Source organism: Scyliorhinus canicula, chromosome 1, assembly GCF_902713615.1.
Source record: "Scyliorhinus canicula chromosome 1, sScyCan1.1, whole genome shotgun sequence".
Classification (NCBI taxonomy): Eukaryota; Metazoa; Chordata; class Chondrichthyes; order Carcharhiniformes; family Scyliorhinidae; genus Scyliorhinus; species Scyliorhinus canicula.
The window spans coordinates 233,215,761-233,337,656 of NC_052146.1; the positions used below are offsets into that span (position 1 = coordinate 233,215,761).

The following is a 121,896-nucleotide window of genomic DNA, read 5'->3' on the forward strand; positions in this document are numbered from 1 at the left end:
TCCACATGTTCAGCCAATGAAGTTTGTTTTCTTTGCTAATCTGCACAGCTTTGCAAAATGTTCCCACGTTAAGCATGAGTTACATTTTTCCCCTTCAGCTGAACATGAGCATTTCCACAATTTGTGCACAGTTTTCAAGATAAAGTATGATGATGGGCATGTGTTGATGAAACAACCTAGGTTTGTTTGTTGGTAACCCTCGCACTTGAACTGGTTGGCAAGCCCTGAGGCTAAGGATGCATCCTGTACAACCTCGATGTATCTAACATGACAAATTCAATCTGGACTGCCAAGTTTGGGATTTTTTCCAAGTTTAAATCATTATCCTCCATGAGGCGGTGTTCCCTAATTTGTTGAATTGAAGTCCTTTCAGTTAATTGGTCACGTATTAGTTTGTTGCTATTGTGCCAAATTCACTTGTAGAAGTCAAATGTAGCAACTCTGGTGCATGTTGTTTAATAGGCTCACCATTTACTTAGCATGTCTGGCAGAATAAATATAATTCAATAATCACACTTTTCTATGGCCTAAAGTATTTTTCGAACGCACTTATCACCATATGAAATGTAGACTGTGGGCTGGTCTGTGAGCTGCTCGAATGTTCACTGGACTTTTGTGTGGTAAAAGGCTGAAACTACTCAAGCCTGTAAGTTGCAGTAGCAGGTACTTTATTCATAAACATGCTTGGGAGACACAGCCTTATAGGCAAGTTGGTGATCTTGGCAATGTGGAGGTGAATTGAAATGGTATGGTCAGCTTTGATATGAAACACCAACTGCTCATTCTATCAAACCAAATATCTATTTTTGGATGGTGGCTTGTGGTTCATGAGAAGGGAAATGGCTTGTACAAAGGTGGAAATGGTGAACACTCTTAAACAGGAAATGCTGAAGGATGCTTAGCCACCAGTGTGATTGGATTCACTTAAGAATGTAATGAATATATCTGTGGGTAGTGACACATTGACTATACTGCAGTTGAGAAGATAAGGGCCGCGATTTACCAGCCACGTCCTGTCGGAATCGGGATGGGACACGGCTGGTAGATCCTGGTAGAGACCTCTTCTGGGATTCCCGACGGCTGGTACTCCTCATGAGATCTAATGAGATTTTGAGAGATGTCATGGTCTGGATCCTGCCCACAATGGACGGGACCCCAACTTTCAGAGTTAAGTAAGTTTAAAAGCTCATTTAACTCTACTGACACCAGATTGAACCGGCTCCTGGGTTATACTGGCCTCGCCGAGGAGACCTCAGCCGGGCTCCGTTTAGCATTGGTCCCACAAACGGGGCCCAGGTGGAATGGCATTGGGGGGGGGGGGGGGGGTCTCCCAGTCGATCGGAAGTCCACCAGAGGTTGGTATCTGGGCAGGGTGGCACCCTGGCACTGTTGATGCCACCTGAGCACCATAGCACTGCCAGTCTCACACCGTTTAGCATTGGTCCCACAAACGGGGCCCAGGTGGAATGGCATTGGGGGGGGGGGTCTCCCAGTCAATCGGAAGTCCACCAGAGGTTGGTATCTGGGCAGGGTGGCACCCTGGCACTGTTGATGCCACCTGAGCACCATAGCACTGCCAGTCTCACACCTTGGCAGTGCCAACTGGGTATCCTGGCAGTGTCACCTAGGTGCAAGCCTGGAACTTCCAGGGTGCTAAGGTGGCATGGCCGTCTGGCCATGAGTGCTAAGGTGGCAAGGCAACTGCCAGGGTGCCAGTGCCCAGGTGACATTTTGCCCACACCAAGGATGGGACCCAGGGATGCCCTGCCCGTATGAGGTGGAGTGCAGGGGGCTTGAGGTCATTTGAGTTGGGGCATTGGGGGAGATCTGGCGGTCATGTGGGGGGTTCAAGAGATCAGGGCTCCACTCAAGAATTCTAAAATCATCCCAATCATCAGGCTTACCGTCCTGTCTGGCAACACTTAAGCTTCTTCCTCTAACTTACTACCATCTTCCAATTCTTTCTTAACCACAGCTGGACCACTTTTTCCATATTTAAAAAAAAAATCTTTAGGTGGTGATAGAACCATGGTGAATTTTGCATTATTACTTTAAAAATTTGCCATTGCCATCACACCTTTTAATGTTGTTTGCCCAATCTGTCTTATCCAACTCACCCCCCATACCATACAGTTTGCTTTATTTAGATTTAAGGACTTAATTTAAAATTTAGGTAAAAGGCTGTCAGGCTCAATATAAAATTCTATCATACACACACACATATATATATATATTATTCTTCCCCAGAGACTCCTTTACTAGAAGGTTATTAATTAATTATTGCACAATACCAAATCTAAAATATCCTGTTCCCTAGTTGGTCCCTTGACATACTGATCGAGAAAATTATCTTGTATACATTCCCTGAACTCATCCTGATTATCATTACTGTATGAAGATTGAAGTACCCCACAATTATCCTACTTACACGCACCTCTAATATCCTGATTGTGTACTCTGCGCAAGACTAGTACTTGTACGAAGTTGAATAGAAACTATTCTCACCAGTTGTTTCTTACCTCCTCCTAACTGATCCTACTTTTCCAAACCAAGATTCTTTCTCCCTATTATCTTTATTCCACCCGTCATTAAATGGCCACCCACCTTCCTTTTCCATTTTGGCCATCTCTTCAAAATGTTATGCATTCTGGACTATTTCATCTTCAACCTTGGTTACTTTGCTTCTAAATCAAAACTATTAATTTCTACCGATGCTATTAATTCATTTGATAGAATGCCTTTAGCTTAGATCAATTTCTCATTTGCCCTGATATTGTTAATTGTATAAATTAAGGTTAAATATTGATTGGATGATTACTTGAGGATATATAAAAAGACTCTTATTGTCACCCATGTAGGAGTAGAGTTAGGAGCTTTACACTTGTAATACTTAACACTATCAATAAATCTAAAACTGAGTAAATATTGGTTCCCGGTCACCTACTTCACAAACTGGCTGTCAGGAGTTAAGCTTTAGTCATTAATGCTTTACACCCTTTGTTACCCTCACTGTCTCTTCCTGATCTACTCTGCTTGTTTTTACCCAAAACACTGCTCTCTCTTGCTGTTTTTGAATTAACTTTTTTCCTGATACCCTTCACCTGCTGCGTTTCTATTCATTTGGAGTCCTGACTTAGTTTTTTGATTTGACAAGACACTGGCCCATGCTGGGTTTAAGTGCAGCCTGTCCCAATGAAGCAGGTTCCTCTGTCCGAAATGCTGGTGGTCCATGAAGCAAAGCCCCTGCCTCTCACATCACCTCTTCAGCCGGCCTTTAACCGTCTAATCTGTTTATCCCGATACCAACTGATTTGTGGCATAGTTCAGAGATTATTGCTTTTGAGGGTCTGCTTTTTAACTCAGTTACCAATTCCTCAAACGCTCCCAGCACATCATTCCTCGCCTTACCAAGTCGTTGGCTCCCACTGAATTATGACAAGTGGATCCTTCCCCCTCTCAGTCAAAGTTCGTCTCCAGCCATCTGGAGATGTGTGTAACTCCAGCACCAAACAGGGAACAGTAATCTTTGGAAAGGACAGTTGCAGCTGCAAAGAACAGTACCTATCCCCCAGCTATGCTGTCCCCTCCCGTGACCATGTCTTTGCACTCATCTTTGCACTCATTTATCTGGTCTCCTGCACAGTGGCAGCACAAACATTATGTTCATCCAACCTAGAGATTTCACCTCCATCCACGCAGGCAACAAGAAAGCTGTACTGATGGATAAGGGAAAAGGCCAAGTATCTTTCAGTACAGCATCCGGATCCCCTTAACCTGCCTGACTCGCTGTGACATCCTCCTGCCCCTAGACTGACAACTAGCCAGACCTGTGGCACTTCCCAACCCATGGGGTGTGACTGGATCCTGGCTCAAAGGTTCCTGGTATCTCTCACTGTAGTAATCCACGGGAGGCAGGAGTTCCGTCACCACACCAATATTTATTTACAATAACAATATTACAGGAGCAGCTACAAACAGTGCTGCTAGCAGTCCAGTCAATTTAAGACTGGCTCACAAAGCCTACACAGGTGATTATATGGGCCCCCTCAATGAGCTATCATTGAGGGAGCTCATACTCCAATTGGCCAAACAATAAAGCCAATTGGAGTTCATTATACTCACCCTCCCAGATGTCCCACAGCATGTGGAACTTTATAATTGTTCCCAGACAGTCCTGTGAGAGAAGGACTGGTAATTTCATGGGCACCAATCGTGGTTTGAATTTGATTTGATTTGTATGATTGGCTATTGTTAAAAAACAATTAAATACTTTGCTCACCAATTCTAATCATACCATGACCATACTTAATAAAATGTATGACCTTATGTATTCAGTTAAAATATATATCTAGGTTAGGAGATGCAGTTTTTAATATTCTACACCTGCTTTTTAGCCATGCGATAAATATATTAAACCGTCTCAGGTTTGAAGAACCTTTACTTTATTTTCTAATTTGCATCTTCACATTCAGCCATTCTTTGCTTCAAAATTCAATGTCACACTAGTAACACATTTTTATACTGTAGTTTGCATGCCCATTGCATTTAGTTGTTAAAAAAAAGACAGAAAATGACTTGAACAAATTACCTATAATTGAACTGCATAGAAAATGTCAGTTGAAGAAAATGTTCTTTTCTTAAAAAAGTGTCAAAAGGACCTTGCAATTAACACTTATCCCAACTATTACATTATTCTAAGTGTAGAACTACAAATTACAAAACACAATGTGAAGATAAAGGTTTTTTCAGTCTAAGAAGCTGTAATATATTTATAATATGCCTAAAATCAGGTAGAATAAATTCAGTGCATTTTTTACAATGGACCTATTCTTGCTTCCTTTAAGGATAATTGCACAATGTTCAGCACCATTCGTGACTAATCAAACATTAAAGCAGGCCGTGTGCAAATGCAGCAAGACCTGGACAATATCCAGGCTTGGGCTGACAAGTGGCAAGTCACATTCACACCACGCAGGTGCCAGGCTGCTACAAGAGAGGATCTAACTACTGCCCCTCGACATTCAATGGTATTACCATCGCTGAATCCCCCACAATCAACATCCTAGGGGTTATAATTGACCAGAAACAGAAATGGACTAGCCATATTAATACTGTGACTACCAGGACAGGTCAAAAGACTAGGAATCCTATGGTGAGTAACTCACCTTCTGACCCCCCCCCCCCCCCCAAAGCCTGCTCACCAAAGCACGAGTCAGGAATGTGATGGAATACTCTTCACTTGCCTGGATAAGTACAGCTCTAACAACTCTCAAGAAGCTTGGCACCATCCAGGACAATGCAGCCCGTTTGATAGGCACCCTTTCCACAAACATTTACTCTCTCCATCACTGATGCGCAGTGGTAGTTGTGTATACCATCTACAAGATGCACTGCAGGAACTCATCAAAGGGCCTGAGACACACTTTCCATACCACGGCCACTTAAGAAGGATAAGGGCAGCAGACACACTGAGAAACAACCACCTAGACGTTGCCGTCCAACTACTCACCATCCTGACTTGGAAATATATTGTTGTTCCTTCACTGTCACTGGGTCAAAATCCTGTAACTCCCTCCCTAACAGCATTGGGTGTACCTATGCCTTGTGCTGTCATGGCTCAAGAAGGCAGCTCACCACCATCTGCTCAAGGGCAATTAGGGATGGGCAATAAATATTCCACGAATAAGAAAACATATCAGATAATTCAGTTTTACTGCACAAGGTATCCAATTTAGTTCTTAAAAAGTACTTAGCAGAATTAATCATAGACAGATTACCTTAAACTTTCAATTCTGCTGGTATGTTAAAATGGACACTTGTAAAGGAAAATGCAAAAATTAAATCTAACTTTGTGAGTGATTCATTGTTTTAGTTGAGGTTTTTCTTGGGTTTATGTAGGATAGAATGTCTTCAAAAAAATAAACAGAAGTATAATTAAGCTTCTAATTATATTGGGGATTTTCAATGTCATCGAAGAATGCAAGTCCTTGAGGATTAAGAAAATATGTTAGGAAATCTGGGTCCCTTCAACAGAATAGATTATTTCACAAGCCCCATTTCATTTTACTTGCCTCTTTTTCACGAAAACGAATCATTCGCCACATACAGAAGTCCGAAACGTGTTTGATAACACAGAATAGCCTCGCTTCTCTACAATTCTAAATAAACTACAAATCTAAATTGAAAACTTTAAAGCTGTCAGTTTAAATAATTTGTTAGTTTTTCAGATAGGAATAATACTGAAGAAGTTAATCACAGGTTTCTCAAGTGCCTGTACGAAACATTTGTCTATACATCAATAAAACCACAGCCAGTGATTAATCAATACCATAATATATCTGTTCGTGTCATTTGCAACACTGCTATCCTTTGAAAACATTGGGCACAATTTAATGGAAAAGTTTCAAAGTGAGGTAGCGAGTGGGAACCGATGCTCAGGCCGGTGAGGTCGTCATCTCCACTGTAAAACGTTAATGGGTCCATGTAACAAGCTTTCATGGGTTTCACACCACAAATCATGGACCCGCCGGCGGATTCGCCAGGACTGCGCTCTCCAGCCCCCAAGCCAAAAAGGGAAAGTAGTATTTAAACCGATCCTGCACAGCCAGCATTCAGCTTGGGGAGCGTGACCAGGAGGATCAGCACCAAGTGCCGGAAGAAGGTCAACAACCTCCACCGGGCTGCCCGGGTGAGTTTGAGTTGGACCCCAGACCACCCCCTCCCCAACAGACTCTCCCTCCCATATTTCTCATCCCCACCCCATATGGCTGCATTCCCTAAGCCTCCTCGCAAACCCCCAAACCCCTCCCTTCCATGGGTAACCACGTATGCAACAAAGAATGCGTCCTCTGTGTCCCCGCAGGAGAAGTTGGCCCATAATCGATGGGAGAGGGCCTAGAAGGGCAGTCTGAAGGACATCAGAGTCCTCACCCCTATGAGGAACAGGCCCTGGAAGTCGCGGAGGTGGCCAGGACAGAGTGGTGACCACCCTAGAGGTTATCACACAGCGCAGAGGTGAGGGGTCACCGGCCCCATCCCGCCCACTGACCACATGTGCATTCTCCCGCAGGACATTGTAGCCACCTAAGATGGACACTGGCCTACAAAATGGAGAACTGCTAAGGCTGCAGGGAGAAAACAGTCTTAGCAAGGACAAGCAGTTTGCAGAAGACTAATTAGCATTCTGCACGTACAGAAACCAGTTTGTGGCCATGTGCAGAGTGTCAGCCAAAGGTGTAAATGGCAACAAGATCTACATAGTAATGAGGTGATCCAGATCCAGACCCCACACAATAGAAACACTTAAGTATGAATGGATACTTTTGAGTAGACGCCCAGACAGAACGGCACTATAGTATCCAACACAAAGAACCATAGGTACCGCCCCACCCATCGAGAAGCGACCCTCAGATTGGGGGGTTTGGAAGATATCGATTGGGAAAAGGCCCAATCGATACATGGCAGGTAAAAGACCGCCCCGAAGGGGCACGGACTTTGGGGGACCTATATAAGTAGACCCCGCACATGGTTCGGTCTGTTTTGGCTCCGGCTCTCTGCTGTTTTCATCGCTCCGGCTTCGCTTTGCTGATACATCGCATCCTGACTCCAGAACCATCACCAGCCATTGAGCCATCAGCCATCGAACTGTAAGTGCCACTACAACGATCGCTACGTGATCCAGACTTTGCTAGACCCTGACAACTTTAAGTACCTGAGAGTTGCAGACCAAGAACGGGACGAAAGCCTTGCTCCCTAACCTTGCCTGTTCCTGTCTAGATAAGTATTTTAGTTGTTTAGTATTAGAAGTAAGTTAGTCTCTTTAGCGTATGCATGTGTATTTATTATATTTGTCATAATAAATATCAATCGTTTGGACTTACTAATCGGTGTACAGATTTATTACTTTGAACCTGACCTTGATATACTTGTGAGGTGTCTAAATACGGCACCTGGCGACTCCTGAGCATAATTACATACACAGAGCCATAGCAGTGTTAAGCACACGGCCTTTAAACGGAGGCGTGTTAATACACTCTTCTCCCGCAGGACATGGAGCCAACAGCGCCGGCCAATCCAGGATGCCTGGTCTGGCGCCACCCCGTCTTCATTCTCCTCTTTGGAGGTGACTGTATGTTCTTCCCCCTCGACCACCAGCACATCACCCCGCTGCTATGCCAGGTTGTGGAGGAAACAGCACACCACCACAAAGCGGGCGACCGTCCAGAGGGTGCACTGGAGTACACCACCAGAGCGGTTGAGGCATCGGAACCGCATATTGAGGAGACCGCTGCACTGCTCCATGACAGCCTGGGTGTCTGCATGGGCCTCATTGTATCAGGTCTCTGCATTGGTCATCAGCCTCTGTACTGCAGTCATTAGCCAGGTTCCCCTTATCCCCCAAGAGCTAACTTGCAATCCTGAAGTGGTCCCCGAAGAGGCCAGGGATGTCCAACTGAGACAGGGTGTAGCTGTTATGCACACTCCCTGGGAAGCGGCACACACAAGGTGCATGATCTTCATGTGGTGGGTGCACATGAGCTGGCTGTTCAGGCAGTGGGACCCCCTTCCTCTTGACGTTGTGCACTCCGGTGTTATGGGCCAGGGTTTAGAGAACCCCAAAATGTATCATGGAGTTCACCTGACCTACAACCTTTAATAGATTGTGGTATGGGGAGCAAATGGCCCACTCTACAGGTGTGGTACAGCAGAAATGGAAAAGTATTATTTAAAGCAAAACCATGTTTATTCTATGAACTCAAGTTCACCTTTTTAAAACATAAAGTGAACATCTTAGCAACCATTAATTCAAATACAACCCCCAAAGAATACAACACTAAGTAATTCTTACTTTTCTTTTAACATCCATAAGACTTAAAACACCTTTTAACAGAAGCACATCAGGTTAAAGTCACTACTGAGAGCAGTTATTAGTTTTAAATCACCAAAGGATCAATTTACATTATTTAGGTTACAGAGAGAGACACTAATACACTGTCTGTCTGTGACTGCAGCTATCCAGCTCTGAAAACAAAACTAAAACACACCCTGCAGCAAATAGCCTAAAACAAAAATAAAAAGCTGACAGAAATCCCAGCTTACACCCATTTATAAACACCCATTTCGTAAAGGTACTTTCACATGACACCGGTGAGCAGAAGCCAATATGTGTGCCATCTATTACCCCCTGGACCTGGGGCATCCGGGCAATGGCGGAGAATCCTGCTGCCCGGTTATCTTGTTGGGCCTGGTCCATGTCAAAGTTTATATAGTTTTCTGCCCAGGCAAACAGGGGATTCCTGACCTCACAGATGCATTTGCGGGTCATAACTTGTGAGATGCCACACAAGTCCTTGCGCGAGCCCTGGAATAATCCTGAGACCTAGAAGTTCAGGGCTGCGGTGACCGTGACAGCAATCAGGAACAGGTATACTCCTTCTACACGTGGTGCCACGTTCGTGGGGACATGGCACAGGTGCTGCACTGTTCCTGTGTTGAGGCGGAGCCTCCTGCGCAAGCAATGTCCGTCATCTCTTCAAAAGACCAGTGACACCTGTACACCTTGGCCATCACCGGCTTTCCCCTCTGGGTCCATCGCTGGCCTGATGGGCGGCCGCTTCCTCAGGGCCCTGCACATGGGCCGCTGCCTCGAGCCTCTGTCGATGCTGCTGCTGCCGTCTCCCCCGGCGTCTGGCCGCCTGGCCTGTCAGCAGCTCCGCAAGGGCAAGTTCCCGGAGATTGGGCTTAAGTGGTGATGATTGGTTTCTCACCGCTCTCAGGTGAGATCTGAATTTCTCCAACAGGAGCTGGCCAGTTTGATCGCAAACAGATTGGCGCGGGCGGGGTTCTCGATTTTGGCCATGATTTAATGGCCTTGCTGCACTCTCGCTTAAGTGTAACACGGCCACTAAATCCCGGTCATTGCTTTTTGAGCCTTTGTTACAGACATGGGGGACTTTTATGCCTCCAACCCCTCCCCCAAAGCCAGCGTATTTACAGGGGGGAGAGGGGCACATAAAACAAGGATGCGTGGCTAGTCTGTTTTTATGAACTTGCCTTGGGAATTCATGGTTTCTTACTCCACAGAGATATTGCTGGAAACAATGGTCTTTCATTCAAATTACCTTTATTTACATTACTAAGTCTTTATAAGGTGAAAGGATCCTTCCTGTTGATTCCCTTATTTCCTCTTTATTTTTGCCATTATCATTTTTGATCCATGGATGCTTAATGGACATGTATCTTTAAGTCAAGCAGCAGATAGAAGGAGGAATTCAAGAAGTTGCAACGTAGCATATGGTGCTGCTAGCTTTGGACAGCAGAATCCAGACTGTGTGGCTTCCAAGAGATAGGGTGGGACTCAGTTCAGTTAGTTGGCTGGTGGCCACAGAATTGGCCAAAAGGTCAATTCTGCCCGGTGAACAGGTGGTGATTTGGTCCTACTCGAGTGGAGTGATTTTCAGAAACCCACAAAAAACAGATTTGCGACCTGGACATGCAGTAACAAGGGCCTGCTACTTCTTTTCTCTCTCCCTCTCCTGAAAGACTGTGAGTTGATGTTTTCCGAATCTACAGAGAACCTGAATGAATGAATCAGCCGTGAAACAATTAGAGGCTGCAAAAATTGACCTGGCTCTGAAAGCTTACTTTGAAGGAAGGTCTGCTTAAAGACAATCATCTGAAACAAAGACTCTTTTTGCTTTTACTTATTACTTCCCTGCCCTCCATTCCCTCCTCTCTGTGTTAGTCTGTCTTGTGTGTGTGTGTGTGTGTGTGTAGAGGATGGTGGGGAGTGGGGGGGGGGGGCACAAGATAAAGTGGGGGACTAGAAATTAGCAAATAGTCAACCACTTGTATTTGCTGCATATTTCATTATAGTTCTTGTGACAAATAAAAAGTAATTGTGTTTAAACTTACAAACCTGGTGACTGTAATTATTGGATAGCCAAGGGCCAAAGACTTTGGGTATTTTTCTAAAAATTATTGGTTAATTCAATTGTGTTGTGACTCCGGGTCAAGGGGGGCTGGAATTGACCGTGCCCTGGCCCAGGGTGTCACAACAAAGGTCATATACATGGCTACAGCTCCTCTTTGACGCTCTTCTCACTCATTTTCTCTCAGTGACTGACATCACGATGACTTAGGTGTGGGTTTCCTCCGGGTGCTCCGATTTCCTCCCACAGTCACAAAGATGTGCAGGTTAGGTGGATTGGCCATGATAAATTGCCCTTAGTGTCCAAAATTGCCCTTAGTGTTGGGTGGGGTTACTGGGTTATGGGGATAGGGTGGAGGTGTTGACCTTGGGTAGGGTGCTCTTTACAAGAGCCGATGCAGACTCGATGGGCCGAATGGCCTCCTTCTGCACTGTAAATTCTATGATCTATGATCTTAGCACCACATGTACATGCTCCGTATAAACTGTTTGAGTTAACCCTTTACACCACACCTCCCCAGAGTCTCTATCCCATATTATTTCCACTTCTCTCTCTTTATTGAAGTCTCACTTCCCATGGCAGGTTGATGGAAAAAGTGAAGTCGTATGTGGTTCAGGGTGTACTAGCTAGATGGATAAAGAACTGGCTGGGCAACAGGAGACAGAGAGTAATGGTGGAAGGGAGTGTCTCAAATTGGAGAAAGGTGACTAGTGATGTTCCACAGGGATCCGTGCTTGGACCACTGTTGTTTGTGATATACATAAATGATCTGGACGAAGGTATAAGTGGTCTGATGAGCATGTTTGCAGATGATGCTAAGATTGGTGGAGTTGCAGATAGCGAGGCGGACTGTGAGAGAATACAGCAAAATATAGATAGATTGAAGAGTTGGGCAGAGAAATGGCAGATGGAGTTCAATCCAGGCAAATGCAAGGTGATGCATTTTGGAAGATCTAACTCAAGAGCAGACTATATGGTCAATGAAAGAGTCCTGGGGAAAATTAATGTACAGAGAGATCTGGGAGTTCAGGTCCATTGTACCCTGAAGGTGGCAACGCAGGTCGATAGAGTGGTCAAGAAGGCATACAGCATGCTTGCTTTCATCGGACGGGGTATTGAGTACAAGAGTCGGCAGGTCATGTTACAGTTGTATCGGACTTTGGTTAGGCCACATTTTGAATACTGCGTGTAGTTCTGGTTGCCATATTACCAGAAGGACGTGGATGCTTTAGCGAGGGTGCAGAGGAGGTTCACCAGGCTGTTGCCTGGTATGGAGGGTGCTAGCTATGAAGAAAGGTTGAGTAGATTAGGATTGTTTTCATTGGAAAGACGGAGGTTGAGGGGAGACCTGATTGAAGTCTACAAAATTATGAGAGGTATGGACAGGGTGGATAGCAACAAGCTTTTTCCAAGAGTGGGGGTGTCAATTACAAGGGGTCACCTTTCTTTTCAAGGTGAGAGGGGAAAAGTTTAAGGGAGATGTGCGTGGAAAGTTTTTTACACAGAGGGTGGTGGGTGCCTGGAATGCTTTGCCAGCGGAGGTGGTAGAGGCGGGTACGATAGCATCATTTAAGATGCATCTGGACAGATATATGAACGGGTGGGGAACAGAGAGAAGTAGACCTTTGAAAATAGGCAACAGGTTTAGATAAAGGATCTGGATCGGCGCAGGCTGGGAGGGCCGAAGGGCCTGTTCCTGTGCTGTAATTTTCTTTGTTCTTTGTTCTCCCTCTTCAGGCTCTTTATTGAAACATCAATTCTCTCTCAACTCTTGTTTGAAGTCTCACCCCTTCTCCCAGCTCTTTATTGAAGACTCACTTTTCTCTCTGCTCTTTATAATAATAATCTTTAGTGTCACAAGTAGGCTTACATTAACACTGCAATGAAGTTACAGCGAAAAGTCTCTAGTCATCACATTCTGGCGCCTGTTCGGGTACACAGAGGGAGAATTCAGAATGTCCAATTATGAATCACCTAACAGCATATCTTTCTGGACTTGTGGGAGGAATCCGGAGCACCCGGAGGAAACCCATGCAGACACAGGGAGAAAGTGCAGACTCCGCAGAGTGACCCAAGCCAGGAATTGAACCTGGGACCCTGGCGCTGGGCTGCTAACTGTGCTAACATGCTCTCTCTGCTCTCTGTTGTAGGCTCAACTCAATCTCTCCACTCGTTATTGAAGCCTTGTTCGCTTCAGGAGTGAACTTTCTTGAAACCTCAGCCCTTTCTGCTCTTTATCGAAGTCTATCTCTCTCTCTCTCTCTCCATGCTCTTCACTGAAGTATCACCTCTCTCGGCCTTTTATTGAAGTCACACCTTCCAGGTCCCACCATCTGGGACCTGAGTAACCCACGCTGGCGGGACTTGGCCCAACTCGGCGGCCACTCGGCCCGTCGGGGCACGGAGAATCACCGGTGGGGTGCCTTCAACGGCCCCTGACCGGCGCGGCAGCGATCCCGCGGGCGCCCGAGAATCGGCACCGGAGAATAGGTAAGTCGGCGTCGGGGCACAATTATCACGTCCCCCCAGGGATTCTCCGTGCCGCCGGCGTGAGCAATATGTCCCATCCTTCCCCATAAAATTCAGCCCATAATTGGTAAACCAGGAATAGTATGCATTTTTACTCTTTATATCTTTATCTTAATTATGTTGTTAAATCTAACTGTTCAATATTGCATCGGGCCTTTGCTGGTTGCTGCAACAAAACTGCTGAACTGCTTTGTAGCTAACAACAAAGTATTTGCTTCTGTTCTATAGTCTTTGTATGTAATTGAATGGATAAGTCACAATGGATTTGTACAGTTCTGAATGTAGGCTAAAAGACTCAGAGGAGAGACTGCAAAACAATTTTTTCATTAACAATGCAATAAATACTGTACGCAATAAATGCATTTTGCATTACTAAAGGAAATTCTAATTAATTATCATTAATTAAGCGTGCAGACTTCGTCTTTCTGCAAAACTAACGACCTTGGGCATCTGATGTAGATTTGGTACAAAAGCTTTTATAACGGCAATTCGTTGAACTTCATAAGTACTATCAAGTACACAAAAGATGAACAACTTCCATTTATATAGTGCCTTTAATGGAGAGAAACATTCAAAGGGACTTCACAGTAATGTAAAGAGACAAGAAATGAACGCTGAGTCAAAGAAGGAGATTTGGGGAGAGAACTGCCCTGAATATTGTCTGAGAAATAATACATTCTTCCATTCTGTAAATGTCAGGTTTCTGCTGATTTGTATGTCTTCATTCCAGTGTATACCATTTCAAAGACTAACAAGGCAGTAGATGAAAATTCTTCCTGCAGAATAGGCTGCCGGATGAAAAGTATGGGTGCAACAGGCACACATCAAAAACTTCATGATAATGGGCAGGCACTCACCCATTGGACCAACATCTTTCAATTTATTAGCATGACAAAGGACACAATTATTTTGGACATGCCTGAATGCAATTTTCATTAACTTTGCAATGATTTATTAACGAAAGAGTCATGGATGTAATAAAAGCAGCAGGACTCCACGAAATGCCAAAACAAAAGAAAAATAAAAAGAGCAAAGAACACGGCACAATTTCTGAACATACTTTGTGACATCGGGGTCAGGAAGGTTGTTTGATTCGATCACACGCATCGCACTGGTGAATGAACTTCGCAATTAACAAACAGTAAGCACAAAATGCTAATACCTCATTTAAATGTAATTGCATATGGATTACAAGACACTGACATTGTAAAAGAATCTCTTAAGTTATGTGAACTAGAACTATCGATCAAAAATGGATTAAAATCAGTCCTTTCACAAAAAAGGTTCAGCAACTCATCTTTACGCCTATATATTGAGCAGTTATTTGGGGTCCTTTAAAACACCAATACAGTCATGTGATTTGAATGATGTCATATATCAGGCAGCTTTCACATTACTAAAAACATAATTGTATCTTTGCGTTTCATATCCCAAACACACAAATAGTTTTGCTTCTTCAAATTATACATTTCTGGTGCCCCATGGCTTCAAATCCTTATGGAATGACATCAACGGGAGCATGTTACAAACACCATGAAGACAGAAAATCTGTAATATCAATTTTTGACAGTGACATAAAACCTCCTTTATGTCCAAGTGAAATCCGCCATTTGTCTGAAGAATACGAAGCAGTAAATGCCTTCTCTGTTGATTAAATGCAGAGGTCTTTAATCAAAGTGCAGGGAAATTTGTTCAGTAGAAACCTGGACAAAAGGAAAAGAACACTATTATGTTTTATAGGCTTGGTGGTGTATACCGAGGAAAAACGAATCCATTACCGTTTCATTATGGCACAGTAGCCATTAGTGATGCAGTATTCTAAAGACAATTTAATGCTTCTTACCTGCTGAAATGCCACTCTGTTTAGTACCAATAACAGGATGAAATTGATGCTTGTGGTATGTTGGATGGAGGTATTTAATGAAGCCTTCATCCTTCTATTTTCAAATAAATGTGACAAAATCTGCCTCAATTTTCTTTTCCTGGTACCAGTGGGAAGCAGCCTTGCAGCTGTAATTCTCCATATGATGGGCTCCCAATTTTATCTGTGGAAGTAAGTTGATACCAAAGAGCAATAAAGCAGGGAAAGGAAATTCTCAGAGAGTCATGACTATCTTTCCTTGTGAATCTCCAAATGATATGGTACGGAACCAATTTTGTCTTATTCCATATAAGTCAGAAAAATAAAACATAACTTGGCAACTGTTCAATCTTATCTGTTCATTACTTTCCAAATAGGTTTTACAGCGGGGCACACCTGGTACAAGTAGAGGTGTTTTCTGTTAAGCAGTATTATTTAAAATACTATGGGGGTTCCTTTTAGGGCATGGTAGCCTTATTCCCACCAACATACCTTGGTGGCATGTTGAAAAGGCACCCAACATCACCAGCCAACCTTTCAAGAAAGAAGATGGACCTCTTGAAAAAAAAAAGATGGATCTCCAGGAACACTTCGAGGCCGGAAGATGTACCTCCCTCGTAACACTGAATCTAGAAGATCCAACCATAGATCCTCTCGACAAACAATTCTCTGGCGTCCCATGGTACAGGTTTGCTGGCGGCCTCCATTCTGAACTCTGGAGGCAGCCCCAGGCGTTGTTCCCACTGGCGGCACAGAGAATTGGGTGTAGGTGGAAGATATATGTCAGGTCTTCACCTGCATCCCATTAGTGTGATGCAAATCGGTTTCACACTGGCCCCCAGCGGGTTTCCTGATCCACCATAGCAGGTGCCAGCAGGAGATCCCATGGGAAATTCACGCCAGCATGAAACTGATTTTTGGACTCCTGCTGAATTATCCCTCTCCATCCACCATTGAATCTGCCAGCAGGGTGATGGGAGAATTCCGCACATAATGTCTGCTATTACAATAGGGCAGAGAGTAGTGTCATCATTTTAGTGACTATGCATCTGTAAATTTTTGCATTCGCTCTTACTATTTATCCCATGCCTTTCATTGGCAAAGTCCAGTAAACCTTTAATTGACAGTCAGAAAGCACTCAGCATTGAAGATTTCCTCTTGTCAAATAGACTGCTCTTAAAGTTGAACAAATGCACAGAAGCATAGGCACATTCTGATGGGTTTTACTACACAATGACAATGACAGTCAAATCCATTCCAAATACTTGAACCGTTTTGAGGATCAAATCTTTGAATCAGTTAAAAAATAAAATCATTTGGTTCTAGGTAGAAGACTGTCAGAATACTGTCCTTTTGCTTCTAGGTCTGAAGATTGAACTCAGTGCAGACTCGTGGGTTGAAAATATCAACCTGCTGCCCAAGTGAAATGAGTTGGGATAGTCACAGCCCAGTTCCTGATATGTTTGAGTCTAGCATCAAAACACTGGCCACAACGCTGCACTAATTTAATTAAACTGGTAAGCTCTCTCAGTGAATTTGGTGTGCCAAGCCCTGGGGTTGAGTTGCATTGTTGGAACAAAGCAGAGGCAGTCTTAATCTTGTTGACTTCTGTCATAGGAGTACCCTGATACAGTCAAAAAAAGTAGAAAAAATTGGGGGGGAAATGAGCACAAAATGAAAAATGGCTTTTTTTTGTTTAGAAACATCCATATTTTGAAAATTAAATGATACAACTGAATCCAATTTGACTTTCTGAATTGCCAAGAACCTGAATGATATTTACAGTTTTACCTTTTGTAACAGAATTTTTTATCAACGCAGACATTTAAATTGATTTAAAAAATATGGTTATGGGCGGATTTCCGGTACGGCGGCTTGAAGAGTGGCCGCACCTCGGGTGGCTCCCTCGCAGGCCCCGGCAATTCATGCTTTTCTGCACGCTTTCTGCGTTCAGACTTGACGGCAAAGCAAACAGCTGGAAATCGGGGGATGGGATGTCGAAGTCGACATCGAAAAGGGGCGGAGGGGAAAAATTGCAAGCATCAAGCCCCAGTAAGGACTCATTGAAGGTGGCGGGGGAAGCGGCCATGTCCATCCCCTCAACGTGGGTGGTAGCAAGAGAATTAAAAAAGCTTGCTAGAGAGATGGATGGACATTTCCAGAAGCATGGCCAAGAATTGAAGGCTTCATTTAAAACTGTGGTGGAGGAAGCTTTAGGCCCAGTCAGGGGGCAACTGAAGAAGACGATTCAGGTGGTAGGCGAGCAGGCGGAGACGTTCAAAGGCATGGAGGAGGCTTTACCTCAACACAAGGACAAACCTGCGTCTTTGGAGACTGAAATGACGATTGTTGGGGACAAGAATAAGGGCCTCAATGCGAAATTGGATGATATGGAAAATAGGTCCAGGCACATGAGTGCAGTGTTAATGTAAGCCTACTTGTGAGACTAATAAAGATTATTGTTATCATTATGAACCTGAGGCTCGTGGGTCCACCGGAGGGAGTTGAGGGCTCAAAAGTGACCAAATTCTTCACTGTGAAGTTCTCCAAGTTGATGAACAGCCATGTCTGGAACTGGACAGAGCCATCAGTGCCTTAAAACAGAAACCGCAACCAAATCAGCCACGTCAAGCGGTGATCATTCAGTCTCATAGTTTTCAGTGAAAGGAGCGGATCCTGGAATAGGCCAAGAAACCAAGGAACATTAACTGGGACAGTAGCATGGTAAGGATTTACCAGTACATTGGCACGGAACTGGCGACGCGATGGGCGGCCTTCAGTAAGGTGAAGACAGTCCTGTTCAATCATAGAGAGCGATTTGGGTTGGGGGTTGGGGGGGGGGGGGGGGTGGTACCTAGCAAAGCTAAGGGTCAGATTTGATGCAAAAGATTTCTATTTTGAAACTCCGGAACAGGCTCCCTCCTTCCCCTCCCTCCCTCCCAAAGTCGGTTCACCATCTGCAAGGCACAAATCAGGAGTATAATGGAAGACCCTCCACTTGCCTGGATGAGTGCACCTCCAAAAGCACTCAAGAAGCTCGACACTATCCCGACAAAGCAGCCTGCTTGATTGCTCCCCCTTCCACAAACATTGAAACTCTCCATCACCGATGAACAGTGGCAGCCATGTGTACCATCTACAAGATGCACTGCAGTAACTCACCAAAGTCCAGTATCTTCCAAACCCACGACCGTAACCATCCAGAATGATAAGAACAGCAGATACCTGGGAACCCAACCACCTGGAGGTTCCCCTCCAAGTCACTCACCACCCTTACTTGAAAATATATCGCCGTTCCTTCACTGTCGCTGGGGCAACATCACGGAACTCCTTCCCTCACAGCACAGTGGGTGTACCTATACTTCAAGGACTGCAGCAGTTCAAGAAGGCAACTCACCACCACTTCCTGAAGGGCAACTAGGGATGGGCAATAAATGCTGGCCTAACCAGCGACACCCACTTCCCGTCAATTAATTTTAAAAATATTTGGGGAAAAAGTGAGTTGGCTCTTGGCATATCAACTGATGAAACAGGAGGCTGAGATGGAGGTTGCCCAGATTAGGACTTGGGAATGGGAGGGCTGGTCTCGGATCAGGAGAAGGCAAATGAGGTATGTAAGACATTTTACAAAAACGTATACAGGTCCGAGCTTCCAGGGAATGGGAAAGATATGGTGGAATTTCTGGGTCAGCTTGATTTTCTCCAGGTGGAGGGAGAGTTACGGGAAGACCTTGAAGCTCTGCTGGAGTTGGTGAGATCAAGTAGCTGATGAAATTGATGCGCTGAGGGAAGGCACTGGAACCCGGCCAGGTTCTTTGTGGAGTTCTACAAAAAATCCATTGACCTATGAGCCCCTCTATAGTTCAAGATGTTCAGGGACTCTTTATATCAGATTATATCAGAGAGTGGTGCTTTGCCACTGGCCCTGAGACAGGCTTCGATTTCCCTGCTCTTGAAAAAAGACAAATGCCGCTTCGATGAGGGGGGTCATATAACCAATTTCCCTGTTAAATGTGGACACGAAGTGTTAGCTAAGGTGTTGGCGTTAAGACTGGAACCTTGTCTGCCAGAGGTTGAGCAGAAAGACCAATCAGGATGTTGTCAGCGAACATGAGACAGCTGTTGAATGTGGTGCTTACTCTGGGGGAGGGTCAGGTTCCAGAGATAATCTTGCTTGATGCAGAGGAATCATTCAACCGGGTAGAGTGGGACTATCTGTTTGCGGTATGGGAAAAATTTGAATTTGGGTCGGCCTTTATTGCATGGGTGTGGCTGCTGTATACGGCCCATTCACCAGTGTTTGTACAAAGAAAGGGACCAATGACCCTTTTCGTAACTAATTTTTACTGTAAGGGAAGGTGGGGGTGGGGGAGGGGGCCCTTACTGTTTAATAGTTGCTCTGTGTTTTTGTATGTTTTGTATTAAAAGTGTTAAAAATTATAATAAAAATATTTCCAATAAAAAAGGTATGCTTATGGGCAAGTAAAATGTAAATTCTGGGTTCTGGTTTAATTACTGGTCCATTGCACCAAACACCATAAGCATTCTTCTTCCATGATGTATCACAGTAGTGAATGAATAAATCAGCTGTGTTACCAAAGGTAGATACTGATGGATTAGCAAGGCTCCTGGATAAATTTGTCATATTTTGATGGAAAACAACACAAATATGTAAAACTTTTGATGAATTGTTGGTAATATCTAACCTAAAGTCAGATTCACCCGTCACTAATGGAATGTATATATTCCTAGTTACAGTACAATGTATAACCTCATACATCACTTACTTTGCACTCATTTACATGATATACACAGTGCACACTAAAATAGCTAATCGATATTCACTCTGAAAACTATGTATTACAACAGGCTTAATTATTTTACAGTTAATTTCCAAACTAGCCATTACTATTATCCAAAAAACATTTTTTAAAAGTATATTTCATAGAATTTACAGTGCAGAAGGAGGCCATTTGGCCCATCGGGTCTGCACTGGCTCTGTGAAAGAGCACCTTACCCAAGCCCACACCTCCACCCTATCCCCATAACCCTGTAACCCCACCCAACACTAAGGGCAATTTTGGACACTTAGGACAATTTAGCATGGCCAATCCACCTAACCTGCACATCTTTGGACTGTGGGAGGAAACCGAAGCACCCGGAGGAAACCCACGCACACACGGGGAGAACAAGCAGACTCCGCACAGACAGTGACCCAAGCCAGGAATCGAACCTGGGACCCTGGAGCTGTGAAGCAATTATGCTAACCATTATGTCAGCTATGCCAACAAAACAACTGTTTGCCTCTTTGGTATTGAGATATTGGGGGAAGCATAGCTCCGAAAAAATGGCTGGGCGTAGATCGAGTGGGAGATTATAGTGACAGAAATCTGAATCACACCTATTATGAATTTCAACAGCAGCAAGGTGAAGACAGGTAGCCAATCCATTTGCAGGTGAGCAATGTGAATACAAAAATGAGGTTACAAGCCTCACATATAACTGCCAACATTACATTTACCTCTGGACAGCCAAAGGGGCCTTGAGGGGCCTGGAAGCTAAAGAGAAGTGAGAACTCTAGAATCCCGGAGGTGAGTGCCTTCCCACTTACCTACTGGGTCCAGAGTACCTGCGTTGCCATTCTCCCGTGATTCGCAGACCCAGCACATTGAACATCCTCCGGGGATAGAGGTGAGCCACTTTTTTGAACTGCTGCTGTCTGTCAGGCGTCACATCACTACACCTACAGGGGGCAATTCTGCGACCCTCACGCCGGGCCGGAGAATTGGAGCAACCGTGCCACGACGCCCCAACACCGGCGCGCGATTCTCCGAGTTGCGGAGAATCGGCACCATTTGCACCAGTGCGCTTGGTGCGGCACCGCCGATTCTCCGGCCCAGATGGGCCTGGCAGCCGCTCTGACACGACAGAGTCCCTCCGACGCCGTTCACCCCAGTTGCTGCCGGCGGGTACTCTGCGGGAACGCTCGGGTGGCGGCCTGTGGTTGGGGGGGGGGGGGGGCTCCTCATTTGGCGCCACGTACGGAGGCTGGAGCGGCATGAACCGCTCCAGCGCCGTTCTGGCCCCTGTGGGGGCCAGAATAGGTCGTGCCCGGACCCTGTTCGTCACATTCACGACGACAAAAATACTTGGCCGCCATATCTGAGAATCGCCCCACAGTGCTGTTAGGAAGGAGCTCCAGGATTTTGACCCAGCGACATTGATGGAACAGAGATATAGTTCCAAACCAGTAGGATATATGAATTAGGAGGGAGTTTGCAACTGGTAGTATTTCCATGCATCTTCTGCCTTTGTCCTCGGTGGTAGAGGTCATGGGTTTAGAGGATGCTATCAAAAGAGCTTGGACAAGTTACTGCAGTGCATCTTATATATGGTACACATTACTGCCACTGTGAATTGGTGGTGGAAGGAGTGAATGTTTAAGGTGGTGGATGGGGTGTTGATCATGTGGGCTGCTTTGTCCTGGATCATGTAGTGCCTATTGAATGTTGTTTGAGCCACATTTATCCAGGCAAGTGGCGATGTGTTCCATCACAATCCTGACTTCTGTCTTGTGCATGGTGGACAGGTTTTGGGGATTCAGAAGATGAGTAACCCACTGCGGAACTCCCAATCTTTGACCTGTTCTTGCAGTCATAGGACAGGATTTTCCAATGCACCTTTCATCCCACTGCCAGGATCTTCCGGTACTGCCGAAGTTGACCCCTCGCCTGGGTTCCCTTTTTTGTCATTCATTTCAGTGCGACAAGAAGATCCCACCAGCAGCCAATAGCACATTGCCTCTGCCGTGGGAAAGTCCACCCCAGAGGCACCAGCCATAGTGTTGTAAGGGCCCTCCCTGTTGATTCCCTTATTTCCCACTTATTTTACTTTGCGGTTATCATTATGATCCATGGATATTTAATGGACATATACCTTTAAGTCGAGCAGGCGAAGTTTGGAACCCAAAAATTGCAAAATAGTACATCATGCTATTGGAGATTTAGCTTTTAAACACCAGAAGTCAAACACTCTGCCACCTGAGAGATAGGAGTGATTTGGTTCGATTGGTTAGATGATGGCCAATGAATTGGCCAAAGGCCATATTCTACCCAGTGACACATGGGATGGTTTTCAGAGAATCCAGGAAGTGACAGTTGGGTCCTGGACGCTGAGAGAAGAAGCTGTGAGCTGCTGTCTGCCTGTCTGTCTCTCTCCCACTTTCTCCAGAAATGCTGCCCGGCTGTTGTTTTCTGAACCTGCAGAGAGGTTCTTGAGACTTGGATGAATCTACAGTGAACACCATTACTGAAAACAAATACCTCCAACTGAAGATCTGGACTGAAGAAAGGTGCATTGGAAGATATCCATCTCAAACAGAGACTTTTATCCTTGTTAGTTTTCATTGCACCCCTCTTTCCCCCTCTGTGTTTGTCTGTCTTGTGTGTGTGTGTGTGTGTAGAGGATGGGAGAAAATTAAAGGAGGAGATATAGGAATTAGATCATAGTTAACTAGTTGTATTTGCTGCATATTTACTCATAATCATTGTTATTCGAAACATTCATTGCGTTTATATTTACAAACCTGGTGATTGTAGTTATTGGACAGTCAAAGACCTGAGACTTTGGATATATTCTAAGAACTCATTGTTAATTCCAATTGTGTTGCAACACCAGGTCACAGGGTGCCGTAACAGTATTTGCATGGCTGGCCCAGTTCAGTTTCTCATCAATGGTAATGTCTAGGGTGTTAATAGTGTGGAATTGAGTGATGGTCATGCCATTGAATGTCGAGGGCAAATGGTTAGATTCTCTCTTGTTGGAAATAGTCATTGCTTGGCACCTGTGAGCCATGAATGTTACTTGCCACATATCAGCCCAAAGCTGAACATTATCCATGTTTTGCCGCATATGGGAATGGACTGCTTCAGTGTCTGAGGAGTCGTGAGTGGTGCTGAATATTGTACCATCTTAACCAACATCCCTACTTCTGACCTTGTGCTGGAGGGAATGTTATAATGAAGCAGCTGAAGATGGTTGGCCGAGGACACTAACTCCTGCAATGATGTCCTGAGGTTGAGATGATTGGCCCCAATAATCACAGCCACCTTCCTTTGTGTTAAGTCTGACTCTAACCAGTGAAGAGTTTTGCCCCTGATTCCTATTGAGTTCAGTTTTTCTAGGGCTCCTTGATGTTGCACTTGGTCCAATGCTGCCTTAATGTCAAGGGCAAACACTCTCACCTCACCCCTTGAGTTCAGTTCTTTTGTCCAATTTTGTACCAAGTCTGTTTGACGTTTAGAGTTGATTGGTCCTGGCGGAAACCAAACTGAGCATCAGTGAGCTGTTCGCAAACACTGGGTAGTTTTCCACATGGTCGTGTAGATGACAGTGTTGTTGCTCTACCCAAACAGCTTGACTGCAGACACAGTTAAATTTTGAGCACAATTCTTCAATATTATTGCCAGGATATTGTCAGGATCCACCACCTTTCCTGTGTCCAGTGCCTTCAGCCACTCCTTGATATCATATAGAGTCAATCATATTGGCTGAAGACTTGCATCTATGATGCTGGGGACCTTAGGAGGTCAAGAACAAAAATAAAATATCAGTTGTAACTATAAATTGAATTGGATTGGAAAGCTACAAAGAAAGCAGGGAGGCTGAAAACAGTCAAATATCTGTCATTGGGAAATTTTAGAATCCATTATTAAGGCGGTAATAACAGGACATTTAAAATACCACAATGAAATCATGCAGAGTCGATACGGCTTTGTGAAAGGGAAATCCTGTTTGACAAACTTATTAGAGTTCTTTGAGGAGGTATCAAGCAGTATGGATGAAGTGGAACCAGTTGACGAAGTGTACTTGGATTTTCAAAAAGCATTTGATAAGGTGTCACTTCAAAGTACACAAAGTATGACATCATAGTTTTCGGGATGATCTATTAGCAGGGATAGAGAATTGGAAAACTGACCGTAAACAGAGAATTGGGATTAATGAGTCATTTTCAGGTTGGCGAAACATAACTAGTGTGTTACAAGGATCAGTGTTGGGGACTCAGTTATTTACAACCTATCATAATGAGTTGGACAAAGAGACCAATTGTACTTTAACCAAATTTGCTGGTGATACAAAGGTAGGTAGGAAATCAAGTTGTGAAGATGATATCAAAGAGTCTGCAAAGGAACGTAGCTGAATTAAGTGAGTAGGCAACAATTTGGCAGATGGAATATAATATGGGAAAATGTGTGGATATCCACTTTGACAAAGTAGAAAGGCAGAATAGTATTTAAATGGAGAGGGAACAGAGGGAGCTGGGCGTCCTTGTACATCAGTCACAAAAACCTAGCATGCGGGTACAGCAAGTAATTAGAAAGGCAAGTGGACTGTTGGTCTTTAATGTGGCAACACGATAGCACCGTGGTTAGCACTGTTCCTTCACAGCATCAGGGTCAAAGGTTCCCAGGGGAATGGTAAACCATTTAAGATGGAAATGAGGTGGAATTTCTTCTCTAAAATGGCTTTTAGTCTTTGGACTTCTCTTCCATAGAAAACAAGGGGGTCTGATCAATTGAATATATTCACGGCTCAGTTAGACAGTTTTTATTGATAAGGGCCATGCAGGGAAATGGGAGCTTGCAAAAAACTGGAATAAAGCCACAATCAGGTCAGCCATCATCTTTCTGAATGGCAGAACAGGATTATTAAGCTAAATGGCCTACTCCTGTTTTTATTTGTTATGGTCTTATGATATTGCAGGTTGGAAAAAAGGGATATACTGTCACCAGACTCCTAAATGACCCTCTTATTGACTGACCTCATTAACACTACACCCTGTATGCTTCAACCGATGCCAATGCTTATGTAGTTACATTGTATATCTTGTGTGCCCTATTATGTATTCTCATGTATTTTCTTGAATTTTGTTTTAATTCCCTTTTCTTCCATGTATTGAATGATCTGTTGAGCTGTTTGCAGAAAAATACTTTTCACTGTACCTCGGTACACGTGACAATAAACAAATCCAATACAGGAACAAAAATAGGCCATTAAGCCCATTGAGCCTCTTCCAATTAATTAGATTCAATTAGATCATTCAATTTAATCATATCTGTATCTTGGGCAGCATGGTGGCGCAGTGGGTTAGACCTGCAGCTTCATGGCACTGAGGTCCCAGGTTCGATCCTGGCTCTGGGTCACTGTCCGTGTGGAGTTTGCACGTTCTCCCCATTTTTGCATGGGTTTCACCCCCACAACTCAAAGATGTGCAGGCTGGGTGGATTGGCCACGCTAAATTGCTCCTTAATTGGAAAAAATGAGTTGGGTACACTAAATTTGAAGGGGAGAACGGTAACACAGTGGTTAGCATCTGAGATCAAAAGGCTCAAACTATAAGTGAGCAAAGGAATTTGGGTGTCCAGGTACACAAGATACAAATAGTGATTAAAAAGGTTATTGAGATGGTGGCCTTTGTCCATAAATGGTTGGAATTCAAAAGTATAAAAGCTATACTTCAGTGGTCCAGGTCAAATGATTGCAAGATAAAGGAAAACAGCACAGTTTCTATCACAGGCACACAATCCACAATGCCAGCTTTATACTCCAGCGGTCAGGTGAAAATTACTGATGACATTCCAGAGATACACAGTTCCTTATCTTCCCTGAATAGCAATTGGTACTTTTCAAACAAAAGGACCAGGATTTCCAGTCAACAGCAAAGCCATTGTGCTAGTTGGCCTCAGTTATAACTGCAGCCTTCCCTTCACTTAGATGTTCGCCATGGCATATTTGCAAGCACACTTACCTCTAAATCACAAGGTTAAAGTCCCACTCTAGGACTTGAGTGCAACAATCAAGGGTATTTATTTTTGTTAAATTATGGAATGTGGACATCGCTGGCTGGGCCAGAATTTATTGCCTTTCCCTAACTGCCCTTCATTTCAAAGGGCATTTGAGAGTCAACCACATTGGTGTGGATCTGGAGTCACACGTACTCCAGACCATGTAAGGATGGCAGATTTCCTTCCCCAAAGGGCATTAATGAACCAAAAAGGTTTTTATGACAATTGATTCATGATCATCATTGGACTTTTAATTCCAGGTCTTTTTTTAAATTCATTTAAGGGATGTGGGCCAGTATTTATTGCCCATTCCTAGTTGCCCCTCAGAAGGTGGAGGTGAGTTGCCTTCTTGAACCGCTGAAGTCCTTGAGGTGTAGGTACACCCACTGTGCTGTTAGGGAGGGAGTTCCAGGATGTTGCCCCAGCGATAGTGAAGGAACGGCGATATATTTACAAGTCAGGGTGGTGAATGACTTGGGTTACTAGTCCAGTGACAATGCTACTATGCCACTGCCTCCCCATACATTAACATTCCAGTGCAGTCCCGAACAGCACCTCAATAAGAGTAAAGTCGCTCTGTCCCAGCTGACCATTGGCTGCATTCCCCTTTCAGGCGGAGAGCTGACTGGTGGTGATTTAACCTGAGGGCCACCACACCTGAGACGACGGGCAAAGATGAGAAGGCAGTGCCTTCATGAATAACCTCAGCCAGCACGGGAATTGAAGCCACGCTGTTGGACTCGCTCTGGATCACAAACCATCCATCCAGCCAACTAAACGAAACCTCAGCACTGAGAGCACTATGTCAAGTGAACTGACTTTCAAATGAGACTTTTAACCGAAGACCTATCTGTATTCTTGGGTGGATGTAAAAGATTCTATGGCATTAGTTTGAAGAAGAGCAGGGGAGTTATCGCTGGTGTCCAGGTCAATATTTATCCTGCAATCAACAGCAGTAAAAGACAGATTGTCTGGTCATTATCATGGTGCTGTTTGTGTGTGTGTGTGTTGGGGGGGGGGGGGGGGGGGGGGGTGCAAAGTAGCTGCCAAATTTGCCAAATAAATGACAACAGTGACTACATTTCAAAAAGTGGTTTCTTGGTTATAAAGTGCTTTGTGATGTCCAGTGGTTGTGTAAAGCACTTTACAAATGCATGTCTTACTTTGCGGTGGAGCTTTACGGACTTCCTGCCCCGGCTGAAGGACGCAGCCATCCACAAAGGATGTAAGTTTACTTATAACTACATTTTGAGGCCTTCCTATTACTTAAGTTTCTGCCTTTAATCACTTGGAACTCAGCACGCTAGAACAAGTGGATAGCACTGTGGCTTCACAGAGCCAGGGTCCCAGGTTCGATTCCCCGCTGGGTCACTGTGCAGAGTCTGCACGTTCTCCCCGTGTTTGTGTGGGTTTCCTCCGGGTGCTCCGGTTTCCTTCCACAGCCCAAAGACGTGCAGGGAGGTGGATTGGCCATGATAAATTGCCCTTAGTGACCAAAATGGTTAGGAGGGGTTATTGAGTTACTGGGATAGGGTGGAAGTGAGGGCTTAAGTGGGTCGGTGCAGACTCGATGGGTCGAATGGCCTCCTTCTGCACTGTATGTTCTATGTTCAAACCCAGGTCCCACACCTGTGATTAACATTGTGTAAGTTTGGGATAGCTGGGCCAAATGTACAACAGTGGGGCCAGTATCAGAGATAGCCAAGCAGGGGTCTGGACAGCATACGCCTGTCCATCAAAAATTTAATTACATGTATCAGAACGTCCTCCACATCCCAAAATGCAACAGTGGCCAACATCCCAAAGTTTGTCACCAAATCATTGGGAGGATTTGGGCCCAAAATTTCCATTAGGATTTTGTCATAGAAATTCCACGTGTATTGTAAAGGATCAGAGATCATCATTAATGCAAAATATAGTTTTGTTTTCTGCTACTCTTACCCCAATAGACTCTGACCATTGTGGTTGCTTTATAATCTTGCTTTAATCCACTGCGGGAAGACAATGGCCTCGTGGTATTGTCACTGGAGTAGTAATCCAGAGATTCAAAGTATTGCTCCTGGGACCTGGGTTCAATTCCCACCATTGTAGATGTTGAAATTTGAATTCAATAAAAATCTGGAATTAAAAGTCTAACGATGACCTTGAAATGATCATTGGAAAACTCCAGCTGTTATTCTCTCGGGAAGGAAATCTGTCATCATATGTGGTCTGGCCTAGACATGTGACTCCAGACCCACAGCGGTTGACTCATAGCTGCCCTATGAAATGGCTGAGCAAACCAAGGGAAAATAGGAATGGGCAATAAATGCTGGCACAGACAGTGACATCCCATGCACGAATAAATAAAAAAAGGAATTGTTAGAGTGGAATTTCTGTTAGATGTGACACAACAGAATTGCTATTAGACCAATACTTTGGTTATCTTCTGTCACATAATTTTCATGACTTTAACGTCTGACTGTAAATATGATGTGGCGATGCCGGCGTTGGACTGGGGTGGACACAGTAAGAAGTCTTACAACACCAGGTTAAAGTCCAACAGGTTTGTTTCAAATCACTAGCTTTCGGAGCACAGCTCCTTCCCCAGGTGAATGAGGAAGGCATTCACCTGAGGAAGGAGCTGCGCTCCAAAAGCTAGTGAGTCAAAACAAACCTGTTGGACTTCTTACTGTGACTGTAAATAGTGCAATGCTGTTAATAAAAATCTATGGCTACTTAGGCAAACGCAGCAGTAACCTTTTTGCAGCAAGACTCCCTCTTGCTGAAGTATTTTCTCAAATTCCCATTCTTTCCAGGAGTTAAGCACACTCCTGTGGAATACTGTGTGCTGCATTGGCAGCCATATCTTCGACTGAAGCAATTCATTGATGTTTCAGCTTCTACTTCCATGAAATGTTAAGGATCCCGTGGCAATAGTCAATAAAGACCAGTGAGTTCTCCCAGTGCGCTGGTCAATATTGTCTCCTTGACAAACAGCACAAAAAAGATTAAAAGGTTATTAATCTCATCCCTGTTTGTGGAACTTTGCTTTGCGTAGCATAGTTACCAATTTTCCCATCTAAAAATGACCACACCTCAAAGTAATTTAGCTCACGTATCAATTGGAATTTAAAAAATAATAATAATATGTGAAAACTTTGAGATGGCCTGAAAGATGTACTAAAATGCTATTTAAATGCGAGGAGTGGGATCCTCCATCCCGCCGCAGCCGTTTTCCGGTGCAGCGCGCCCCCGTTGGCAGCGGGATTCTCCGTCCCAGCAGCCGACCAATGGGGTTTCCCAATGTGGGCGCGCCCATGCCATCGGGAAATCTGTGGCCGTGGGTGGATGTGCTGCCGGCGAAACAGAGGATCATTCCAGCAGAGAGTCCAGCCCCGGTGTAGCTTCTTCTTTCTCTGTACTATTTCCCCTAGTCAAACAAGCAGCCAGGTTTCAGTTCCATGGTGTCCGTCCAGACCTGTCTGAAATTAGGTGCCAAGGGGGGAAATGCTCAAATTGTTCATGCAGCAACAATTAAGTATAGGAAGTGAATGGTGCTTGTCATATGAGTCTGTTGGTGCCATATTATGCAACATAATGGACCACTGTAGCCTATGGTTACATCACAAAGGTTTGGCCTCACAAGCTGCTGAGTTCCCTTTCACAGCTATATGGCTGTGTGTAGTCTAAGATCAAGAATCTGCCTAAACCCCCCACACTGTCCTCCCCAAACACCCCCCTACCACGATAGGTTTCAAATGGCGAAGGTGGTTCACCATTGGTTGCCGGCGGGTCTTGCAGCTCCTTTGAAGTCAATGGTCATTTGTGTTGCTCACCAGCTGTGCCACCAGGGAACCAATGGCAGGAGGTTGCATTCAGCGGGACCAGAAGATCCCGCCGGCGGGAAAGGCTGGATAATCCCGGCCTCGGTGTTTCTCCACAGAGGAAGTGAAAAAACTTGGGAATTTTCCATTCTTGAATCACCAAATAATCATGTCTCCTGGATCAGGGTAGCAGTGGTGAAACTTCCTCCACCAATCACCTGGAGAGTGGTCAATGTTTAGCACGGGTGACCAAGGAGGATAGGAGAGGTGAAGATAGGTCTAGCCTGAAGATAGATCATTTGGTTTTCAGGTTTCAGCAGATAGACTGATAGAAGTGATTCAAATTTAGGAACTGAGGAACAAATATGTAAATTTGTTGATGACAACCAATTTGGGGATAAGACAAATTGTGAAAAGATTTTGGAAAACGCAGGTGGTCATAGATATATGGAATTTGATAGTGGCTCCAAAGTAGGATTTAGCGAAGTAGTATATATAGAGAAAAATATTGGTATACATGTAGACAACCTAAATATCTTTGAACCATTTGTAATGACCATTTTGAAATGTTCATAATATTTATTTGACTGTATTGAAGCACCCCAGAGTGCAACAGGTGTTTGTAGAAAACTTGAATATTATGGCACTTTGTGTAATGGCCACTTTGAAATGTTTGTAATGTCCTTTCAGATATTTTACAAATAAAGTATATTTCTGTAATGAAATGTACGAGCACATTTATGACAGGCCAAAACATCTGTTCCTGTCCTGTAGCATTCCATAATTTAAAAAAAAAATTTAGAGTAGCTAATACTTTTTTTTGCAATTAAGGGGCAATTTAACATGGCCCAATGTGGGCGCGCCCATGCCATCGGGAAATTTGTGGCCGTGGGTGGATGTGCTGCTTGCACTTTTTTTTTGGGTTGGTGGATGAGACCCACGCACACACGGGAAGAATGTGCAAACTCCAGAAGGACAGTGACCCTGGGCTGGGATCAAACCCGGGTGCTCAGTGGCGTGAGGCAGCAATGCTAACCACTGCACCACCTTACCGCCTAGCATTCCGTAATTTTAACGGCACTGTGAAGTACAGTACTAATAAGCATTACTTCAGTCACAAAATCCATCCAACAGTACTTTGAAAATTATTTGTTAGCTTAGTTTTGTCCTGCTTTCAACAATTGTTAGCCTTTTTCCTTCTGAACAAATAGATCTTTCTCACCAGCTAATCAAATTTTGAATAGAATGACACAAAATGCACAGCTTATTTCACTATAATTGATGCAGAAACCATTTTCTAAATATTCTTTATTCATTACCATAAAAAAATTTAAAGACATGAAATGTTCTCAGAAAATTGCAACTCTATTACAAGTTCAAATGAGTAGGCACTTATCAAAAAGATTGATGGAAAAGTTACAGAGAAAAGATTAAGGTATTAGCGCCACCATTATTAGAGTAGAGAGCTAAGGAACAGTCACTGTGCTAATTCCAAATTCACGTAAAATAGAGTTTTAAAAATGTGATTCTGCATCAGAAGGAGGAGACAGTTGGTGCAAATTAATAATCTAAACCTGCAAATTACATGGTAAAATGTCAGTGGGAATATCTTCCTTAAAGCAATAAGCATCAGAGCCAGGTCAATGCGGAATAATATCAGAGATAATTTGTACAAGTATATAAAAATATTTTGTTTCTTTTTATAAATATGGTTATAAACATCTTGGAGACTATCCCCTCATCTTTTATTTAAACCAGGCTCAGTGTCGGGTCAAGTTATGGTAACTGATAATTAGGACATATTAGTACTCAGAAATCAGAATTAAATTATTCCAGTATAAAATACAACTCTATTAAAAACTAACAAGTTGACAATGCCAGCAGGCATGTGTTGCTCTGGCAGTGTCTGCCTTGGCACTAGTCCTACCTGCTAGAGAGCAGCTGGCACAAATCAGCTTGCGAACTTCAAATGCTTGTCAAGGTTTTCTTTATTTCCTTACAGCTCTATCAGTAGTGTTTGCCTTCAGACACAGCATTGACAGACAGCCTGCATTGAACCATTAGAATGCTGGTTGCTGGCAAGGACCTTCAACCACCAATTGTGTAAAAAGTAGCATTTTTCCTGATTTTTATTCCAAAACCTCAGCTTATTTTACCAACAGTGCATTCTGCTGGTTATTTACCTAACAGATACAGTAGGCCTGATTGAGCCTTGTGAACTTCCACCAGCAGGCATTTTGATTCTGACATAGCTGGGCTTGTTCTCCAACCATTCTTCTTTACAAATAATCAGCTCAATTCTGTTTCACCCCTCAAAGAAAGTAGGATGTGTTTCATGGGGGAAAATTTCCTCGCTGCACTTTGGGAAGCAAAAATGTAAATCCATTTATAGAGAATGGATTTATGATTTTGTTATTGGTAGCATTATAGAGAATGGATTTATGATTTTGTTATTGGTAGCATACCAATGTGAGAAAGTGAATTGTGATAGTGGGATGTTTAAACCCAGGGATCTGCAATTGTATGGAATGGCAAGCCAATCTGCCAACTTATAGATCATAGAATTGCAACAGTGCAGAAGTAGGCCATTTGGCCTTTCAAGTCTGCACCAACCCTCTGAAAGAGCACTCCACTCAGTCCCACCCTCCCCCGTAACCTAACCTTTGGACACTAAGGGGCAATTTAACATGGCCAATACAGCTAACCTGCACTTCTATGGACTGTGGGAGGAAACCGGAGCACCCAGAGGAAACCCGAACAGACACAGGGAGAACATGCAAACTCCAAACAGACAGTGGCCCAAGGCTGGAATCGAACCCAGGTCCCTGGCACTGTGAGGCAGCAGTGCTAACCACTGCACTATCATGCCACCCCATCAACAACAATTATCACTCCTAATTGTTTGGGAAAGCATAACAGTAGACAGAAATGTTTTTCACCTGCCACATCTATGGGGCAAACTAAAGGGGGATAGAGGCAAGTACCTATCTTCAGCCTTCCATCTAAACCATTCAATGACAATTGTATTTAGTTAGCATCTTAAAAGCAATAAAACACCCAAGGCACTTTGTCATGTTCTGTAGACTGGCCGAAGTAAATAATGAACTACAGAACATCTAATTTGAATAGATTATTGTGGAACAACTACGCGATAAAGATAACGAAGAAAAATAAAATAATAAACTACTAACTAATTAACCATTGCTGCAAAATATGTCTGTTCCTCAGCACAAATTACTCCCAACTCCCCAGACACAGGGTCATGAGGTGGGTTATCACTGCCACCTAGTGGCCGGAGATTGTGCATAACATTATGTACAAACTTGCTTTATGCATATCACAACATCCCCTTTCCTTTGGAAAATAAAATTATTTACATATATTAAATTACGTTTTACGTTTCACCATAATATGCATAACTATTTACAAGTTCAGAATTTATTTTTTACAGTCTCTTATAAGTTCAGTCTTTCTGGCTCTATTCTTGTGCACCTTCTCTGCTGAACTTGCAAAGGTTCTTTATTTGTTTTAGTGTTTGTTGCTTGAGTTTGATGTTCTTCATGTATTGATGTATCATCCTTTTGTTGTATTTGTTCCATATGTCCTTCAGATGTTTCAGGACTGTTGCATACTACTTCTGGTAATTACATCATAATAGTCTGAGGTGTTTCAAAGAATCCTCGGCAATCTTCTTTGTGGATTTGGCTTGACATCTCTCCCTTGCCTCTGTTTTTGGCAGAGTGGTCACTTTTCTGCTTCTGGACGAGCAGATTTCTCCAACATTTGGAACTGAAACAGATTGCACGGTGTGCCTTTTGTTTGCTTCCTGTATTAGAACATAGAACATAGAACAGTACAGCACAGAACAGGCCCTTCGGCCCTCGATGTTGTGCCGAGCAATGATCACCCCACTTAAACCCACATACCCGTAACCCAACAATCCCCCCATTAACCTTACACTACGGGCAATTTAGCATGGCCAATCCACCTAACCCGCACATCTTTGGACTGTGGGAGGAAACCGGAGCACCCGGAGGAAACCCACGCACACACGGGGAGGACGTGCAGACTCCGCACAGTGACCCAGCCGGGAATCGAACCTGGGACCCTGGAGCTGTGAAGCATTTATGCTAACCACCATGCTACCGTGCTGCATTGTTGTATGTTGCATAGTTGTATTTACTGCATATTTCTTGGTAATTCTTGGTATAAATAAACAGTAATCGTGTTTACATTTACAAACCCGGTGACTGTAATTATTGGGTGGAAGACTTTGGGTATTTTTATCAGAATTATTGGTCCATTCACTTGCGTTGTGACTCCAGGGCACATGGGGCTGGAATAGCCCAGAGTGTCCTAACAACAGTCACATCACTAAAACACGTTGCACTACACTATGCAGACATTCATTCTCCTGCACCGTGTGCAGTTTCGAACCATTGTGTTGATATCCTGGAGGATGCCTGGCCAAAAGACGTTGTCTTCCACTCTCTCTTTGCGCTTTTTCTTTTAATTGTGCTCTATATGGAGTTCGCTCAGAACCAGCAATCTTAAAGATTTCAGAATTACGATTCTCTTTTTTCGCAGTAAACTCCATCTGCAACACTCAATTCTGCTCTCACGTTGTAAAAACTAGAGCAGGGTTTTCAGGGTCATCTTTCTCAAATATATATTCTTACCTTCTGCAACATTGGGTCCTCCTTAGTTTCTTCTCTTAGTTTGACATCATCAATACAGAATAGCCATTGTGGAGATTATTTATTGCGCTTCTTTATACATACCGTTGAATTAACCCAGTCCGTGGGGACTTCAATCTGCTTCATGACACCCAAGGCAGTCATTCTCTCTAGGTCTGACTTTAGTTTATCCCTTAATGGCGCTGGCACACGTCTCGGTGCATGTATCACAGGCTTCACATCTTCCTTTAATTAAATCTTAAGGTGTATGGTAATGTACCAAATGTTTGGAATATTTCAGGGAAATCATTCAGTATGGAGTCTCCTGAAGGATGAGGGCTTGTTGCAGCATTGCATGCACTATAAACTTATCGGTCGAGCTGTAGCTCCTCACACACCTCAACTCCAATTAAAGACTCGCGGTCTGCCGTCACCAAAGAAAATCTGAACTTCTGAGTTTTGTTCTTTACATTGACTTCAAGCTCACATTCTCTGAATGATGAGATTTCGCTACCATTGCAATCACTTAACAATACCCTTCTGTTAACTATTTCTGGTTCAATTCGCAGATTTTTTACATCGGACAGGTTGATGACGTTTGCCCTAGTACCAGTGTTGAGCTTGACTGTTATCACTGTGCCATTTATCTTTATTGGCACTGTCCATTCATCCTTATGATTATCTGCCTTCAATTCACTATTGCTGCAGATTGGTACAAATACAGTGTTAGTTGGTGTGACCTGAGCCTCCTTGTCTTCGCTGGAGATCATGTCTCCAAAGAATGTGTCCTCTAGGCACACTTCATCAATAGTGCTGACACTTTTCATTTGTTCAAACCTTCTCCTTAAATAACATTGGATGAATAATTATACCTGCAATGAAAGATGGCACATGTTTTTCCATAAGCAGGGCATTGCCGTAGCAAAATGCCATTTGCCACATTGTGGACATAAAATGGAGGATCAGGAGGGCTGCTCAAAATGGCCGCCCGCACTAGGAGCATGTTTCGTATTCAGCTGTGTCACCACACTAATGGCATCTGCTGTCTTTTCTGCCTTTGCGCCAAAATGCCGGAGATTAAACGTGCTGAGCTGCTTTTCAGCAAGATCATAAGTGTGACATATCTGAATTGCACTTTCAAGTTGCATGTCTGATGCCTGCAGAAGTCACTCATGCACTTTAGCATTGGAGATTCCGAAAATGTTCTGATCACGTAGCATTGGCGACTGGAGTGTGCTGAAGTTGCACGACTGTGCCTTCAATCGCAAGGCAGTGAAGAAGCTATTGAATGCCTCTCCCGCGTTCTGGGTGCATGGATGGAATATATATCGCTCAAGGGTTAAAAAAAATTTCAGGGAGCAATGCAGATCCAATTGTTTAAGAACTTGCCAAAGCTTTTGCTGTCAGCCTCATTTTGAAAGACAAAAGTATTGAAGATTTTAATTGCTTGGAGACCTGCTGTAGTGAGCAACCATGCAATACACATCTCATCGGGCTGTGCCCGCAGACCAAGGACTGCAACATAGAGTTTCAACTGTTTCTTAAAAACCTTCCTATTTTCATCCACAATACCAGTAATCCGAAGCTGTTGAGGTGCCTTGGTGCCTTCCATCCCAGACTTCAAAGTTTTACCGTGCATTGAGCACCAGATTCCAGTGGCTAGCAAAGTTAGTAGCAAAGATGTGTTTTCTTCCTTTTCCTTCAAAGTTATCTTTATGGTTCGGATTTTTTCATACAGAATCTTCAAATTCTTTAGTAAATCATCAATCCTGGTGCCATGTCATGTTCTGTAGACTGGTCAAAGTGAATGATGAACTACAGAACATCTAATTTAAATAATTTATTATGGAACAACTGCGTGATAAAGATAACTGGGATAAACAAAATAATAAACTACTAACGCTAATTAACTATTGTAGAGCTACTGTAAAATACATCACTCCCTTGGCACAACCCACTCCCAACTCCCCAGCCACAGTGTCATGTGGTTGGTTAACACTGCCACCTAGTGGTCAGAGGCCATGCATAATATTATGTACAAACTTGCTTTATGGATATCATCACACACTTCACAGCAGAAGTCCCTCGCATCTTTTGCCAGTCCCGCCAGCATAAATTGGAGTAGGTCCCTTACCGGCGGGACCTGGCGGCGCGGGCGGCCTCCGGGGTTCTTGGGGGGGGGGGATCTGGCCCCGGGAGGTGCCCCCACAGTGGCCTGGTCCATAATCGGGGCCTGTGCCGTGGGGGAACTCTATTGTTCCGCACAGGCGGCTGTAGCAGTCCGCCATTGCCGGTGGGGAAGCAAAGCGCTCTGCGCATGCGTGGGGCTGATGGCAGCACACGCTGGCACTCCCACGCATGCGCCAACTCGCCCTGGCCGGCGGAGGCCCTTTGCCGCCGGTTGGCGTGGCGCCAAGCCCCTTTCCCACCGGCCGGCGGGGCGCAAACCACACCGGGGCAGGCCTAGCCCCTGAATGTGTGGAGGATTCCGCACCTTTGGGGTGGCCCAACGCCGGAGTGGTTCACGCCACTCTGTCCCGCCGGAGTTGCCTGCCCCGCCGATTACGGCAGAATCCCGCCAATGAAGGCAGATGACCTAAACATGATCAAAGATATGTGTTTTAAAGGAGGAAGGAAAGTCCAAGAAGAGGAAAGGTTTAAGCAGGGTATTCCAGAGCTTAGTGGTTTTGCAGCTGAATGCCCATTGTCAATGATGGAGTCATGAAAATCTTGGATATTCAAGAACCCAGAATTGGAGGAGCACAGATAACTTGGATGGTTGTCAGCCTGGAGAAGATTATTGAGATAAGGAGGGACAAGCTACCTTGCAATTTTATTTGTAGTGTGCAGTCAGATTTCATGTTTTGTTGACGGTGGAGAGGCTTTGGCAAGGCAGGAAGTAAAACACTCGCCACAGAATACCCAACTCCCAGCTTGCTCCTAGAATCAATGTGTCTTCTGTTTTGTTCTGAAGTGTGCAGGCCATTTCATGGCACGGGTCCTTGAATTTTAGTTTGGATGATGGTTAAACAGACTTGGTGTTTGGGGTGACTGCAAGTTTATGAACAAATATGGGGCTCAATTCTCCGTTTCTGAGTCTAAGTGCTGACGCCAACGGAAAATCCGTGGAGATTCACACCCGAATAATCAGCGCCACACTTGCACCGATTCCACTACCGGTGAGGGGCTAGCACCGGCGCCTGGTGGAACACCAGCAAAACCCACATAAAACAGTGCAGGAATCGCCGGGTCCGTGATGGACACTCTCAGGGCTGACAAGCTGCAGCTGCGCTTCAACTGTACACCTCACACACACACACTGATTGCAGCCGAAAGGATGGGACAGGTTGTGCTGGAGCGTCCATACAGCTGATGGGCCAACTGGGGCCAGAGGGCATCCAGGGGGGTGCCCTGGAGGGGGAGGAGGCTGGTCACCTATAGGACTCAGGGCACCAGGTTTATAGTAGGCTGGAGCATCGTGGATGGGCCCACTAATGAGATGTAAATGGTGTTTTAACTATGCGTGGCGTGCGTCGCATTGACGCCGTTGTTGGGGAAGCGGAGCATCGCGGTTTGGTGTCACACCGGTATCTGCCATGATTTCAGCATAGAGAGCTATTCTCCGCCCAATTGCATGCCCCGATTTCGGAGTAGACCAATGGAGAATCCCCCACCATGCTCTTTTTACCAGATGTCTTCTTTTTTTGATGCTTGGTCTTGAACTAACACAATTTCCAGACTACAATAAAAGTCTGTAACTCAAAAGCAGTGAACAAACCTGTGCAATTGGTGCAATTTTAGTGGTATTCTACTGAGCTATTCAACCACAACCTTGTAAATATTCTGTCTGCAAGAACATGCTAAATAATAGCAACAGGAAAAGGTCAATAGGAGAAACAAGCTTATCTTTTTTGATAAGCTTAAAGTTTGAGAAGGTAATTAGACATTGCTAAAGGAGTGGCGCACATTATTTATCATTACTACATGGCCACAGTGGATTAACATCGAACAAACCAGATTTCTGAGAGAGCCTAGGCAAGAAATTTATGAGGCACTAATAATTATACATGAGTCACTGAACATGGTGAAGATCCAACAGATTGGACACACATCAAATTCTAAAATAATAACAAAACAAACACATGCTTTCGAGGAAGTGACTATGGGTGTCATTGTAATATGTGCATCTCAGTTTCCAGAAGGTATATAAGGTTCAGCTTGAAAGGCTGTTAGCTCAACTCAAAACAGTAGGAATTCAAGGTTAATCCTAGAAAACACAAATCGCTCATTAGAAGCTGAAGTTAAGATAGGGGAAGGTAACATGTCAGGGTTCAGTGTTGAGGCCAATATTGTCTCTAATTTACATAAGGAACTTGGATTAAAAGCTCAATGCAAAGTGATCAAGCGGCCGCTGACGCTCCGGCGCATGCGCGGACCAACGAAGGCCTTTCGGCCAGCCTCGACGCCGGGAGGTGTAGTGCCAATGGCCGTTGACGCCAGTTTTGGCGCCATCGGCGGAGCGGGAGCCACTCTAGCGCCGGCCTAGCCCCTAAAGGTGCGGAGAATTGGGGAGGCCTGACGCCGGAGTGGTTGGCGCCACTCCACTACGCCGGGACCCCCCGCCCCGCCGGATAGGGGAGAATTTTGCCCCTGGTCTCTTTATCTAAGGAAGGATCTTCTTGCCCTAGAATGAGTGCAGCAAAGGTTTACCAGACTGCCTCCTGGGATGGCATTTGGCAGTACTGACATATCAAGAGAGATTGAATCGGTTAGGATTGTATTCGCTGGAGTTCAGAAGAATGAGCAGGTATCTTATAGCAACCTACAACAGGACTGGACAGGGTTGTTGCAGGAAGAATGTTCCCGATGGTAATGTGTCCAGAACCAGGGATCACAATCTGAGGATACGGGTAGACCATTTAGGACAGAGATGAGGAGAAAGACCTTCACCCAAAGAGTGGTGAGGCTGTGGAATTTGTTACCACAGGAAGTAATTGAGTCCAAAATAATGTATGTTTTCATGAAGCGGTTAGATATAGCACTTAGGGCTAAGGGGATGAAAGGATATGGGGGAAAGCGGGATTAGGCTATTGAATTGGATGATCATCCATAATCCTAATGAATGGCGAGCGGGCGTGAAGGGCTGAATGGCCTCCTGCTAGCCCTCTTTTTTCAGTGTTTCTATGTTTCTTCCTCCAGAGGTCCCCAGCATCAGATGTCAGTCTTCAGCCAATACGATTCACTCCATGTGATATCAAGAAACGGCTGAAGGCACTGGATGCGCCAAAGGCAATGGGCCCTGACAATATCCCAGCAAAAGTATTGAAGACTTGTGCTCCAGAACTTGACAAACCCCTAACCAAGCTGCTCCAGTACAACTACAACACTGGCACCATTGCCCAGGTGTGTCCTGAACACAAGAAACAGGACAAATTCAACCCAGCCAATTACTGTCCTATCAGTCTACTCTCCATCATCAGCAAAGAGATGGAAGGAGTAATCAGCAGTGCTATCAAACAATGCTTACTCAGCAATAACCTGCTCACAGATGCTCAATTTGGGTTCTGTCTGACTCCTGACCTCATTGCAGCCTTGGTTCAAACATAGACAAAAGAGCTGAATACCAGAGGTGAGATGAGAGTGACTGCCCTTAACATCAAGGCAGCATTCGACTGAGTATGGCATCAAGGAGCCCCAGCTAAACTGGAGTCAATGGGAATCAGGGAGAAAACTCTCTATTGGCTGGAGTCATACCTGGCACACAGGAAGATGGTTATGGTGGTTGGAGATCAATCATCCCAGTATCAGGACATCACTGCAGGAGTTCCTCAAGGTGGTGCCGTAGGCTCAACCATCTTCAGCTGCTTCATTAATTACTTCCCTTCCATCACAAGGACAGAAGTGGGGATTTTTGCGGATGACTTCACAATGTTCTGCACCATTAACCACACCTCAGGTAATGAAGCATCCCTGTCCAAATGCAGCAAGACCTGGACAATATCCATGCTTGGGCTGACAAGTGGCAAGTTACATTTGTGCCACACAAGTGCCAGGCAATGATAATCTCCTACATGAGAGCATCTAACCACTGCCCCTTGACATTCAATGGAATTACCATTGCTGAATCCCCCACAATCAATATCCTGGGGGTTATCATTGATCAGAAACTGAACTGGACTATCCACATTACTAATGTGTCTACCAAAGCAGGTCAAAGGTTCAGAATGCTACAGCGAGTAACTCACCTCCTGACCACACAAAACCTGTCCACCATCTACAAGGCACATGTCAGGAGGCTAATGGAATACTCTCCACTTGCCCGGATGAGTGCAGCTCCAACAACACTCATAAAGCTCAACACCATCCAGGACAAAGCAGCCCGCTTGATTTCTCCCCCTTCCACAAACAAACCCTCCAGCACTGACGAACATCGTGTACCATCTACAAGATGCACTGCAGTAAACTCAACAAGGTTCATTAGAGAACACCTTCTAAACCCACGGCCATTGCCATTCAGAAGGACAAGAGCAGCAGATACCTGGGAACTCCATCGCCTGGAGGTTCTCCTCCAAGTCACTCACCACCCTGTCTTGGGAATATATCATTGTTCCTTCACTGTCGCTGGGTCACAATCCTGGAACTCCCTCCCTAACAGCCCACTGGGTGTACCAACACCTCAAGCACTGCAGCGGTTCAAGAAGGCAACTCGTCACCACCCTCTGAAGGGCAACTAGGGATGGGCAATAAATCCTGGCCAACCAGTGACACCCACATCCCGTAGATTAATTTTTAAAAAAATCATCTTCCACCCCTGTCCCAAAGTCCAAGATTGCCAACCAATGATTCCATCCCTGGCCTCAGCCTCTTTCTCAGACTGATGCTCACTGCTCACAATCTCCGCAGACTGTTCAACTCTCAACTGCATTTTCATATAAACATGCTTCCCATTACAAAGTCGCATTGAAACATAGAAACGTAGAAAATAGAAGCAGGAGGAGACTATTTAGCCTTCGGGCCTGCTCAGCCATTAATTATGATCATGGCTGATCATCCAGTTCAATACCCTGATCCTCCTTCCATATCCTTTGATCCCTATTTCTGTAACATCTCTGATCCACATTCCTGCTTCAGCCAGTCTGTGCTGACACCCTGTTTCTCTCCACCAAGGCTGCATTTGGCCAGCCCTGCAGGAAAGGTTCCTCACAAATCGGGGCACCATTTCATCTGCGGCTCCAATCGTACCTCCCCTCTGCTTTAAGCCCCCTCTCTCTGGTTTTCGCCGACCCCCCCCCCCCCCCCCCCTCCCCGCCCCCCACCCCCCAAATTTAAATAAGGCCCCTGGGAACACTGCCTCACCCCCCCGGGTCCGATCGCTGGCACTGCCAGCCTTGCACCCTGGCAGTGCCCCTGCCAGCCTAGCATTGTCAACCTGGCACTGCCAGGGTGCCCATGTGGAATTGCCAGGATGCCAGGCTGGCAGTGCCAAGGTGCCCAGGTGCCAGAGGGAGTGCCAAGGTGCAACTTACCCCTGTCCCCAACCAGCCAGGGGTCTCTAATGGCCTGGGAGCCCCCCCAACCCCCGGGGGTGCCATTATAACTGGTCCACGTTTGTGGAAACCGGTCCTCAACGGTGCCCTCGTGAAGTCTCCTGGTATAGTCGTTAGGTCGTGGGCGCCAGGAGAATCCCCCAAACGGATATTTAAATGAGCCTAATGGCCAGTCAGGGCGCGATTCAAATCAAGAAGTCTCGCAAGATTCCGTTAAATCTCGATAGGCATTTTGAGCATCACAAGTCCCGTGAGAGGCCACGGCCTGGTCCAGACACCAAGTCGGGCGTGATGAGGCTGCTGAACACTGCCCTATACCTAATGTGCTAATTGAGAAAAGAATTATGAAAATCAGCAAATAATGAAATTAAAGCCCCATAAATTATGCTGTTATTGTTTACTGTAGTGAACTATTGTCACAATAATACAAAGTGGGTCTCTGGCTCTCAACTATGATTATACTGCAGACAGGCAATAGTAACTTGAATTAGCTTATTAAAAGAATAAATGATTTATTTTATTCTTTCATGAGTTGTGAGCATCGCTGGCAAGGCCCACATTTTTGCCCATCTCTAACTGCCCTTATGAAGGTGCTGATGAGCCGCTTTCTTGAAACGCTGCAGTCCATGTGATGTAGGCACACCCAGAGTCCTGTTAGGAAGAGAGTTCCAGGCTATTGACCCAGCAACAGTGGAGGAACAGGTGAAACAGTTCCAAGTCAGGATGGTCTGTCGCTTGGAAGGGACCTTGCAGGTTGTGATGTTCCCATACATCTGCTGCCCTTGTCCTTCGAGGTGTTAGAAGTCATGGGTTTGGAAAGTGCTGTCACAGAAGATGTGATGAGTTTCTGCAATGTATCTTATAGATAGTACACACCAGATGGAATGGCATTTGTGAGGGTCTCCAAGGGTATTGGAGGCCCCATGTGCATGCCCTTTGGGCAGGGTGGTTCCCTGCCACAGCTGGTGCCACCCAGGCACTCTGGTGCTGCCAACATGACACATTGACAATGCCATCTTGGTTCCAGCCTCACACTGCAAGGTGTCCAGGTGCACTGCCAGCCAGCAGGTGCACTGCTAAGGTACCAGGTTGGCACTGACAAGGTGCCAAACTGGCATTATTCACGTGGTGGCAATCAGGCCGGGAGTGCCTTGTGCCGGTGTTGGGCTGGGTGTTAGGGGACCCGGGGACCCCCTCATAGTGTGTTGGGGCTTGGGGCGGGGGCGGGGTCATGCTGGGGCCTCCAGAGATCAGATGCATTTTGAAATAGCGTCCCGATCTCTCGCTATACTGAGGAGGTCCAACAAGCAGAGTTCCTCAGTGCAGAAAACGAGGCAATATGTGGCCTCGGCCACGCGTTCCCTGATCAGGCCCCCTATCAAACCCAAGTAACGTTTAATAACTAAAAGCAAATGACTGCGGATGCTGGAATCTGAAACGAAAGAGAAAATGCTGGAAAATCTCAGCAAGTCTGGCAGCATCTGTAGGGAGAGAAAAGAGCTAACGTTTCGGGTCCGATGACCGTTAGCTCTTTTCTCTCCCTACAGATGCTGCCAGACTTGCTGAGATTTTCCAGCATTTTCTCTTTCTTAACGTTTAATATCGTTGCGCTACAAGCACCAGGAAACATGAGGCTAAACATGCTCGCAATGGGACTTTGTTCCCGTTTTGTTAGAGCATGCCCTTAGTTTTGTTTGGATTCCTTGATGCCACACTTGGTCAAATGCTGACGATGTTAAGGTCAGTCACTCTCACCTCTCCTCCTTCGTTCAGCTCTTTTGTTCGTGTTTGGATCAAGGTTGTAATAAGATCAGGAGTGGCCATGGTGGAAACCAAGCTGAACATCGATGAACTGAATATATGCTGCTGGAGAGTGCTGTCAACCATACATTCTATAACATTCTGATGAGCGAGAGTAGGCTGCTGGTGAGAGTATGGATTTGTCTTTCTTTTTCTGGACAGGACTTAATTGGTCAATTTGCCACATCCATAGAATCCTCACAATGCAGAAGGAGGCCATTTGTCCTATTGAGTCTGCACCGACCCTCCGAAAGAACACTCTACCTCAGCCCACTCCCCCTCCCTATCGCCGTAACCCCACATAACCTGCTCATCGTGGACACTAAGGGGCAATTTATCATGGCCAATCCATCTAGCCTGCACATCTTTGGACTGTGGGAGGAAACTGGAGCACCCGGAGGAAACCCACGCAGATACGGGGAGAACCTGCAAACTCCACATAGACAGTCACCCAAGAAAGAAATTGAGCCCAGGTCCAAGGCCCTGTGAGGTAGCGGTGCTAACCACTGTGCCACCATGCCGCCCATATATTGTCAGGTTGATGCAATGCTGGCTTCATTGGAAGGTGAGTGAGGGGATGTTTGAATTTGATTTGTACTTCCTAAGTGCCAGGATCTATTGATCGATGAGTAATGGAATATGGTGATTAGAAGATGTTTTTTGAAGACGTATTCACTGACTTTGACAACCAGGTGAGATCATTAAACTTTTTCTGGCACAGCTGCTGGGTCCTCAGTGCCAGACTTTGGGAATTTTCCTCTGGAGGAATTTCCATGATGGCCTCCCACGGTTCCCCATGGAAACGTGACATGTCTCCAGTCAACATCCATGACTAAGACCTCCAACACTACATCTTGTGAAGCAGAGGGACCTCTCTCGACCTTGCTGTTCCATTTTATCTTCTCTCCAAATGCAGCATTCACAGTTAGGGGCAGTCTCATTTTGTTTGGTAGAGCCTCCCTTTAATAGCTGCCGGCCAGCTGAAATACATAGAATTTACATAGAATGTACAGTGCAGAAGGAGGCCATTCGGCCCATCGAGTCTGCACCGGCTCCTGGAAAGAGCACCCTACCCATGGTTAACACCTCCTCCCTATCCCCATAACCCAGTAACCCCACCCAACACTAAGGGCAATTTTGGATACTAAGGGCAATTTATCATGGCCAATCCACCTAACCTGCACATCTTTGGACTGTGGGAGGAAACCGGAGCACCCGGAGGAAACCCACGCACGCACGGGGAGGATGTGCAGACTCCACACAGACAGTGACCCAAGCCGGAATTAAACCTGGGACCCTGGAGCTGTGAAGCGATTGTGCTATCCACAATGCTACCGTGCTGCCCCTAAAGACTACCCAAGATCAACACCTCGGCCCTATCCCCATAACCCAGTAACCCCACCCAACACTAAGGGCAATTGTGGACAGTAAGGGCAATTTATCATGGCCAATCCACCTAACCTGCACATTTTGGACTGTGGGAGGAAACCAGAGCACCCAGAGGAAACCCACGCACACACAGGGAGGATGTGCAAACTCCACACAGACAGTGGCCCAAGCAAGAATTGAACCTGGGACCCTGCAGCTGTAAAGCAATTGTCCTAACCCATGCCAGCTTTGCACGCTGTTGGACCTCCTGTTCTGTGTACAGCCGGCCAACAGTGCAGATCATGCTGGCATGTACGCCGACATTACTTTAAATCAGGAGTCAGCGTGAAAGTTGTGCGCTGCCTGCCTCGACGGGAATAGGTGTGGGCAGATCACAAATCGTATCCCCCACACCCAAAAATAGGTGCAAATTAATGCTAGCTGCCTGAATTTTCACAATCTCCTGCAAAGATAATAATAGCCTATCAGGATGACCCACATTCACTTTGTGTTATGTATTGAATAAGGTTCTTTGGAAAGTAAAAAAAAAACACAATGGAGGCAAAATTGAACAGCCCGATAAAGGGTAGCAAATCACAGTGCATAATTAACACGCACCTACCCTTCTGGTGCAGATAAATTGCAAATGTTATGCTACCTTCTCATTTAAATGATCGTAATGTGCAGCCAGCGTTAGATCTGCAGCGAAGTGATTGCACACCTCAGCAGGGAGCCCAGGCTTGCACAAGGCTAGTGCCACTTGAAGTTAGCCTGCATAACTTAAAGTCAGCCTTTAAGGGGAGATATGTTCTGGTTGGAGCAGGTGCTGCAAGTGAGTGGATGTCTAACCTACACGATGAGTGCCTATGGCACAACACAAATTGGGGATCTTTGTGCAGAAGGTAGAAAGGAATTGGACCATAGTGTTTTTTATATATATATATTCTTTATTAGGTTGTGATTGTCACTGGCAAGCATTTATTGCCCTTCCATGGACAAGCTGGTGGTGATATCATTGTCATAGAGAATTACAAGAGTCAGCACCAAAACAGCTGGAAGCCTCAAGCAGTTTGATGACCTTACGAGAATGATCAAGGTCAGCGAATCCCACCCACTGTCACTCACTCTCCCAGTGAGCTGCTCAGATACTGCACATGCTTTATAGGATATCTTAGAGGCGGGATCTGAATATGATATTACACTAAGCATGTATGACCTGAAAACAGGGCAGAGGACAAGAATGATGCAGAGACTAACTAACTGGGGGGAAAGGTTGCACACTAGTTCTTCTACAAGAGAGCCAGATGAGGTTTTTGATGAGACAGCTTCTTGATGAACTCTGATAGGTGTGTATAATAAAATACTTGGTGAATTGGAGCTTCCAGAAAGCCTGCAGCCAATTTCAAGGACTATTGAAACTCCAATTTCAAGGACTATGAAGGAGTCTAGCAACAACATGGCACAGGAAACCTTGGAGCACATCCTCTCCAAGAGTTTAAGTAGTGGCCAACTCCATGATCAATTTGAGGGCCCATTCACGATACAGTATTGGCTAGCTGATATCTCAGCAACTATTGCACCACAAGCAGAAGCCACCCAATATAAGTGCCCACTGAAGTAACGCCAGCTCAGCTTGTTGCCATGCACACTTAAATTATTGCCTTCAGAATTGAGGTACCAGTCTGAAAAGGGTCTTGCAGGTTACCATGACTGTCCAGCAACAGCTGTTCTCCAACACATTGTTAGAATTGCTGAGGGGGCCACCCTGTGGGAGGAGCAATGACTCCGTGGTACACAATCCTACTGTCCTCTCTCAGGGTAACAGCCTTCACTCTCTATTACAATCCCAGACCAGACCCCAACAGTGCCATGGATAGTGGACAGAAACCTCAATATTTTATTTTAATTTTGTAAGACTGTGAGGAAAGAATACTTTGCACCAGGAGTGATTGTGCAAAGAAGTAGGGATATGATATTTTAAAACAAAACTTCAATATTAACACAGTATTAAAATCTCTAATATCACACCAAAAAATAACGTATAATTATCCCTTAAACAATACCGCTCAACACAGAGAATACAATGCCCTCACTTGTAATTTTTATTCCCACTTCAACAAGAAGAAAATAGACCATCTCAGCTCTTAGTCCACCCTAAATACCAATGGCACAGCGGAATACTTGCTTTACAGAGATATTCTTTGAGAAAGAGATCTCTTGACGCTGCTTTACAAAACAGATCTGATTCCAGTCAGAATCCATGCATAAACCCTGATTATATGTCTTCAAAAGCCGTTTCAGCTCTCCCTTGTCCTCAGACAAGTCTGCACTGCTTTAAATACAGTTAATCTCTTTTAACTACCCTACAGTGAGAAACTGCCTTACTTGGTCTCAGGTTCAGTCAGAATCAGAACTGAAACTGAAAATACTTTCTCAAAAAACCTTGGCCGGGATTCTCTGAAATCCCGGCCAAGTGTTGACACCGGCGTAAACACCAGAGTGGTGTACGCCGGCATCAATGGGCCTCTTGCCCCATCAATTCGCCACTGTTCGAGGGGCTAACATGGTTCTGGAGAGCTTGCACGCTACTCCAGCGCCGAAAGGCAGCCCTGCACGGCCGGTGCAGATCCGTGCATGTGCACGACAGCCGGCGTGGAGGAACATAGGCTCCCCCGGAATGAGCACACCCGCCGATCAGTAGCCCCTGATCGTGGGCCTGGCCACTGTGGAGGCCCCCCCAAGTCGAATTACCCCGCCCCCCCCAACCAGGAAGGCCCCCGCAGCCAGAACGCCGAGGTCCCTCCGGGTGGGACCACATGCGAACCACGCCTGCAGGACTCGGCAGAACTTGGCGGGCACTCAGCCCGTTGAGTGTGGAGAATCGCAGCCCTTTCAACGGCCCCCGACCAGCTCCGCATCAACTGCACGCGCTCGACTGGCGGGTCCGCGGAGAATTGCAGAAGCGCCGTCTCATCGGATTTCCGGCATGAACAGCTATTCTCTGCATGATTTTGGCGCGGGGGGTTAGAGAATTCCGCCCCACAGCTCCACTCAGCAATGACATCATCACACCATACTGAAAGCTAATTAGCTCTCCAGAGAATCCCTTTAATCAAAGCAAAGGTTAATTACACCTCAGTCTCCTAAAAGCTTTGTTGTCTTTCAAACCAAGATTATTTTTAAAAACCTGACTGCAACAGTCAAACACACTCTAACCCAGTCTTTTAACCCTTAATTCACCAAATACTTACAATCCAATATAGCTGAAATTCCTACATTCATCACACCTCCCACCGCTATCACTCCTCCAGTGCCCTTGCTGGCCTCTGTCAGTCAGTCTGCTCATGCATGTGAGGTGGTCGTGTCCAAAGCCAAAACTCCTCAGTCCAGAGCTGCTTGAGGTTACCCTGCAAGGCTATATGCAGTCTTTTTCACTGAAAATCAGCAGCTCTCCAGCAACCATGCTGCAGCCACTTCGGTAGCACTGCATAGGAGCACAGGGACAATCCAAGGCTCTCAAAAGTACTAAAGGAATGTACAAGGATGATTAGTTGAAGGTTGTATGGATTATAGGATGGTTTCATTCGGATAAAGTTGGTTGGGAAAATTTGTTTCCTGGTGGCTTTTATTTAGCATTGTGGTCTAGAACTTGCTGTTAAGGTCCATAACAAAGGGAATATAAAGTGTGGAACTGTTGGTAAATGTTCATTTGGGGCTGGGTTTGATTTGCAGTCAGATGAGTTGATGCCTCACAGTCCAGTCAAAAAGTGCAAAGTGCTGTCTGTATTTTCCCTTCCTCCCCCTCAACTCCTCACCGTAGAGGTGATAGAACATAGAACATAGAACAGTACAGCACAGAACAGGCCCTTCGGTCCTCGATGTTGTGCCGAGCAATGATCACCCTACTCAAACCCACGTATCCACCCTATACCCGTAACCCAACAACCCCCCCCCCCCCCCCCCCCCTTATTTTTTTAGGACACTACGGGCAATTTATCATGGCCAATCCACCTAACCCGCACATCTTTGGACTGTGGGAGGAAACTGGAGCACCCGGAGGAAACCCACGCACACACGGAGAGGACGTGCAGACTCCGCACAGTGACCCAGCCGGGAACCGAACCTGGGACCCTGGAGCTGTGAAGCATTTATGCTAACCACCATGCTACCGTGATGGCACAGGCTAAGCTGTGGTGAAGCTGTGCAGCCTGCAGCAGACCACAAAGAATCTTGATTCATCCGCTGCTCAGTACTGCACAACTCTTTTGAACGGTCCAGGAAATGGAAGCATTGTTTAAACACCAAATGGCCTGCTGCATCACATTTTATGTGGCAGCATGGATTTTTCATATATTCACATTGTCCACGTGTGCATGGGTTATGCATCTGAGTAAGGTGATTAGTAAGGTGATCTATAGATAACCTTGTTGTCTGAAACCCACTCTCTGGGTTGTCTGGGGTTATGGAGATAAGGCAAGAGAATGGGGTGAGAAACATATCAGCCATGATTGAATGGCGGAGCAGACACAATGGAGAGAGAATGAAATGTATTCAGCCCTCTGCGCATCCAGAGTCTCAATGTTTTTGCTTATGAAACATTGAACAAAGTGGGAGATTTTGAAAACATCACCTGCTCCATCCGCAAAGCTGCCCTGACACATAGATATTCCTAGCCACAGTCACCTTCACGGTCACAGGCAATTCCGTCCTTACCCTGCTTTGATGCTCCAGGTCTGCCTGAAATAGGCGCTATATTTCAGTAATGTTAAGAACTCCACTGATGTTACCTGCAAATGTGTCTCAAAACCTTGAAGGATAACTGGAAATATGGGTTCTTAATGGTGTATTTTTGGTTGAGGAAACAACGTACAGCCCAGTGAGGAACCAGTTCAGTTATTGTGTAAGTATTGGATAAAGAATATTTATTCAAGTAAAAGAAAAGAAAACGCACAGGACAAAGGACTAATATACACTGTGACATTTAAATGTATAAATAACTAAACTCACTAGCCAAATTCTCCGCCCCGTGACACCGGGAACGCGGATCGCGATCAGGCAAAGAATTGGGCATCCGGCCAAAATCAAGGTTCACGCCAGGTGCCAAGCTAACCACTATGTTCGTTAAGTGCATTCCAATCACCCCCCCCTACTTCATGCTTGAGTGACTTTGAAGTGCTGAACTGGAAATTGACAGCACTTAACTCTCTTTGAAGTGGTTGGTGTTTGCAAATATTGTGGTTGCAGCACTTCAGAGTTACTTATCCATGAAGGGAGATGAGTGAAGCAAGGTTCACACCTATGTTTGTGGAAGCTGTCAGTCACAGCCCACTGAGAGAAATGAATGAATGGTTTGCAGCTAAATCATCTGAGCGGTGTAAGCACAGGCCACTGCTTTTCTCTTTTCAGGGATGGACATGTGGTGCTTCCACTGTCTGAGCCAGCAGGTGTAATGCCCAGGTGATTGTTACAACAGTATCTTTTTTTACTGCCATCATCTGGACTTGTCTCTAGCTTCCAGACACAGGTCTCCTTTCAGGGGGTGTTCTGTTAGTTAGGGGGTCTCTGTTGTGGAATTCCTTTAGTTAGGACATCTCTTGCGAGGTTGCTCTAGTTAGGGGACCTCTGCAGGTTCGCTCAAGTTAGGGGGTCTCTGGGGGGTACCTCCAGTTTGTAGGTCTCTGGGAAACCCTCATATTCCTCACCGTGCATAAATTTTCATAGCGTGGGATGCTGATTTACTTCCTCATTGGGAGCGCAAATCAGTTCCAATTCACGTTTGGTAGGAGAACATAGTCTTCCAAACAGAGAATGCCCGCCACTGTGTTATCTCAAGTTACCTCTTGTTCCCAAAATATGCCAATGTTCCCTGAATTCAACTGAGACACCGCTTTCCCCAAACATTGTCCAATGTTAGTAACTCGACTGTCAAATCCAGTTAATACCGCTTTGGTGACCAAGTCTGGGCAAACGTTTCTTCCTGGTTCAGCAAAGGCACAAAACTGCATCTTTTTGGGGAGAGTCTCTGCAAACTGCTGTGGCTTTAAATGTTAGCAAGAACAGGCCTCTGTGGCTCAGGTCACAGATGGAACTGGCCTGTCAGGTTATTGCATGAAAACTAGCCTGCTCTCCGATGAGGGAGCAAACAGTTATATGGTCAATCTCTTTGATATTCCCCTTTGTGGATTCTGCTATCTACCACATTGAAAGTACTCGCCTTCAGAATTTACCATTTGTATAATCTCACTGATCTCTGGTAAACAGATTTTCTGGTATAGCTATTCGCACCTCAACATCTCTAGACTCCTGCAAATGTTGTTTCTGTGCAAATCACATCTTCTTATTCCTCCAAATGCCTTCTAGTCTTGTTACTTATTTGTTATTTTAATTTCATCTTAAATTCACTGTTAATCTCATCAATTTCCCACATTCCTGATAGTACAGACTACCTTAATAATGCAATATAATAAACATTGAGTTGACAAAGGAGATTTATCCTGAAAGATTTGAGGTAGATATAGCCTCATACTGAGAGCTCAACCCCTCCTCCTAACTCTTTCAACAGCTTGTCCTCCTCTGTGTCACCTCTGTTGATTCTTCCTGTCACACTGTCGCTATAAGAGGTAGGAACTACTGCACCCATGTCTGGGAGCAAGATGATTAAATGGAATTCTTGAACTAAAGGCCAAGTGCTGCTCGGGTTCCTTTCTGCTGGTGAATGTGTCTTCAACTATGCGCAATTAAGAGCGGACGTTATCTTGAATCTTGTAGTAAAATATTACAGTGCTGGCATCCAATCAGTACTACGCATTGGTTGATGTTACCAACAGCTTGCTCTGTTTTTTTGTGCCGCACACTCTGTGCCTGTGGTAATGCCTTTACAAAAATGGCATTGAGCACAGACAGCACCAGAAATATGTACGTGTGCCACCCATGCAATTTTGAAAATCTATTTATCTTTATTCATGATGCCAGTAACATTGTATAACTTCACTACAATGCTACTGGTTATCTTGCTTCTAACTTTGGGAGGTCAATACAACAATGCAAGAACATTCTGAAAAAGGACCCTACAAACTTGCACAGTGCAGACTTTTGGCAAAATGCACTGAAATTTGGTTAACATGCTTGACGGATCATCTATGCCAAACCTGCAATGCCCAATGTGCCCTGGCAAAGGCCAGAGGTGGCTCAGCTGTAGAGATTCAACCAACACCAAAAATGATAGCATGAACTGCCAGCTCTGTGGATGTGCATAGCCATCCCACAGCAGAAATTCCAGTGAGGAGAGGACGGACAAATGTTGGTGGAGTCACTTACAGCTTGGACATACTTGAATAATGACGAGTCCATCACCACACATAACTTTGGGAAAATATTAGATGGAATCTTCCGAGGAGGGGCAAACACTGTTGGATTACCGCTCATCTTCTATTTTTGTTAACCAACTTCAGAGGTCCACATTAAGGACCAGACTTCTGTAATGGGTGGCTTCAGAAAATGCAGAGTGCAAGCTGTTCTGGGAGTCCTTCCTCATAGCGCAGGATTGTTGAGGGAAGCCAATCCACACACCCTCTTTACAGCATTAGCTAGCAGATTGTGGTGCCCCTTCATTCATTAACACAGTGGTTGAAAAGCTCCTAGTCGCTCCTAGGCGCCTGTTCGGGTACACAGAGGGAGAGTTCAGAATGTCCAAATTATCTAACAGCGCGTCTTTCGAGACTAGTGGGAGGAAACCGGAGCACCCGGAGGAATCCCACGCAGACATGGGGAGAACATGAGAACATGCAGTCTCCGCTCAGACAGTGACCCAGCCGGGAATCGAACCTGGGACCCTAGCGCTGTGAAGCCACTGTGCTAACCACTATGCTTTTGGACATTTAAATAGCTATTCAGTATGTCAGTGAATGAATGTGAATGAGGCAAATGAGTAAGTGAGTGGGGTGTCAGTTTGATAGTATGGCAGGGTAGGTAGGGTGAAAGGTGTTAGGTGATAGGGTGGATAGGTTGGTGAGATCAGGTTCGGGGGGGAGTCAAATGGTCGTGGGGGAGTAGGAAAGTTGTCAGGAGCCATAAAATCAGGAGGGTCGGGGGGATGGGAGATAGAACCAGGGTGGTGGGGAGGGAGGGGTCTGGTCAGTGGGGCGTGGAGGGTGGATGGTTCAGCTGCATAATTACTCAGGCGTTAGTCCTGTTTTCTTTCAGCCTTACATTCCCTGTAAATAAGCAAGTTGGAGCCATCCAAACTCTAACTCAGAGTTAGAGATGTTTTCAAAGGGTCCCAGGGAGCAGGGGAATTGTCCATCAGAAGTTGAACCTTCCAGGCCATTCCGACAGAGTGCTTACATTGTGACTTCCAAGAGGTTCCACAACATATCCTCCAGGATGGGTCCCTGACTCTCTGGAGACCGGAACATCTGGGCCAAAATCTATTTTAATATGTGAATTAAGACAAAGAATGACTTAGATGATTAAAATTCTATTCTCCTAGAAATTCTCTTAGCCATGAGAGCATTTCTAATGTAATCTGCATCACCTTGACTTTTTGATTTGTACCATTTTATTTGCTATATCCTTGGAAACATTGCAAGCATTGTACTTTGAGCAGTTTTTTTTTCATCTGTATTTCTAATGAGCTGAACCTTCCGCTATTTCCAGAAACACCCTCTGGGATTTTCCGGCCCCTCCACGGTGTATTTTCCGGAGGAGATGGACCGCCATTGGTCAACAGTGGGATCTTCCAGTTCCGTTGATGTCTATGGGGTTTTGCATGCCCTGCATCCTCCACAGCCAGAGAACATGCCACAGACGCTCACCCATGGCGGGAAGATCCTGTGGCAGGAAGGGCCGGAGAAATTCAGTCACTGAGTGCATACTCTGCAGTAACGTCTTTCCTGCCTACAATTGTTAAAAAACAATTAACTTCTTCCATACTACCTCTCACATTGTGATCATACCGAGGGTAATATGGCCACAAGTATTGTTTGACAAAAATGTTGACAGGAAAGGTGGAGACTTTTCTCCTTCTATCAGAAAGATCATCCCATTTCTACATTACACTCTTCACAGGCACTTGCAGAATCCTATAGGAAAAATAAGCCCTGGGAAACTGTTCCCTAGGCAATTAAAATAAACTTTGAAAATCCAATAGCTGGATTAAGAAAAACCCTCATCTGCAGTGGTTAAGTGCTTCTTTGACTGCAATGAGAAGTGTTGAAGGATCATTATTATAAATGTGTCACGATTGGTTGTTTTTAGGTTGTTTTCATTAACAATTTTGCATTAAATTAAATACCACATTTCAATTATGTCAGTATGTTTTAACTAACAGAGCAAAGGGGCACTTTGAGATGGCAGAGAGATATAACAGAATTTTCAAGCCCACAGCTTAATCCAATGGACTGCTGCCTCTCTTTGTTGTACGTGCTCCCTCCTTTGCTTAGCATTCTCCAGTCTCCTCATGATAAAGTAAAGCATAATTTTACATGGTTTTACAGCATAAAAAATAAATCATCCTCTCCTGGGTACATTGCTGTTGATATGTAAAAAGAAACTAAAATCCTGTACATCATACTGATCTCTTTATATTCACTACTGACTACACTTCTGCATTACTTACATGCTTGCTTGCATGTACTTCAAATAAAACTAATTAAATACATTTTTTGTCAACAAAACTTTTCTCCATCTCGCTGCTGCATGACAAGCGAACAGATGGCAATTTAAGGACAGAATTTATGATAGCCACAATCTTAATGTTGCATAAAGAAAAGAAAAGACTTGCATCAAAACCACTGACAAATGTACTTGCTAATATTAATGCACTCCCCACTCATCCAATATGCTTCCTAATTGCTTTTCTGTACATAATAATGTGGCACCTGCTGCTCAACATTGCAGACACATCAGGATTTCTCCAAAGTCAAACAGATATGCAACTGGCCCTCTCCCAGTGATAAATGTAGAGCACTGTATCACACACAGTTCCTGTCAGTGGCATAATTAAAATTTTATAGTTACAGAAAGGGATAGTAAACAAAGAGTTCTTTAAATGAATGCATGATTGTGGAAGCATGCTTCTGCCAACTTAATGATTAGTATGCATTATGGGCTGTTAATAATCCTTGGGACTGGAGAGAAAATGGACACATTTTACCGATTTCATATTGTTCAATCTATTTCTCACAACTTACTGTTAAATTGGCACGAAAGAAGCCCTACTGAGTCTCACAATATTCTCAGAATGTTGCAGCATCTGTAAAATGATGTGTCGGAACACACATTAAAACTGTATCCGGGTATATTTTTCAAATTACAATATAAAAATGTTAATGTTTCACTCTCCATTTGTATAATGGGGCAATATCTACCACTGCCCCATGGTATTATTTCCTTACATTAAATCAAATGATAAAACAAAATAGCATGTTCCTTTTTTTAAATTTGTTTTAACTTGAACTATTTCTCGGGAGGAAAACAAAATACTGTGGGGCAGCAAAATATCTTTAATCAAAATCAGCTTGAAACATTCCACAGATACTTTTGACATGCTGCGTATTCCCAGAATTTTCTGTTGTTATTTCTCATTAGAAGTTAAAGCTGAAAATCAAATCAACATGTTTAAAAGTTTATTGTGAATCTTGAAAAGAAATCGGACCTATTTTTACAAGCAAAATCATTTGTTCACACGAAAATGCGGACATAATTGTTACCTCATTTGGTAGTGTCGCTTGTCATAATGTTACAAGTTCCTGAATGTCTATTCAATTCTTGTTACCTCATTTGTTAGTGTCACTTGTCATAATGTTACAAGTTTCTGAATGGAAGAAATTCTGTTAAATAACTTGTAAATTACCAAGCTATTTCTGTGTGAATTGATCAACAAAATATGTGAAAAATTGATATGCATAGAAATGACGTATTTTTTCATCCATGTACAAGCATACAAGGTTTAAGGTAAACAGCAAAAAAATGCACGTTAATATATTTTATGACATAGATGCTTACTTTAAATCAAATAGTATTACCAGTAAATAGCACAAAATACCTTTCTGCTAAACTGAATTATTTTTTTCATTGAGTATTTCAAAGCTATTTAGTTGCCGATAGAACCTAATAAGAATTTTGGCTATTCAAATTTTTTTTTAAAATTTCAGCAATTAACAGATAAAAGCTTCACAGATAGCTACGAAATCAAAACTTTGTGCCATATTCAGAGCTACTGTTTGTCCCGAGTGTATTTAATTTGGCAAAGGTAATTTAGTTACCTTACTTTGCAAGTTCAGTGTTTATCTTCAGGTTTTTGCCTTGCACAAAAACAAACATTCATAACAGAAATCGGTTGCACCAATATTTCACCTGCAAATGCTTTTTATGCAACATTTTATATGACTTAATAAAAATTGGGGCTAAATAAATGAACGATAAAATTAATTCCCTGTAAAATGGCATGGCTTGCAAGAAATTACTTTCTAAAATTATGAATTAATTTTATTGTTACTTGTTTTTAAAAATTGTTTCACTGTTATATAAATTCATTCTCATCCAAATTATGTCAACAAATTCACATGGGATTGAGTCCAAAACGGTAGTGTAGTTTATAAGCTTGCTTAAAAAAAAGTGAATAAATATTTTTCTTTCCCCTGTATGATGGTGACACAATAATGTTTTTTGGCAAATCATTGAAGAATCTTGAAATGCTATTATTATTTAGATTACACTCTATTGTGCATGATTAAGATGAACATACAGTACACGGAAAAGGTCAAAATGATGTTTAACTACAGTGCCATCTACCTCCTGTACAGGAGCATTTCATTTCACTGCAAAGTCAATTGTGCTGCTTCGATGACATTATGCAGGTACTTCTACCAATAAAAAAGTAACTTTTTGGCTAACATTTCCCCTCTCCCTCCATGAACAAATATTTCAGGATTGGCCATCATTAGTTTTCTGTTTGAAAACTAATGTTCTTGCAGTATTCTTTGATCTTGATCATTTGAATCAGAAAAATGGTATGAATTAACATTTTAGTATATTTTCCTAATCATTCATTATTGCAATTAAGTATGACTGGTAATCTCCACAAGGAGATTTTCATTGTTATTAATATTTAAATGTTAAAGAGATAAGATATCTTAGCTGATAGAATGTTAGAAAGTATTGCCATATCTTTATAATCCCACTAGCAATAACTCATTTCATTTTTATCTCCTTCACATTGAATTAATAATTCCTCCCCAAAAGGCCAATAGGCCAAAAGCATAACTTTGCAATCTTGATGAAGGAAATCATTGCTGTAATTTACTGCCTGACTATTAGCTGCAGCTGGACAATGTTTAACAGAGAATCGACTCTCAGTGCAAGTAACAACCTGTCTCGGCATTGACCTTAACTTTTTTCCATCTGATATAATTTTAGATCGGAATAAGACAATTGTTTATGTCCATGTAAACATATGCAATCAGACTCCTAATTCTTGCATGAGATGCAATGATTTCAGGTTAGTGCCGTGACTATCAGTTCAAAAAAACTGTGATAATTAATGCTGGCTGTTCCATCATGTGGCTTGAACACGTTGTGTTGATTAAGTGAAAACAACCCTTCTGAAACAAACTCATCGATACTTTTACTTACAAACATCAGATCTGTGAATTCAGGTGTGGGGGTAATCCATATAACCTGCTCCTGTCTACTGAAATGTAGAAGATTTTGTTGCATACTAGGTAAACAGACATGCTGATAGTGCCCGACGCACCAATAATAACTTCTCATCCATTATTCTCAGTTACAGGCTAAAACCCAAAGGGATATTGCAGGATGTCTTTTCAGTATCTAGAATTCTCTCCCAGCATTGTGATACAGCCCAGGAAGAATTGTAGGAAATTGACCTGCACTGTCGCAGGTATAATTGTATGATTGAATAGTAAGCATACCCGACATGTGTAAAAAAAGTAAAACACTGATAAATAATAATAATACATTGATTATTTTTACATCTGAATGACAATTATGTTACACAGACCAGAAGAGACAGATGGGACATACAGATAAACTGTTATATCAGCGTCATGCCTATGGCATTCACTTTGATCAAATACAATCCATCTACTTATTACTGTCATTTGGACGAAGGTGCTTATTAATTTCCCAACAGAATAGTAACCATTTATATCTATTTAAAATAAATTATTGGGGGTGCCGAATAGACATCAATGACAAAGAAACCTCAACTTTTCTCACTGGGCTAGATTCGAGTCTCGATCTCTAACTGTCAAGGACAATATTGTAGAGCTGTGATTATTCTGTAGTACTTCTGTGTTTTTCAGTTTAATGTTTCCTGTTCAATTTTTCCTGTGAATTATTTCCTTCCTCTTTTTAACTTCATTTCTCCATGGCACACATCACAAGGAGGTTTTTGGCCCTTATACTTTATATAAAAGTTACATTGCCTTGTCCGTCTAACTCCAACTGAAGAGAAACCTTGGGCGGGATTCTCCAATCCCCTGGCCACGTGTTTCTCGGCGGCACGCCATTCGCTGGTGGCGGGATTCTCTGTTCCCAACGCTTATTCCCATTGAAGACATGGCACGCCAGCGAGAAACCTACGGGCAGCGGTGTACTGCCGGCAGGAACAGAGAATCCCAATGGCCGGAGAATCGGATTTTTCCAGATCAGAAACGCAGCACATGTAAAAAAAACAGAGAACCATTTCAGGTTTGATGTAATATGTATTCATATGAGATACTCGTGTATTTATGAAATTACAATAATTTAGTTTTTTTTGCATTTATAGTTATATGTCTATTCAGTGCCTTGTTGGAAAATCAAACCAGAGATTTTATTTTACAATATATTTAAAAATCCTAAGTATTATGGTGAATAAACCATTAATATATTATGAATGATTAACAGCACATACAGTGGCAGCATGTAATACCTAGGATACATTACCCATGATGCTCTTCAAGAAGGCAGCTAATTAGCAGCAAAAAAGGTCACACCAAACCAGAATGTGATTAGAAGAAGCCAAAAGAAAAAAAAACAGACACACATATTTTTAGTTGCTTTTGGATTGTGGCCAAATTTCCTTTTGTCACTGTAACTAGAAACCAATCCTTCAATATTTAATGAAATGCTTATGTTGCAGCACCTGGTAACATTGATAGTGTAGCCCTACTGTCGACTCCCATGTGGGTCATTACTGTGGCCATCTGAAGGGGTAAACTGTTCATAGACTACACTAATGCCAGTCTTAAAGATTCTGCAGCTACAAAGCAGCAGGAGCCAGCAATACTTTGGCTCTGATCTTGGTGAAAATGGCTGGAGGCAAAATGCTGTTTCCTATCATCAGAGGCTGTAGTTAGCAATAATTCTATGAGTCAAAGTGAATGTGCAAGATATGACTTGGCTGCTCTGCCTTACCTCTTTCCCTGCAACAGCTCCAGCTCCTGGTGAGAGATCCTTGTCAACAGGAAAACACTAGTTCATGCTGCCCTGCTAATGATCCAATGCATCAATAGCTCAAACAATCACAACAAGCAGATGTCCTAAGTTAATGCAGTCTTCCCTGGGATTTTAATTGTGAAACACGGCTTTAGAAGGCATTAGTCTTTTGTCCTCGCTAGAGAACTGCTAAAGCCTGGCACCAATTCCTTGGGCATCTGAACCCAGTCTAATGGAATTTAATTACTTCAAAGGTATTAATCATCTGTAGAGTTGAGCAGTGAATACTTCAACACCACTTTTAATTTATCAGCACATTTGTCTGCAATGTATTGTGAACAGTGCCTCAGTTAATGTGGACATTTGCTTCTTTGCATTACAAACAATAGTATTCAGATTTACTGTTAATCTTTCAGGGTTCAAACTGCCCCAAGTAATTAGCTGATCACCTGTACAATTAATGTTTGAGATACAACGTATATACTACAACCAAAGAAAACCACTCATCTGAGAGCTGTTAATGGGTTTACTTGTATTAATGTAGTTGCATGGTGGCACAGTGGCTAGCACTTCTGCCTTGCACAGCACCAGGATCCCCGGTTCAATTTTAACCTTGGGTGACTGTGTGGAGTTTTCAGATTCTCCCCGTGTATGCGTGGGTTTCCTCCGGGTGCTCCGGTTTCCTCCCACAGTCCTGAGATGTGCGGGTTGGGTGGACAGGCCATGCTAAATTGCTCCTTGGTGTCCAAGGATGTGCAGGTTAGGTTACAGGGGTAGGGCGTGGTGAATAGGAGTGGACTTGGATGGAGTGCTCTTTCTGAGGGTCGTTGCAGATGTGATGGGCCTTCTGCATTGTAGGGATTCTATGATTCTATATTACTCTGATCAATGTTTTTCTGTACACGTTATGGAAGTGTTTGGCAAAGATTAGCACAATTTAAAACAATTTGGCCATTGGGAATTATTCTTTAACATGTTGACTGCAGAGAATCTTTTTCTAACTTTTATAATTCCATTGTGTGACAAAACGTATGACCGTGCTTTGTAATAAAGTTCTGAGAGGTTTTGCACAGCAAAGATTTATCTGCCATCAAATGTCATCAGGTCACTGTAACTTCAGCAACACCTTTGTGGAACGCTTGAGAAAACTTTCACTGCATGAAAATTTGTTAAACATGATATGGGAAGTGAAAATGATACTGACATTCTTGGTCAAGTTCCTGATGTGCAATCTATGCAAAAAGGTGAATTCTCCTGTGATTCGGATTTAAAGAAAATTAATTTGACATTTAGTGATGCCACGTAAATGTCCCAAGCCATATCCATGTCAAACATCGGAAGACAAACAATAAGTTTATTGGTAACCAGAATGTGCCTAAAATCCTTATTCGGTCATAAATATCTGCATTCCGTCTAAATAGATCATGGTATGAATTGGGTCTCAAATTTAGAATTTGTTCAGTATTCTGCAGCTTGGAGCTGCTGACCGAATAAAGATTGGAGCTAGCACTAGAATTTATTACAAGGAATAATTTATCTTTTATGTGCATAAATATACTTTAAGGTTTTATTTAAATTAAAGATATATTTAGCTCCTAAAACAAATCAATGGAAACTATTACTACTGAGCTGAATTCAAAAAGCTATTGTATCTTGATTTAACGCTACATTTGTAAATCCAGTAATATAATTTAATATGATCAAATATTAGAATTTGGGCTCAATATTGCTGGGAAGCTACTGGTGAGGCAAGTAGTTTTCACCATTGTGTATGAGAAAATGGTGCAACAACTTCAGGCGAGGAGCACACGCGGTTAAATGCGAATATCCAAATGCTGCTGTCTGCAATGCGCGTTGTGTGGCTCATCATTGCCATGCATTGAGTGTCATGAAGTTGCTATAGTCATGTGATAGATATGAGCTAAACCTGCTGCAGATATTCAAGGGCTATAATTGATAGCATTTATATCCTTTCAATGATGTTACAAAAATCATTGAAAGGTTGTTTTCTATCAACCTTTCAATGATTATCTATTATAACTGTGGTGTCTCATCCCTTCAGGTTTTGAATTGGTTTACGAGATTTTAATAGCAACAAATTGTTACTTCTTTAAAAAATTCTGGGGTGTGTTTTGTATATTGACGGATTACCCCACTCCCAACCTTTAAGTCTACTGGCACCTCACCAATGTGAAAATTGGCTGTCCTGCAGCGATATTATGATGGGGCCAGCCTTAATTAGTTCAGACTGGGACTTCTACCCCTCAGGAACACCTTAGAGAGTATTCCCAGCAACATCTGAAGAAAATGCCGGCCACTGTTGGTACAGAAGCCAGTCCCACAAAGAAATGAAGATGTCTTCTGGACGTTGGATAAGGTTCTGAAAAATCCAAATGTCAAATAGAACCCCAATGTCATGACGTTTGCAGCCGAATCTGGAGTGACAGGAAAGGTGAAGAGAAGACTTGGCGCTCCAACAAGGCAATGCATGAATTGAGGATGTTAATAATGCAATTGAATGTAATTTTATTGGGCATTTTGTATTTCATGGACAGCTCATGAGTTTTCAAAACCCTAACCAGATAAAGGCAATGGTAATGAGATTGGGCCTCATTGTTGCCTCTGGAAGAAAGCCATTGTGAAATTGTTCATTGACTCAAAGAGGGAAGAGTGGGGGGCAGAGGCCATTGCCAACCAGCGGGAAACGGCTGGAGAATTGCCAGGTCCCAGTCTGCACATGCGCAGGGCTGACAAGCTGCAGCCGCGCATGACTAAACACGCACCAGTCGCGCCAGAAAACATGGTACTGGCTGTTTTTCATGTGTAACTCATTTGTGTGCAGATTTTAAAAGGATTGAGTGAAAGTTGAAAATACTGTCACGTGAGAGTACCTTTAAGAAATGGGTGTTTAAAAAATGTACCTTTAAGAAATGAGTGTTTATCAGCGATGTCAGAGTGTGGGTGGGGCTAGGCTGTCTGTCAGCTTTTTACTTTTGTTTTAGGCTGTTTGCTGCAGGGTGTGTTTTAGTTTCACTTTCAGAGCTGGATAGCTGCAGTCACAGCCAGAAGGGGTATTAGTCTCTCTCTCTGTAATCTAAAAACTGTAAATTGATCCTTTGGTGATTTAAAACTAATAACTGCTCTCAGTGGTGACTTTAACCTGATGTACTTCTGTTGAAAGTTCTTTTTTTTAAAGTCTTATGGATGTAAAAAGGACAGCATAAGGATTACTTAGTATTGTATTCTTTGGGGGTTGTATTTGAATTAATGGTTGCTAAGATGTTCACTGTATGTTTTAAAAAGGGTAACTTGAGTTCATTGAATAAACATTGTTTTGCTTTAAAAAAAATACTTCTCCATTTCTGCTCTACCACACATGTAGAGTGGACCGTGTGCTCCCCATACCACAATCTATTAAAAGTTGTGGGTCAGGTGAACTCCATGATACACTTTGGGGTCATCGAAACCCTGGTCCATAACAAATTGGGGTTCGAGGGGGATAAAAGTCTATCTATTGGATTGGCTTAGTGAACTTAAAGACAGTGAGGGGTGAGCATATTGTGGTTGCTTTTCAGGTGTGGTATTCCAGTTTAAGTGGGGAGTGTGTTGTGGACAATGGCTCTTTCAGAGGCTCTGAGGTTTTTGGGGGTGGAGACAGTCACACGCAGTACCTTACAGACAGAGACTAAAAGCAGACTGTTAGATTTGGTAAAAGCATTGCAGTTAACATTACCTGACAAAATGTGAAAAGGTGAGGTAATTATGGTGGTGGCTAAGCATTTAAAGTTGCCTGAGATACAGTTTGACTCATTGGAAATAGCAAAAATTCAGTTACAAATTAAGCAAATGGAACATGAGAAAGAATTAAAGCAACTTGAATACAAAAGAGATAGAAAGGAAAAAGAGAGAGAGAGGAAAAGTAAAGAGAAAAGGAGATACAGATCAGGGAAAAAGATAAAGAGAGAGAGAGTTTGAAGTTCAGAAAATAGCCATGAAACATGACAGTCAGTTAAAATTGGCAGGCGTAAAGAGACACATATAGTTGGATGATAGTGATGAGGATAGTGGGAAAGAGCGTCATAGTCGAAGGCTTGGTGGGGATCTATTTAACTATGTCCAAGCATTGCCAAGGTTTGACGAGAAGGAGGTAGAAGCCTTTTTCATTTCATTTGAGAAGGTAACTAAACAAATGAAAGTGAAGTGTTTGCATCACAACCAGAGGAGGTATCTGAGTCGTATGAGGAGGTGAAAAAATCTATCTCAGGTGCATAGTGCCTGAAGCCCACAGACAAAGGTTTAGAAATTTAAGGAAAGAACCTGGTCAAGCATACATGGAGTTTGAAAGGATCAAACAGAGTGATTTTGATAAGTGGATAAGGGCTTTGAAAATAGTCCAAACGTATGATTCTCTCAGAGTAATTATAGTTTTGGAGGAGTTTAAAAATTCAATTCCTGATGTAGTGAGAACTCATGTGAAAGAGCAGAGGGTTAAAACTGAGATTAGCAGCAAAAATGGCAGATGATTATGAATTAGTTCATAAATCAAAGTTTGGTTTCCGACATCAGTTTCAGCTTGTGAAGGACGGAAACTGGGGACATGAGAAATACTCAAGTGGGAAAGGTAAAGGTGATCTGATGGGAGATAATAAGGAGAGTGTACCTCAGATTAAAAAAGAAATCCAGGAGGGTGGAAGAGAAATGAAAAGTTTCAAATGTTTTCACTGTAATAAACTAGTCCATGTAAAGTGTTGGTGGTTGAAGAAACGCACCGGGATGGCTGATGTGGTAAAACAGGATAAGACAGTGGGGTTTGTTAAAGTGGGAAAGGAAAGCCCAAGTGAAGTGAAGGAGGTGCAAAAGATTGTACAGCTTGATCAAGAGGTGATTGATGAGAAGGTGCCAGATCTCTTTAAATAATTTACTTGTGTGGGTAAAGTTTACTCATGTGTATCAGAAGGAGTAGGTAAAGAAGTCACAATTTTAACAGATATGGGAGCTAGTCAACTTTTAATGGTAAGAGATGTAGTTTAGGAAGAATATTGCCAGAAAAGGTGGTAATATGTGGAATTCAGGGTGAGAGGAGTAGTGTTCCATTATATAAGGTAAGGTTGGAAAGTCCAGTGAAGAGTGGTGAAGTGTTAGTAGGAGTAATAGAGAAACTATCTTGTCCAGGAATACAGTTTAGCTTGGGCAATGATATAGCTGCATCGCAGGTGGGAGCGATGCCTATTGTGGTTGATAAGCCAGTGGAAAATCAGACAACTGAAGTGTTGAAGGGCAAATATCCTGGGATTTTTGCGGACTGTGTAGTTACAAGGTCGCAAAGTCACAGGTTCAGACAAGAGGAGCAATCAGAGAATGAAGATAAAGGTGAAGTGTAATTATCAGAAACGATTTTTGATCAGATGGTTGGAAAAGAACAGGTGGAGGATGAGTCGGATGTTTTTAGTTCAGGAAAACTGGCGGAGTTACAACAGAAAGATGCCGAAATAAACCGGATGTATCAGAAAGCATACACGGAAGAGGAATCTGCGTGTATACCAGAGTGTTATTTCCGTAAAAGTGACATCTTGATGAGAAAATGGAGACCTTTACATATGCAGGCGGATGAAAAGTGGGCAGACTTTCATCAAGTAGTATTGCCAGTAGGGTATAGAAAGGAGCTGTTGCGAGTTGCACATGAGGTACCAGAGGGAGGTCATTTGGGAATAAGGAAAACTCAAGCTAAAATACAAAAATATTTTTATTGGCCGGGACTACATAAAGATGTAGTTAAATTTTGTCAATCATGTCACACATGTCAAATGATAGGGAAACCTCAGGCAGTGATGAAACCAGGATGCTTAATATCCATTCCAGCATTTGAGGAACCTTTTACAAGGGTCCTAATTGATTGCGTGGGACCGCTTCCGAAAACAAAAAGTGGGAATCAATATCTTTTGACTATAATGGGTGTGTCTACTGGTTTCCAGGGGCCATTCCAGTACGTAATATTACAGCTAAAAAGATTGTGGAGGAGTTCTTAAATTATTTACTAGATATGGACTACCCACAGAAATATAATCGGACCAAGGATCAAATTTTACCTCAAAGTTATTCAAAGAAGTTATGGATAGCTTAGGAATAAAACAATTTAAATCAACTGCGTACCATGCAGAATCGTAGGGAGTGTTAGAAAAGTGGCATCAGACATTAAAGACAATGTTGAGGGCTTATTGTCAAGATTATCCAGAGGATTGGGATAAAGGAATTCCAATCGTACTGTTTGGAATTAGGGATGCACGTAATGAGTCAACCAAATTCAGTCCTTATGAACTAATTTTTGGTCATGGGGTAAGAGGACCACTTAAATCGATTAAGGAAAAATTGGTGAGTGAGAAATCGGAAATTACATTATTGGATTACGTGTTAAATTTTAGGGAATGATTAAATAGAGCAGGTGAATTGGCCAGACAACATTTAAAAGTTACACAAAATGTGATGAAACTGGTAGCGGACATGATATCCAAAGTTCGTAATTTAGCCTGTGGAGATAAAGTTTAATATTGTTACCAATGGTAGGTGAACCTTTAAACGCTAGGTTTTGTGGATCTTATCAGATTGAAAGGAAATTAAGTGAGGTGAATTATGTGGTAAAAACGCCGGATAGAAGGAAAACTCACCAAGTGTGTCATGTGAATATGCTTAAAAGGTACTTTGAAAGGGAATGCGAGAAAAAGGAGGTTTTAATGATTCTAACTCAAAGTGACAAACCAAATCCAGATGACTGTGACTTTGACATACCTCAAATTAAATTGGAAAATGAGGATCTTCTTAAAAATTGGGGTAAATTGTTGAGTTACCTTCCAGAGGAAAAACAAACTGACCTGCAAGAGTTATTGATATCACGTGGGCAAATTTGTGGAGATAAATTGGGAAGTACTAAAATGGCTGTACATGATGTAGATGTGGGAAATGCTGTTCCAATCAAACAACATCCATATTGACTTAACCCTTTAAAATTGGCACAGGTTAACAAAGAGACTGAGAGTATGCTTCAAAATGGCATAATTGAAGTGGGTTGCAGCCAATGGAGCTCACCCATAGTGATGGTACCAAAAGTGGATGGTACCCAATGGTTGTGTGTGGACTATAGAAAGGTTAATGTAGTTACAAGAATGGACTATTATCTGATCCCATGTTTGGAGGATTGCATTGAGAAAGTGGGACAATCAGCTTTTATTTCCGAATTGGATTTTCTTAAAGGTTACTGGCAGGTACCTTTATCCAAAAGGGCGAAGGAGATTTCAGTTTTCGTCACTCCAGATGGTATATATCAATTCAAACTTATGCCATTTGCCATAAAAAACGCCCCAGCCACACTTCAACGGTTAACTAACAAAGTTGTTTCAAGATTACCCAATTGTGCGGTATACATAGACGATCTGGTAATTTTCAGCCAGACATGGAAAGAACATTTAAAACATCTAATGGAGTTATTCTATCGACTTCAGGAGGCGGGTTTGGTGATAAACCTAGCCAAAAGTGAATTTGGAAAAGCCCAAGTCACTTTCCTTGAGGAGTTTCCAATACCCTCGAGACGATGGGAAATAACACGATTTCTTGGCATGAGTGGATTTGATCGAACATTTGTGCAAACGTTTTGTAGCGTGATTGCTCCACTGAAGGAATTTCTGAAGAAATGTCGAAAATTTCAGTGGACAGCAGACTTTCAACAGGCATTTGACTGCCTGAAAGCTGTGATAGCCATGCTACTGTGTTGGAGAATTACAAGGGTCTCTGTGATCAGATTGAACTAGAGTATCTGACTTTAAAGAGAAATGCCGAGGTGTGGAGAAATGGACGGATCATGCAGAGACCTTCTTGTTGAAAGAGACTGTCAATCAAGAAGGATTTCAGCTGGAGGAAGAAGAATGGAAAAGAAATGGACTATATTATTATACCTGTTTGCATGTGTTGTTTTTTTTTTAGACAAAAAAGTATATTTACTGTGTGTATTTCTTAAAGGATAGTGAAAAGGTAAAAAATTATACCATCTTGATGGTTTATTTCTTTTTCTTGGGGGGAGGTGTCATGTGAGAGTACCTTGAAGAAATGTGTGTTTAAGAAATGTACCTTTAAGAAATGGGTGTGTAAGTGAGTGTGGGTGGAGCTGGGCTGTCTGTCAGCTTTTTACTTTCAGTTTAGGTTGTTTGCTGCAGGGTGTGTTTTAGTTTATAAAAATTGTTTTGCTTTAAAAATACTTTTCCATTTCTGCTGTACAACACCTGTGAAGCGGGCCATGTGCTTCCCATACCACAATCTATTAAAAGTTGTGGGTCAGGTGAACTCCATGATACACTTTGGGGTTTTCTAAACCCTGGCCCATAACAATACAATGCGCATGATGATTTGTTTTCTCATGATTTATCAGCTTGGCATGTTTTCTTCCATATTCTTGCTTATCTCTCATTCACTTCTTACTCTTAAACTCCATTTGCAACCACCTCCCTACTCATTCCTCCACAGGAGTCTTCACCTCATTTTGTGTCCTCCAATCAATTAAATCATCTGTATCTCACTAAGCTGTCCTGCTTAGCAAGAACAAAACACACTCCCCCATAAATTATCTACACTTCAGGGAACCATTCAAAATATAAACAATGTTCTGTTAGCCATGTCTCCGTAAACAAGTAAACAAAGATGCGCAGGCTAGGTGGATTAACCTTGCTAAATTGCCCTTAGTGTCGAAAAAAGGTTAGCTGTGGTTACTGGGTTACAGAGTAAGGGTGGAGGTGTATGGTTGAGTGGGTTTTCTTTCCAAGCGCTGGTGCAGACTCGATGGGCCGAATGGTCTCCTTCTGCACTGTAAATCCTATGGTCCCATCCGACCCTTCAGCTATATGAGCGCTCCAGCACAATCTGTCCCACCATTTCGGCCCTGATCAGTGTGTATGTGGGGGGGGGGTGTACTTTTTAAGCGCGGCTACAGCTTGTCAGCCCTGCGAGTGTCGATCACGGACCCGGCGAATTCCACACCGTTTTTCATCGGAATCGATGGTGCTCCTCGCGGCACCAGTGCTAGCCCTCACTGGTAGCAGAATTGGTGTGGGTTTGGTGCCAATTTTTCTGACATGAAGGTTAACGGATTCTCCGTTGGCGTCAGCACATAGGGCTGGATTTTGCGTTCGGTGATCTGCCGGAGAATCCATTTTACGCTGGAATTGGGGGCATCGCCATTTTTCCGATGCTCCCCCTCTCAAGTAACTGCATGCCGTCGGGACAGCCTCAGGATGTCACCTGATGGTCTTCCCCCGATGCTCCACTATCGATGAGCCAAGTCCCCAACAGTGTGGGACACGTGTCCTCACAACTTTCGGATACCTCGCATGGCGGCTACGGACTGTGTCCGGAGCCACCACAGTCGGGGAGGAGCCGTTCTGCTGGCAGGGGGGCTTCGGCAGAGGTTGGGGGGACTGGTGGGGGGGTGTGGTCCGGGGGTGCCGAAGGGGGTTAGAGGGGGCACTATCTGGCAGGCTGTGTCCGCGTGTGGCAAGCGCCATGCGTTTGCACGTGCACAGACCCAGTCATTCTGTGGCCATATCTACAAGTAAAGCCAGGGGCTTTACGCGGCACGGCTGTTAGCCCCCCACTTGGGTGGAGGATAAGTGCAGGTGTGGCACAGATGTTTTGGTCATAAGACCAGACAGATTCTGATAGCCGCAGAATCGGAGAATCCAGCTCCTACACTCAGAAACAGAGAATCGGCCCAATTTCTAACAATTTCTACATTCATCATACCTCCCCTTTAAAAAATGAATCAGCAATATGAAAAGATGGCATGATTTTCCAAAGCCATTTCAACTTTAAATTCTATTCATTACTAAACACTACTATTCCTCAATTGGATACATATCTTGTCATATTTATGCATGCAAATTAAACATCAGTACAGTCCACTTCAGTCTTTCTTCTACAACTTTGTATGTCCCATTCTTCTTAAATCTGGAAGTCGTGACAAAGTATTGGCAATCACATTCTCTTTTCGCTGCATGTCTAATTTTAAGTTAAATGGTTGTAGCAGTAAATTCCATCTAACAGTCTTGCATTTTGATCTTTAAACTTCTCCAGAAACATCAATTGATTATGGTCTGTATAAACAATTGTCTCTGATGAATTGTTAGCAGCATAAATGTCAAAATGTTGCAACACCAATACCAAACTAATATCTCCTTCTCAATGGTCGAATGTTTCTTTTGATGTGTATTTAGTTTTCTGGAAAAATAACCAACAGGTCTTTCTATACCTTTGTCATCTTCTTGTAACAGTACAGCACCAACACCCATATCACTCACATCAATTGCCACCTTAAATTATTTGTCAAAATCTGGTGTCGCCAAAACTGGTGCAATGGTTAATACAGTTTTCAGATCGTCAAACACCTCCTGACATTCTGACGTCTAATGAAATTTCCAGTTCTTTTTCAGAAGTTCAGTCAGAGGAGGAACTACACTGCTGAAATTTGGCACAAATTTTCTGCAGAAACCACTCATGTCCAGAAATCTCAAAGCTTCCCTCCTCATTGATGGTTTTGGGAACTCCCAACTGGCTTTTGTTTTCACATTCCATGGGGCCATCTGAACATTCCCAACAGTATGACCTAAGAATGTGACTTGGGCTTTCGCAATATCACTTTTAGTCAAGTTTACTAGCAAGCCAGCCTCCTGCAGTCAATCAAACAATTCCTTTAAATATTTCAAATGTTACTTCCACATTTGACTGAACGCTGCAAGATCATCTATATGCATTATACAATTCTTTAGTCCAGACATGTACTTGTTGGTCAGTCTTTGGAGTGTTGATAGCACGTTCGTCATTCCAAACCTTCTTCATTTAAACTGATACAGACCATTTGGCGTAACAAAAGCCAAAACGTCCTTCGCCCTTTTTGATAAAGGTACTTCAAGTAAGTCAATTTTTGTAATAAACTTTTCTTGCCCCAGCTTTGCAATATAGTCTTCCAAATGAGGAATAGGATACGAATCTAAGTTTGCAACTGCATTGACTTTCATATAGTCCACACACAATCATTGCATTCCATCTGGTTTTGGTACCATCACAAAAGGTGAGCTCCAATTGCTGCAACTCATTTCAATGATATCATTCTTTTTAAAAATAAATTTAAAGTACCCAATTCTTATTTTTCATTGCCAATCCACCGTCCCTGCACATTTTTAGGTTATGGGGGTGAGACTCACGCAGACGAGGGGTGAACGTGCAAACTCCACACAGCCTTCTGTTCTATCTGAGTTATAACTACAAACACATCCTCCTTCTTTCCTTACCTATCAAAATACCTTTTGAGCATGCTAGTATGAGTTTTCCTTTCATCTGGTGTTCTTATCAAATAACCTACTTCACTCAATTTCCTTTGCTTTTAATGGTTCACCTACCACAGGTAATAATGTTCAAACTTTCTCCCCACCAACATAACTATGAGTTGCTGATGTCTTATCAAGTCTCTTTTTTCACCACTTGCTGTGACAATTTTAAATATTTTGTAGCCAACTCCCCAGACCGAGTTCATCTCTCCCGAAAGTTTGACATTTAGTTCAACAAGATATTCTCAGAACACCGACTCACCAACTTCTCCTTAATCAATTTTTCTTTAATAAGCATTTTATTGAGGTATTTTTTGGTATTATAACAACAACACAATAAACAATGTACATGAAACTATAAACATAGTGCAAAAGCCGTCTCCCTCCCTTACAGGTCCCACCTTTATTAACCCTCTACTGTAAGCTAGAATAACATCCCCCCCCCCCCCACCTTCTGCTGACGATTAATTTTTCGCAAAGAAATCGACGAACAGTTGCCACCACCGGGCAAACCCTAACAGTGACCCTCTCAAGGCTAACTTGATTTTCTCATAAGCGAGAAAGATAGTCATGTCCGATAGCCAGATCTCCGACTTATAGGGCTTTGAGTCACTCCATGCTAATAGTATTCGTCTCTGGGCTACCAGGGAAGCAAAGGCCAGAACGTCTGCCTCTTTCTCCTCCTGGATTCCCGGGTCTTCTGACACCCCAAAAATCGCGACCTCTGGACTCAGCACCACCCTTGTTTTTAACACCGTGGACATGACATCTGCAAACCCCTGCCAAAATCCCCTGAGCTTCGGACATGTCCAGAACATGTAGACATGGTACGCTGGTCCTCTCGCACATTTTGCACACCTGTCTTCCACCCCAAAGAATCTACTCATCCGGGCCACTGTCATGTGAGCCCAGTGAACGACCTTAAACTGTATCAGGCTGAACCTGGCACATGTTGCGGACGCGTTGACTCTACTCAACGCGTCTGTCCATAGACTATCCTCTATCTCTCCTCCCAGCTCCTCTTCCCACTTGAGCTTCAGCTCCTCAGTCTGCGTCTCCTCTGACCCCATAAGTTCCTTGTAAATGTCCAAGATGCCCCCTTCTCCAACCCACCCTCTGGAAACTACTCTGTCCTGAATCCCCCTTAGCGGTAGGAGCTGGAAAGTTGACACCTGTTCATGTAGGAAGTCCCGCATCTGCAGATACCTGAATTTGTTTCCCCTCGCCAACCCAAAATTCTCCTCCTGCGCCCTCGTACTCGGAAAGCTCCCCTCTATAAACATATCCCCCATCTTCTGAATCCCTGCTCTCCGCCATATCCGGAACCCCCCATCCATACTTTCCGGGGCAAACCGGTGATTATTACAGATTGGGGACCAAACCGATGCTCCCTCTGCTCCCACATGTCTCCTCCATTGCCCCAGACTCTCAGGGCCGCCACCATCACGGGGCTGGTGGAGTACCATGCCGGCCGGAACAGCAGAGGCGCAGTTACCAACGCCCCCAAACTGGTGCCCTTTGCATGAATCCACCTCCATATGCTCCCATGCCGACCCCTCCCCTACCACCTACTTCCTGATCATGAGCCCGCCCTCTCCCTGACTCCGCTCAACCATTACCTTCCTAATGCGCAGGGTCTTGCCTGCCCAAACATAGCCAGAGCTCACTTTGTTGACCCGTTTAAAAAAGGACCGTGGAATAAAGATGGGGAGATATTGAAAAACGAACATGAATCTCGGGAGGACAGTCATCTTCATCGTCTGCACCCTCCCAGCTAATGACTAGTTGAGCGCGTCCCATATCCGAAAATTGTCCTTCATTTGGTCCACTAGCCGGGCCAGATTTAATTTATGCAGCCGGTCCCATTCCTGTGCCACATGAATGCCGAGGTACCTAAAGCTTCCCCCTACTAATCTAAATGGCAGCTCCCCCAATCACATCTCCTGTCCCCTCGCCTGGACCGCAAACATCTCACTTTTCCCCATATTTAACTTATACCCCGAAGACAGGCCCAATTCCCCTCTAATCCTCATGATTTCTTCCATCCCCTCTAATGGGTCCGATACATACAGAAGCAGGTCACCTGCATAGAGTGAGATTCTGTGCTCCACCACTCCCCGGACCAGCCCCTTCCAGCCCCTTGAGGCTCTCAGAGCAATTGCCAACGGCTATATAGCTAGCGCAAACAACAGCAGGGAGAGGGGGCATCCCTATCTTGCCCCGGTGCAGTCTAACATAATCCGATGTCCTATTCGTCCATACACTTGCCATATCACGAGCCTGATACAGCAACCTGACCCAGTCAATAAAGCCCCGCCCAAATCTGAACTGTCCCAGCATCTCCCACAGATAATCCCATTCTACCCAATCAAAAGCCTTTTCTGCATCCATTGCAATCACTACCTCCACCTCCCCTCCTTAATCAATTTAAGTGGTCCTCTTACCTCATGATCAAAAATCAATTAAAATAGACTGAATTTAATTGATTCATTAGGTGCACTACTAATTGCAAATAGTACAAATGGAATTAATTTCTCCCAATCTTCTGGATAATCCTGAATATAGGCCCTGAACATGGGGCGAGATTCTGTGATCCTGAGGCAAAGCGTTAACGCCGTCGGAAACGCCATCCCGTTTCTCGACGGCGTCAACATGTCCTCAGGATCAGCAATTCTGGCCCCTACAAGGAGGCCAGCACAGCACTGGAGTGGTTCACGCCGCGCCAGCTTCTGATCCTGTCTTGAACTGGGCGCTGCGGGGTCCGCACATGCGCAGTGGCTCCCTTCAACGTGTTGGCCCCCATGCAACATGGCGCAGGGCTACATGGGCCGCCGCTGAAGGAAGGAGGCCCCATGCCAGAGAGGCCGGCCTGCTAATTGGTGGGCCCCGATCGCGGGCCAGGCCACAACGGAGCCCCCCCCCGGGTGGAACCCCCCCCCCCCCACAGGCCGCCCCCGGCCCCTACAACGCCGAGGTCCCGCCATCTGAGAGCAGGTGTGAACGGCACCAGCGGGACTAGGGTTTTTACGACAGCCCATCCCGGGCCGAGAATCGGCGGGGGAGCCCCGTAGAGCGGACCCAACTAGCGCCACGCCAACCACGCCGGTACCGGGCAATTTTATTGATTCTCCACTCTGCGATTCGCGTCAGTCGCGGGGATTCTCTGGCCCGGCCCCGGGCTGAGAGGATCCCGCCCATGGTCTTTAAAATTTGATGTCACCTTTCTAACACGCTGTGGGATTCTGGATGATACCTAGTGATTTAAATTGATTTACTCTGAAGCTATCCATAACTTCCTTGATTAACTTTGACATAAAATTGGATCCCTGATCTGATTGGATTTCTTTTCGTAGACCATATTTGGGAAAACAAAATAGCTAGCTTGTGTACAACTCTTTTTACTCTAATATTGTGAAATGGAATGGCCTCCGAAATCTAATAGACACATCCATTAAGGTCAACAGATACTGATTCCCACTTTTCATCTTCGGAGATTTCTCCATTGCTCCTACCACTACTTCACCATTTTTCACCAGATTCTCTAACTTTGCCTTATATAATGGAATACTACTCACTATATCAGTAATCGCACATACTACCACCTTTAACTGGCAATGGTCCATCTGAACTTTTCCTATCTGTCACTATTAAAGATTGACTTGCTCCTCTATCCCTTAAGATCTTAACCTCCTTACATACTCCACCTTGTAAACATGAGTAAATCTTACCCTCGCAAATAAAATCTTTAAGAAGATCTGATGCCTTCATCTAACCATTCGTTTAACTGGCTGTACACTCTTTCACCTCTTCAGCTGCAACATTTTTCTTCTCTCTTTAATAAACCCCACTGACTAATCCTGTTTTAAAGAGCCTGGACGGGACTCTCCGACCCCCCGGCCGGGTCGGAGAATCGCCGGGGGCCGGCGTCAATCCCGCCCCCGCCATGTCCTGAATTCTCCGCCACCAGAGATTCGCCAGGGGCGGGAATCGCGCCCCGCCAGTTGGTGTCCCCCCCCACCCCAAACGATTCTCCAGCCCACGATGGGCCGAAGTCCCGCCGCTGTCAAGCCTCTCCCACCGGCGTGGATCAAACCACCTACCTTACCGGTGGGAGCAGGCGGCGCGGGTGGGCTCCGGGGTCGTGGGGGTGATCTGGCCTCGGGGGGTGGCCCCACGGTGGCCTGGCCCGCGATCGGGGCCCACCGATCGGCCGGCCGGCCTGTGCTGTGGGGGGCACTCTTTTCCTTCCACCTTCGCATGGTCTTTGCCATGGTGGAGGCGGAAGTGACCCTCTCCCCTGCGCATGCGTGTGGATGATGTCAGCAGCCGCTGACGCTCCGGTGCATGCGCGGACTTCCGCCGGCCGGCGAAGTCCCTTCGGCCCCGGCTGGCGTGGCGCCAAAGGCCTTCCACACCAGCTGGCGGGACGGGAACCATTCCGGTGCGGGCCTTGCCCCTCAATGTGAGGGCTTGGCCCCTAAAGGTGCGGAGACTTCCGCACCTTTGGGGCAGCCCGATGCCAGGGTGGTTCACACCACTCCAACAAGCCGGCCCCCCCCCCCCCGCCCCGCCCGGTAGGGGAGAATCCCGGCCCCTGTCTTTCCAATATTTTTCTTAAATCACCAATACCACGACATTGTATGTCCAACCTTATTACAATAAAAATATTTAAGTTTTATGGTCTCTCTTCCACCCTCATTAGTTTGCTTTTTTAATATTTCCAACTAGACCTCCTTTACTTTGACCACCCATGGATTTCTCATTTCCCCAGTTTCTATCCTTCACAGATTGAAATTGATGTTGAAAACCAAATCTTGGTTCATGAACTAATTCAAAATAGTTTTAACCCTTTGCTCTTCCACATGAGTTCTCACTACTGTGGGAAGTGAATCTTTAAATTCCTCCAAAATAACCATTTCCCCAAGGGATTCATACATTAGGCTTATTTTTAATGCTGTTATCCACCTATCAAAATTATTTTGTTTGATTCTTTAAAATTCTATATATGTCTGACCTGGTTCTTTCCTTAGATTTCTAAACTTCAGTCCATAGGCTCCTGGCACTAGTTCATATGCATATAAAATGGCTTTTCTCACCTCATCATAATCCCTTGATACCTCATCTGATAGTGATGCATATATTTGCATATATTTAAATTTATCCTCACTAGGCTATTGAGGAAGAGGGATTACTCCTTCTTCTGAATTTTCCTCAATATCTGCATTTAACAGCAACCTTTTAAATTGATCATCTCTTTGCAGCTCCATTTTCTGAAGTTAAAAACCTCTCTCCTTTTCTTTTTCCTCCACCATTGCCACTCTCTCCTTTTCCTTTTCTTCCTCCATTTCTACTCTTTCCTTTTTGTCCCTTGCTAACCTTTCCATTTCCACATCAAGTTTCCTCATTTCAATTTCCTACTGAAAAGCTCTTTCTTTTCCCTCCATTTCTAATTGTTTAATTTGTAATTGAATTCGAGCTAATGATTCAGACTGTATCTCTGGCACATTTAAGGACTGATATATCACTTTAATCATCTCCACCTGTGTACTGTGAGAGGAAACCGGAGCACATGGAGGATACCTGCGCAGACACAGAGAGAATGCACAAACTCCACACAGACAGTGACCCAAGGCTGGAATTGAACGCGGGTCGCTGATGTGAGGCCACAGTGCTAACCACTGTGCCACCATGCCACATGTAAACAATGTTCCATTCGCTATCGCTCTGTAAACAATATATCGTTAAAATGAATCGTTACCGCACCTTTTACAACTCTTTAATGACAGTTTTAGTAGATGCACAGCCTGCATGTATTTTAAACTGAGGGTTTTAATACATTACTGCCATAAAAATGAAGTAGCATATATAACAATTTCTACACTCATCACGGCACAGTGTTATGAAGCGTTGAGTTTTGGGCAGAAGAACCCAGACTCTATGGCACCCAAGAGATTGCAGGGGTTTGTTTTGAGTTCTTGGCTGGTGGCCTTTGGATTTGGCAGGGACAGTATTCTGCCAGCAACCAACAGTGATTAGTTCTTGATGGGGGAAGGGGGGGGTTCCAAGAGAAACCATTGGACCCTCAAGGTGAAAGCAGCCCTCACTCTGCTCTGCTGTTTACTGTCTGAAGGCAGAAGCTGCTAGACCAGGGGTGGGCAAACTACGGCCCGCGGGCCGCATGCGGCCCAACAAAAGTTTTTATGCAGCCCACCAATGAGGTGCCCGGAATCATAACCGGCATTTTTGAAAAGCCGCCGGGGAAAAGCCGCTGAAGTAAATGCGCTTATTCAATAAGCGCATTTACTTCAGCGGCTTTTCCCCGGCGGCTTTTCAAAAATGCCAGTTATGATTCCGGGCACCTCATTGGCGGGCCGCATAAAAATGCGCATAGTGGGGTGGATGAGTGGGGCTGTCTCATTGGTCGGTTTAGTTGGGTGTGCGACCAATAGGAGTCCAGGTTACAAACAATAAGCCTTATTATTGTTTGTAACCTGAACTCCTATTGGCCGCACACCCAACTAAACCGACCAATAAGCCAGCCCCACTCATCCACCCCACTACGCGCGTTTTTATCGTTGACTCGGCCAGGCTGTGCTTCTGTCAGTGTTAAGGATCAGCACAAGCAACTTGACACCTGATTTCAACAAACTGGTAAATAACTGCAGTCAGATGCATCATTCTCATTGACATTGTTCTGTTACTTACTGAGTTACTTTGTTTTTCAAATAAATATGCTTTTTTTTCTTTAAAGACCTTTTATTTTGGCTATTTAAAATATTAATTATTTTACTTAATATACTATGCGGCCCTTTAAAATTGTGAATTTCTGAATGTGGCCCTTGCATGGAAAAGTTTGCCCACCCCTGTGCTAGACCCTGAAAGAAGAAACTGATGGTTTGTCTGTCTATCTATCCATCTGTCCCTCTCTCTCTCTCTCTCTGGTGCTAGCTGCCTGCTATTTCTGTGAGGCTACAGTGAAAGCTATTACAAGAAAAGATAGCATTCTTCTGAAAACTTCAACTGAAGAAACTAACCAGAGGACAATCATCTGAAACAAAGATTCTTATCCCTTTTACTTCTATCATTATTTTATACCCCTCTGTTTTTATTTGTCTATGTGTGTGTATAGAAGGTAAGGAGAGTTAAAAGGGAGATTTTGGAGATTGGGTAGTAGTTAACCAGTTGCATGTGTTGCCTATTCAATTATAGTTACCTAATAATAAAAAGTTAATTGATATTAAATTTATAAACCTGGTGACTGTGGTTATTGGGTAGCCAAAGACCTCGGGTATTTTTAAAAATAAAGTTAGTTTCAACCTTATTGCAACTCCAGGTCAAGTGGGGTTGGAATTCAACGTGCACTTCCCAGGGTGTCGAAATGCTTGTTACCTCTTTTCTCCAACAAAGATTTATTTGCTTTCAAACTGAGGACATGTTCTTTAAGAAATCAAATTTGCCTGAGAAATAAACTGTCCTTTATCTTTATTTCACAACTCTCTGGACCCAAGCCATCCCAATGTTGAGCAAACTCCATCAGGTGCCTGAAAATGGAGATGGGGGACCATAAATTAACATTTTCCAGCTGATTCCTGCCAATCCCCACTTTGACCAGTACAGGAAATGAGATGAGCTGCAATGTAATATGCACTAAAGTGAGGCTGGGTTCAGCATGTGCTGCCTCAATTTTGAATTTCTTTGAATTTCAGATCTTCAGTGAGGTGGGTGGATTATTGAAGCCTGTGCAAAACACACCAGCTCAGTAAATGTGTAAGCCTTGTGGGGAACCTATTGCAGAGTCGGGAACCTTTCGACAGCAAGTTTAAAATGTATTGCCAATTTCAACTGTCATAGTTTGATGGTGTATAGTAATTTTTGTTGAATGCAGGGGTTGATCAAAGGGCTCTGCCTTTAAAAGGCAAATAAACATTAAATTCACCAACATTGGGTCAGTCTTTAGGTACAGTAAAGTACTTTCTCCAGTGGATAAAGGGTTCTTATTCATTCAACAACATTGAGAATCAGATATCAATGTGGCATTAGGACCATGTGCTTTTGAACATTAATTTGAAGTCTGTTGAGACTTTGAAAAAAACTGATTTGCTGGCTAGCTTTCTGTTCAGTCAACCTCAAATATTCCATTGTTTTCAACTCCAGTGGTTTTGCCAACACAGTTATGCATTGGACTGTCAAAGATTAGTTGAGTTCCATACCCCACTAATATATTTTGATCAGCAAGATTTGTTTACACAACTGTTAAGAGTCCTGTGAGCTCTGTATGATTAACAGTTTTATGACTATTTAATAGCATTGAGTTTTTTTCAAGTTCTTTTGAATGGATCTTTTATTAAGACTGATTTATGAACATTGAAGATATTTTTTAAAGTGGAGTTTAAATGGTTTTGCTTGAGAGTTTTATGAGGTCCCAAGAAGGATTTTTTCAAGTGGAGTTTGAATGGATGCTCATTTTAATGGCTTAATGAGAAGTTCAAGAACTCTCCAGTGTTACTATTGGGCTCAAGAGTTCTGCCCATAGTGGATATTCGGTGAGTGGGTATGGTGACTGCGTTTGGATGTGTAAAGGGTGCATGGAGGGCATATAGGGATATAGAGGGGACATGGAGAGAACATGGGGTTATAGGTGGGAAAGGGGACATGGAGGGGGAAAGCAGATATTGGTGGGTTGGAAGGGCTTGTGAGGTTGGTGATGGTGAGGGTGTGAGGGCTATGCAAAAGACATGCTGAGTCAGTGAGAGAGAGAGAAAGATGTAATGAAATCTCCCCCTTAACATTCCCCTTTTCTCTTAGCCAATAGCTTATTTTCTCTCAAGCCCCAAACCCTCTACCTCAAATGTCACTTTCTTTCTTTTACCAATGCCCTCTCTGTCAAGGCACATTTGGCTCACTCTTGCTTTCTCCTGTACCCACACTCCAGAAAGTGGCCCACCAGCAAAGTGACCACTCCACTCTGGGAGGCTGAGGCAGCCCTAGTCAGTGCCAGCTCACTACAGAAGAGGATGGGGCAGCAGTGCTCCAAAAAGATGAATGACCTTCACGCGGTCTGGGTAAGTCTGCCAGCTACATTCTCTCAATGTACCCCCTCACACACCCGTAGAACCTCCAAGGTGATCTCATACGCCGCCACTTTGTGGTTTGCCAACACCTGTCACGAGGCCCTCTTACCTCACCTGCAGTCCCCATAGTCTCCCCCACTAGTATCTACCCCTCACATCCCCATTCCCACTCAAGTCCCATTCATGCCGCACTTCATCCTTCATCACCATCTGAACTGGCAGGACTCCCACCTATACTCTCCCCATCTGTCTCTCCACAGGAGAAACTCAAGCACAACAGGCGTGAGAGAGCACAGCCACCCGGAGTCACGTGCAAGCTCAGATGCCTCACACTCTTTAAGGAACAAGCCCTTTAACCCAGACCACACTCACGCCCTTTGGAGACCACAGACATGAGCAGTTACGAAGGAGACATCTCGGACACCAAACTGAAGAGTCATCACATCTGTCACCCGCACCTTCCGCCAGCAAAAGTCCTTGCACCTCGGTGGGATTACATAGTAGGCAGGCTTCTGGGTCACTCAGTGGTAAGCACCTCACAATTAATGCTTCACAGCAGAGGAAGAAGGAATATCCCAGGGAACTAGCACTCAGAGAGATGCTGGAATCCAAGACTCTGCTGAGTCTTTGGCCAATGACTTGCCCTGGGTCAGGGTATTTACCTCCTCCCACCCACTTTTCAGCTCCCACTATGTAAGGGCACCCCCTCAGAGTGATTTGGAACAAGCCCAGCCATCAAACTCCTTTAAAGCAAAGGCTGCCCCGACATGAAGGGTAGGTAAGGCTTGCAAGTGACCCCTGCCCCTGGGTTCGCGTTACCGAAAGCCAACACGGCCCCAAGTTGAACTTATCTGTGCCCTCCAAGTCCTCTCTGGTGCCCCCTGAGATTTCAGCACCGTGGAAGGTGATATCTGCCTGAGCGCTCACCTCTGAAATCTCCCTTGGGGGTACGTCACCAGGTTCACATTTATATAAAGCTGTTGTAATGGTGCTGGCATGACGCCACACCGGCGCTCGATGAATATTCAGTGAGGTGGGGAAGTCCCAGAGTGAGTGCTTACTAATGACATGTCAATGTATTAAAATAAGCTTCCCGGGTTCCTGCAGCGTGTTTCATGTTACTCCGCCGGCTGGGGCAGTGGAAAATCGGAAATCACAATCTCACAGAGATATTTGCTTTTTCTCATTCTCTCCAGATTACGTGCCCCCTTGCCAATCTTGCGCACAGCTAACATGGGTCCAAAAATCACCCCTGTGGAAATCCAGAAACTAGGAGCAGGAGTAAATCATTCAGTACTTCGAGGCTGTTCTGCCACTCAATGCCATATTCCCGCTTTCTCACTATACTCATTGACACAATTTTTTATTTATTTATTTATTTTGTAAAATAAATTTAGATTACCCAATTATTTTTTCCAATTAAGGGGCAATTTAGTGTGGCCAATCCACCTACTCTGCACATTTTTTGGGTTGTGGGGGCGAAACCCACGCAGTCACGGGGAGAATGTGCAAACTCCACACGGACAGTGACCCAGAGCCGGGATCGAACCTGGGACCTCAGCGCCATGAGGCAGCTGTGCTAACCACTAGGCCACCGTGCTGCCCCTCCTTGACACAATTAAAATCTAATAAATTATCTTTCTCTTTCTTGAATACATTCAGTGACTTGTCTCCACAACCTTCCGTTGTAGAGAATTCCACAGCTCCACCACCTCTGAGTGAAGAAATATTTCCTCATCTCAGCCCTAAATTGTCCTGTAACCTGAGACTGTGTCTCCTGGTTCTAGATTCCCCAACCAGGGAAAGCATCCTCATTGTATCTAGTCTGTCCAGCCCTGTTAGAATTTTATACGCTTCAATCAAATCCCCTCTCATCCTTCTAAACTCTGGTGAATGCAGGTCCAGTCAAGCCAATCTCTCCTCATAGAACAGTCTCGCCAACCTCGATATCAGCCTTGTGAACCTCCGCTGCACTCCCTCTATGGCAAGTATATCTGACATTTGTACCTAATTTAGTTTCCGGTTGTTGTGTTGTGCTCAGAGCATCAATACTGAATGCAGTATTCAGCTTCATCAGAACAAGGGTGCAAGGAATAAGAGCCTGGCAGAGGAGACCAAAAAGGGAGAGAAGTGGTTGGGAAAGGAAGAGAAGTGGTTGGGAAAGGGAAAGAGTGATCAGAAGGAGAGGAGAAGTGGAGAGGAAGAGAGGGAAAGGGGTTCAAGTCATTGGTCAGACGAAGAAGGGATGAGGGGAAATATTGTGTTTAGGGAAGCTGTGGGCAGCTGCACCCAAAGTATTCTTCCATCACAGGAGTAGGTAGCAATGAGTGAAATATTGCATTCTTAAGAAGGAGGTGGGAAAATCCACTCTCAGAACTGAGACAGCATCAATCTTCAGATGAGATGGCCTTCAATTACTTTCCTTCCATCATAACGTTAGAAGTGGGGACGTTCGCTGATGATTGTAAAACATTCAGCGCCATGCTCGATTCCTCAGATACTGAAGCGGTCCATGTCAAAATGCAACAAGACCTGGATAATATCCAGGCTTGGGCTGATAAGTGCCAGGCAATGACCATCTCCCACAAGAGATGATCTAACCATCACTCCTTGACATTCAATGGCATTACCATCTCTGAATCCCCAACAGTCAACATCCTTGGTGATACCATTGACCAGAAACTGAACTGGACTAGCCACATTAATACTGTGGTTATAAGAGCAGGTCAAAGGTTAGGAATCCTGTGCTGAGTAACTTACATCCTGACTTCCCAAAGCCTGTCCACCATGTACAAGGCACAATTCACAATTCAAGATTGTGATGGAATACTTGCCGCTTGCCTGAATGAGTGCAACTCCAACAATACTCAAGAAGCTCAACACCATCCAACACAAAGCAGCCCGCTGGTTTGGCATTCCTTTCACAAACATTAATCCCTTCCACCACAACTGCAAGGTAACAGCGGTGTGTACCATCCACAAGATGCACTGTACGAACTCACGAAGACTGTTTGGATGGCACCTTCAAAACCCATGACCACTATCAACTAGAAAGACAAGGGCAAGAGATACAAACCGCTCACCATCCTGACTTTGCAGTTTGTCTTTTCCCTTTGGGTGGAAAGAAGTAGATGTTAACATGATTAGCAATAGGGAAAAGAACCATGAGGTTGCATTTGGGGTGCCCTAAACAGGAAAGGTGCGTCCCTCAGATGCTCTTTTCTGAATCCCTTCCCACTGAACCTCCTCCAGTCATGGAAGAGGGAAGCCTGAGGCAGCAGCAGCACACATTATTCTAGTGGAAGCCAGAGGGGGCAATCTTGGCCCCTTAAACCTAATTTCAACACTTAACATTTCTTAAGGAAGTAAAAAGTTATCAATGAATGGGCATATTGCTTTCAAGCTATTTTACCCATATAACTGTTGCTGTAGAGCTCATTGGTTCTCTGAAGTGTTTGGTGGATGAATGGGCATGGAAGTGCCATAGCTTGGCATGGGAACATGAAGTGCCAAAGGGGATGGGTGGGGCCATACCATGGCATGTGGGTCATGAGTACCCAGAGGGGATTGGTGCAGGTCATAGTTTTGGATGAGGACATAGTAACCATAGGAGATGCGGGGGGGAGGGGGGGGGGTACTGTGGCATGGAGGTGGGTGAGGGCATACTTTAATATGGGGGCATGAGGTGTCATAGGGGGTAGTTGAGGGGGAATGAGGTGGCATGGATGGAGCATGGGATGAACAGTGTGAGAGGTGAGGAATAGAGGACCTTATGTTTTTCATTGTAACTGGAAGAAGGACCCACAGCAGCGAGGTGGACCTTTTAAACAGCATGTCTGGGCACCTGGTAGCCCTGTGGCTGCATCTGAACTCTTTCTCAGGTCAGCTGGCCGGACTACAGTTCACCAGCCCCCCCCCCCCACCTCCTCCGCCCCCAACCTCCCCCCCCCCACCCCCACACACACCCCCACAATGAAAATCCTGTCTTTCCTAACACTTTCTCTCAAGGTGGATTGGCCAACTCCCACCACCAAGCTCATGAATGAAAATCCAACCCTTAACATTCAAACACATGAAGGGTGTGAGGTTATTGCACTCATCCACTAGACATCTACTAATAATGCCAGAAAAGGGTAGGGGTTGTTTATTCAAGTATAACTACATTTTTGACACTATAATATGTTTTTATTACTTACAGGAAATCACTCTGCCACAGAAAAAATAACTTTTGTAAGCGTGGAGTCTCATTCTTACAGATTTTAATTATTGTTGGAGATTTATTTAAATATTAAAAGTTAAAATACATTTTAATTTATTCTTTCTGTCACTTACATTTCACTCTCACTTAATCTCATCTGTCTTTCCTCCTCTTTATTTCAATTTTTGTACAAGAACATTGAATGAAATCTTCTAATTTATTACATAACTCATAAGATTATTTGACATGACTGGTTGAAATATGCACTGTTCCTTGTTCACCCAGCTTCCAGGTTCCCCATAGAGGGTGCAATTCTGTTTTGTCTGTCATAACCACAAATAGCAACGTAAAAGCTCACAGAAGTTCTGTAAGCAAGCGCAATGAATGGAGTGTGTTGTATATTCACCACTAACTGCAAAATCTAGGCCATTGTGTTTTCAGCCCCAAATAATACATTTTTATACAATAGGTAGATGTCATATTTCCAAACCGTTAGGCTTTTTTAAACAATAAGAATGCAGCTCACAAAAACTGAGATTACTGAAGTATTGATACTCTGAGCAGTGTGAATTGTAATGCAGGTCATGGTTCCAGTTGTCCACAGATAACATAAAATATCTTTATGGGAATGCAGGACAAACCTCATCCCACCGAATATGTAAGTATCAATCCTAATTGATGCTTCGCTACATTTTGTAGCTCAATCGTTAATACGTTTTCAGTTATAGGCTTTCCAATTGCTTTTTATCTGCTGTTGCCTATCTATAATAGTGATATTCCTGTTACCTGAGTAATTTAAGTGATATTCTGAACATATTGTATGAGATACAAGACAGTTTATCTAATTAGAAGAGTTTCAAAACTATTTCTTTTAACCAATTCATTGACATTGACAGAATTACAGTTTTGATTAGTTTTTTCAAGTTGTACTAAAACTAGGCAACCCAGTAGCGTTTAATCAATTTTCCTAAAATTAATACATTTGAGTTCTGTTTGTTTATTGCCCCAAAGTAAAATTCCAAAAATGCATAATTATGTAATGTGATAATGTGCTTGCACCTTAAGCTATTGGTAAAACTATGTACACATATAACATTGTTAAATGGAAGTAACAAACCTTCACATGGTTTTATTCACAGGTACAGATGTTTAGACATAGATTTTCCTATTTTAACACAAAAAGTGTTACATTTTAAATTGGTTACCATTGATGTTTCAGATAGAAATTCTGCATCAAAATTCTATAGCAAAAAGCATATGCAGTCATATTATTTAATATATAAAATTAATAAACAGAAATCATGCAGAGCTCATTGACCTCTGTTATTAGATCCCAGCATATGTTGCTCCTTGCAGTGCTGGTGCATTGGTAAATCAGTGCTCCATGATCCAGTTGATCTCCATTTCAAGGTGTTAGCCTTGGCTCAGTGGTCGCAAACTTGCTGCTCAGCCAGAAGGTCATCAGTTCAAACACTCCTCCAGAGGCTAGAGCATATAATCTAGGCCTGACGCTGCAGTGGGGGGGAGACTGCTGCACTATTTGAGAAATCACCTTTTAACTTCAATAGAAAAAGATAGTTAGACTAGCTGCCAATTCTTTATTACCTGTTTAAGCTATTTCTGTAAACCATCTTAACCCCCTACTTAAATGGGGCTTTAAAATAAAAATGGAATTATACTATATCCAAAGTAAAGGAGATAGGTATACTGCTGCTGTTGCATCCATGTGTTCAGGTAATCAGTTTGAATTGGCAGCAGCAGTTCAGCAGTACAATATGCTTTAGAGACATTCTTAATCTGAATATGATTATTATAATGTGTTTACCCCCCAAAAAATGTAAGTACTTTTATTCAGATTGCGAGCTGCATTTATGTAAGTTAAATTTCAGAATATTTATTTGAGACCTGAAAGCTGCATTAGTATTTCTGAACTGAATTAAAATATTATGGCCCAGAAAATGAACTGTGCAGGAGAGCGTGCCAAGGGATTGCAGTGCTGTAGCCCATGCCACAATATATTATTGTAGGCAGCACACAAAATCCATGCTGCCTGCTCATTTAAATGATTGTAGTGTGCAACCATGCCATGTGCAATGTTCATTAGCTTCATGCATGAATTGAGGGCCGGGTTGGGTGGCCGCAATGCACCTTTTATAGGGGAGGGGTATTGGGGCTGCTGTAGGTGTTGTTAATAGTGAAAGAAGCTGAAAGAGAACATGCACCAAAGTTCTCTGATGCTGCACTAGAGGCCCCTGGTGCAGGAAATTGAGAAGAGGTGGAACATCTTCTGTCCATCAGGACAGGAAGCCATTCAGTCATCTGATATGTAGACAGGGGAGGAGGTTGCAAACTCCAGCAGCACTTTGTCAAAAATGCAATGCTGAAAGAATTTCAAAGATTTAACAAGATTTGTCAAGGTAAGAAAACAATTCCATTGGCTTCTCATCAGTTCCATTGACTTCAACACCCAAAACATTCCCCTCCCTCAACAACAAGCAGTCCGCCACAAACAGTACAACAAACTAACTGACTCACCTTACCCTTCAGTACAATTACAAATTTTAGACCCAAAACTTATATCACTCACACACACTCTGTCTGGCATCTATTCAATATGGCAGCCACATTATTCACTCACCTCGCAAAATTATCACCGAAACACTTTTTTTTGGAGAAGTTGGTGTATAAGGTGAATTAAAAGGTAGTCATATGTGGAGAACCAGCATGTTGATATTCCCTATTCCCTATTGAGGAGATGACACTGACAGTAATGGCATGAGACAAAGAGGAGGGTGTAGCCAGTGGCAATCCTGGAGGATGAGTCATGCAAGATTTCTTTACACCCTATGCCTCATCCTGACTTATCCTTCATCCCACACACACTGTATGACAAGCCACAGATTTTGTTAGCATCCACCCTTTCCTCTCTGCTCTCCTCTGCATTATATCTGAATCCTAGTCCCATTTACATTTTAACTTGAGAGAACATGGAAGTACTTGAGATACTGGATTGACTCCAGTGGTTATGAAGATGCACCATCACTTGTGGGCTTCACTACTAGTTCAGATACTGACACTACATAGACTTCAAAGGAAGGAGTTGCATGTGGTATTCTCACGGGGCAAAAGTTTACATAAGTCAAAGTAGAAAGACAGGGGCCACAGGTGACATTTGACCAGGGCATGATGCCACATACTTGTTCTGCTGCTGAAAATTCTGATGCCAACTTTGACAGGCTGGTTATAAAACAATGGATGGGAAGAGAATGCCTGGTGCACTGGACAACTTGTTAGATAGTTTGTGCTTGATGTCTTGTAGCTTGGAGCAGTCTACCTCCAGCTAGGCTCAAGGTTTAGTGCAGAATGAAATTCCAATCCCTTCCAACAAATGCTCATCACCTTCAGCTCCACCGTGGAACCCATTCCTGGTGGAATGTGTCACAATTAATGAACATAGAACATACAGTGCAGAAGGAGGCCATTTGGCCCATTGAGTTTGCACCAACCCACTTAAGCCCTCACCCACCCTATCCCGGTAACCCACTAAGGGCAATTGATCATGGCCAATCCACCTAATCTGCACATCTTTGGACTGTGGGAGGAAACCGGAGCACCCGGAGGAAACCCACACACACACGGGGAGAACGTGCAGACTCTGCACAGACAGTGACCCAGCAGGGAATCGAACCTGGGACCCTGGCCCTGTGAAGCCACAGTGCTAATCACAGTGCTAATGACCTCACCAGCTTGCTGGCTAGAAGGCCACGGGAATGCATTTGCAGAAGCTAGGTGTTTCATAGGAATGAAGACTGGCAAGGTAAGCAAACCACCTGTCAAGCACCCAGTTCGCTATTCAAGGCAGCCATTCATAAGGCCACGGCAGAATTTTCCAATCCCCCAATTTCTTGGCATAAAGAGAAATGAGAAGCCTTTAGAAAATTTAGAAAATTATGACTAACCCATCTGAAATTTCCCTCATTTATTTCTTTTCAAAGTCCAGGTTGGAAATTGAGGAATGAAGACAAATTGAAATGTTATATTGAATTTGTTCAATAGATGAGCAACTAAAGAATATGCAATATCAAAGGAAACAGGTATTAAAATGTTCTACGATTATAATGTTCTCTGCTACGCAGTATCAGAAATTTCTGGATCATGTTAGGAGTAGTTATCAGATAGAACACATGCTGATATTTGACAGATGTCAAGCATATTTAGTAATGCCTCGGAGGGTTAATTGCTGAGACGCTTTTAAATTAAGAACACGGGTATAAGTTTTCTAATCATATTATTACTTACTCCTGAATGAGTTATCGTACCCTTATTATTTATATACAATCAAATTTAGACCATGAGAATTTTGAATTTCATTACATAAATTTTCAATTCAAATTGAAAATAAAATTATGCTAATGATTGATGTAAATTCTGAAGATCAGGAATATATCAATCCATGTGAAAAAGGGCTTTTAGAGTAGGTTTGTCGAAGGTACTGCCTGCAAAGGCCCGTTATGCAGGTCCCAGGGCAGGATTTGAAAATTCCGGGGTGGGGGTAGGAGGTGGGGGGTGGGGTGGGGGGGGGGGGGGGGGGGGTGGGGAAGGGTTTCGACACACGTGTCATGGGGAACTGCAACTCAGCGGGGTGGGGGGGGGGGGCACGGTAGGGTTAGGGGTATGTGGGGAAGGCGGGGTTAGTGCAAGGGTGCAGCCGACTCACCCTGGCCCTGAGCAGGTTGTGGAGTTTTTTACGGCATGCATGCCAGTCCGGACGACGTTGCCCATGGTGCTGACCGCCTCGTCCACCTGTGCCCAGGCTCGGTGGACGGCGACGCCTGGCAGCCTTCCTCCCGGATCCAGGGGTAGGGTCATCCTTCTCTCCTCCACGGCGTCCAGGAGGGTGTTTAGCTCAACGTCCCTGAACCATGGTGCTGCTCTCTTTCCAGCCATCTTGTTGGTTGGGATGGTGTGTGTGGGGTGAAGGACCGATTAAGTGCGTCTGTGGCGTGTGAGCCTCATGAGTGCCAATCATGGACCTGGCGAATCCGGCACCGTTTTCCATGGAATTAATTGCGTTCCACATGGCGACAGTGCTCGCCTATTTTAGTAGCTGAATTGGAGCAGCTGTTGTGCCGTTTTTTCTGTCGTAAAGTGCCACACTTACTCCGTTGGCGTCAACACTTAGCCTCAATAACGGAGACTCCAGCCCAGTGTGCCTTGAAGTGGGACCTTGGAAATTTGTGCTTGGAAGAGAGGCCTGGGAGCAGTGTGCTGGAAAGCACAGTCTGGGAAACAGTGTGCTCCCGGAGAGCACGGTCTGGGAAACAGTGTGCTCCCGGAGAGCATGGTCTGGGAAACAGTGTGCTCCCGGAGAGCACGGTCTGGGAAACAGTGTGCTCCCGGAGAGCACGGTCTGGAAAACAGTGTGCTCCCAGAGAGCACGGTCTGGGAAACAGTGTGCTCCCGGAGAGCACGGTCTGGGAAACAGTGTGCTCCCGGAGAGCACGGTCTGGAAAACAGTGTGCTCCCAGAGAGCATGGTCTGGGAAACAGTGTGCTCCCAGAGAGCACGGTCTGGGAAACAGTGTTCTTCCGGAGAGCATGGTCTGGGAAACAGTGTGCTCCCGGAGAGCATGGTCTGGGAAACAGTGTGCTCCCGGAGAGCACGGTCTGGGAAACAGTGTGCCTGAGAATTGGGCCCATGAAACAATGTGCCAGGAAGCAGAGCCTGGGAAAAGCCGGCAGTGCTGCCAACGGACTACAAACTTCTTTTCAGGTCTGAATTGTCACTCTGAAAAAAAGAGAAAATTTTGCCTCTTAATTTTATGCTTGAAACTATTGTAGACTACAAAAACACCAGGGGGTCGGAGAATCACCTGGGGCCGGCGTCAATCCCGCCCCGCCGTGGCCCGAATTCTTCGCCACCCGGGAATCGGCGGGGGCGGGAATCGGGAATCGCGCCGGTCGGCGGGCCCCCTGCGGCGATTCTCCGGCCCGCCATGGGCCCAAGTCCCACCGCTGACAGGCCTTTCTCGCCGGCGGGAATCAAAGCACGTCTGGTGCCAGTGGGATTGGCGGCGCGGGCGGGCGCCGGGGTCTTGGGGGGAGGGGCACGGGGCAATCTGGCCCCGGGGGGGTGCCCCCACGGTGGCCTGGCCCGCGATCGGGGCCCACCGATCGGCGGGCGGGCCTGTGCCGTGGCTTCACTCTTTATCTTCCGCCCCGCCATGGTCTTCACCATGGCGGGGGCGGAAGACACCCCCTCCCCTGCATATGTGCCGGTATGACGTCAGCAGCCACTGACGCATCGGCGCATGCGCGGACTTCCGCCAGCCGGCAAAGGCCTTTCGGCCCCGGCTGGCGGGGTGCAAAGATCGTTCGCGCCGGCCGACGGAGCAGGAGCCACTCCGGCGCGGGCCTAGCCCCTAAAGGGGCGGAGAATTCCGCACCTTCTGGGGATGCCTGCCGCCGGAGTGATTCACGCCACTTCGTCCCGCCAGGATCCCCCGCCCCACCGGGTAGGGGAGAATCACGGCCCTGATTCTGATGTTAATGGTGATGTATTGGGCAGTAGGCAGGGAAAGGAGAAGACTGACTAAAATATCTCTGCTCTTATTAAAGCCAATAGATAGGTATTTGATAACACTGGTAAAACTGCATATTTGAGTCGATTATTGTAGATTCACATTGAACTCCAGACATTTGAGTATGTAATTGAGGCCTACAATCCAATGCAGTACAAAGGAACATTGTTACCCAAATTTGGGAAGCCCAATAGTCAGACATTTGTGAAGATTATGGGCGGAGAAAAGACAGAAAAGGGCTACTTAGTGTTATTTGTTAAAATTAAATCTGTTATGTGGAAATAAGAAATGTGGGTAGCACAGTAGCACAGTGGTTAACACTGTTGCTTCACAGCTCCAGGGTCCCAGGTTCGATTCCCGCTTGGGTCACTGTCTGTGTGGAGTCTGCACATTCACCCTGTGTCTGCGTGGGTTTCCTCCGGCTGCTCCAGTTTCCTCCCACAAGTCCCGAAAGACGTGCTGTTGGGTGAATTGGATATTCTGAATTCTCCCTCTGTGTACCCGAACAGGCGTCGGAATGTGGCAACTAGGGGCTTTTCACAGAAACTTCATTGCAGTGTTAATGTAAGCCTACATGTGACAATAAAGATTATTTTTTAAAGAAATTAAGCATTCCTGATGCTAATTGCCGCCTTCCAGCATCTGCAGATGCAGTTGGAGGAGTCCATCCGCATCCAGGAGCAGGGAGTGGTGCTGGTCATGGCTGCCACACAGGCCGACTCCACACGGGTGGCATCCACGGTGGAGGCAATGGGGGCAATGGTTTCAGCCATGGGTCAGGTTCTGCAAGGCGTGAAGCTTCATGTGCATGCGTCATCCGTGGCCCAGGTCAGTGCTGCCCTCTCACAGGCAGCCATGTTCCAGAGCCAGCTGGACATTGCCGCTGCACTTCGGGGTCTGGCTGAATCTCAGCAGGCCATGGCCCAGTCTCAGCAGGCCATGGCCCAGTCTCAGCAGGCCATGGCCCAGTCTCAGCAGGCCATGGCCCAGTCTCAGTAGGCAATGGCCCAGTCTCAGAAGGCCATGGCCCAGTCTCAGCAGGCCATCGCTGAGAGCATCGGTGGCCTTGCGCACGTGCTGGATGGCGTCGCACAGGCCCAGAGGGAGGTTGCACAGTCCCTGACAGGGATGGAACACTCCCTGAGCTCCATCGCTGAGACGCTGGTCGATGCCACAGCAGGCCTCCAGGACTGGCAGCACCAGGTGTCGGTGGTGCCACGGCGTTTGTCTCCGCTTGTACCACCATCCCATAGTGAGGCCCAGGGGCCACCGGGCTCCCCGAGGGAGGAGGAGATTCTAGGGGCCGTCCCGGTGACTCATGCAAGGGAGGTCCCAGAACACTCGGACTCCCCCCATTCCGTCCCTGGTGCATCTGATGGGCAGCGGGCAGAGCAGGGTGGCATCACGCCATCCAGCACGCCGCCCAACACGAAGGGCAATTTTGGACACTGAGGGCAGTTTAGCATGGCCATCCACCTAACCTGCACATCTTTGGACTGTGGGAGGAAACCGGAGTACCCGGAGGAAACCCACGCACACACGGGGAGAACGTGCAGACTCCGCACAGACAGTGACCCAAGCCGGGAATCGAAACTGGGACCCTGGAGCTGTGAAGCGATTGTGCAAACCACTATGCTACCGTGCTGCCCTAAATATAGCATGTCCTCCCCCCCCCCCCCCCCCCCCCATTCCACGTGTGCCATGAGGTGGTTTATATGTGCGCCGGTCTCCCTACCCATCCGGAGTCTCCTCCTGCATGCCCTGTCCGGCAGGTCCTCGAAGGACATGCGGTGACAGTACACTCGAGACCTCATAGGGCGCCTCCTGTGCCTTGGCACTACCACCTGCTCTTCCTCGTCTCCCTGCGCCCCATCAAGATCGGTATCCTCGTCCTGTGCATCCACAGAGATGGTCTCCGTCAGCTGGCTGTTGTGGCACCTGTGTGTGTGGGGGCTGGGCGCACCTAAGGTCAAGGCAGGATGGCAGCGCCAGTGGCCTTTGCCCATCATCATGACCTTAACTTGCAGGTGTGGCTTCGCCACCGTCCTGCCATGGCAGGCCGGCTGGCATGTCGCTCCCACGGAAAACCCTCTCTCCCCTCCCCCCTCCTCCTTCCCCCCTCCTCCCCTCTCCTCCTCCTCCTTCTCCCCCCCCCCTCCTTCTTCCCCACCCCCCGAGCATGGCGGCACCCTTCCCGAAAGCCCTTCCCCCCACCCCCGCCAGCACCGACCGTGGACGCCAAAACATGCTGCCTCCAAAAACGCCGGTGGCCACGTCCTCATTCCGCATCGTAAGCCAACATGACTGGCTGACAAATTTATTTTGCAGGGGCGAACCGCAACGGCATGACCTGGGGACACGCCATCAGGTCATTCGGCCCATCCGGGCCGCTGGATAGCACGGGGGGGGGGGGAGAATCACAAGACTTAGCACCTCGGGCGATTCTCTGGGCGGCGCGGCACCCTCGATGACATCGTTCTCGCCGGTTGGCAGAACGGCGGAATGGCGTCAGACCAGCGTCGCGCGAAAATCCGGCACGAACAGCGATTCTCCCAAACGGTGTCGTATGGGAGAATCCCGCCCCCGGGATGACAGGGCATGAATCAGACAGGCGTGAAACCTGAACTCAGCAGGGATATTAGAAATTGATGTTGTGTCTTTCACTCTTCCATTGGCTTTAACCCTCAGTTTGGGAATCACAAAATCATAAATGAGAAAAAACACTATTGAAGGGTGACTAAGGTCTGTTAAGTGTTATATTTCAACTCCCCAGCCATTTAAATTTGTAAAAAACTAATCACAGTGCCAATTAGAATAAAAAGTAACACGTGCTAATAGGATGCATTGATTGACAGGCCATTTTGTGTAGCTCAGAAAAATATAAAAAATAGAAGTAGGAGGAGGGCATTCGGCCCTTCGAGCCTGCTCCACCATTCAGTATGATCATGGCTGATCATCAAGTTCAATACGCCTGATCCTGCCCTTTCCCCATATCCCTTGATCCTTTTAGCCCCAAGAGATATATCTCATTCTTTCTTGAAATTGCACAATGCTTTAGTCTCAGCTACATTCTGTGGTAGTGAATTCCACAGATTCACTGCTCTCTGGGTGAAGAAATGTCTTCTCACCTCAGTCCTAAAAGGTTTACCCTTATCCTCAACTATAACTCCTAGTTCTGGACTCCCCCACCATCAGGAACATTCTTTCTGAATCTACCCTGTCTAAAACTGTTAGAAGTTTGTAAGTTTTTCAGAGATCGCCTCACTCTTCTAAACTCCAATGAATATAATCCTAACTGATTTAGTCTCTCCTCATATGCCAGTCCTGCCATCCTATGAATCAGTCTGGTAAACCTTTGCTACAGTCCCTCCATAGCAAGAACATCCTTCCTCAGATAGACACCAAAACTGCACACAATGCTCCAGGTGTGGCCTCACCAATACCCTATATAATTACAATAAAACAACTCTATTCCTATATTCAAATCTTCTTGTTATGAAGACCAACATACCATTTGCCTTTTTTACTGCCTGCTGTACCTGCGCGCTTACTTTCAGCAACTGATGCACGAGGGCACCAAGGCTCGCTGAGAATCCTCCACACCTTCAGGGGCTAGGCATGCGCTGGGGCGGCTTGCTGGCGTGGAAGGCCTTTGGTGCCATGCCAGCCAGGGCCGCAGGGACTCCTCCAGCTGGAGTGAGTCTGCGCATGCGCGGGAGCATCAGAGGCTTCTGGCCAGATCGCCCCGCGCCCCCCCCCCCCCCGGACCCCGGAGCCTACCCGCGCCGCCAGGACCCGCCGGCAAGGGGCCTAGTCTAATTTATGCCGGTGGGACTGGCAAAGAACCAGCGGGACTTCAGCCCATCGCAGGTCGGAGAATCGCCGGGAGGGCCGCTGCGAGCGACCGCCAACCGGTGCGGCGCGATTCCTGCCCCCGCCAAATCTCCGGTGCCGGAGAATGCGGCGGCCGGCGGGGGTGGGATTCACGCTATCCCCCGGCGATTCTCCGACCCGGCGGGGGGTCAGAGAATCCTGCCCCACCTCTCTCAATTTACACCTATTCAAATAATAATCTGCCTTCATACGCAAGTGAGATAATCTCACATTTATCCGCATTATACTGCAGCTGCCATGCATGTGCCCATTCACTCAGCCTGTCCAAATCCTGATGAAGCATCTTTGCATCCTCCTCACTGCTCACCCTCTCACCCAACTTTATATCATCTACAAATTTGGAGATAATGGATTCTCCCGCCCCGCCTCCTGCAAGAACACCACGGGCGAGATGCTGACAATGGAAAACTTCATTGACCTCGGTGGGGGGGGGGGGGGGGTTCTCCAGTCACATATAATGTGAACGATTGGGACCCTAGCATAGATCTTTATTGTACCTCACTAGTCACTACCAGTCAATCAGAAAAAGACGCATTTATTCTAACTTTTTGCTTCCTGTCTGCGAACCAGTTTTCTATCCATCTCAAGACACTACCCATAATCCCTTGTGTTTTAATTTTACATAATAATCTGCTATGTGAGATCTTATAGAAAGCCTTCTGAAAGTCTAAATAATCGATCTCCACCAGTTCTCCCTTGTCAACTCTACTAGTTACATCGTCAAAGAATTCTAGTAGATTTGTCAAGCATGATTTTCCTTTTGTAAATCCATGCTGACTTTGTCTGATAACAAATGCAGTGCTATGAAATCCTTGATAATTGACTCCAGCAACTTCCCTAGTACCGACGTTAGGCTCACGGGTCTATAGTTCCCTGTTTTCTTCTACCTCCCTATTTGAGTTACAATCGCTATCCTCTAATTTGTAGGATCCATTCCAGAGTCCAAAAAATTTGGGAAAATGACCACCAATAGATCTATTATTTCTAGGGCCACTTCCTTAAATACACTGGGATGAAGATTATCAGGCCCTGGAGATTTGACCACCTTCAATCCCATTAATTTCCCCAAAATAATTTATTTACTAATACTACTTTCCTTCAGCTCCTCACTAAAACATGTGCTTCTCAGAACTTCGATACATTATTCATGTCTTCCTTTGTAAAGCAAAGTACAAATTTAGTTCCTCAAACATTTCTTTGTTTCCCTGTTATGAATTCCACTGTTTCTAACTGTAACAGGCCTACATTAATTTTTATTAATCCTTTTCTCTTTACTCGATATAGAAACTTTTACAGTCAGCTTTTAAGTTCTCCGCTAGTTTATTTTCAAATTGTATTTTCCCCTTCTTAATCAATCCGTTGGTATGCCTTTGCTGAATTTTAAACTGTTCCCAATCCTTAGGTCTATTATTTTTTCTTGCTAATTTGTATGCCTCTTCTTTGAATCTAATATTATTTCTATTTTCCCTTGTAAGCCATGGTTTGGTCACAGTTCCCTTTCTACTCTTGCATCAAATACAAAGAAACAACTTTTGCCGTTCACCTATTTGTTCCTTGAAAGCCTGCTACTGCCTGTCTGCTGTTCTTCCTTTCAACACTGTTTCCCAGTCCATCACAGCCAGCTACTGCCTCATACCATCATAGTTACCTTTGTTGAGGTTCAGGACTTTGGTTTCAGAATCAACAATCTCAATATTCACCTTGATAAAGAATTCTACTGTATTCTGGTCACTCATCCCCAAGGGTTCTCTCACAACTAGATTACCAACTAATCCTTTCTCATTGTACAATGCGCAGTCCAAGATGGCCTGTTCCCTTGTTGGTTCCTCAACATACTGGTCCAGAAAACCAACCCGTATACACTCCAGAAATTCCTCCTCTGTTGTACTGTGACTAATTTGAGTCACCCAATCTATATGCAGATCAAAGTCACCCACAATCACAGATGTTCCTTTATCACATGCATTTCTGATTTCCTGTCTAATACTATTCCCAACATTACCATTGCAGTTTGGTGGTCTGTATAGCACCAAACTGCAGTCATTGATACCAATGTGCACCAAGACCACTGGCTGTTCCTCTCCCCCTCCAGAATGTCCTGTAACCACTTCTAGACATTCTTGACCCTGGCACTAGCGAGGCAACATACCATCCTGGAGTCTCATTTGCGGCCACAGAAACGTCTATCTATTCCTCTGACAATCAAATTCCCTATAACCATTGCATGCCCACACTTTTTCTCCTTCCCTCTGTAGCAGAAGCAACCATGATGCAACGGATTTGGTTGTTGCAGCTTTCCCCTGAGAGGTCATTCCCCTTAATAGTATGTCAAATGGTAAATCTGTTGTACAGGGGAATGGCCACAGGAGATTCCTGCTCTCTTGTCCTGCCTTGGTCACCCATTCCTTTCCTGCCTGTGGAGTCTGAGCCTGCGATTAACCACCTCTCTATACGTGCTATCCGCGATACTCTCTGCCTCATGGATGCTCCACAGTGTCCCCAGCCACCGCTCCAGCTCTGACACGTGGGCTTCCAGGAGCTGTAGCTGGAGACACTTCCACTGGAAATGTTCCCGGCCTTCCACATGCAGCAAGAGGAACGAACCAAGGCTTTGAGTTCTTCTGCCATGATGTACTCTTTTAAATAAAAGCTTTAGAAGATGCTTGATATTAGATTAAACCCAATTCTCTATGGCACTTCTTTGCTTGTCCTTGTTACTACCAATTATAGCCCTTACAGATTATAAACCATAAAATTTATTTTCAAACTGTAATTGATGAAAGTTATAAAGTCTTACTGACTTTGCCCACTACTTACCTATCCGCTTTCTCCCTTGTAGCCTCAGTTGCAGCGGGGCAAGACCAGTCTCAGAAGATTTAAAAGTTACAAAGCAAAGAGAAAAAGCAAAGAGCACCTCTTCCCATTCTGCTCCGAATCTCCACTCTGCTTCAAATTCTCAAGTTTAAAGCTCACTCTGCATGTGGCCTCACTCCGAATGTGGCCTCTCTCCCACTGCTCATGCGCAAGCTCACCACAATCATATGTTCCTGCAGTTTCAATTGAGTTCATTATTTACATGTCCAAAGGACTGTTATTACAGCTGAGCCCATTATGAATACTTGGCTGAGTTTCAAAAGTTCAAAAACCACCCATCTCAGCTGGTTGCTAAGCGCACGTTTTTAATGACAATTTAAAAATGATATTAAGGGATTAGCTGTCTTTGATGTGGTTACTGAATATAATGGTTTTAAAAAAATATAATATTAATATTAGAGGGGTTTTAAAATCTTTGAATGGGTTTCAAGAATGAGAGTTTTTTTCAGTATCGAGTGTGTATGGTTGAGAGATCTCTTAGGCAGTTGGAAGTTTATTTTTTCTACATGGCTCCTTAACACTGTCCATTGTCAAGAGTGGATAAGTGGCTATGGAGGTGGCATTGCATGTACAAGGTGACATGGAGGTGGGTGGGAGGTGAGGTGAGGGCTCGAGGGCCCAACAGCTTTTATTAAACTAGGATCAACACAAATGGCATGTTGGCCTTTGATAGACGTTTGCAGTACAAGAATAAAGGAGTCTTGCTACAGTTGTACAGGGATTTGGTGAGACCACTTCTGGAGTAGTGTGTGCAGTTTTGGTATCCATATTTAAGATGTACTGCAGTGGAGGCAGTACAGCAATTTTTCACTAAATTGGTCCCTGTGATGAGATGGTTGTCCTATGATGAGAGTCTAAATAAATTGGGCTTACATTTGCTGGAGTTTAGAAGAATGAGAAGCAAATTCATTGAAACCCACAAAATACTAAGGGAGCTTGATAGAGTAGACACTGAGTGATTGTTCCTGCTGGTCGGAGTGTTTAAACCACAGTCTCCAAATAAAAGGCTGATCTCATTGAGGATTGAGATGTGCAGAAATTCCTTGATTCAAATAGTTGTGAATCTTTGGGGTACTCCGCCCCAGAGGGCTATGGATGCTCCATCACTGGTTGCATTAAAGGCTGGGATAAACAAATATTTTGTCTCTATGGGATTACGGGATAAGAGGAGTGGGTGAAAAAATGGATTTGAAGCTCAAGATCAGCCATGATGATATTAAGACGTAGGACTTAGGAGCAGAATTAGGCCACTTGGTCCATCAGGTCTGTCCGCCATTCAATCATGGCTGATATTTTTCTCATCCTCATTTCCCTTCCTTCCCCCCATAACCCCTGATCCCCTTATTAATCAAGAACCTGTCTATCTCTGTCTTAAAGACTCACAGTGATTTGGCCTCCACAGCCTTCTATGGCAATAAGTTCCATAGATTCACCACCTTCTGGCTGAAGAAATTTCTCCATATCTCTGTTTTAAAGGATCGTCCCTTTAGTCTGAGATTGTGTCCTCTGGTTCTAGTTTTTCCTACTAGTGGAAACATCCTCTCCATGTCCACTCTATCCAGGCCTCACTGTATCCTGTAAGTTTGAATAAGATCCCTCCTCATCCTTCTAAACTCCAACGAGTACAGACCCTGAGTCCTCAACCGCTCCTCATATGACAAGTTCTTCATTCCAGGGATCATTCTTGTGAACCTCCTCTGGACCCTTTCCAAGTCCAGTTTAGATACAGGGCCACACACTGCTCACAGTACTCCAAATGGGGTCTGACCAGAGCCGTATACAGCCTCAGAACATCTCTGAATCGGCCAAGCAGCCTTGACGAGCCATATGGTCTACTCCTGCTCCTATTTCTTGTGCTCTTGTGAATAAACGCTCGAGAAGCCACTTTATAACTCTGCACTTTATAATCTTAATAATTATGGCTTGCTGCAAAAATTAGATTTGTACGGTCACTGAACCTGTAACCATATCCTGCAGATACATCATATTCATAATGAATCCTATGTGATTCTTATAACTCTGTAATACTACATTACTACTCCCTGCACTGCACAAAGCTTCTAAACTCTTGGCCACTCGTAGTGTGGCTGATTGTTAGCATTTATTAACAAGGAAATACACTAAATCAAAGCATTGCAGGATTCAGATAACTGTAAGTTGCTTTACTTAGAATATGAATTGATTTTTCAAATTACCTGATGCTTAGCTGATTTCAGAGTTATTTTACTCACATTGTTTTAAAAGAAATGTAAATATATTAACCTGCTCAGAGTGGTCCTGATGTACTCACTAATAACGTTAAATTTAATTATACATATTATTCAGTGTTACATTTTGTTTCCAACTAGACAATGTTGCTAAATTAAGTTGCAAATGCAATTCTACCATTATTATTTCTTTATTCCTTAATTAATGTCAAAGAAATCCAATTGCAAAACATCCTTAGAGTCACTGTTTGCTAATGATGTGCTGCTATAAATATATACCATAAATAAATTTTAAGCTGAAAATTCCACTGGGACCAGGTAGCATAATGGGTCAGTATGCTCACTTTACTTCTGCAAGCTTTGTTTCAATCCAACAAACATTAATGGGATTAGAGTCTCCTTTGTCTGTTATGCCCAAGATTGTGACTAAAATTAGGAGTTTATTCAGTTTCACCCTAACCACCAGTGAGTGTGTGGGGGAACAGAGAGCAATTCCCCTTTCAATAGCTTGGTGATTAAATGTACCACCGGGACACAACCAGGTTTGATTGCTTGTGTGCATAGAATAAGCAAATCTCCACCTCTAGTTTGCAGAAAAGAAAGAGTGGTTTCCTATTCCAAAATGGCTTCCAGCAATGCCTGCTGGGATTTTAAGTGGGAAGATGCCAGGGTAAGGTCTAATAACTCCCACGTTCAAATAATCTATGGACTCACAGTTCAGGCTTTCAGAACTGCAGAACAAGGCTATATCACAACATGGGAATTCACGGTGGCACAGTGGTTGTTAGCACTGCTGCCTCACAGAAGCAGGGACCCAGGTTTAATTCCGGCCTTTGGGTGACTGTGTGGCGTTTGCACTTTATCCCCGTGCCTGCATGGGTTTCCTCCGGGTGCTCTGATGTCTTCCCACAGTCCAAAGATGTGCAGGTTGGGTGGGGTTGCATAGATAGGGTGGGCGCCTAGTTAGGGAAGGCCTTTCAGAGGGTCAGTGCAAACTCGATGGATCGAATGGTCTCCTTCTGCACTGTAGTGATTCTGCACTGCCTTAAAAACAGGAGAGGTGAAAGGAAAATTTCAAAGGAAGCAAGGGAGGAAATATCCTAAAATGTTCCATTATGTGAACTCAATGCAACACTTACGTGAAAACAAATGCTGATGTAACATGATTTCCAATATATATTACAATGAATGAATTAACAGGAAAAACAAAGAAGAATCATATTAGAAAATAAATCAAAGATTGGTCCTATAATTTTCTCATGCTATTTCTCCCAAATTAAGTGATAGAATACTTAACGCCAGGAACTAAAATTCCATAAATATAACCAAGAATGTTGTGGGTCAGTAATTGTGAACTATTTTACTAACTGCAGTACAATACAAACTGTTTGCAGATTCTTAATCGGAGAGACCAACGCTATGATATTCTTCATTATTAAAAAGAATTTCAAGTTTAAATATCAGTTGCATGTTTGTCTGTATTGTTTTCATGAGACAGACTAATGCCCTCTCTTGGGCACTGTGGATCATTGCAATGAGTACATCATTAGATGACAGCAAACACTTCACAGATGGTCATGTCCCTTTTATGTTTAGCCATAAATTATAATTTAGTGACAGTATTTGATGCATTTGGGCATTTGAAGAATTATAGTATCATAGAAACTAACGTAATGCATGTATTTCATATCTATATTGTCATAGGAACAAAGGAGTTCTGCAGTATGCAATTCATTGGGCGGTAGAAGAAATGCCACCAAACAAATGTATGCAAAATAAATACCTGCTGTATAAGCATTGAGGAAGAGGTGAGTAAAATAGCAATATACAAATATATATTTTCATGAGAAACGTATGTTTTGAATAACTGGACACAGAAATGATTTCATTATTTGTAGTAAAATCAAAAGCTGAAGCATAGAGAATACATCGATAACTTTGCAACAGATTGTGAACTGAGCTCTAACAAACTCATACATTCACATGAGTTTGAGGACAAGCCTAGACAGTGGCAGGGAAGCATCATATTGCAAGGACTTCTGTGTAAAGGTTGTTTTTTAAAGCATCTCTTCACACCCACAGTGTTTTTTACCTTTTGGGGATTAGTGGGGGAAGCAGTGGAAAGATTCGGGAGCTGATTATCAGCCTGCTCAAAAGCTTCTTCCCTAGCCAACAAGTTCTGTCGTGGGACTCGGATCCCAGAGCTTCAGGTCTAGCGGTATGGATGCTACAACGGTGCCACAAAGCCTCCTAGTGGACAGGTGATCAGAGATCAAGGAAGTGCGATCCTGCTGAGTTGCAGTTCCCAGTGACACGTATATCAACACCCCCCAATACTACCCCCACATCACCTCACTGTCACCTTCACCACCCCCTCACCCCCACCCTCACCCTCACCCCACCCTCACCCCACACCACCCTCACCTTCATCACCCCCTCACCCCCACCCTCACCCCGCCCTCATCCCACCAACCTTACTCCTCCCCGGCCCACAGTCTAATCATGCTTCTTGTCTTGTGTCTTGCGGGACCTGCTGGAGCTGGGGTGGGTCCATCCGATGTCCCCCTCTCCCAGCCAGTGCCACAGCCGGAGTCCCCCCGTGAGCCAAGCACTAGCGATGAGAGCAGCTCGGATGGAAGCCCTCGAACGGAGATGCAGGACAGCCCAGAGCTCGAGTCTGAGGATGGCACAGATTTCACCTCATAGCTGTCTAGAACACCCTCCATCATCTGTGGGTGTGGGATGCAGTGGCCAGTTCCCCCCCTCCCCCACCAAGTCGGTGAACCTGAAGGCAATCAGGGCGTCCCATGCGTGTTGGCCCTGGCGCACAGGTCGTGCAGCCTCCAATGCCTGCCTGGGTCCCATGCCCTGCCTATTCTCCCCCTAACCTGCATCTTCCTCATCGAAAGAGGCCTGGTGTTCATCCTCCTCCTCCAGGATGTCACCCCTCTGCTGGCCGATGTTGTGGAGGATGCAGCAGGCCTCTCAAGAGCGGTCCAGGCACCTGAACTGCATCTTCAGGAGGCCGAAGCACTGCTCGATCATGCTTTAGGTTGTTGCATGGGCATCATTGTGACAGGTCTCGGCATTGGTCTGTGGCCTCCGATCGGCAACTTCGGCCACGACCACAATGGGTAATCCCTGTCACCAGGAGCCAACAACCCAACTGGGGTGGTGGTGGTGGTTGGGGGGGGGGGGGGGGGGGAGCACATCGAACATGTCAGGAATCGTCGATTGTGCCCAAATGAAGGCGTCATTCACACTGCTCCTGGTGACAGGGGTTGCCCACTGTGGTCGTGGCCCTTCTGCAGCCCATTCCTCTGCAGCCCATTCCTCTGCAGCCCGCTCCTCTGCAGTCCATTCTCTGCAGTCCGATTCACTGCTGCTGCAGCTTCCCTCTCCTTTTCAAGCGGCCCCCGCTCTCGCAGCCGCAGGGCATCTCGCAGAGCTGCGACGATCACCACATCGGCCACCATTACTGGTTGAATGCCTAACGCCATTGCCTGCAGGGGTTGAAAGGCCAACATGTTAGCATGGCGCATACACCCGTGCCCAACCAGGTTTGATGGTCTACATGGTGGCCCCAGTTGGCAGTGCGGGCTCCGCCCACGCATGTCCCTCCCCCACCCCCTCACTCCTGCCCTGTCAGTGTCTGGCATCATCGGTGCCCCTGGTCCTGGCACCTGTCCCCGATGCCAGCACTGCCATCACTGGTGGCTGCCGTGGGTGTGGCCTGGGTGGTTCCCCAATAGGTGGTGGCCGGTTGTCGGGGTGTTTTGGGTCAGGGGGTGGGTGCGGTGTGGCGGGAAATGGGGTGCGGGTGTGGGCTCACTCATACGGCCGGTGTCACTCTGTAGACCCAGGGACTGAGGTGGGTGGCCAGTGGGTGCACTGCAAGATGGCTGCCGTAATGGCCTGGGCACTGCTCCAGTCTTGTGAGGGGACACCCTGGCTGCTTGGCCTGTTCCCCCCTCCCCCAGCCCTGGCAGGAATCCTCACACGCTAGCTAGCACGGCCGGTGCCTGGGCCTGCAGCCCGCTGTCACTTCACTCAATTTCCTACCTGCTCTCTCTCTCGCTCAGCAGCTACGATGCCAGGTTCACGATTTTTGAGACCACAAGTGAACCACGCCATTGGGAACTCGGCCCATCGGAGGCAGTGAATCTTGGAGGCCCCGGAGAATAGGGTGTCAGTCCCACTAATGATATATTATACCCTCTGCACTTTAACCCAGCATGGCGTAGCTGCGTCGCTCACCACTTTCGGGCTTCCAGAACATCACGATTTACTGTCAAACTGGCACCTACCATAATTATGGCATCGGAAGCAATTCTCCGCCCCAATTGCATTTCGCAATTTCAGAGTCAGCATGCAGAGAATCCCGCCCATGGTATATCACAACAAACTTTATTACAAACACAGTATTAAAATATCTTTAACATCACACCAGAAAATAACTTACGATTACCCCTTAACTAATGCTACTCAATACAGTGAATATAATACCCCTAACTGCTATCTTTATTCCCACTCAAATGACAAGAAAAAAAACCCAGCTCTGCACTCAATCCACTGTTAAAATACATCCATGAATACCTGCTGCACAGAGGTGTTCTTTGGGAAAGAGACATCTTTCAACACTGCTTTAACGAAAAGACCCGAATCCTGTCAGAACCATGCAGAAACTCTATTTCTTGAGAAGATGCTCCTCAGCTTGTTTCAGCTCCCCTTGTTCTCAGACCTTGGAAAGTGTTAACGATTTTAACTGAATTGCAGTGAGAGCAAACTGCTTGACTTCTGGTCACAGCTTCAATTATAACTCCACTGGTCTGCTTTCTCTGCAAAATGCTTGTGCCTTAGCTCCACCCAGAACCACATCATCTTCCAAGCTGAAATCTAATTTCCCCCAGAGGGATCCCCCTCCCTGCCCATTATCCAAACAAAACTGCATTAGCCCAAGCATTTTACAATGATTTAATTGCACTGCTGGCTCCCACAACCTTTGTTGTCTTTCGTACTAGGGTTCTTTTACAACATGATCTGCAAGGCCTCTATTCACTTCAAAGAGAAATAGTAGGCTATAATTGACAACTTCCAGAAAGCCAAATGTCTGGATTGTTTATTTTCATTTCCCTTGACGTCTGAATGCATCTCAAGTAACCTGCTTTGAACCTTACCGCAATCTAAGGGTTAGGTGCTTTCAATTCCTCTTTTACACAGCCAAAGACACCGTGCTGCTCCCACAATGCACGGTAGCATTGTGGGGCAGCACGGTAGCATTGCAGATAGCACAATAGCTTCACAGCTCCAGGGTCCCAGGTTCGATTCCGGCTTGGGTCACGTCTGTGCAGAGTCTGCACATCCTCCCCGTGTGTGCGTGGGTTTCCTCCGGGTGCTCCGGTTTCCTCCCACAGTCCAAAGATGTGCACGGTTAGATGGATTGGCCATGATAAATTATCCTTAATGTCCAAAATTGCCCTTAGTGTTGGATGGGGATACTGGGTTATGGGGATAGGGAGGAGGTGTTGAGCTTGGGTAGGGTGCTCTTTCCAAGAGCCGGTGCAGACTCGATGGGCCGAATAGCCTCCTTCTGCACTGTAAATTCTATGATAAGTGCTTTTGAAGTGATCATGAGCTGTCAATAACAGACATCTGTCTGAGGCAGCAGGTGTAAGGGACAGATGAGTGACAAAGCAATGATTTTTTTCACTGTTTCTGCCTGGACTGCTCATTAGCTTCCAGGTAGGGGTGACTGATGTATGTGGGAGGGGTCTCTGTTATGGCAGGGTTTCTGATATGAAGGGCTCTCTGATGGGGGTCATTTATATGGGGGGGTTGTTGTGCGGTAGGTCTCGTGTCACCCTCATGCATGCGTAATGTTGGGGGAGGGGTGACCCAGCAATTTCTGTGTGAGGGGATGATGCTCATAAGGGGGTGGGGGCAGGAGTAGCATTGCATTGGAGATGGGGGCCAGCTGTCAGACTTAGCTATCAAGCTGCCCGCTCAGAATGGCGGCCCAAGAACGGGATTTGGAATGGAATAATTTGCGATCCTTGTCATGCATATATTTGCATGTGAATCGCTTCTGGGCTCCCCTCCTAGCACCAGCACAAACCAAAAGTAATTCAGTTCTGGCGAGAGAACATAGGGCTGGATTCTCCATTTCAGCGGCTAAGTGCCGACTCGGAGAACTCACGGGGGGTTTATGACCAAAAAAATCAGTGCCAACCCCTCACCGATTCCGGGACTGGTGAGGAGATAGCAGCGGTGCTGGGTGAAGCTCCCTGCTCTCTCGCCAAAAACAGCCGGAGAATGGCAGAGTTCCTGGCCGTGCATGCGCCAGCTGGCGACCTACAGCGGTCATGCCGTACAACATAGCGCCGGCCGTACGCGGACCTGACCCGCCATCCGCGACCCACAGGCCATCCTGCACCAGTCCCCCCAGCCCTCACAGAAGCACCCCTTCCCCCCCCACCCCCGGACAGCGGCACGGCTCCTGGCAGAATGTGGTGGCACTGGACACAGTCCACAGCCGCCATGCCAGGTTCCCGACGACTGAGACCACCCATGTCCCGCGCCATAGGGCACTTGGCCCATCGGTGGTGGAGCATTTCAGGAGGGCCTGCCAATGATGCGCCAATGTCGTTGCAATGGCATGCGGCACGTGACGCGATTGTACCATTTCCAAGGGGCCAGAGCATGGCTGAACGCGTCAAACCGGCACAGGCCCCGATTTGGTGGTCAGAGTTGATTCTCCCCCGATCACCGATTACGATATAGGCGTCGGACAATGGAGAATCCAGCTCATAGTCTCCCAAGTGGAGAATCCAGCCCATTGTGTGTTTGCAAACTTTATTTATAAGTGGCTTTTGACCTGTGATGAATTCTACTTAATTGGAGATAGAGAAGATGCAAATTAACAGAAAAAAGGGTTTCCTTTTATTTAAAAAGTTGTTTAACTGTTAATTGAAAAGCTATTTTCTGTGGTGTTAATGTATTTAATCTTGTCTTAACAATTAAGTTTGTTTAATAAAAACAATCCCATCTCCCGGAAGGACCTGCCAAGTGTGCGGTCGAAGATACAGCTCTTGGATTGGGCTCATCAGCCATGCAAGGACCTATAGAGCCTGTGACAAGTAATACAGAGTATCTTAGGTGGATAATCATACTCATTAATAATAAGAATACTAATCTTTATTATCACAAGAAGGCTTACATTAACACTGCAATGAAGTTACTGTGAAAAACCCCGAGTCGCCACATTCCGGCGCCTGTTCAGGTACTCTGTGGAAGAATTAAGAATGTCCAATTCGCCTAACAAGCACGTCTCTCGTGACTTGTGGGAGGAAATTGGAGCACCCGGAGGAAACACACAGACATAGAACATAGAACAGTACAGCACAGAACAGGCCCTTCGGCCCTCGATGTTGTGCCGAACAATGATCACCCCACTTAAACCCACATAACCCGTATACCCGTAACCCAACAATCCCCCCATTAACCTTACACTACGGGCAATTTAGCATGGCCAATCCACCTAACCCGCACATCTTTGGACTGTGGGAGGAAACCGGAGCACCCGGAGGAAACCCACGCGCACACGGAGAGGACGTGCAGACTCCACACAGACAGTGACCCAGCCGGGAATCGAACCTGGGATCCTGGCGCTGTGAAGCAACAGTGGTAATTGCTGTGCTACCATGCCGTTAGCGGGTGGTCGCCGAAGATTGCAGACACTCGAAACACCCTCGATCCATTAAAGCTTCTTTAATGGAATTAACTTCATCCTGACAAACTAAAGTTTCAAAAAAAATTTCACGGACAGTGACACAGAGCCGGGATCGAACCTGGGACCTCGGCGCTGTGAGACAGCAGTGCTAACCACTGTGTCACCGTGCTGCCCTTAAAAACTTACTTAAATTCGTAGCATGCAGGTCAAGTTAGTGCTGTCCCACAATTTCACATTCAGCTGCTTCAATGCAGCACTTGCAGACAAAGACCTGAAGAACACAGGAGCGGAAGGTTGAGCTTGGCACTTTCAGCACGCATGTCTCTGCATCGGAATTTCCGCAGAGTCGTGACACACATGTAGGGTGTATGGTCGCCTTATGCCAAAAGATTCAATGGAAGTTACCGGCCAGCTGCTCGTCAAATGAGGAGAAGCCTCTGGAAAATCAGCTTCCCGCACATGTCCAAATGCCAGTGCCTCAGGAGGTGTAGGGAGTCACATCAGGGGTGACATTCTCCGACCCCCAGCAGGGTCGGAGAATCGCCTGGGGCTGCCGAAAATCCCGCCCCCGCCGCGGCAGAGATTCTCCGCCACCCGGGAAGTGGCGGGTGCGGGAATCACGCCACTCCGATCGGTGAGGCCCCTGCGGCGATTCTCCAGCCTGCGATGGGCCGAAGTCCCGCCGCTGGGAGGCCTCTCCCGCCGCCGAGGTTTGAACCACCTCTGGTGGCGGCGGGATCGGCAGTGCGACCGGGCCCCCGGGGTCCTGGGGGGGGGGGGGCGTGGGGTGATCGGACCCCGGGGGGGTGCCCCCACGGTGGCCAGGCCCACGATCGGGGTCCTTCGATCAGGGTGCGGGCCAGTGCCCTGGGGGCATTCTTTCTCCTCCGCCGCCGCCACGGAAGCGAAAGAGAAGCCCACAGCGCGCATGCGCCGGTGGTGACGTCAGCGGCAGCTGGCCGCTGACGTCACCGCTGGCGCGTGTGCGAACCGGCGAAAGCCTTTTGGCCAGCCCCACTGCTGCGCGGCAGGCCTGAAAGGCCGCTGGCGCTGGTTTTTGTGCCAGTCGGCGTGGTGCCAACCGCTCCGGCACGGGGCTAGCCCCCAAAGGTGCAGAGAATACCGCACCTTTGGGTAGGCCCGACTCCGGAGTGGTTGGCGCCACTCCCCTACGCCGGGACCCCCCGTCCCGCCGGGTAGGGGAGAATCCCGCCCCAGGTGCGGCTTAGTGGCACAGTGGTTAGCACTACTGCCTCACAGGAGGGCAGCATGGTGGTGCAGTGATTAGCACTGCTGCCTATGGCGCTGAGGAGCCGGGTTCGAATCCCAACCCCTGGTCATGTGTGGAGTTTGCACAGTCTCCTCGTGCCTGCGTGAGTTTCGGACCCACAATCCAAAGATGTGCAGGGTGAGTGAATTGGCCACACTAAATTGCCCCTTAATTGGAAAAAAAAATTGGGTACTCTAATTTATTTAAAAAACTACTGCCTCACAGATCCAGGGACCCAGGTTCGATTCTGACCTCAGGTATCCGTCTGTGTGGAGTTTGCATGCTCTCCTTATGTCTGTGTGAGTTTCCTCCAGGTGCTCCGCTTTCCTCCCAGTCCGGAGATGTGCAGGTGAGGTAGATTGGCCTAAATTCTCCCTTAATGTCCAACAGGGTTGGTGGGGTTACTGTATTACAGGGATAAGGTGGGGGCATAGGCTTGAGCAGGGTGCTCTTTGCATGGACTGGATGGGCTGAGCGGCCTCCTTCTACAGCGTGGCGATTCTATGATTCTTGAAAAAGTTGGTCGCTGAAATTTGCAACCTCCAGGTTGAAGACCTCCTGCCAAAATGTGGTCCTGATGGGCACACATTGCCAGTGGCTGTCAAAGTCACCACAGCCCTTAATTTCATTACTTCTGACTCTTTACAGAAATCTGCAGGAGATAATTTCAAAATGCATTGCTCACGAAGGCAAGATAGAACATTAAGTGAATTTTGCAACCAAAGAGGTCCGTCAGATTGGGCGGACGTTTGTCTTTGCAGTACTGACTGGATTCCCACAGGGCAACTGATCAAGGCCTCTGTAGATCAAGGAGTCTTCATCACCTGCAATTGTTTCCATTCCATCAACATGCAACACATATACAACCACAAAAAACTCATCATGCATGTTTGTGCAAGATTCCCAAGAAGCTGTTCTGATGTCTTTTTCCTGTGGGTCCAACCTCCCTGAGCTCCTCACACCTCAAAGGCAGAGTTAACAAGAGATCATTTCTTGATCTTCGCTGCTAAAGACTTGCATGCAGACACCTGTTAGCAGTCCAGATTAACAGAGGATATACATAACCAAACCTACCTGACCACAAATTGTTATTGGACAAGCAGTGAGAGTGTTGAAGATGAGCTTGAAATGCCGGACCAGATCTGGGGGTGCCTTTCAGTCTGCATCAGCCTGGGAATTGAGAATAACAGTGGTGTTAAGTGCTTTGCACAACATAGTACAGAAAGAGGAATGGAGTAAGGTGCTGAGCAGACTATCTCTTCTTCAGAAGAGGAGATGGGGTAACATGAGGAGGAGCGGGTACTTGATGTGGCAAAGGCCTGGCGGCAGCTCACATAACTGCCCAGGATTCCTGAGTCTAATCCTGGCTCGGTTGAGTTAGGTTGAAGCTGTGTACCCATCTGGTTCCTAATCTGTACCCACTTGGCCTTGCCATCTGTCAAGATAAATCAGTCCTATAATCAAAAAAGCATCCCAATCACAGAGACCCTTTGCTCACCTTTAATTTTTATCTTACTATTCATTGCAAATGAGATTGTCAGGATGCAGGCAAAAATGAACAACACAGGAAAATTATACAAACAAATAATTTTAATCTTACGGAAAAAATAAGCATTGACTTATCTAACATTGTGTTAAATAACCATGTATGTGTCCTTGTGTTTTACTTCACCTTTTCTTCTGTTCCTACTTGTTGCAAATATGGTGTCTTCAGCAGCACTAGAGGCAGGCTGCTCTTATCCAGCCTTTGCCTGTCGAGATACTTTTGGTCAACAATCTCTGGGTTTTGGAACCCACCAGGGTCCAGGCAAAAACTGCCCCAACTGCACCTATGCAGGGTCCGACTTTGCCACAGGGATACACGGAGGTATATGTGGCACTGGATGAGTGAACAGGTGACAGTGCACAATGAGTGAGAAGCGGAAATGTTTTGAGCAAAGTCCCCACTTTCATTTCCCCTTTCTGCATTTTCCCCCTCATGAACCACCTGCATTTTGCTGCTAACATTGAGCTGGAGAACACTTTGCTGCCCTTCAGTGGGCTGCTGAATGGTCACATCAATCTTGTGGAAGATGGCATTCATTGATTAGGATTGTTTGACTGCCATATTTGGTGCACCATGCAGGTGCCAATTCTTTCCGTAGTGTAGCCACCGAAGCTGGCCACTTCCCGACATAAAATGGAGAATTGAAATGCATGCAGGAAAAATTGGACAATGTCAGAAAGACAAGCAGGCTGCCGAATCTCTCTGTGTATTCTGCCTGCGAAGAAACCAGACAGCATTGAAACAAACAAATTTGCATACTAATTGAGCGATTCCCGGTGATTCCCGGGCACAATGGACACAACGATTAGCTGCAATTGAGACATTCTATGGCAGGTCAGACTCCCCGGCGCCAACGGAGTCTGAAACAAAAGGAAACAAACCAGTTAGGAGGAACCGCCCCACGATCGAGGGACAGCCTCAGTATTGGGGGGAATTCATACCAATCGATTGGGATGGGACCCAATCAATGGACAGTAGGATTGGGGTCCGCCCAAAAGGGCGCGAAGCCCCTGGGACCTATAAAAGTCAGGTCCCAAGACTAGTTTGATCTCTTAGCCGGCCCTCCCAGCAGAACACCTTTGCAGCAGCTCTCTAAGAACTTGAATGTGAGAAGGAGAGGCCTGGCCAATTGCTACACCGACAAGTAAGTGTCATACAACGCCTGCTACGAGAATAAACACTCCTGGCCCCTTTAGTCCACACCAACTGGAAGCCTGCGGATCCAGGACAGAGCAAGAGGCCATTGTTCCCTGATCCGGCAGTTCACTTATTCCAGATAAGTATTGGCCTAGTAGTATTATATCTTAGTATTATATGCATAAGTAGTAAATAACTGTGTAATAATAAACGTGTCTTGTTTTGAACTTATTAACTGGTGTATTGAGTCATTGATCTGAACTTGAACTTGAACCTCGTGGCGGTATCATAAGGATACCTGGCGACTCTAGAGCTAAGGAATAAAACAGAGCCAATTGAGGGTAAAGCACACTCACCCAGAATGAGCAACAGTGGTTACGGACATCATTATAAAGGCCTTTAAAACCATGCACTCATGCTGGAGGCAGACTCCTACAATCAATCAATCATTCTTCAAATATGCAATGACCCCATCCCGAAGGCTTTGAATCCAGCTGAGAGTTGAGTGGAGCTGGAAGAGAACCTTCTGATGGGGACACCCCATTGTTGCTTTCACCACCTGCCCTCACTCAATTGTACTATATGAAACATCATATGAGAAACCAACATGGAAGGAAAGGCAAGCTGAAAGGATGGATACTGGGGGGGATAGGCTGGTTACCAGTGAGCTGCCTGATACATTTCAATGTGGAGAAATGTGACATCATACATTTATGGAAAAAAAACAATTAAAAGGAAGTATATCTGAAACAGAATTAAGAAACAGATCTTAATACCACAAGAACATAAATAGTTCAGTTGGGTCCTCAAACCTGTCCCACAATTTAATGAGATCATGGTTAATCTGAGATTAATTCCATATCCCTGATTTCAAACCTACTTCTTAATATCATTATTTAACAAAAATCTACCGATATCAGATTTAAAAGTAACAATTAACCTAGAATCTGCAGCTGTTTACAAAAGAGAAAGAGAGTTCCAAACTTTTGCTGCCCTTTGAATGTAGAAATGTTTTCCAATTTCACTTCTGAAGGACCTGGCTTAAATTTTAAAGCCATGTCCCCAAGACTTGGACTCACCAGCCAGTGGAATTAGTTTCTCTATATCTACCCTATCTGCTGCCATTATTAGTGTGAAAATTTCAATCAAACCTTAACCTTCAAAGTTCCAGGGAATGCAACCTTAGTTTCTGAAATCTCCCATTGTTATTTAACCTTAGGAGTTCAAGCAAATGTACACTGCAATCCCTCCAAAGCTACTTTTATCCTTCAGAAGGTGCAATGTCCAGAACTGAGCACAGTACTCTAAGCGTGGTCTAACCATGACGTGGTTTGTCTCCCTTGCCTGCAACCCCAATATTTTAATTCTCTATATGTAAATCCCAGCAGACCATTAGACATTTTGACTATATTCTGTTCCCATCTGCAAGATTTTAATGATCTATGTACCTAGACCCCTTGGGATCACCGCTGTTTCTAGCTTTTAACCACTTAGAAAGTGATTTGATCGCTTTTCGGTCCAATCTTTATGATATTGGTCACAGTTGGAGTATGTATACAATTATTGGTGGCCCAATTTAGGAAGGACATTAGTCCTTAGAAATATTATAGAGAAGGTTCACTAAATGTAAAATTAGGGTTTTTATCCACTGTATTGACGAAGAAGGAAATTTAATGGCAGATTTCAAGATCATGAAAGATTTTGAAAGTGCTGTGAATTAATCCCCCCCATGGCTAAATTATGAACAAAGGGACATATATTTAGGACTACCAGTTGAAGAATGAAAGGAAGACTTTAGAATGATGTTGTCACATGGGTAGTTATTACAACTTTAAAATGTTTCCACAAGTGGAAAATGCTATATCAATTCTATTAAAAAGAATTGGATCTTTTCGGATATTTATTTGTATTGTTGGCACTACCAAAAAATAAAACAGAAAAAAAAATTATTCCATTGTATCTTTGGCCAAAGCTTTGACAAAGAGTCATCCAGACTCGAAACGTTAGCTCCCTTCTCTCTCCACAGATGCTGTCAGACTTGCTGAAAGGATACAGGGTATTGGGGTATAGCAGATAACTCCAGTTAAGGCACTGATATGATCGGTTAAATTATCTTCTATCACAAGGCCCCTTCAGCTGCTAAGATGATCCGATGGACCATCACCTCAGTCCTAGGCAGCAACCTCCTTATACCTGGCGTTCCACACCTTCTTGCCAACCAGCTACTGGTAACTGTGGATTTCAGGAGGACGACTGACAAGACCTATAAAGCCTGGGCCGCACATGGCTGATGTTGGGTCTGACTGCTGCCCATGGTCGCCCCTGCTTGCCCAAAGTTAAAATTGGTGCTTTAATGGTTTGAAGCTGATGGTGCAAACAATGGGTTACTGCACACGCAATGAAACATAACAGTCTGTGCTTTGTTCAAGTGTTTAATATTAATAGCACTCCTAAACAAGTCGCATTTTGAATATGACTTTGCAATTAAGCAGTAGTTTGCGAAGCAATTCTTCACCATGAAATATTTAAAATCTATCAATTAAGGTTTTTCTGTTGGGATTGTTTTGTTTACTTTAATTACATCAGAATTGCTTTGTTTTTTTTAATAAAAAGATATTGATTAGTTATTGATTTTGCAGCCCACAGGCAGAGTAAAATGACCTTGGCTGTCTGGATCATTACATCCTGTGCTGTCAGCTTAATTTGCTCATATCTGCTCAATAATATACATATGTCATAGCAGTAAACAAAATCAAGCACAGAATTTAGCTTTAACTCTCAGATTAATGAGACCGTTTCTGTACCAAGGTGGGAACAAATAAATTTTACTGATAAATACTTCACATTGCTGAAAACTCATTTGGTGTGAGATTTAACAATTTCAATTAACAGAATATTTGGAAAACGTGTAATTGGATGTCCCAATTGATACATTGGAAATGTAAAATAAAAGCTGATTCACTAATAAAAAGTTGATTTACAGTCCAATTTGTTCTTTTTTTAATCTGTCTTTCTTTCATCTAGGGCCACTGCATTGGCAATCTTTGTATGTAAGGAGTGAACTGGCAACAGGAGATCAACAGACACGATCAATGCTGAATACATTACTTGCACTGGTCAACTTAAGTTTAATAAGAGAAGAATTGATCTTTTATGTTGAAACTAATTTATCTCTAAAAAGGGCTGAAATTTATGCTCTTAGCTGCTGTTTCCATGAAAACCATTTTAAAGGGAAACATATGGGACTCATTGTTTTGGTTCAGAAAACCCAAAGACCTCTTACATATATAAGCAATAAATGTTGTTTTATTTTGTTAAACAGGAGATCTCTGAACTTTAGATAGTATCATTACACCAAAGATTGTATGGTCTTCTGTGTTGCATGTTACTACATTAACAGTGCATAGCGTAGCTCCGACTGCAGTTAGAATGCAAATTATATGATTTAATATACTGTCTACTTCCTTTAATATTTTTGTTGGTTCAATTCAACATATACACAAGCAGAAGTGGTGCACAACATTCTCAATTGAATGCCTTATTACAACTTTGGCTTTAATTGAAATTACACAATTGTGCTAATTTTTTGTTTATCTGTTTGAAATAATTTAGTTTGCAATCACAGAAGAATAACTCACCCACCAAGAAACCATCTTAGAAATTCTGGCACACACTGCATTTTCCAGTCAGAAAGTTTGAGTAACAAGTGCTGGAATTTCCCATATGGTGTACTGATAAGTGAGGCCAGGAGTGGAGTGATACGAAGAATGAGTCCGGCAATGGAGGGGACAGAGAGGCTGAGAGAGAATTCGATCAGTTGGCCAGGACCAGAGAGAGTGCGCTGGATTCTCCGAGTTCGTGGCTAAGTGCTGCCGCGAGCGTTTTACGACGCCAAAATGTGCACCGAACCCTCAGTGATTCCGGGACTGGTGATGGGCAAGAAACCGCGCCAGGTAAACCTCCCGTCTCCCGCACCAAAAACGGCCAGAGAATGGCCGGGACCATAGACGCGCATGCGTAGGCCGACGACGCGCAGCAGTCGGCCCGTACAACATGGCGTCGGCAGCGTGAAGATCCAACCTGCCAGATAGTGCCCCCCTGTACCCGCATTCACCACCCATGAACCAACCCCCACCAGTCCCCCCAGACCCTGCCGAAGCCCCCGCCCCTGCACAGCAAAAAAGCTCCCCCCCCCCCCGCAGCTGCGGCAGCGTTGGACACAGTCCGCAACTGCCACGGGTGGTTGACGGAACAGAGCACACATGTCCCGCACCGTCGGGAAGTCGGCCCATCGAGGGTGGAGCATTGGGGGAGAGCCTTCAGGTGACGCTGTTTTTGTGGGGGGCGGAGCATCGGAAAACAGGCGCACTCCCGATTTCAGCATCAAAAGGGGAACTCCACCCAATCACCGATCAGGGAGGGGGAGTGGAATAAAGAGTGAGGCTGGGAGGGGAGCAGAATAAAGAGTGAGGCTGGGAGGGGGGAGCTATATAAAGAATGAGGCTGGGAAGGGGAGTGGAATAAAGAGAGTGAGGCTGGGAAGGGGAGCAGAATATCAAGGGATATACAGCATTGGATAAAGAGAAAAAGTGAGACATATGGCAGGCATTATGGGCTCAAAGCAGGGGAAGCCTTGGAGGAATGTACAATGTGCAAGAGGGAACTTTAAAAGGAAATTCGGACAACAAAACAGGGACAAGAAAAGATACTGGCTGGTAAAATAAGTCTCCAGGGCCAGATGAATTGTATCCAGGCTGCTGAGAAGGCAAGGGAGGATTATAATAATAATAATCTTTATTGTCACAAGTAGGCTTACATTAACACTGCAATAAAGTTACTTTGAAAAGCCCCTCGTCGCTACATTCGTCGCCTGTTCAGGTACACTGAGGGGGAATTCAGAATGTCCAAATTACCTAACAGCAGCTCTTTTGGGACTTGTGGGAGGAAACCGGAGCACCCAGAGGAGACCCACGCAGACACGGGATGAACGTGCAGACTCCGCACAGACAGTGACTCAAGCCGGGAATCGAACCTGGGACCCTGGAGATGTGAAGCAACAGTGCTAAGAACTGTGCGACCGTGCTGCCCCTGCAAGAAATAGCAGGGGTTATGGCAATAATTTTCAATTCCTCTCTGGCCACAGGAGAGGTGTTGGAGGTTTGGAGGACAGCCAACGGGGCACCATTATTTAAGGCATAAAGGCCATAGAAGGCTATGTGTCAAGTGCTGAAAAGTGGCATTAGAATAGTTCGGTGGCTGTTTTTGACCAGTGCAGACAATATGGGCCAAAGTGCATTTTCTGTGCTGTAGACCTCTCCGACTCAAATAACGAGAGAGGCTGGGAGAGGAGACGGAATAACAACCGAGGCTGGGAGGGGAGCCGAATAACAACCGAGGCTGGGAGGGGAGACGGAATAACAACCGAGGCTGGGAGGGGAGACGGAATAACAACCGAGGCTGGGAGGGGGGACGGAATAACAACCGAGGCTGGGAGGGGAGACGGAATAACAACCGAGGCTGGGAGGGGAGACGGAATAACAACCGAGGCTGGGAGGGGAGACGGAATAACAACCGAGGCTGGGAGGGGAGACGGAATAACAACCGAGGCTGGGAGGGGAGACGGAATAACAACCGAGGCTGGGAGGGGGGACGGAATAACAACCGAGGCTGGGAGGGGAGACGGAATAACAACCGAGGCTGGGAGGGGAGACGGAATAACAACCGAGGCTGGGAGGGGAGACGGAATAACAACCGAGGCTGGGAGGGGGCACGGAATAACAACCGAGGCTGGGAGGGGAGCCGAATAATAACCGAGGCTGGGAGGGGAGACGGAATAACAACCGAGGCTGGGAGGGGGGGGCACGGAATAACAACCGAGGCTGGGGGGGGGGGGGGGGGGGGGGAGACGGAATAACAACCTAGGCTGGGAGGGGAGACGGAATAACAACCGAGGCTGCGAAGGAAGACGGAATAACAACTGAGGCTGGGAGGGGGGACGGAATAACAACCGAGGCTGGGAGGGGGCACGGAATAACAACCGAGGCTGGGAGGGGAGACGGAATAACAACCGAGGCTGGGAGGGGGCACGGAATAACAACCGAGGCTGGGAGGGGAGACGGAATAACAACCGAGGCTGCGAAGGAAGACGGAATAACAACCGAGGCTGGGAGGGGAGACAGAATAACAACCGAGGCTGGGAGGGGGGGGCACGGAATAACAACCGAGGCTGGGAGGGGAGACGGAATAACAACCGAGGCTGGGAGGGGGGGGGCACGGAATAACAACCGAGGCTGGGAGGGGGCACGGAATAACAACCGAGGCTGGGAGGGGGCACGGAATAACAACCGAGGCTGGGCGGGGGGGGGGGGGGGGGGAATAACAACCGAGGCTGGAAGGGGAGACGGAATAACAACCGAGGCTGGGAGGAGGGGAACGAATAACGAGCATTGCTGGGAGGTGTCGTGTTATGTTCTCTGGGATAACACAAGCTGCAACTGGATGCAGCTTTAACCAAAAGATACTCCACACATTGAAGTTAATTTAATCAGATTTATTGAACCAGTAACACAGTTCTCTATGAGTTCGACTCTCTGCTAACCAAAGTGTGGTTACTCTGTCTGGCTTAACCAGACTAGCTCTTAGCCACGTGGTGGAGGTGTGATACTATACATTCACCCTGACTCACTCTGTAGATGTTCATCAGTGGAAAGAGACAGAGTGTGAGTGTCTCGTGCTTTTCATAGTGAGATACCACCCCTGAGTGTCCTGCCTGCTCATTGGCCATGTCCTGTTCCCTGTGTTCATTAGGTGCCTGTCTGTATATCATCATCTGTATGTCTGCATATCATGACAGGAGGGAAGTGGAATAATGAGCGAGGCTGGGGGTGGGGGGGGGGGGGGGGGGGGGGAGAGTGGAATAACGAGCGAGGCTGGGAGGGACGCAGAATAAAGAGTGAGACTGGGAGAAAAGCAAAATAATGAGTGAGGTTGGGAAATATAGATCGCAGTTGAGAAAGGAATGCTTCACAGACCGAGGTTGGGATTTTTTTTCTCTTAAGGCCAGAATTTGTTGCCCATTCCTAATTTGAATAGACTGTCTTGCCAAACCATTGTAAATGGTAATTAAGGGGTCGACCACATGGTTGTGGGTATGTAGTCACCAGATCAGATAAAGATGGTAAATTTCCTTCTATCAAAGGGAATCAGAGAAGAAAACTAGGGCGGTATTCTCCATCGGCCAACGCCAAAGTCGGTAAAGACAATTGGGTGGCGATTTGGTCGTGAAGCCAAGACTGTGGTGGGCGCCGGGCGCTACAGGAACATTCCCACCCTTTTTCCGATGCCGGTGTGCTTTCCACCAAGGAGACGCCACCATTACTGAGAAACATTTCAGAATGCTGTGCTGCCAGCTAGCAAGCCTGACATATCTTAACTGCTTGTTTCAAGGACAGCTCCGATTCCCTCAGCAACCGTTCCCTCAGCTTATTTTCATTCCACCAAACACAATCTGGCCCTGAATCATGGAAGATTTCACCGCAGAAAATTTACAAATTTTAGCTTTTAACTTTAAATCAGTGATGAAAGGATCTACGGACTCTTCTGTCTTCTGCAAATGTGATCTAAACATATAGCGTTCATAAATGTCATTCTTTCTGGGGTTGCAATGTGCAGCAAATCTTTAAATTACTATCTTCATCGTTTGCAAATTTAAATGTATTAAATTCAGCAATTGCTTCGGGACCTACCACTGTTAGAGCATCGCTAGCTTACGCAAAATCTGATCGATCACCTAAATTTACTGCAGTAAGAAACAGATTAAATTGTTGTTTAAACACATGCCAGTTGCTGTCCCCCATGATCATGAAATCTGTGGTGGCTTCAATTACTCCATGTTGTTAATACTGGCACTCTGCAAAATCTTCAAATCTCTGAGGACCTCAGCGCAGGCTGATAGGATTTTTTCTTTAGTGTTTAATACCATCCAGCTCTGGTACCATGTAATGTTCTTGTCGGGTGGCCTGATTTATATTACAAGGACACTCACAGCTAAAGCTAAAAACTATTTATTAACATTAGCCGTGGGTCAAATATACACAAAACAACAGATGAATAACAGTATTAACATGCACAATCAACCTCTCCCAGCTTTCTAGTCAGCCTGAGGTCACCTGACTCTAACATTCACTTATATACTAATGAGACTTCTAGTGGTCAGTCTGTGAATACAACATAACCATGATATCACTACACCCAGGATGACAGGTTGGCTTGTGGGGGACAAGGGAGGTGACTTGCTAGAGGGGGAGGTGGGACATGTATCCTCGTCTGAGGAGGAGGATGAGACGGTCTGGGGGGACTGGAGGGCATGCCCGAGGAGGAGCCAGAAGATGGAGGACAGGTGGCGGCGGCAGGGTCCAAAATCCCAGGAGGACAAGGGGGGCCCTCATTGTCTCCAGATTCTCCTAGGTTGAGGCTGTGTCCATCAGTTTAACCCCACCCTCCATTTCCCTCCTCCATCCCCCCCCCACATTTTCCTCCCATTGCCCTACCCCAAAGCCCCTGCCCTACACCTATTTTCCTCCCCCCCCCCCACATTCCTCTTCCCCACCAATCCTCGCCTCCCACATTTCCTCCCATCCCCCCCCCCCACCCCATCACACCACCCCCTCTTTGACCACCCTGTTTCCCACTACAAAGATCTGTGTAACGTCACTCCAGGGTGATGGGCCTGTGTTGGCAATATTAATGGTCACTATTAAAGGCAGGAGAGTGATGATAACTCTCTGTGAGGTTAGCTCTGGTGCTCTTCAGTTTACGCCTGAGTCTGACTCCTCTCTTTCTGCTGACAGCGCGTTCACACCCATCCTCTGAATGGGATCTGCACCGGGGGCCTTTGATCTTGGACCACTGTGCCTGGGGAGCATGGGGTGAGTGAAGTGGAGGGCGACAGGGGGTTGAAGAGTGAGTAGGCCCGCTGCGAAGGTTAACATGAAGGCTCCACATGTAGGAGCTGTGACATGTTTTGATGTTTTAATAGTGACCATTTCAACGTGACAAATTTCCATTCCTTCTTGTTACAGGTAGTGACCACCAGCCCCCTTCCCCACCCCTCCCAGCCCCACTCAGTGCTCCTCACCCTTCCTGATCTTCCATGGTCTAGTACAACGTCCAGATGTGTCCCTAGGATGCACATCAGAGGTGGAGGCAGCCTGCTGCTGTGACCTGTGATGCACTTGGCAGATGTCCTCTGGTGGGCCTGGGGGGGGGGGGCACCTGACAACCAGTGTCACTGGTGTCGCCGTGCCACCCTATTCCACACACTGCCCTTGGGATATACCCGTCGGGGGGGGGGGGGGGGGGGGGGGGGGGACACGGATTCGGAAGAAATGGAGAGCGGTGCAGTCTCCTTGGTGGCAAGTCCCTGGTTGGTCTCTGCCGTTTCCTCCTCCCTGATGATGCCATGGTGTCCTGGGAGACTCCATAGGACAGAATGACAGCTGGGCATTTGGTGCTTGCTGCGAATTCTGGAGGCTCCCCATTGTCTGCGCCATTGCATCGATGCCCTCAATGATGGTCCACAGTGACAAGGCCACGCGCTGCAGTGCCTCATAAATATCCACCTGCATCGGAGACACGTCCCACAGCAACTGGAACAAGATGTCGAGGCCCTCAGACAATGTCATCGCAAACTGAGCCACGCCCTAGAATCCACCACTCAAGTTGCAGGTGTCGTGCGCCATGTTTTCCATTGCGGCTGCCACCCTAGCAGTATCGGCACCACCTCCTTCATTTGCAGTCTTTGGGACTCCTCCAATTGACCTTGCAGTCACTGGAATGTCACTGACATCCTGTTCTGAATCTCATGGCTCTGGCCTATCATCCACTGTTGCAAATATCTATTTCATGGTTTATATGTTTTAGAATATAACTTTTAGTTTTAGGAATTAAACTCTTAACTAGAAAAATAGGGGCGTCTGATTGAGAAACTGATAAGCAACCATGAAGTAAATGAAATTCAAACAAGCTTGGTGTTAATTACAATTAAAAGATAACTTATGTTTGTCTTCCAAGGTCAGAATCTGTAGTGAAAAGACATGGAAAAATGAATGGTCCATCTCTAAGCATGTAACAAAGCCAGAGAGAGTCTGAAGAAAGGGCCATAAACCACCATTAGCAATATAAAATTATTTATACAGGTTACAGAATCAAAGAGCAGCATAGAAAGT

The 121,896-nt window shown here is 45.2% G+C and overlaps 1 long non-coding RNA gene across 2 annotated transcripts; it reads right to left on the reverse strand.

Moving 5' to 3' along the window:
• Window positions 1-13,995: 13,995 nt before the first annotated feature.
• Window positions 13,996-115,654, reverse strand: LOC119972489. Of its 2 annotated transcripts, none has more exons than XR_005462058.1 (4): window positions 115,313-115,654; window positions 110,062-110,157; window positions 15,304-15,505; window positions 13,996-15,163 (listed from the first exon to the last, which is right to left on the reverse strand). It is a non-coding gene; the product is annotated as an uncharacterized LOC119972489 (long non-coding RNA). The 2 variants fall into 2 exon arrangements; XR_005462057.1 differs by having other exon boundaries at window positions 115,309-115,654.
• Between the last annotated feature and the right edge of the window lie 6,242 nt (window positions 115,655-121,896).